General features: G+C 41.6%; 4 protein-coding genes across 4 annotated transcripts; all 4 read left to right on the plus strand.

Moving 5' to 3' along the window:
- The first annotated feature begins 5,660 nt into the window (after positions 1 to 5,660).
- Positions 5,661 to 14,701, plus strand: CPB1 (carboxypeptidase B1). Its single transcript, XM_075266731.1, has 11 exons — positions 5,661 to 5,725; positions 5,803 to 5,878; positions 8,288 to 8,412; positions 8,733 to 8,829; positions 8,908 to 9,009; positions 10,360 to 10,461; positions 10,852 to 10,962; positions 11,337 to 11,427; positions 12,093 to 12,295; positions 14,111 to 14,195; positions 14,330 to 14,701. Exons 1-11 carry the CDS (start codon positions 5,661 to 5,663, stop codon positions 14,512 to 14,514), a joined length of 1,242 nt encoding a protein of 413 aa, XP_075122832.1. The 3' UTR covers positions 14,515 to 14,701.
- An 8,649-nt stretch (positions 14,702 to 23,350) lies between these two features.
- On the plus strand, positions 23,351 to 40,883 carry LOC142198055 (carboxypeptidase B-like). The gene is made up of 11 exons (XM_075268857.1): positions 23,351 to 23,415; positions 23,490 to 23,565; positions 32,590 to 32,714; positions 33,390 to 33,486; positions 33,569 to 33,670; positions 35,599 to 35,700; positions 35,921 to 36,031; positions 36,112 to 36,202; positions 38,308 to 38,510; positions 40,435 to 40,519; positions 40,699 to 40,883. The coding sequence occupies exons 1-11, from the start codon at positions 23,351 to 23,353 to the stop codon at positions 40,881 to 40,883; spliced, it is 1,242 nt and encodes a 413-aa protein (XP_075124958.1).
- A 12,418-nt stretch (positions 40,884 to 53,301) lies between these two features.
- On the plus strand, positions 53,302 to 69,387 carry LOC142198053 (mast cell carboxypeptidase A-like). The gene is made up of 11 exons (XM_075268855.1): positions 53,302 to 53,381; positions 53,464 to 53,539; positions 54,226 to 54,350; positions 56,462 to 56,558; positions 56,646 to 56,747; positions 57,906 to 58,007; positions 58,207 to 58,317; positions 64,428 to 64,518; positions 65,136 to 65,338; positions 66,905 to 66,989; positions 69,132 to 69,387. The coding sequence occupies exons 1-11, from the start codon at positions 53,311 to 53,313 to the stop codon at positions 69,308 to 69,310; spliced, it is 1,242 nt and encodes a 413-aa protein (XP_075124956.1). The 5' UTR covers positions 53,302 to 53,310; the 3' UTR covers positions 69,311 to 69,387.
- An 18,063-nt stretch (positions 69,388 to 87,450) lies between these two features.
- Positions 87,451 to 103,456, plus strand: LOC142198052 (carboxypeptidase B-like). Its single transcript, XM_075268853.1, has 11 exons — positions 87,451 to 87,578; positions 87,662 to 87,737; positions 92,780 to 92,904; positions 93,446 to 93,551; positions 94,018 to 94,119; positions 97,809 to 97,910; positions 98,519 to 98,629; positions 98,721 to 98,811; positions 100,202 to 100,404; positions 101,141 to 101,225; positions 103,214 to 103,456. Exons 1-11 carry the CDS (start codon positions 87,508 to 87,510, stop codon positions 103,399 to 103,401), a joined length of 1,260 nt encoding a protein of 419 aa, XP_075124954.1. The 5' UTR covers positions 87,451 to 87,507; the 3' UTR covers positions 103,402 to 103,456.
- Positions 103,457 to 121,896: the final 18,440 nt, after the last annotated feature.

The following is a 121,896-nucleotide window of genomic DNA, read 5'->3' on the forward strand; positions in this document are numbered from 1 at the left end:
CAGACTTTGCAAATTCAAATTCAAATTCTGCTTTGGCCAGGAAGTGTTTGCTTTTTTGCCTCCCATTCATTTACATGGTAGTTCTCAGATGGAATCCTCTTGAAGATCAAGCATGACACTTATTTTTTCAAGTAGCTGAAAAAAACTAGAGTAAAAAAGTGTCTTCTTCCCATTAAAATAAATATAGACAGATTTCGGGTCAGCCCTCAGTGGAAGCTGGGCAAAACACAAGTTGAGGTCGGACACTTGGGGTCGGAATATATTTTTCAATTGGCAGCACTATGCTCTATAACTGGGATTTATGCATTCACTATTATACAATGTGATATATGCATTCACTATTCATTATACAATATTGCTATTGCTCACTAATGGGATAAATGTATATAGGGATGGTATTTACCATGATCTGGAGTGATTCCTGATAGTCCTATGTTGGATGTAACATGTATCTATGCTTTCATACATTTTTTATAACAAAAATTATATATGTGCCTCAAAACTGCTTGAGCAGCATGTCCACTCCGAACTCTCCTCCTATCTCTCGTCCAACCTGCTCTTTGACAGACTACAGTCAGGCTTCAGACCCCGTCACTCCATTGAAACTGCCCTAACAAAAGTCACTAATGACCTGCTAACCGCCAAGGCCAAGTGCCATTACTCTGTCCTCCTACTCCTTGACGTCTCCTCTGCCTTTGACACAATTGACCACTCCCTCCTGTTAGAAATTCTCTCATCCCTTGGTATCTCAGACCTTGCCCTTTCCTGGATCTCCTCATACCTCACCGACTGCACATTCAGCGTCTCCCACTTGCACACCACCTCCTCACCATGCCCTCTCTCTGTAGGTGTCCCTCAAGGCTCCATCCTAGGACCCCTCCTGTTCTCCATCTACACCCTTGGCCTGGGTCAACTCATAGAATCTCATGGTTTTCAATACCTTTGCTATGCCGATGACACCCAAATATACATCTCTGGACCAAACATTACCTCCCTGCTGTCCAGAGTTCCAGATTGTTTAGCAGCTGTAGCCTCCTTCCTCTCCTCCCGCTTTCTCAAACTCAACATGGAGAAAACAGAGTTCATCATCTTCACCCCACCCCGTATGGCCCCCCCACCTGACCCATCAAAGTTAATGGGACCACAATTACCTCTGTCCCACAGGCCTGATGCCTTGGGGTAACCATGGACTCTGACCTATCCTTCAAGTCACACGTTCAAACCCTCAACGTTTCCTGCCACCTCCAACTCAAGAACATCCATCGAATCCCCTCCTTCCTCACCCCTGAAACCACGAAGATGCTCATCCAGGCCCTCATAATCTCCCGCTTAGACTACTGCAACACCCTTCTCCATGGACTCCCAGCAAACACCCTCGCCCCCTCCAGTCCACCTTAAACTGTGCTGCTCGTTTAATTCACCTCTCCCCTGATCTTCATTGGCTGCTCCCCTCTGCCAGTCGCTCCACTGGTTACTCCAAGCTACTAACGTTAACATTCAAAGTGATCCACAACCTGGCCCCTCCATATATCTCTGAACTAATCTCCCGCTACCTGCCCACATGTAACCTCAGATCCTCCAATGACTTCCTATTCCGCTCTGCTCTGTCTCCAAGATTTCTCCCACGTATCCCCCATACTCCGGACCGCCTTACCACGACACATAAGACTGACCCCCACAATCACAGGCTTCAAGAAGGCCCTGAAGACTCACCTATTCAGGAAGGCCTACAACCTCCAATAACACTATCACCACACCACCATCTGTACAGTCTCCCCCTCTCCTTCTGTCTCTATCCCCCTTCCCTCATAGATTGTAAGCTCTTGCAGGCAGGGCCCCCTACCTCACCGTGCCAGTCGGTCATTGTTAGTATTATATCTACCTGTATATTTTGTATATTGTATGTAACCCCCAAATGTGAAGCACCATGGAATTAATGGTGCTATATAAATAAATAAATAAATAAATAAATAAATAATATATGTGTTTAAATTGTATATATTGTTATGCTGTGTGTTTATTGGTGTTTTGATTTCCTAGATGACATATTGTCCGACTATGTTGTGCATCACACCACCCAGGACTAAATTCCGAAGATTTGGTAAAGAAGGACCAAGGGAAACTAAATATATTTTTTTACATACAGATAAACAGTCTACACTATATGAATGTGAAGAATGCAGAGTAATAGGGCTTGCTGAGTTCATATAATACAGACATGCAGATTATTGTATCAGTACATGCCATCATTACTTATGTTATAATGCAAATTTACTTACTAAAATAATAATGTTTCAGATATTTATTTTAATCAGATAAAAATATGAAACTTTGTAAAAACAGAACTCAAGGAAAGAACCACTCATTCATTCTTCTTACAACCTTACTGTATTATTGCCTTACCTCTCTTGGACTACCCCCTCAGTGTCCAATGACCCCTCAGCATACTCTTCTAGACTCCTGACTGATGTCATGTGCTCAGAGGTACTGCTGAGGCCTGTCATTTGGCCTCAGGACCCACATGGGGTGAGTTGACATCTTGATACTTAGACACAAGCACCTCTATGTTGGCATGCCCCACTTGTTTGCTGCAGCCCACTCATAGGTGTGCAATGTCAGCCAAGAGGCAAAAAGAGCTGAGAAGAGGATGCAAAGGACTGACTGATGCTATAGGGGAACCCAGGAGAGACGAGACATAACTGTTTGTTATATTGGCACGTCTTCCCTAGGCCTCAACTCATTACACTCAGGTCAAATCTGGTGGAATCCAAACCTGTTTGCTCATCTGTAGTTCCCAACTAGGTAAAGAAGTTTAAATCAGTTTTGCTATCTTAATAAAAATTGTGTTTAATAAATGAGCCCTTAATGGTTTAATTCAAGCTAATTTCCTAAATATAAGTTCAGCGTGCCTTTATCTGGTAGTGGGATGTGATGGCACGCTCTCAAGTATAAGTAAGGGAGAGTTCATTGAAGCACAATTCTTTTTTCTTGGTAGAGTCAAGGTTTCTTTACACATGGAAAATGATGAAATATCAGTCGTTCACATCATCAGCTTAGACATATAGAAGTAGCAAAAGTTTAACTGATAACTTGCTGCAGTGTGATAACTAACAGCAAAAGTCATTGAAACAGTTAAGTTAAAGTTTGGTGTAACTCTTTATTTTACTTAAAATGACTATGTCACCAAAAAGCTGGATATCAAACCAACCACAGTGTATTATAGGGGACATTATACTAGGCATCATAATACCTTTACGTGGTCTAATAGATACATCATTGCCTTAAAAGAGCTTCTTTTTTTTTTTAGAAATTTGCAAATGAGGGCATATCAGGGCCTCTTTACTTCATACCTGGATATAAAAACCCTTGCAGATTCTGATATATTTAACTGTATTTCAGCCTTATTAGCTTACTTCTGAAAATGGTTTTTTTGAGGAAATGGTGCAGTTATTGAACCATCTAAAGTTATAATGGTGTTCCCTACTAGAGATGAGCGAACACTAAAATGTTCGGGGTTCGAAATCCAATTCGAACAGCCGCACACTGTTCGACTGTTCGAACGGGTTTCGAACCCCATTATAGTCTTTGGGGGAAATGCTCGTTTCAGGGGTAGGCAACATTCGATCAAATTCTACTTACCAAGTCCATGAGTGAGGGTCGGGCTGGATTCTTCTCCCTGCGCAGCATCCCCGCGTCCTCTTCCGGCCTTGAATTCACTCTGCTAGGCATCGGGCCTGGGCAGAGCCGACTGCGCATGCCCGCACTACAAGCGAACATGCGCAGTCGACTCTGCCCAGGCCGATGCCTGGCAGAGTGAATGCAGAGCCGGAAGAGGACGTGGGAGCGCTGCGCAGGGAGAAGACTTCTAAAGGTAAGAGAAGAACCAGAGTTGATTGGCAATGTATAGCATTCTGCCAATCAACACTGGTTCTGCATCGAATCTTAACTTTGAACAGCTAGTAGTACTCGCTCATCTCTATTCCCTACATAACTTTATGTATCAAGTTAAACTTTGTTAAATCTACAGGTCCGTATTAACATTAATAGTGTTGGGTAGCTAAGATTAAGCAAAGTGACTCCAAAGAGATTTTGCATTGGAAATCTAGACAAATTTTACTTTTTAAATAATTTAAAAACTATAATTTGGATAGACATCCGTCTTTATGCTGAGAGCACATTTACGCAAAAGAATGGCTGGACTATAGATGAATACTTCTATGTTTCCAGGGCTCTCTTCAATAACAATCGCATGGAAGCTGAGATAAAGCCACAGGTACCAATACTAATTTTGTCTTGTGATGTCTGACGGTCGCCTAATAAGATATTCCTTTAAGATATTCCTTTAATAGTCCCACAATGGGGAAATTTCAGTGATACAGTTTCATAGATGGTACAGTAGATGGTACAAGAGAGAAACACATACAAGCTCATGGCAGATAGAGAAATCCTAGGAATCATAGCAACTAAAAAGAAAGAAACACAGACACACTGCAGGATCATTTAGTTCTCTGTGCGGAGTGATGTTAATAATACAGCCAATTGTGGTTGGAGGACACGAGGAGGGGGGTCAGAGCATGTAGATATAACAGGCAGAAAAACATTTTTGCAGAGGTGGGGGACATATGCAGCTATCATGATAACATGTGGCAGTTCCTTTGGTATGTAGTGAGATCTCCTGCTCACAGCTGATAGTTCGGTATCTTGCATCAGCACTATTGTCCATTAACCACAAAAAAAAAAATGCCCCAAATAACATGCAATTGACGCATATCCTAAAGCCTGGTTCACATCTGCATTCGGTATTCTGTTCAGTGAGTCCGCTTGGGGACCCCCCGATCGGAAACTTATATTCATTAAAACAAGCTAAGAAACCACAGACTATACTGGGTCCATGTGGATTCTGCTCAGTTTCCGCACAAAAAATGTGAAAAGAAGTGCAAGCAGCACTTTTTTCTCCGCATATTTCGCACGAAAACTGCGTGGCAAACAACCGGACCCAATTATAGTGTATGGGGTCTGTGTTCTTTCATTGCTCACCGTTTTTTAATGCATTTGGTATTCCATTCAGGGGGTCCCCTATTGGACTTCTCAAACGGAATACTGAACGCAGATGTGAACCAGGCCTTAGGCTAAAGACTTAGTTCTTGTAATGAGGGGACCTTATTTTATTATGGTAACTGTGTTTATGGCATTATGAATCTGTAAGTTTCCCTTATAGAGTCTATAGGTAGAAAAAAAACACTGGGACAACAATGAAAATTTCTCATACTTTATTATGCTAAACAAGATATAAAAAGAAACAGTATATTTTACTATGAAAAGTAAATCCAGAACGTCAGTGATAAGTAATGATGAACATTGCAAACGTTTCATTCATGTTTTGTATCCAGAAGCTCACATGTCATTTCAGTAAAGCTAAAAAGCAGTTGCATACTTTATCCAATGGATTGCAATATTTCCTCACCGTGGCCATGATATAAATAAAATCCAGGTGCACAAAAACAAGTCCCTGGGTAAACACAGCAAGGCCAGGGCTATAATTAATCATACGTGAGATAGATGAATGGGCGGGAACCTTCCCTCTGCTATCATAGGCTAGATAAACAATCTGGGCAGCATATATAACTGGGAAACACTGAACAATTCCTACCTGCATCACCATGTGGACCGTACTCATCTTCGCGATTATCGCGGCCGTGTCCGCAGAACCCAGAGCCTTTTATGGGTAAGTATTATGCTATAATTATTGTACATGAAAAAAACTTCACGCAGGTGTTTACAATAATGTAATATTACTTACAGGGAGAAAGTATTCAGGGTGTTTCCACAAGACAACAACCATGTGCAAATCATCAAATCCTTGGCTGAAAACGCAAAGGTATGGCTAGAATGATAAATGTTTGGGGAGAGTCTCCTTCACTAGCTGACTTATAACTTGCTATATATTAATGTCCTTATTGTTAACTTAGTTGGGTTCACATTATGATCACCAACCAGTCATATCATAATTTGCTTATAAACTACCCCATTAAAATGCCTAGAAAGACCAATCTGGAAATTTTTATAAAGGCAGGGCATCATCTTTCTGGAGGCCTAGGTTCAGCAGGATTCCTGACAGATGGATTATCAGTCATTTAATTGTTCCCTGCCGCATTGATGGGAAATTTTTCTGGTTTCCTATTGAAATAAAGAGTTACAATTACGAGAAAAAGTAAAAAAGTGACTAAAATGATGGAATTGCCTGGATTTCTCCATGGATTACTAATCAAATATGGTCTGATTGTTACCTCATTTATACTTAAACAGGTTTTTCAGCCCAAGTTAAGTTTTCATATTGATGACCTATCCACGATAAGTCAGTAGTATGTGATCCATGGGGTCCAACACCCAGGCTACGAATAGATCAGATTTTGCAGCAGTTTCTGGATGCCAGAGGCTACCTGCCTTGGACTGCTTTAAAAAATACACGCTTTATTTCCCAAAGGCAAATCCGTAACTCTTACTGCCTCTACCCAATACCCAAGCGCTGCAAACCAGGTCAATTAATGAAGGGTTTTACTTGATCTTTATATTATTGTATGTACCCTGGTCATGGTCCTTATGTATTCTTTTTAACACACCTAGAAGATCTTGCCATTACCAAGGAGAATGTTAGCTTACGTTATAAGAATGAACCCTATTGTTTTAACCTTCATGCTTTCCTCTTCATGTCTAGTGAAATTCCCTTTTATCTTCATCTAAATCAGACTTCAAGCATCTTTGTCCTTGTACATTAGAAACAACAAACAATTCACCAAGGAACATTTAAGTCATATGTTGTAGCTTTAATTCAGAGTTTGACGGTTTCCGTTGACCCCCATATGATTAACACTTTGTGTCTCCTTGTCTGATGGCTCGTGTATGGTTAACTGCTAGGTATGAAAGCAGTGCAGAGAATGTCAGAAAAACCATTCTTAATTATCTCCGAGTAGGAGTCAGTCACTGACCTAGAGGGGAGGAGAGGATGCCAAGGAACACTGGCTCCTGCATTCTCTGCTCTTAAAGATTTGTACACATTAGTCACATAATATTTAAAGGGATTGTCCAGGACCCAAAGGTAATTGATACTGATGACCTCAATATTCAAATAAATGGGGCTGTGGGAGGGGTACTGGAGTTCCAGGCTCCTCCATTATAGTGGTGTATAAAGCTTCTGGCCTGTAGAGTGTAGTGTTAGCATCTGGAACTGCAGCCCCATTCACTTGAATAAGAGAAGGCCTGCTTCTAGCCATATACTAAGTACATGGCTTTCAGCTCACCAAAACACCTAATCGGAACAAGGTTTGGTGTCAGACCCTAACCAGTGTGAAGTGTCCCAGCTATGTGGGCAAAGGTAAAAAGTAGGCATGCATTATACAGGTATCACATCCATATAACTCAAAGATTAGACAAAAGTGAGCCGTGTATACATTCAGTCACATCAAAGCGTATAATAATAATAAAATGTATTATTATTATTATTATTATTATTATTAAGCGTACATACGGTGTGCAATATAGAGGTTTTGGAAACTCCACCTGCCCACCATGTCTATGCCACTAATGAATGCAGAGCTTTTCTATATGAAGGTTTAGAGTATAATGCAAGAGGTGAATTGCACCAAGGCAACTTTGGGAAATTTTGGGAGGTAGTCTGTACTCTTGTATACAATTTGGTTAGATTGAAGAATGAAGTGAACCATTTTTCTTCAAATGGATAGAGAGGGAGGAGGCCATCCACTGCCTTCTTGGCAAAAAATAGGGATTCACACACCAAGACTCTCCTACCTAGAATTATTAGAAGTGTATACATCATTTAATAAGTCACTGTTCCCTGTAAGGTGGCCTCTTTGAGGCAACACCTTCTTAATGAGAAATAGTACCCCATGATAGTTTAGAGACCCTGGTGCAGATTTGGCATCAGGGACCAAGAAGTACAATTTATGCCTGAGCATAGAGACCTTTACTAAGAACTCACACGTTAGCCAGACATATAAAGGGGCATAGAGGAAGTGGTTTGGGTGGATCATGGATCTCAGGTTATAACCTGATACATAATTTTTTTTAAAAATACAGTGTTGTACATGCGCAAATTCTTTTACAAAAATATGCACAAACAAGCTAGAGATAAGGCTTTTCACATACATAATCACTGTAAATAATGCAGCTTTTACCCTTTACTATAAATACAGTTTGATTCAAAATTTATGTCCACAAGAAATAAACTCTGTTTCTGTATTTTTCTGATTTGATTTTTTTTCTGTTCCAGCTTGACTTCTGGTTTCCAGATTCTGTAGATCTTGTAACAGCAGGCAGAAATGTTGACTTCCGTACTGAAAGTCATGTGTCCTATGATGTTCAGGCTCTCCTTCAACAAAGTGAAATTCCCTTTGAGTAAGTTCAGATTTTGGAGGCTAAACATTCTCAAAACCACATTATTTATAACAGACAGAACACGAGTGGTTTGCATAGCCGTAAAAAGATGAATATCTCTATATTGCTTTATTAATGTGGGGTATGTTTTTGCCTCTATTAAAGGAACCAACAGGGCACAATTATTGGATTGAGAGACATAAAGGACTCTTTAGACTATCTTTAATTAAATACTTCCTTTCATACTTGAAGAAGAAAGAATAAAGTGCATCTTTGCCACATATTTTCACATTTAATCCTTTATTTATAGTGAACTGAGACCTATGATTTTCTTCTCCTAGAGTTATGATCGATGACCTGCAGGATGCCCTGGAAAAGCAACGTGATAGCAACATCCGTGCTGTGCACAGCTATGAGAAGTACAATGATCTTGACACAGTAAGAATGTCTACCACAACACTTACATTATAGACAATAGTGTGGTTACAACTTCTCTAACCTATACCTCCTCTACAGATCAATGCTTGGTCTGCTAACATTGCTGCTCAGAACCCAGGTCTGGTGTCCCGTTCTCAGCTTGGAACTTCATATGAAGGCCGCCCCATTTACTTGCTCAAGGTAAGTTAGATCAACTTGTATATTTCATTGGAGATTAAGCCTACCGTCTTAGACATTGGTTATAGTCATGGCCTATGACATTATTAATTGTATTAGTAAACTTATTTTACTAGAATGTTCTTGCAAGATTCTTCAGACAGTCCAGTTTAAAAGGATGTTCTAGGTTCAGAAAAAAATAGATTAAAGGGAGTAAATGCCAGGGGTCACACGGTGGCTCAGTGGTTAGCACTGCAGCCTTGCAGCGCTGGAGTCCTGGTGTTCAAATCCCACCAAGGGCAAAGAAACATCTGTAAGGAGTTTGTATGTTCTCCCCGTGTTTGCATGGATTTCCATCCCATATTCCAAAGACATACTGATAGGGAAAAATGTACATTGTGAGCTCTATGTGGGGCTCACAATCTACATAAAAAAAAAAAGGGGGGGGGGGGGGAATAAATGCCATAAAAGAAATAAGGAGCCATTACTCACTTGCAAAGTCCCTAGCCACTCCAGTACCACTGTCGCAGTGGTTACAGATGGTTTTCTTGCAGCAGTGGTGTGTCTTATATCCACATGACTGCTGTATCACTGATCTCAGCAGTCTTGGTTTGCTATTCATGCCAGCATCATGCTTAAGGCTAGCGACTGTCTGTCATATGGGTATAGGACACATAAACACTGTAGAAATATCAGCAAAGACAGGGATCAACAAGGGATCATTTCAGAAAACACTTTTAAGATCTTTCAAGCTCCAGTTCCAAGTTGCTTGCTGTAGATATATACATATCAGTGTAATTGTTTAACTACTACTGGGCTATTTACTGCCTGAAAAGACCCCTAAAAACCGTAGCTGCTAAACTGTGCTACACTGAGAATAAGAGAGCTCTATTCACACTGCTCTAAGGATGTACCACAAATGATTCAATAAACCAACTAAGAAGCTGGCAGCAGCCCTCTCCTCCTCCTCTACCTTTCCATAGACTTCTGTATATGTGACTGAGTAGAAAGATACATTGTATACAGAAAAACAGTTTTAGATAGTCTCAAATATGCAGCCCCTGAGGTTATCACCTGCAACCCAGTGCTCCAGAGTACCCGAGAGAGCAGACTCTCCTACCAGATAATTTTTACCAAAAAACATCCTAAGAACACAGATAAGGTTTGCTTGAAGATATGCAGCTGTCTTCCCAACCAAGATGTTGCAGCCCCTTGGCAGATTTCCGAAGCTCCATTGGGTACTTTAAACTTTAGTCCTTTAATATGAGACTAAACTGGGCAATGCTACATAGCAGATTTAAGAGAACGAAACTATAGACTGCAAACAAGTAAAAATATCAACTCAGTTATATTTATTACACTCTCTTCTTAAAGGTTGGAAAAAGCGGAACAAACAAGAGGGCCATCTTCATTGACTGTGGATTCCATGCAAGAGAATGGATCAGCCCTGCTTTCTGCCAGTGGTTTGTGAAGGAAGTAAGTGATCGTAAAATCGGATATAGACAAATACATCTCTGAGGTGACATATAGCACTGCCAATTGAGACTGTCACCATAGCTGTCACGAAAATGTTTAATTTGGTAATAACTCTGAGTGCTCATTTTAGTCCTACGTCTTATAATGGTGACTATAAAGATTTTAAATGCATATAAAGTATAGCTATATACTGCACTTACTCCATGTCTGATAGAAATAAGTGACATCAGTCATGGACCTGGACATCTGTTCAGCACATTACATACAGACATATACAAAACACACACATAAAAAAGCATCTCCTGGTGATATAACAGCATCACAGTCCGGAAAATTACTAATCCAGAGCTCTAATATACTTATGTTTTTTTTGTTTTTTTTTTAATTTAGGCTGTTAACTCTTATGGTCGTGATGCCCAATTCACCAACCTTCTCAACAATCTGGATTTCTACGTTCTTCCAGTCCTGAACGTTGATGGCTATGTGTACACTTGGACCACAGTAAGTATCTAGGTTTAGAATGGATTTAGGCTACATTCACACAGTAAATACTGGCCAGGTGACGTCAGTTTTTTTAATAGATGTCACACAGCAGCATTGGATTCAATATCAGTGAATGGGGCGCTATTCACGTAACCATTGTTTTGATGGTCCATTGCAATGGTCTGTCAAAATATAGCTCATGTCCTATTTTTTTCCATTTTCACAGATCCTCCATACACTATAATGTATGGAAGGATCCGTGACAATGGGTGCCCCTTGAGTGAAAGCTATGAAAAGTGGCCATTTTTCAAGGCTGTTTTGCACCTCTCATGTAGCCTTAGGTGAAATATGCCTGATTTATAGATCTTTAAATTTAGAATTATTCTCAATAGAACCGTATGTGGAGAAAGACACGCTCTGTGAACAAGAACAGCAGCTGCATCGGAACTGATCCCAACAGAAACTTCAATGCTGGATGGTGTAGTAAGTGCTTTTCTACATTTTACACCTATAGTTTTGCACAAATATACTATATCAAAAAAACCTACATACTTATTGCACAGCTATGGAAGTCCAATACAAAAAAAACCCTACTATTATATACTATGTGGTTTGTGGCTTTAGAACCTAGAAGGTTGTTTGTAAGATATCTAAATGTACTTTAGAACAGAATTTATAACGTTATATTACAACTTTACACTCTGCCCCAATATCTATTTGACGTCACAGACAATATATATACTCTTGACTTTCAAATGATGGCATCCAGCCAGAAAAGTGCAGAGAGATCTTAAGAAATTAGCACGTCATTGAACCTGTCTGTGCAACAGAAAAGCAAATCTGTATCAGCTATGAGCCGGTATAGATTTGTACTATAATTTGCAATCATTTCTGCCATGAATTATAGTAAATTTGTAAAACCCACTCCCATTAAACCCCATCCACTCTGTTTAATATTTTTAAAAGGTGATAAGAAAAGCACAAAAAGACCATAACTAGCATATTATTGTGCGGCTGAGACTTGGGGACTTGGGGTTTTTTAAGCCAGTATTCTGTGTAAAGCCAATAATACATTTCCCCCACAATGCTGTATATAGAGAAGCTATCCAAGCAAAGTATATTAATATCTTAATGGGTCTTATTTTAAGCTGCTGGAGCTTCTTCAAGAGCCTGTGATGACACATTTTGCGGTTCCGCCCCTGAATCTGAGAGGGAAACCAAAGCCCTTGCTGACTTCATCCGCGCCAGAATTCCTTCCATCAAGGCTTACCTGACCGTCCATTCTTACTCCCAGATGTTGCTCTTCCCCTATTCCTACTCTTACGCCGTTGCCAAGGATCACACTGAACTGGTAAGCAGGACGTGCACTTACATTTACGGTTTGGTTTATTTTATACATTTCGTACAAAGAAGTGATTTCTGTTCATTTTATCCAGTTTGTTAGTTGTTTCTACTGTAAATGCCAAGAAGACCTGTGTTAGAGTCAGTGTTATTTGAGTGGATCCAGCTTTTGATAGGAACATTCAGAATCGTTATTGCATTACAATGACCACAGAATCATCAGTTCAGATGTACATACATTTTATTTACTCCTAGAGAACATTCATAGTTAAATGTGAAAATGTTCTTATCCACATAAACAATATTCTCAAGATTTGAGTTTGCCTTTCATTCATTGACTACCATTTTACTGGGAGACTAAACTCAGCCTGTTTTATTCAACTCCATGAATCCGCATATTATCATTGATCCTAGTTCCATGGGCTCATGGTGGTTTCATTCCAGAAATACTTAACGGGTTTTCCAGGCCCCAAATTCATTTTTCACTTTTTCAGTAATAGCTCTGTCCACTGGATGGGGATGGTTCTGGAGAACTAGAATTCCACTCCTATTAGATGACGAGCAGAAGACTGCACAGTCTCCCCAAACTCTGCAGTAGATTCCGGTGCCCAGAAGCCATTAGAACGGCTGATCAGTGCAGGGCCAGGTGTCTGTACACCACAGATCACATGCTAATGTCTTATCCAGAGGACAGGTCATTAGTATGGAAAATCCATTTGGGCTGGAAAAAACCTTTAAATGGCTTGAATTAGGTAACAGGAAGAAACTTTCAGCTGATCCTATAATCTGCATTTCTTATTCACTTAAGTTGACCATATAATTCACATAACTCACATATGGCTGCAATCTCTTCCAACCACAATCCAAATGCCTTATCCTTCTCTCCTGCATCTACCATCAGGAGAGCATATACCAATATATATTAGATAGTTTGCCTCATGGTACTTTGCCTTCAGTTTAACACAAGAAGGGAAACAATAGTTACATAGCAGTGATGTATATCCTAACTAGTACAAATAACCAAGTCCTTGTCATTTTGTACTCAACATTACTTGCATCACAGCATGGTGGCTCAGTGGTTAGCACTGTCGTCTTCTAGCATTAGGTTCGAATCTGACCAAGGTTTTCTCCCACCTGCCAAAAATATACAGATAGGTAAATTGGCTTCCCATAAAACATCTGACCTTTTTTAGTGTTGGGGATGAGTGCCTGTACAGCAGCCACTAACTTCCCTAGTCCATAGTGAGCTGTGCATTGAGTCCCTCGAGTGAGAAAAGCGCATTGTCAATTGTACAAAGGCGAAGAGATAAAATTGCAAAAGTAACAGTATACAGCATGTGCAGTTGAAAACCGTCAAATAATAGATACAGCATAACAGTAAAGCACATTTTTGCACAGATATGACAAAGTTCTTCTGAACCTAATATAGAGCTGTCACTCTCTTTATCTCAGTGATTAGGAGTGTACATAAGCGGTATAACAGTGCACACTATGACAGTGATTTTTTTTGCTTATTTATGTTTGCTTTTCTTCATTATCAATTTAAGCCTATGGAAAATATGAATGAGAGCGAAAAGCAAACGTTTGCTTCCATTAATGTTAGCTTATGCTTGATGTCTTCCATTAGCAGAATGTAATCTCTTTAGATCCATTATTCCATAATGTATAAACTGTATAAACACAAGTATTTCTAATTGTGACACATTTAACCAATTAGTCCCTGTCACGTGTATACTGTGATTGCTGACTGTAGCTCTGGAAGCAATGAGTCAGATTTCTAATACAATCTCTACATGAAACTTACATGTACTTATGTCTATTACAGAACAATGTTGCCAGGGGAGCAGTCTCTGCACTTACTGCTTTATATGGAACCAAATACACCTATGGTGCTGGAGGAACCACAATCTGTAAGTTATTATTCTAGCAATGATCATAACTCCCTAGGCTACATCACCTAACCTATCTATCTGTGGGGTTGGATTGAAATGCGGGTTCTGGTGACGATCTCTCTGTATTGACTTTTTTACCCTTTGGCTTGCAGACCTGGCCGCTGGAGGCTCCGATGACTGGGCTTATGATGCAGGTGTGAAATATTCTTTCACATTTGAGCTGCGTGACACTGGAAGATACGGCTTCGCTCTCCCTGAATCTCAGATCAAGCCTACCTCTGAGGAAACTCTTCTGGCTGTGAAATACATTGCCAACCACGTCCTGAACAACTCCTAAGTGAAAGGCATCATTCCAATTTCAAACCATGAAAGGAAGATTATCCATTTTCTATTCATATTTAATATTTTCTTTGTAATTCTTTTTGACGTCCTTGGTTTTAATTACCAATTGGAAAAAATTGGAAAAAATGAATAGTCAATGACGGATGAGAAGAAATACAAATAAAAGGAAACTCAGACGAAAATCGGTTTTATGTCATTTATTTTTAATTCATAGTAAGGTCGGATGTGAGTAATGGTTAAGTAGAAATGAACTGCAGCTGAATAAAATCAAAGCAAATTATGGCTAATTGATGGATCCAATTTTACTGTCCAATGCATGTGAGGGGGCAGATTAGATTTAGTGTCCAAAAATATACTATGACCGGTGGTCATATGAATGGTAAATCACGTATACTGTACAGCACATATTAATCTACATATGTATTCTCCCTTATGGTATATGTATATTATATTGTAGAATCATTTCTTCTAAGCGCAAAGTAAAAATACAAATTTATTTATATAACGATTGATTTTGTTTTACTTACATAGCGCCCTCATATTCATGTCAGCAGCCTGAGGAAGAGATTGACCCCCAATATCCTTACCTTAAAGACCTTAAAGACATAACTGCACACACAGCTAATAAGAACCCAGCAGACACAAGAGGTTTCTCTTCTTTTTTATCTCCAGACATTACTCACAGGTTAAATACAGATATTTCAATAAATCTATTTGTTCTCCATTTTGCACTGACCTAGTCAAACTATTGGTTAACAAGGAGATAATGTGCTAGATTAGATTTCACTTCACTAAAATAAAAAAAGGAAGCGGAGATGTGGTTGCTATTACATGGCTTCCATAATCCACTGCCTCAGTTCGCAGCACTATAAGGCTAGATGCCCACAGAATGGTTCCCGTTGCAGATTTTCCATCAGGAAACATTACCAGTGGGTTTCTTCAATGCTATTGTGGCAAAAACAAACAAAATGGGGCAGCGTTCCCTCTTTTATCTGTAAAGGTTGAAAGTCACAGTGAAACACACAGCATAAATTGACATTCTTCTGGTTGACTACCCACAAGTAGGGTAAGTTTGCTACAAGACATCATTGCTATAAACCTAGAGTTTCCCCTTTTTAAAACCAAAACTACAGGTCCGGTTTACTGAGGTAAAGGAAGGTGTGGTTTGGAGGATGTAGTTGGTCTGTGACTCTTGTTCACCAGAAAGTTCTTACAGAATTAGGATGAGGAGACATGTGGCCCAAAAGATGTGAAAACAGATTACCGGGAAGGGGCTTCTTGGGCTGCCCATATATATACTTCAAGCAGCATCAAAAGTAACACTGGCTTTTTAGACTATCTTGTTTATAAAAAAAATATATCAGCGATTTAAGGGTCAATAAAACCATACACGTTCTATAAAACCACTTTTTCTCATATAAGAGCGTGCAAGCATTTTGTTTAATCTTATTGAGACACTAAGACGGAAAATACACTCACCAACAACTCACTTAGGCTGGGTTCAGACAGGGTTTTTTAGGCCAGATTTTGACGCGGAATACGCATCAGAATCAGGCTAAAAAAAATTCTTCCCATTGAAATCAATGAGAGACAGTCATTTTCTTTTCCCGCGATCGGAAAAAAGAAGTGACCTGCCCTTTCTTCAGGAGGATTCTGCGGCGGATTCTTCAGCCGTGGACGTCCGCCTCACAAAACCTCCTTCCCGACTAGGCCCATTTATTTGCACCAGCATCCAGTCGCGGCTAGCTGTATCTTGGATCAGAATCTGAGGCGGCCTCTGCGTCAAATTCCAGTCCAAAAAACTCACATGTGAACTTACCCTTAAGAAGGAAAGGTAGCGCTGGGCAGCTCCTCCACACACAGGGAACCCATACAGAGTGTGATGGGGATTCACAAATGATACCCCCTTTCTCATAAATCAAGTAATTTTGTTGAAGGCCTGTTTTCTAAAAGTTACTGGTGTTTAATATGGATGTCAGAAATGAAAAACTGGCACTTTTCTCCAGGCACTTATACAGTCCAATATAAAAAGAATTTTAAAAAAAAAAGCAAAAAAAAAAAAACTGAAAACTTGAGAACCCCAAAATACTAGCACAGACAACCAATAATTGCTCCCAAAATACCAAAATTAATGTAATCCAAAGTTCATCTTTATTAAATCGATATCCTTTCTGGAACAGTGTGGTACAGCGGAATATTAAATATTGAAAGTCATCATTTCAATATAAACATCACCATAATAAATATGTCAAATGCTGGAAGAAAAATATGGCATAATATAGATCACTCCTCATAAATATATAACAAACCAACTTGAATTAACAAATAATAATAATAATAAATTTTATTTATATAGCACCAACATATTCCGCAGCGCTGTACAATTTGTAGGGTTCAGATACAGACAGATACAAAACAAAGAACGTCATTTCACACAATGGGACTGAGGGCCCTGCTCACAAGAGCTTACAATCTATGAGGTAGAGGGGATGACACAAGAGGTAGGAGGGGCGGCATTGCTTATACAGTGTTCAGACAATTTTGTAATAGAGGTTGCAGCCATTACACAAACAAAGCTTTATGGGCCGTCACTAGTAGTGTCCTTTAACATGTGGATAGAGCATGGACAAATATGTTAGGCTGAAAAGGCATCAAGAAGGGTTTGCATTAGGAATTGTGATAGGCCTGTCTGAAAAAATGCGTCTTTAGTTTGCGTTTGAAACTGTAGAAATATATATAAAGTCACCTCACAACATATAGAATTCTTAATAAATAAATAGAAATACATAAAGTTTAGATATTACTATACCAAAATGCCACATAGACAATACATATGAAAAACTACCAAAATACTCTACAAGGAGAAATTAATCCATCAATGGTAAATTGGAGTATAAGTGCATAAGTGCAAATCCAAGAGATTACCCCAGCCAAACACAATTCAATATAGGGGAGGTTGTAAACATATACCAACCAGCCATAAGGCAAATGATCCAGACTACATTAGCTCAAACCCAAGCTCACCTCTGCCATAGTACCGGGAACATGCGAACAGGGCCATGTCTTCCCCACCACATGGCAAGCATTATGAGTAGAGATGAGCGAGTAGTATTCGGTTGAGTAGGTATTCGATTGAATAATATGGTATTCAAAATATTCGTACTCGATCGAATACTACTAGCTATTCGCAGCAAATTAACAGTAGGGTTGAGCGATCGTGTTCGGAAAAGATCAGATTCCGATTGGCGATCGAGAAAATGTCGCGATCGCGAACGGAATTCCGAACACAATTTTTTTAGGTGGAATCGAGATCAGTGATTATTTACCACAATGCTTTGCTACTGGCCAAGCATTGTGGGAAAAGCTAATAATGTTAGCCTTCACACTGAGTATAGGCTACGCACGTATCACATGGAAAGCAATAGGTTAAAAAGCCTCCCATTGATTTCAATGGGGAGCGCATGTATGCCGGCACCCATAGAAATCAATGGGATCTGTTTTAACACCGCTCATTCTGAACGAGATTATGTTCAGAATGAGCGGACTGTATATTCAGTGTGAAGGCTCCGCTGTGGTTCCATAGGAATGAATGGAAGCAGCCGGCAAACAGTCTTAACCCCCTGCATGCCAGCTGCGTCCATTCATTCTAATGGGAGACTAGCTAACATCTCTAGTAGCTACTTACCTGCAGAGATGGCTGGTCCGGTGCCCGGTGTTCTCGTTCTTCTTCGCCTCGCTGCCCCCGCCTCCCAGATTAGTGTTAAAGACCTAGGAAGAAGGCGGGGCTTGTGGCTTAGGAGAGTGTGGGCGGGTACTGGGAGGGGAGACGTCACGTCGGCCAATCAACGCTGGTTCTGCCAGAGGCTCGTCTGTGAGGAGACGGAGTCTAAGATCGGACTACAACAGTCTCCATTGTAGTCCGATCTTAGACTCTGCCTCCTCATAGACGAGCCTCCGGCAGGACGAGCGTTGTTTGGCCGAATGCTGTACACTGGCCAATCAACGCCGGTCAGTTCATTCCTATGAGAAAAAGTCAGCTCCCTCATAACAGCAAGCTGCTAGCTCTCCTGATTAGCTAGGACGATCCTGCGGCAAATCAACGCTGGTTCTGCAGCAGGCTCGTCTTTGCTAGTCAGGAGAGCTGGAAGCTTGCTGTTATGAGGGAGCTGACTTCTTATCAGCACAACTGCAAGCGCTGTGCAGTTAAAGCGCATGGTTCCCATAGACTATAATGGAGTCCGTGTGCTTTAACTGCACAGCGCTCCTCCTAAACACTCTCCTCCTGCTATTCGTGGACTTGGTGACTCTCCTTTAGTCGAATAGTGGTTTCCCCTGAAACAAACATTTTTTCCCATAGACTATAATGGGATTCGATATTCGATCGAGTAGTTGAATATTGAGGCTCTACTCGAAACGAATATCGAATCTCGAATATTTCACTGTTCGCTCATCTCTAGTTATGAGTAATGGCTTTTTAATCAGTTTTAATTGTCTGCAACGTTATATACTAGAATAATGGTTATTGATTTAATATTAGTGGGGGTCTGATACCCAGCAGCCCTAGGGATCAGCTCATATCAGTAGCTACAGTAGGTAGAACTGGAAGCAGACAGCTCTTTGCGCAGTGTAGTGGAGGTTAGTGGTTACTGCCACTTGGAAGCTTGATGGCAGAAACATCTGGTCTGTCTTTAGAAAGATGAACTGCCTGGAAAAACTCAATATATATAAATCTGAACTGCTATCACGCTTCTAAGTAGCTGTCATAACATTATATACATATATATATATATATATATATATATATATATATATATATATATATACAGTCCTATGAAAAAGTTTGGGCACCCCTATTAATCTTAATCATTTTTAGTTCTAAATATTTTGGTATTTGCAACAGCCATTTCAGTTTGATATATCTAATAACTGATGGACACAGTAATATTTCAGGATTGAAATGAGGTTTATTGTACTAACAGAAAATGCACAATATGCATTAAACCAAAATTTGACCGGTGCAAAAGTATGGGCACCTCAACAGAAAAGTGACATTAATATTTAGTACATCCTCCTTTTGCAAAGATAACAGCCTCTAGTCGCTTCCTGTAGCTTTTAATCAGTTCCTGGATCCTGGATAAAGGTATTTTGGACAAACAATTCAAGTTCAGTTAAGTTAGATGGTCGCCGAGCATGGACAGCCCGCTTCAAATCATCCCACAGATGTTCAATGATATTCAGGTCTGGGGACTGGGATGGCCATTCCAGAACATTGTAATTGTTCCTCTGCATGAATGCCTGAGGATTTGGAGCAGTGTTTTGGATCATTGTCTTGCTGAAATATCCATCCCCGGCGTAACTTCAACTTCGTCACTGATTCTTGAACATTATTCTCAAGAATCTGCTGATACTGAGTGGAATCCATGCGACTCTCAACTTTAACAAGATTCCCGATGCCGGCATTGGCCACACAGCCCCAAAGCATGATGGAACCTCCACCAAATTTTACAGTGGGTAGCATGTGTTTTTCTTGGAATGCTGTTTCTTTTTGGACGCCATGCATAACGCCTTTTTTTTATAACCAAACAACTCAATTTTTGTTTCCAAAGTGAAGCTGCCTTGTCCAAATGTGCTTTTTCATACCTCAGGCAACTCTATTTGTGGTGTACGTGCAGAAACGGCTTCTTTCTCATCACTCTCCCATACAGCTTCTATTTGTGCAAAGTGCGCTGTATAGTTGACCGATGCACAGTGACACCATCTGCAGCAAGATGATGCTGCAGCTCTTTGGAGGTGGTCTGTGGATTGTCCTTGACTGTTCTCACCATTCTTCTTCTCTGCCTTTCTGATATTTTTCTTGGCCTGCCACTTCTGGGCTTAACAAGAACTGTCCCTGTGGTCTTCCATTTCCTTACTATGTTCCTCACAGTGGAAACTGACAGGTTAAATCTCTGAGACAGCTTTTTGTATCCTTCCGCTGAACAACTATGTTGAACAATCTTTGTTTTCAGATCATTTGAGAGTTGTTTTGAGTAGCCCATGATGCCACTCTTCAGAGGAGATTCAAATAGTAGAACAACTTTCAATTGGCCACCTTAAATACCTTTTCTCATGATTGGATACACCTGGCTATGAAGTTCAAAGCTCACTGAGGTTACAAAACCAATTTTGTGCTTCAGTAAGTCAGTAAAAAGTAGTTAGGAGTATTCAAATAAATAAAATGATAAGGGTGCCCATACTTTTGCACCGGTCAAATTTTGGTTTAATGCATATTGCGCATTTTCTGTTAGTACAATAAACCTCATTTGAATCCTGAAATATTACTGTGTCCATCAGTTATTAGATATATCAAACTGAAATGGCTGTTGCAAACACCAAAATATTTAGAACTAAAAATGATTAAGATTAATAGGGGTGCCCAAACTTTTTCATAGGACTGTATATATATATATATATTGTCAGGGTGTGTGTGTTTATGTTACTATTACACATGTGCAAAGATTTCAATTGTCGGATGGACACCAATGGAGTGTCCTTTGGACCCCATCTCATTGGTGTACATTGGGATACTGCTAAAAACACAGAACAGAATAGAGCAGTAAACTACACTATTCCATTCTGCAGGCTATAGTAAAATTATGTATCCATTTAGCAGAGGCTATAATAGTCTAATAGTGGTGAATGTAAGTGTATGGCATCCATCATGAACCATGAAGCTGAGATCCTGGAGTATGACAGTGCCATAACCGTCTATATACATATAGGTATGACCGAGGTACCCTGAGTCAGGTGACATGCCTATACAGTCAGATACATTGCAGTCTTCTATCAGAAGTATAGCCAAGGAGTTCTCCCAATGTAAACCTTCATCGGAAGACATACAGTACATTCTGATGGGAATATAGCCTAACATTAAAGTTGAGCAGAACCTCTCAAGCCTAAACTATGTGAAAGTGAAAGAGACATGAATGCCAAAGGAACACTCCAAATATTACCTTTTTTTTTTTTTTTTTTTCAGAGGTAAAGGTGTTTACCAATGGTTTTTTAGTGATGGTAATATTGCAAACAGAAATGGTTTTGTGGAAAAATTAGCTTGTTTTGATGGCATGTAAGTGCTATTGTTATTTGGGAGACAAATTCTCCCCTGACAGCAAATAACAAGAGGAAAAAGATAAGCCAATTTTGTTTCAACAAAGTATGCGGTGATTCCACTTTTACTCACTATTGACAAATTCATGGCGGTCCATCAAAAAAATAGACATGTGAATATCCACATTGTAATCAGTGTAAGAATTTATTAAGGCTAATGTCCTGTATTCATCAATCCATGCACCTATCCAGGCCGGCCTATGCTGTTACTTCACAATCCTGAAGCACTCTTCCAGGATGGAGGCAGCTTGAATAGGAGCGTGGGTAGGCGAGTATGTTATCAGCCAATACCTGATGTAATAATCCAATATTTAGTGGCCCAACATATAATGGTGGAGGGCAAAAAACTGGGGTTATATACCGTGTGGGTGACAAAAAAAGTCAGGCCTTGTATGTTGTTCAAACCAAAAGATAGGGAGACATATACTGTGTAGCAGACAAAAAAGGGGGGCCTTGTCTTTTATTTGTGTTAAAAAAATAGGGGGCCATATACTGTGTGAGGACCATATATTGTGTTTATATAGATTATTCTGTAATAAGTCTGTGATTGTTGGGGTCAGTCTTATGTGTCTTGGTAAGGAGTTCCAGAGTATGGGGGATGCACGGGAGAAATCTTGGAGACGGTTGTGTGAGGAGGTTAGGCTCACCCCTGATTTAAACAACTCTCATCCACATGCTATGCCTACAACTGCCAAGCAGTCAATGACTTCCCTACCAGTAGGTTTAGGGCTAGGGCTACGCGGTGATATGTGTCATGCAACTAAAATAGTAGTGCAACTTGAAGTCAATGGCAAAAAAACATATGCGAACCAAGTCAAAATTCCAATAGGTTTGGATTTTTTCATGATATTCGCATAATGCTGCATGTTGCAATGTGACACCATATAGATACATTGAATTTTTTGTGATGCAACATAAATAGGCATTTAGCATTAGCCAGAAGGTACTGCCACCCAGTGTCCCAATTGTAGCATACCCCCACACACAGTGCTGGGACTGCCAGTGCTTTCATTTATATGTAATTAAAATACTGATTATGAGCTATTTCTCATTACTGGATGGGAAGTTTTGTTATTAACACGTAGCCAGTAATGAGAAATAATCCATAATTAATCAGTGCTGCTATACTGCAATGAGGACACTGTGTGGCAGCACACGCATCCTTTGCTGCGGGTACCTGCACTGATTTCTGCAGGTGAGCAGCAGCACAATCTACCTAACTTTGGTGCTTGCAGGCGAGTACTCAGGGGGCACAACTTACTAGCATTACTGAGAGGCTCCAGGCTCTTAGTATTTCTAGTGCATGTAGTAGATCTGGCAGACCGAGTCATCCCTGCACTGGCCTACCTAGATTTCTGCCCCACTCTGTATGGCTGAGATGCCTCAGTGCACACTCACCTCCAGCATGTGAACTTCTGATTGTGTTCCCTGATGGAAAATTCTGCACTATGTTTCACTGGCCTTTCACATGCTGTTGTTGCCTGTACTTGGTAATTCAGACTTGTAATGTTTCCCACACCATATGTTCGCCATGAAAATGTTCACACGTGCACTTTACCAAGGTTCAGGGCCACAGCTATAATTATCCATGTGCACGCAGAGAAAACCAACATGAAATAATAAATAAGGCACCTATACAAAAGGTATAAAAGCAGCTGCACGTAAACGGAGTGCCCCTAAGCACAATGTGGACTGTATTCCTTATAGCAAGCGTTGCATTAGCTTCTGCTGAACCTGTAACCTTTTATGGGTAAGTTTAGAGCTGATATTTTCTTATCAAAGTGTGAGAATCATTACTGAAAAGTGGATTTTTTTTTTCTTAAGGGACAAGGTTTTCAGAGTAGTGCCCCAAAATGCTGAACATGTCGAACTTCTCCAGTCCTTAGCTTCTTATACAAAGGTATGTTTTCCTAGCATTGTGTACTATAGTTACAATATGTAAAGTGTAGAGATGAGCGAGTAGTGAAATATTCGAAAATTCGAAATTCGATTCGAGTAGACCTCAATATTCGACTATTTGTTCGTATATATCGAATCCCATTATAGTCTATGGGAAAAACATGCTTGTTTCAGGGAAACCAAAATTCGACCAATTGGAGTCACCAAGTCCACAATGACACCTCAGCAAATGATGCCAACAACTCTGGAATGCAACTGGGACAGCAGGGGAAGCATGTCATAGTTACATAGTTACATAGTAGATGAGGTTGGATAAATACATTAGTCCATCAAGTCCAACCTATAACCCTACAATCCCTACAGTGTTGATCCAGGGGAAGGCAAAAAACCCCATGAGGCTCATGCCGATTGCCCCATTTCAGGGGAAAAAATTCCTTCCCAATTCCAAATCTGGCAGTCAGTATAAAACCCTGGATCAACGTGTCCTTAAAATCTAGAGTCCATAACCTGTTATATTTTTCTCTTCAAGAAAGGCAGCCAGGCCCTCTTTGAACTTGTTTAATGAATCCTCCATCACCACTTCCTGGGGCAGAGAGCTCCATAGCCTCGCTGTTCTTACTGTGAAGAATCCCCTTCTATGTTTCTGGTGAAACCTTCTCTCCTCCAGATGTAGAGGATGTCCTCTTGTCACTGTCACTGGCCTAGGAGTAAAAATATCCTTAGAAAGTTCTTTGTATTGTCCCTTCATGTATTTGTACATTGTTATTAGATCTCCCCGTAGACGTCTTTTCTCTAAACTGAATAACCCCAAGTTTTTTAATCTATCGTTGTACTCCAGTCCACCCATTCCCCTAATCATTATGGTTGTCCGTGTTTGCACTTTTTCAAGTTCACTTATGTCTTTCTTGTATATCGGGGCCCAAAACTGTGCACAATATTCTAAGTGTGGCCGTACCAGTGATGTCTGCAGGATCTTACAGGCCCAAGTCCCAGTATTATTATTATTGCTGCTGCTGCTGCTACTTATTTAGCCAGCCAATCACTGAATAAGTTTTTTTTCCAATGCCTACGTTGTCCTAGTTCCTGTCCCACCTCCTCTGCATAGTTATTGGTGTAAAAAAAAGTGCCAGGGAAGGTGGGAGGGGAATTGAATATTTACTGCGTTTACGCATGGTATTCGATCAAGTACAAGTATTTCGAATACCGTAGTATTCAATTGAATACCTACTCGATCAACTACTACTCGCTCATCTCTAGTAATGTGCACTGCTATATGATTAAATCCACATACAGCATTGCTATGGGGTGGGATATAGTATGAATAAATACAGATGCAGTACAGCTGAATACATTAATTGATTGGCTTATTCTGGTATCACAATCTGTTACTTATACAGATGTCTGTCCAATTTCTATCCCATCAGACCTACTGCATAGCAATCTAAATCAATTTGTGGGAATTTCCTATTGATATGGTAGAAATGGGTCTCATCTGCCAGTATTCTGATCTGATGTGTTTAAGCCCTTGACAACATCCACATTACATGTATTACAGATGGTGGAATGGAAAGGCTATGTCATATATATTGCAGAGGCCAACTGTGGCAGAGGGCAGAGTTTACAGATAGTCTCCCTCCACCTAAATCACTTCTAAACCATTTATATACTGTGGCATAATGAAAATACATTTCTGTGTCTAAGTACAATCTTACTACCAAGAAACACTACTTTAAAAAAAAAAAATTCTGTATTTAAAGTGGACCTTTCACCTCCTGGGGAACATGCAGTTTTATATGAATTCAGCGCACTATCGGCTTTCCCGTTCTGTGCCCCGGGTGAAGAGCTATCGGTGCCAGTACTGTAGCGCTTCACTATCAGAAGGGCGTTTCTGACAGTCAGTCAGGAATGTCCTTCCTCACAGTAGCTTCTATACCACTGTACTGTGAGAGCGGTGAGGAACGCCCCCTCCCCTCCTGATAGTACTCGTCCATAGACGAGTAGTGATGGGTCATTCTTCACCGCTCAACGTCATTGCTAGATGGTAAGCAACGCCCCCTCTCACAGTACAGCGCAATAGACGATACCATAAGAAGGGGCGTTCCTGACTGACAGTGAAGAGTTACGGTACTGGCACAGAACGTGAAAGCTGATAGTACGCTGAATTTCCTGTGGTGTATTACACCGCATGTGCCCCAGGAGGTGAAAGGTCCTCTTTAACATATATAATCTTCATTCTATATAGTCGAAAGAGACATAGGAAATGAATATCCATCTATCCCAATTGTTAAATAGCTATCTAACTATATCTAGCTATATAACCAAATATATTTCTTTCTTTTTTTTAAAACTTTAATTTTTATTGAAGATTTTTTAAAATATACAAAACATCAAAGCATACAGAGCATGAAAACCAAAAACTGGAATGTGAAAGAGGGGGAAAAAAGGAAGGGGGGGTTAGAGACCATTCAAAGTACAATACACGTCCCAGGGTGTCCATATAGCTTGGAAGGCCTCAACGGTATGGTTAAGTGAGGTCGTCAGATTCTCCAAACTGCGCACATCTTTTACCCAGGCGATGAGATTCGGGCAGGAAGGGAAGAGACCTTCTTCCATCGGACAGCAATAAGCGTCTTAGTTGCAGTGCATAAATAAAGATTTAGATTGACTCTTTGCCAAGATGTATTGGTGGAAGATTCAGAAGGTATGTAAGAGGATCTAGCAGAACCCCACAAATAAACAAAGCGTTCGTAAGGGACTTAATCTCCAACCAGAAGGAGCGAATCCCCGGGCATTCCCCGAAAATGTGATACAAGGTGCCGACCCTGCCCCGCAACGCCAACAGTGGGGAGAAATACTTGGGTTGAGAGAATGGAGTAAGGCAGGGGTATTATACCAGTGCATCAATAATTTGTATTGGGTCTCGCGGAATGTAACACAGGTGGAGGACTTAGCCGCACAAGACCAGATGATTTGCCATTGGGAGGGCGAGATCTGCCTATTCAATGCCCTAGACCACTTCTCCATATAATTATGTGAAACGGAGCCCCGCTCCCCAGAGGATGAGAGGAAGCAATAAATACTAGAGTTAAGGCCAGCCATGGAGGTGCCCGCACGACAGAGTCTCTCAAAGGATGTCGGCCAAGACACCTTCAGGGAGCCAAATTGGGCAAAAACGAAATGGACATTCTGTTGGTTATGTAACCACTCGGAGGCGGGTAAGTGTAGGTCAGTTACAAAATAATCAAAGGGTCTAATCTCCAAGGTCAAAGGGTCAACTAGGTCCGCGATATGGAAAAGGCCTAGCCTATTCCAGGGCTTCACCAGAGCTGAAGTGAATCCCTCCAGGAGGAGGGGATTGTACAAGAAGGAAATCATAGACGAACACTTGGAAGCTAAATTTTAGAACAAGTGAGCCAGATAGACCTCGTAAAACGTATAGGACCCAGTAGAGGGGTCGAAGGAAGGGGGGAAAGGCGGGATCACAAGAATGCATTGGGATGGGTCGGAGCTAACCAAAGCTTCTCTATCTCGACCCATTTTGTGTACGCCTGTGGAGCTGACCAAAATGGTAAGCAGCGCAAATGAGTAGCCCAATAGTAATGCAGGATATGTGAAACCGCCAATCCTCCCTCCCGGAGGGACTCACTTCAGTTCTGGTGAAGCCCTGGAGTAGGCTAGGCCTTTTCCATATCGCGGACCTAGTTGACCCAACTGCAATCTCCTTGTGACCACAATCGTTATACCACTGCCTACAAGTTGCTTACATATAGGCATAAAAAGTACCACATTTTGCTTTTTCGACCCAAAAATGTGTGGGATCAGCCTTAATGTGAACATGGCCAACTCAGTCCAGCTATTCCTTCAGGTCCTCCCATACACACGCATGCTCAGCTTGGCCAAGTTTGCATGTGTTTTTAATAAGGAGGGAGAAGACAACTCTGGTGGTAACTTCTCTCTCCTGATAAAAGTATTGGCTGGGTTCACACAGTGCTTTTTTTGCTGAAGAACTGTAGTAATGAACCGCACATTGCTCTGTATTTACCTATATGGTAACAGCCAGTACACCAGAGGTTATCAGTTAAAGGCCCCATGTAGCAGCCCACAGCAAAAAAGCGCTGCTGTAAAACTAAAACAGCAACGTGTTGTGGTTTTTCCCGCAGCAGTTTTCACAGAATGTCCACATAGGTTTCCTTTGTCGACTTTCTACTTCCATTAAACCTACAGGAAAATCACAAGCATTTGCGTAGGTATAATTGTCATGCTGCTATTTCCAAAACTGCAATGCTTTTGCGGTTTTTTTGCGGCATTTATGCTATATGGACCTCCGGTCTGATGGTTGTCATCATGCAGGCAAAATGTAGTTTCTTGCTGCTCTTTACTACAATTAAAAACCTCACGCAGTTCTTAAGCAAGAAAGTGCAATATAAATCCACACCTAACGCGAAACAATTACCTCTATTACGTCTGTACATAACATTGCACCCTTTTAAAGAATTGTCCTAGTGACAGATATGACTGGCATGGAAACTAAAGTTGTCCCAAAACACAAAATTTTTTCATTTCCTACATATCTCATAAACTGAGACATACAGTGTGACTACATAACTACATTACTGGTAACTAAACACAACAAAAATAATGAAAAAATCTAATCCGATTATGTAATGCTTTAATGGTGACTGTGAAGACTTTACTCTTATCCTTTAAAGTTAATCACAAATTTGCCTTAAGATTGTTATGAGAATCACTGGACTAATGCAGACATAAGAAATGCTTGTTCCTTGACCTCTAGACACAACTTGCTTAACAATACTAATATTTGGAGTCTCCATTATGGAGACAGACTAGAAGACATTGTAACTTTGGCACGGCACTTTAATGCTATATTATTTTTATTATAATCTAATCTCTTTGTCTGGCATGTCACTCTTTTGTCACAGGATTACGGGAAAACGTGAGTCATAGGTAACCAAATAGTCATACATTAATATGTCTTTCAGAATTAGTGTATTTGGGAGCCTCAACCTGCCAACATATTCTCCATCAACCAGGGACATGATTCTATGAAACATAAAAAAGATGAAAATCGAGTCAATAAATTATATTACAACACTATCACAAACCCCACCATGTTACCTAGATCCCAAAATACATAACACATCCATACTGCCAATGACCAAGAAATTTATATGATGCTGAATATAAAATGTTATACAGTAGTACAAGGAACATCAATATCTGAAAATTCCAGGAGATCTGGTCACGTGTATAAGATTTGTATGAAGAAATGTATTGATATCATGGAGAAGGTATCATTTGGCCATTATTATAGGGGTATATTTACAAGGTGGAAATGGAAGAGGAATTTGAAACGGACTTCAGCTTTCCACCATGACTTTCACTCAACCATTAGCCCCAGATGAATAGGCAAGATTGAGGAGGACGCCTATTTTTTCAATATCCTGCTTCAATCTTTGCCTCCTCTTGAAAGTCAGACTGAGGATAGAATTTGGCGAAATTCCTCCATGTGGACAAACCCTTAGGGTGAGTTTACACATGGTTTTTTGGTCAGGATTTTGAGGCCGTAATCGCCTCAAAATCCTGACCAAAAAGACTGCTCCCTTTGAAATCAATGGAAATTGCACAGGTGATGCTCATTCTTGAGGCCGTTTCACCTTCACCATTCGGCCTGAAGACACTCCCTCCTCTCAACTAGGTCCAATTATTGGGCCTAATCTGGAGCACAGTGCGTGACTGGATGCTGGTGCAGTGCACTGGCATTCAGTCACGGCTACCTGTTCTTTGGTTCGGAACCTGAGGAGGCCTCCGCCTCAGGTTCTCGTCTAAACAACCCCTTCTAAATTTACCCTTGCTGTTGAAGGGTAGACGCCAGAATGATTTTATCTGTTGGGCACAAGGAACCTAACCTCAATCTTGCACTTCTCACCAATCCTTCACCACTGTGGTTCTTAGGCTATCTAGATCCATGCTGTCCTTTCCTTACTGGTGCCGCATGATACAAAGCAATAATTTATTTATTTTTTTCTTACTTGTATATTACTAACATATGCATAAGCGCTTTACAGACATTGTTAATCACAGTCCCACATAGGGAACTCAAGTTGTGGGAGAAATCTTATGCAAACATGGGGAGAACATACAAGCTCCTTGCACGTTGTCTTTGGTCAGATTCAAAGCTAGAACTGCAAGACAAAAGTCCTGACCACTGAGAGACCATGCTGAAAAAAAAGTGGACTTTAAATAGATGAATATATTGCAGTATATGAATATAATATCATATCCACCATATGTCAAAGTCCATTAGCAAAGCTTTTCAGTTACAAATTTTTCCGTTATACACAAGTAGGTTAAGTTTCAACTTTCTCTCTGAAAAGAATCACTAAATGAAGAATATATACCTTCCTGATCTGTAACGAGGATTCAGTTCATCCTCTTATGATTCACATCACATCACTTGAATTATGTGGCCTAATGTTTTGCCAGATATTGTGGATCAGCAGGAGCTGAGCAAATTCCCTGCAATAATACAGTTATATCAGTCAATCCCTGTTAGGACCGCCCACATGACTACTAAACCCAGAATGAGAAGAAAGTTAAATGGATAAATCAAAAAGTTACATTACAGCTTTTATATCACAACTATATATCAAGCTGTGGAGCTTCTCCTGGTCTATAACATGTTGCCTGTACAGACTGAATTGCAGTCAATGTGACGGGTTCCTTTTAAGCCTAGGCATACATACATACATACACGGACTGCTAATGTAATAAATCTGCTGAGTGGTAGGAAATGTTCCTTGCAGGAAATGCGGAATGACATTTTTTAATTATCTCTCAGAGAGTAGGAGTCATTCATTAACCGCATGGTGACCACTGGGAACCACTAAACTCCTCCAGTCTTCATTCCAAAAACTGTATATATTATACACACAGATGTCTGTAGATCTCCAAAATGATAGTAAAGATAAGCATATAGAAGTCTTAAAAGATATCATCCGATCTTAGACAGCACATTTTATACAATCATGTGCACTGATACAATGGACATTGCTCACAGCCAGCAGATACACAGGATAGTAGATTCTACAAGATTCTCTCAGTTTGGGCTGAAATAATATAGTTACATGTTTAGAAAGGTCAAATGGGTTTTTCTACAAAAAAAAAATCAATGGTATATCCTGTAAGTTAGATCCTCACCAATTCTCATATTGAATGGACCATAGCGCTAGTTAAAGGGATAGTTTAGCAAAAACATTGCCAGGGGTCTAATTTCTTTCAACTTGCTGCATTTCAGAGGAAACCATGTCTTGAACTGAGCTGTTTTCAAGTTCTCTGAACTGCAGAAAGGTGAGAAAGGTCTTATAATGTAATGTGGCATCACATTATAAGATATATCTTCACTCTAAAAGAAAACTTGTAAATAAAAAAAAACGCTAAATTAGAATAAAACCCATTTTAGGTTGAGGCCTCACGTTGTGGAAAAACTGCCTTTTATGTTGCAGATTTTGCTTCATTTTCTGATCCAATGTCAGAACCGAGCAGAAGGGAAAAATAGAAGGACTTCCTATACGTTTGCCATTCCTCTTGCACCCACTCTTGGCTTTGGGTAAACACAAATCGCAGCAAAACCTGCAACAATGAATGTGCTTCTCTGCAATATGGGGCCTTAGCCTAAGGCTGGAGACATATGTGGTGTACTTGCAGCATGTTAGTTGCTGTGAAATAACCAGCAGCTAACCTGCTGTGATGTACAGTGTAGTGGAAAAAATCTATGGTGTAAACTGTCTGATACTGTGGATTTTAAATCATGTCAATTACTGCTGTGCATTTGGCATAGATTCTCAGCCTTCTCAATCTGCCAGTTGCCAAAAAAACATGATTAAAATCAGGGCTGTTTCTGCCATGAGGCGAGAAGAGTATCTTGCCTCAGGTGTCAGATTGTTGAGGGGGTAGCACTTGGGCGAACTTGCACAGCGGATTCGTTCGGACTGGACACGTCTGAAACAAAACTGTGCTTATAATACTCTGGGGTCTCTTCTGACTACAAAGCATAAATAACTGGAGGACCAGGAGTGGTAATCAAACACAAACAAACAATGATACTCACCTCCTCTGGAGTCCGGTGCAGCGCCCTGTTCTCTTCGGTGCTTTAGTTGGATGGTAGAGACCACTGACTGGGCCCCACTGACCCAATCCAGCATCTGGCAGAAGCACCGAAGAGAACAGAGAGCCTCACCGAAGTCCAGGGGAGGTGAGTAACGTTTTTTGTTTTCTTAGATCACCTCTCCTGGGCCTCCGCTTATTATGCTCTGGGGTTTGAATAGCTTTTGAGTTGCAAACCTCAAAACTTTAGGGTTCAGTTGTGCTCGAAAATCAACTATGGGCAACTATGGGATATTATACTGTGTGGAGGGGACAATATGGTACATTATACTATGTGAATGGGACATTATACTATGTAAAGTGTCCACTGTGGCTCATTATATTGTGTGAAGGGACCAGTATGGGATATTATATTGTGTACACTTTATTCTTAAAGAGGGCTCCCAGGAATTAGATAAACTCAGAGGGTGCTGGAGTAGGAGTAACATAAAAAAAAAGTTTACCCCACTGTAACTGGTGCTCTGATGTCTGCTACTGTACAGCCCATTCAGTCGAGCACCTTGCCTCATTCCTCAGAAGTTCTGCACCTTATTTTACGGTTGCTGGAGAAGGACCTGTGATGTCACCAGTTTCTCTGTGGAGGAAGACATCGAAGCATCGGGGACAGTTGAACATATTCTATTTTTTTGCTTTTTTTTCATCTTCCCCAGACAAAAAGGGTTATCCTGGACAACCCCTTTAATACTAGAAATGGCATCACTATGGTAACATTAGGTTTAACATGAATGTATTGGTTTTGAGTGGTATTGACAAATTAAGCAAGTGGGATGACTCTGACATGTCATATATCGATAAAGTGTTACCAATCCGTGCTACCATCATTGTCTTTATTCTCTTACAGCTTGACTTCTGGCATCCTGATTCAGTATTACTTCTGGAGATAGGAAAGAGTGCTGACTTCCGTGCCGAATATGATGTGGCCTATGATATTCAAGCTCTTTTCATCCAAAATGACTTGCCATATGAGTAAGTATTATTGATCGAATTTGGAAAGGCTCCTCCTAACTAAACCTCAGCGAGATCAGCCCTATAACACGTATATGATGTATGATTGTCAGCAGTATTTATGCCTATGAACAGTTTTATTCTGTAGACTTCCTTAGGCCTTACTAATACCACTTTGCCACTTTGCATTGGGAATAAAGCATTTTGGCAGTTGATAGATTCAGCATTTTGGGTCAACTTAATGTTATGTGGAAAGCAATGCAAAGCAATTTGAGGCTAAAGCCCCGCAATGCGGAAACACAGATTTAGCTTCAGTTTTTTGAGCCAAAGCCAGGAATGGCTACAGAAGGAATGGAAATATACAGGAAGTTCTTATAATTCTCCCTTCTGCTCAATCCACTCTTGGCTTTGGCTCAAAAAGCTGTATTTCCGCTACGTGGGGCATTAGCATAAAGGGGCAAAAGCTCCCGGGCCCCAGTTTTAAAATTTGTAACAGTTTCGACTTGACTATCAAACGTATTTATAGAACTAGTCTTCCGTTTGCAGTACAGAGACCCTTAAAGCCCTCTTTGAATTGAAGGCCTGAGTGCAACTGCAACTTGTGTTCTGCTTCTAGTGGTTTATCAGGACATCAAATATACATTATACCCTTTACATTTATGTGAAATATTAATTTTATATATGTATCTTCTTTAGAATCATGATTGATGATCTGCAGGTGGCTATAGAACGCCAGCTGAATAGTAATATCCGCTCAGGACATAGCTACGAGAAGTACAATGACCTTGAAACGGTAAAGTTGTAAAATCTTTTAATACGTTTTATGAAAATGAATTTTATGAGGCATCTTGTATAAACCAGTTTTTCCTTTCCAGATTTATGCCTGGTCTTCTAATATTGCAGCTCAAAATCCAGACCTTGTCTCACGCTCACAGATTGGAACGTCATATGAGGGTCGTCCTATCTACTTGCTAAAGGTACCTAAACTATGCAATGCATCATTACAGAAGTGAAGAATTAACTTTGAGAAAGAAGACGGTCTGGTTTTTGTCAAACAGAGTTCTGACCGCAGTTATGCTCCGCTCTAACATGCATATTTATCTAAAGGTATTCTTGACAAAAACTGGTCTGTGGCAGTCACTAGCAGAAATTTTATTCCAGATAGGATCCTATCAAAGACAAATTAGTAGACAAAGCTTAAGTGAACAAATCTCCCCAACTTGACAAGTAGGAATCCACAACCCAAAATTAAGCAAAGCTTGTCATGTGAATTGAGCTGTTGAATAACTGAGAGGCCACATATCAAGCAGATACACAATGGAAAGCCATTACAAATTTAATAGGTTAGGCTATAGATTGCATAATCAAAGAACCATAAGGAGGAGCATAAGGCTAGAGCTACAATAGCCATTGCATGTCAAAAGATTGCAAAAGGATACATTGCAAGGGAATAAGTTGCCATAACCATAACTCTGAGTCCCATTAAAAGAGTTGTCCCATCATATAGCAGAGAAACTTGTAGATGGAAATGGGGGGGACTCCTTTTTTCTGTACTTTTGCATGATAATGGTTAATGCTTAGATTTGTATGTCCTATAGGCATAATTCAAAATGGTGTAGGAGAGAGTTTTCATTTATAGTGCCACAACATTCATTACCACTGTTTGATCAATACAGCCACATTATGTTATGTTCTTGTTAGTAAGGATAATCAAATTTATTTCATTTTCCTAAATTTAAAATTTTCTATTTGAAGTAAATTTCAATAACCAAAATCTTAGACAAAACTAGTAAAACTTCAGCATGTGTCAATGTAAGTTTTAGTTCTACGGCCAAGTCTAGTTTGACAGACATTGCATACAGATATGTCCACACTCATCTGATCTCCAAACTGGTCAAGTATTCTAGTTTGTTAGCTAACGCAGCAATTTATTTTCCCCTACTTGGTGGTCATACAGATTTGTGATTAATATCTGAAAATGTCCAGTCAAAAAGAAAAGGAAAGGAAGGACATATAGTATGTGTCTTCTAGGATCTGGTTATTGGGTACCCAGCGAACTGGATACAATTTTTTTGCCACCATTATTATCTCTTCAGACCACAGAGCATAATAAGCAGAGGAAAGTTAGCAAATATAATTGGCTTACTCACTTGTCCTAGGCCCTGTCGCATTGTCTGGCAGTCCCTTGGCATCTTCTTCAGACCTCCTCCAGCCTCCTGAATAATGACATACTGATGATGACTGTTGCGGTCTGTGATTGGGCCTCGATGGTCACGTGAGTTGCGCCTACTACATGACGCTTTTATCCAAGCATCATATCAGCTGTGATTGGGACTGCCAAACTTTGAAAGTCGAGGAAAGGTGAGCAAGACTGCCTGTGAAAATCTGCGTATTATATTCTGGGGTCTGAAGAAACCCCAGATATCATAACAGCAGTTCTGGTGGTGGCAATCCCAAAGATATTTGGTAAGATGAATCTTGTGAGGGTTGCCCATCTCTAATAAATTCCTGACCAAGAAGTCCAGTGTAACGGTTTGGAGCTGGGTAGCCACAGTGATCTTTTTTGGTCGGAAAGTGGGCAGAAACCTGGCAGACACCATTATAGTCCATGGGGTCCTTGGAATTCAGGGTATAACTGATTTTTTAAGCAGATTAGCTTTCCATTTGGGGATTCCCCAAGAGGACCCCCCCCCCCCCAAGTTGAAACCCAAACACAGGTGTGAACCTAGTGTCAAGCTAGTACAGATGTGGATGTAATGCGTTTCAAGGCTGGACTGACTCTTAGTTATTGAGTTATTGACTGCAATGATCATGAGGGCAAATCTGCACAACATGGCTGCAAAAGCTACGAGATAACACAAAGAGGTGATGCAGAAAAAAACAAGTGACTTTTACTTTATTTCAGGTTGGAAGGCCTGGTGCAAACAAAAATGCTGTGTTTATTGACTGTGGATTCCATGCCAGAGAATGGGTCTCCCCTGCATTCTGCCAGTGGTTTGTGAAAGAGGTCATTTTTATTTATTTTTTGCTAATCACCTAATAGTGTAAGCAATGCAAATAAATCATATACAGATAATTGTGAAGTTGTACAAGCTAAGAAAAACATTAAAAATATTATATAATGTTTCATTATTCGACAAATAATCTTATTTGCTAAAGTGGAAAACCCTTTAAGGACAAAACTTGTTCTTCTTTAGCATAGTCATCTGTTTTCTCCTACATTTAAGGCTGTTAATTCTTATGGCTCTGATGATGAATTCACCAAGCTGCTCGATCAACTGGATTTCTATGTTCTACCAGTCTTAAATGTTGATGGCTACCAGTACACCTGGACTACCGTGAGTTATATCTGTTTAACCTTTTAAAATCTAAAAATTATTTGTTTAGCATAATGTTAAGTCATGTAATATTTTTACAGGATCGTATGTGGAGGAAAACTCGTTCTCCTAACAAAAATACCTTCTGTGTTGGTACCGACCCAAACCGAAACTTTGAGGCTAACTGGTGCAGTAAGTTGATAACATACCTAAAAATTAGCCCTCCTTCATTCTAATGTATATAGCAAAGTCTAACTGTTACTTTGTGCAACAAAAAATAGCTTAAAATAAGTTGAAACTACGTATAATGCATAATAATCTAATGTTACAGTATTAAACCATAAAATATCAATTTGTATTTACTTATTCTGAAAACATTGCTATTGCAAAATTAACTATCATGTACAATTCCTTTCATTCATTTGGGCCTAATCCGGGGCGGGGTGCGTGACTGGATACCGGTGCACTCCTCCGGCATCCAGTCGCAGCTACCCATTTTTTGGTCTGGAAACTGAAACGGAAACCCTGTGTGAACCGGGCCTAAAGGAAATTCTATCCATACACCTATACTCAATGTAGCATGCAGAGCTGAAGCATTTACCAAAAGGGGATGGTCACTTCATATGGCTGTATCTCTGGTTTCATACCACCAAGAACCAAAAATGGTTCTCGTATCACAAGAAAGTTGAGATTTTCAGTTTTCATATACTACCAAGATATATTAGTTGTAAACGAATTACACTTGGAGACCTTTCAAATAGTAACCTAATCCACTTAAAAAAAGTGGTTACCTGTGGAAACCTACGGATCCCATAGACTATAAGGGAGTCTGTTGGGTTTCCACCCAAAAGGGTCAAAAAATGCAGAGAGAAAAGAGCAGCTTACAGCACTTTTCTCGCCAAATTTTTTAGGCGGATTCGGGGCCATAAACCCCAAATGGAATTAAAGTGCTGGTGTGAACCCAGCCTTAGAGCTATCACAAGTTAAATGCTTCACCTCTGCATATATACAACATAAGTGTGTACAGACTCTCCCTAGAAAAAGTTAGAGGGTTGCCAAGGAGAATGTTACAGACTGAAGAGCTACACTTTAACTCAAGAATCAAACTATATACTGTAGATTAAAAAGAGATCCCAGTTAATGGCGCAACTTTACAACTGGAATTTGGCAAATTCACGCTTGATAATTAATCCATGCTTGATCATGTATAACTCTCCAAAACACCTACCCTTTGAAAATGTCACCGTCATGTACAGACCAGATTTTCTGTGACATATTTTCACTCTCACCATATAGTATACATACTGGCTATCTTGTTTGATAAGACTACCAACCCAGGAGATGACTTTTCAATACAATTTTGAGTGGTCGTTCCAAACAGGTTTCACTGTAGTTATTATAGATTTATCATAGTCATGTTATGTCATATCTATATCTCCTATGACCCCTCCTCAGGACCTTCCCTGGGACACTGAAAAGCTGCATGTTTTGCTCTAGTGGACTTGAGACACCTATGTATTACATGGATTGCCATCTATCTAATTGGTCTATATGTAATATTACATTTCCCTGTCGGCAGATCTCTCTTTCCCTAATACTATGAGCTGTTTGTTTGAGATTTCAAGAGGCCGATCTGCGATGGTCAGCTGATCAGCACCCAATCTTTTAGATTACATGGGTTACCAGTGATGCAACCACCCCTTTACACATTATTCTTCATGTGGAATGACCAATGATTTGTATGGAGGCAAAACTACAGTGATAAGAGAAATCTTCAATATGCCATATGATGGTAATTTGAAAATTTTCAGCATGCCCTAAAATCCACACATTTTTTTTCTGCTATATGTAACTATGGTTCTATAAAACACTATTCACTTGCATGATACTGTACTGTAGTATTGTATTGCAGTAGAACCTGCACTGAAAACCCAGATCAATTCACTCATATCTGAATATAGTATATATATATATATATATATATATATATATATATATATATATATAGTTCTCTGATGGCGCATGGCTATGTTTAATTCCATCTGCATCACTAGGATTTGCCATTTTTCCCTATTACTTTAAAGTAATACCCCATTATAAAGATCAGGGTTCATACTGTATTGTAATATTTGCTAGTCATTCTTTTTATATCATTATTATTCCCTTTTATCTGCAATAAAATGTGAGATTTGTGGAGCTTTTGTGTAATGCACCTTTGTTATTTCAGAGCTATAAATTTATTACTTGTATAATAAAATGAAACACGTTTAATCACATTGATTTTATGGTTATTTAAGCTGCTGGAGCAACATCAAGTCCTTGCAGTGAGATTTATTGTGGCGTCATTCCCGAATCAGAGAGTGAAACTAGAGCTCTTGGCGATTTCATCCGCAGCAATCTTCCTTCTATCAAATCCTACCTGACCATTCACTCTTATTCTCAGATGTTGCTCTTCCCCTACTCTTACAAGCATGCATTGGCAAAGGATCATGACGAACTGGTAAGTGCTTAGTGGGATTATTTAATCCTTCTCCTTAGGGTAAATGCACACAGAGTTTTTTGAATCGGAACCTGAGGCGCAAACTGCCTCAAGTTCCAATCCAAAAGCCGGGTCGCTGCGACTGAAAGCTGGTGCACTGTACCGGCATCCAGCCGCGAGGTCCGCTCCAGATTAGGTACAATTGAATAAGCCTAGACAGGAGAGTGGAGTTTCTTCAGGCCGAATCGCGAGGCGACTCAGCCTGAAGAATGAACACCTCGCTTCTTTTTTCCGGGAGCCGGAAGAAACAGAACAGAAACCTATATGCATTAGAAAGCAGTTACCTGGGAAATCAGCGGACCCTATAGACTATAATGGGGTTCGTGTGGTTTCCGCACAATACATGTGGAGAGAAAAGTCCTGCAAGCTGCACTTTTCTCTCCGCATGTTTCGTACGGAAATCATACAAACCCATTATAGTCTATGGGGTCCGCATTTTTCCTTTAGGTAACCACTTTTCAATGCAAAGGTTTCCATTCGGGGGTCCCCAAGTAGACTCCCCGAACAGAAATCCAAATGCAGATGTGAACCAAGCCTCAGCCCTTATAAAGCTAGTCCTATGAATAACTAAATAACACTTTACTAATATGTAACTTGAACACTATGCTCTACTAATTAAGCAGTGGTAAAAAGCTCAGAATCAAACCCCCTTTCCTGCTCTTACCTGTCACCACCCAAACCAACTGCACTAATTGCTTGGGAATGAAGGGGGTAGAGAAAAAATTCCAACTATGTCAGGATCAGTCAAGTTGCACCTATAATATAATAATAATAATACATTTTATTTATATATATAGCGCCAACATATTCCGCAGCACTGTACAATTTATAGGGTTCAGATACAGACAGACATACATAACAAAGAACGTCATTTCACACAATGGGACTGAGGGCCCTGCTCAAAAGAGCTTACAATCTATGAGGTAGAGGGGGTGACACAAGAGGTAGCAGGGGCGGCATTGCTTATACAGTGTTCAGACAATTTTGTGCATTAGGAATTGTGATAGGCTAGTCTGAAAAGATGCGTCTTTAGTTTGCGTTTGAAACTGTAGAAGTTGGGAGTTAATCTTATTGTCCGGGGTAGAGCATTCCAGAGAAGTGGTGCAGCTCGGGAGAAGTCTTGTATACGAGCGTGGGAAAGACGCAAAGAACTGGAATTGGTGAAGGTGATTAGAGGTCCTCTGGCACGTGCCACATGCAAACTACTCCTGAGGTGCAGTCACGTAAACTATAATGTGCTACTATCCACAAATGAAAATCCTATTGTTGCAATAGAGAGTGTGGGGAATCGCTCAGGTAGGTGCTCGGTAGCAGTGCAGGAAACAGGGACACAGAGACTGGGTTGCACTAAAGTTCAGTATTTATTCAATTCTTGTGCATAAACTGCCTTTGCAGAGGCATAAACAAACAAAACAAAAACCTTCTTGGCTCAGAACTAACTAAACATAAGAAACTTTTCCCTGACTATACAGGAGCCTGGTTACTAGAATCCCACCTTGGCAACAACAACGGGTGGCACAGTACCTGCTTTGTAGGTTCGGTCTGGACAGGTCAGCTCTATCAGTGTGGTGCCAGACTCCTAGTCCTCACACATAGACTAATATCAGGCCTTAATTACCCAGCTGACCTCTCTGGTGTGAGTCTTTACCAAACACCCTTTAGGTGCCTGGCTGGGACATACCTGTCTTCCCAGACCAAACCCTTCACTTTCTCACAAGAGGTACATTATAAAAATGTGCAGCTTAAACATTGATTTATGATAATCTTCTGTTAGTGGGAGTTATGTTAAGAAATTGAAAGGTAAAGATAAATAACATAAAGGAAAAAGTACATGTGACATTTCTTAAACAGAATAGCTTCATTTATATCATTTGTCTGTTTGCAGCTGTCTCTCTCTGAAGGAGCAGTTAATGCTTTATCTTCGTTATATGGTACAGTTTACACGTATGGACCCGGAGGGAAAACAATCTGTAAGTTTTTTCTATTCACATGATCTATCTAGTGGAAATGTAACTTTTTTTGGGAGGGGGTAATCCTGTATCACAGTTTTTTTTTTTGGGGGGGGGTTGCTGAAGTTTGATATGTGCTAGCCTTGAAAAGTTACACTTCTTGTGCTGGAATAATGTATTAATGAGATTGTTTCCTATAGATCTGGCATCCGGAGGCTCCGATGACTGGGCTTATGATACAGGTATCAAATATTCCTTTACATTTGAGTTGCGTGACACAGGAAAATATGGATTTGTGTTGCCTGAGTCTGAGATTAAGGAGACCTGTGAAGAAACAATGCTGGCTGTCAAATATATTTCCAATTATGTCTTAAATAATGCTTAATAAATTACGTTAAAGGAGCTCTCCTGCAAAAATGTTTATTCTTTGGCCCATTAAAAAAAACTACAAAATATAAATTTGTGTGAAGGTGAGCTTCTTACTAGTGGCTGTATCTGTGCATGTATTATATAATATTTTATATACACATACATACTCAACTATGCATGAAAACACAGGACCTCGGGTAACGAAAAATGGGAAAAATGGCAGCAGATGCTTTCAACCCATCAGTCAAAATTTTAAATATAGTGCTTTTAAAAGAACGCAGTTTCTTGGAGAGGGCTGGAGGGAAGTTGAATAATGAGTCTTCAAATAACAGTGAAGCAAGCAGTGTGTATGGTCACCCCATGTTTGCTTGGACTTCCTCTATTCTCCAAATATATACTGAATTTAGATTGTGTCTCCTCTATGGGACAGTGAACAACGATGTCTGTAAAGTGCTGTGGAATATATTAGCGCTACACAAATAAGCCAAATAAATAAATACATTTGGAACTGTATTTCAGCAAATAGAGTTGGGGATTTGGTCAAGATTAATGCTGGAATGATGAAGTTGTTCCAAAGTATGACCTGAGCTCATCTCACTGATATATCCAGATTACATCCAATGGTTAAAATAGCCACAGGGACACCTGGAATAATATTCCAAATAGGCCTTCCTAAAGGGCAATCATGGATCATGTGGAGTCTACCCAACATACAGTTTGTTCACCCACCCAGTGGGGTCAGCATTATTATGACCACCACTGATAGAGCTCACGGGCAAGTAGAAGTGTTCACTAGAGGGAGTATACTGGCCAAAAACACTCTGGCTAGTAGGCAAATAAAAGACCAGCCTGAAGGTTCTAGTTAGCTAACTTAAGAGCTTAGGCCCTATTCACACTGGGCAAAATGGGGGCGGATTTTGACGCGGAATCCATGTCATAATCCGCCCCTCACAATGGTGGTCTATGTAGACCGCTCACGGAAAAAAGAAGCAAGCTGCCCTTTCTTTAGGCGGATTCCGCAGCACGCTCCAGACTAGACCAATTAATTTGGGCCTACTTCGGAGCAGGAAGCCGCGACGGTCAGAAGCCGCGACAGTCATGGCAGGCAGATTTTGGCCCTATTCTGACGTGCCCCGGGGTCTTACATTACACTCCCATAAAAATACTGGATCAATCTGCAAGGTCCATTTCATCAAAGGCAGATAGTGGTAGTATAGCACTTAAATGATCAGCTGAATAACAAGCAACAGCAGAATAAATAGATACATCACAATGGGTCATTATGATATCACAATGAAACTGTTATGACTGATTTCCAGGAGTGAATGTCAATAAAAGCAGAATCTGGCTGATAACAGAGAGCAGCTGAACAAGCTATTTAAATCTCAGTATTGCACCTAGAGATAGGCCCAGATCCCCAAACATCTTCACTAGCGCCAGCCGTGAGGCAATATGGACTTTGCTGAATTTGAGGGTCTAAATTATCAGCATCAGAAACCATATGGAAAATAAATGCTGCACTATCTGAAAACAAAACCAGAACCCACCAATAACTTACAAGGGTAATTAGGATCAAGAGGATGAATCAGGAAGGTAATGTCCCAAAGAGAAAACTGAACCAGGAGATAACTGACATTATTATAACAGGCCAAAGGTTATTTTCCAAGAGATCACATCAGGGCTAGAATCAGTAGATAAGTAGTATCTGGTAAAACAGCCAAAGGCTTGGAATTCCGAGAGATCACATCTGAGTTTGAATCAGAAGACAAGGGTATTCCGCTCAAAAGGTTAAAGTTTGGTTACCGGGAGATCAATCTGAAGCAGTGATACACAAAGAATCAGGTCACAAAGCCAAACAAGGTAAATAATTACAAGTAGCTGGCTGAGGAGGAAGGAAGTTTAAGTATGGCCTCCTCAGCTGGTAATTGGACAAGAGCAGAGAACTCTAACATTACAGAAGCTTCTCAGGTCATCAGGGCAACCTAAAGCAACAGCAGTAAAACTGATACTCCTAACAGGAACTCTGTCACATCACAATGAGGAATAATGACATCACAATGGGTCACTGTGACATAAAAATGAAACTTAATGACATAACAATGGAACTCTATGATATCACAATGGGGAAATGTCACATCACAATGGAAATCAATGACATCACAATGAGGCATTGTGACATCAAAATGAAAATGGAATTAAGTATCTCAGTGACTTCACAATAGAACTCACTATCACCACAATAGGGCATTCTGAGTTTACAATAGGGCATTTTGAAATAATAATAGAATTCAGTGATGTCACAATGGTACTTTGTAACATCACAATGGAGCATTGTGACATCACAATGGATCTCCGTAACATTACAGTGGGGCATTGTGACAGCACAATAGAAGGTAATGACAACACAATGCAGCATTGTGACATCACAATGGAACTATGTGACTTCACAATAAGTCAAAGTGACATCACATTAAAACTAATTGGCATTGCAATGGTGCATTCTGAACAGTGGGGCAACATGAGATCATAATGGAACTCTGAGACTTCCCAGTGGGGCATTCTGAGATCACAATAGACCTCAGTGACATCATAATGGAACCCAGTCATATCACAATGGAACTCAATGACATCACAATGGGGCATTGTCATATCACAATTGAACTTAGTGGCATCTCAATGTAGCATTGAGACATGACAATGATACTCTGCAACATCACAATGGGTCATAGTGACATTACAATGGAACTCTGTGATATCACAATGTGGTATAGTGACATCATTATGGAACATTGTGACACCACAGCTGAAAGTTTTCACATCATAATGGGGCATTGTGTCATCACAATGGAACTCAGTGACATCACAGTGGGGCATTGTGACATCAATCACAGTGGAGCTCAATGACATAATAATAGGGCATTCTTACATCACAATGGAACTGTGAAATATACAATGGAACTCTGTAACATCAGAATGAGCCACTGTGATATCACAAAGAAACTGTGACATCATTATGGGGCATTGTAACATCACAATATAACCTAGTGACATCCCAATGGAACTCAATAACATCACAATAGGGCATTGTAACATCACAACGGATTTCAGTCAACTCACAATGGAACTCAGTGACATGTCAATGGCTCATTTTGTTATCACAATGGATCTGTATGAAATAGACTGGGGCATTCTGACACCACAATGGAGCTCAATTACATCACAATGGGGGATTGTGACATCACAATGGAACTTGGTTGCATCACAATGGGGTATAGCAAAATCAAAATGGAATGAAGTGCCTCGATGATTTCACAATGGAACTCAGTGACATCACAAAGGAACCCAATGACATCATAATGGGGCATTGTGATATCACAAAAGAATTATGTGACTTCACCATGAGGCAATGCAACATCACAATGGAACTTTGTAACATCACAATCAGGCATTGTGATATCACAATGGAACTCTGTTACAACTGCATGATGCATCGTGACATCACTGTAGAACTTTGTAACATCACAATGAGGCATTCTGACATCACAATGTAGTTTTGGGAGATCTCAATGACGCATTATGACACCCCAATGACACATTGTGATGTCACAGTGAAACTCAGTGACATCAAAACAGAACCCAGTGACATCACAATGGAGCATTGAGATATCACAATGTAACTCTGTGACATCAAGAGACATTTTATCATCACAGTTGAACCCTGTGACATCACAAGGAGGCATTCTGACACTGCATTCTCTTTATACAATATGTGTTTTTTTTTGTTTTTTTAAATAGATATGAAGTTTTTCAGATAATTGTCCCAATAGAGGACAAGAACCATTGGTAATGTCACAGTCTGAGCATAATATTACTAAAGTAAAACTGAACCTACCTGTTGAAGAAGTTTCAGATCAAAATTGTCTACAGGCAATGAATGTTTAAAAAAGGGGGAGGTCGCTACTTACCTGCTGGTTCCACCAGTGCCCAACGTTCAGTCTCTGCTTTTACAGTGTTTGCTGACGGGGCTGGAGCAGTGAAGTCAGGCCAAGGACAATCATCACTTTATGAATCAAATTTCAATTTTCAATAAACTCTAGTCAATTAAAAATGACAATTGATCTTAGATCCAAATTATTTGACCAGTTATATTTGTTCGAGTCTTATTCATACATCAGTGTTTTTCATCATGTTTCTAGGCCTACACTCTGGAGTGAGGTTGTGAACATTTTGTGACATTTCAAGTCTCATTTAATAAATCTAGTGTACATAATTTCAACAGCCTTTTCTCTTCCACTTTTTCTTCCCTCACAAGTGGAGTGGACGCTATAAAGATGCAGAAACCTCAACCTCTTTGTACAAATAAATGTAAAAAGCCACAAATTCTTACTTTGCAACATTTTAACTTCAGAATTCTGGATTGCAGGGCAGGATAAATTACAATTTTTCTGTTTTTAATAAAATATAGTATAATACAGTACATTGACCTCAAGGAACAGCTGAAGGATGTAACATCTTCTGCTGGCCAAGAGGGTAACATACGGGATGCACACTGTAAACATCTCCAGACAACACTGTCTAAACAGATGACAAACCACTTAAGGGCAAACAGAAAATTGCAATATTTCCAGGACACAGGCTTAGTCATGATTGCTACTTATCGCAGAGCACATTGATATGTTACTAGAATAAAAACGTACAACAATAAAAAAAAATGTGAAAAATATTCTACAACAGAGAGCAGTTATGTGTGCCATCTTCAGCTGACCACCAAGGTAAGGTCTATAGTGGCCCCTGGGTGAGAAGATTGCATGGTATCCAACGCACCACCACTGTTAAAAGGTATGGAAAGAATTAGGGCCTGTTCAGAACGTCATGTGATGTTCTGAAAATTGGGTCTTTGTGACGTCACTTTTCCAAGACTAACAGTGGTTTGCCAGAGCTTAACTCACTGTATCATAATTATATGATGCTGTGAGCTCCAGCCCGATCAGGGGTCTATTGTCCAATATGCAACTGAGCCCCAATTAAATGGGACAGTAGCCCCAAGGACTATGAATTCTCAATTGGCTGGAAGTACATTTGGTCGCATTCCTGTTGTATTAAAATCAGGGGATTGCTACAACAAAACATCTGCAATTTCTTACTGACCACACGAGTGAACCAGTTGTACACTTTGTAAATGTCTCTGATTATCTTATTTTCTATAGGGCAACATTGTCTAGTAAGTTAAAGGGGTTGTTCCATAGACACTTATCCCATAGCCACAGGATTGGAGATAAGTGTCAGATAGCTGAGGGCCTGACCAACGGGTCTCTCCCAAACCCCCCCATCCACTCCTGATCAGATAAATGTCAATGGATCGCCAATGCCTTCGCATATCAACTCATTTACTGTTATGGGGTTGCCAATGCTGCCAGAGATTGCAGTCCTTGCAGCTTTATTGCAATGAATCGAGCACCAGTCATGTAAATACTTTGGTGCTCCATTCACAAGGAGGCCTGGCGGACTTTCAATCCACAATTGTTCTGATCCCCGGGGGTACCTGGCAGTCACACCCACAGCAATTGGAAATTTATTCCCTATATTTAATGGGACAAATCCTTTAACTGCAGCCATGCAGCTTCAGCCTACTGTACTGCGGCCAAAAATAGGCTAAAAGTGAAATATTGCTCATTTACTACATCCTGCACATAAAAGCAACAATTATTCACATCTATCCTACTTCAGATATTACTAAAAGAAAAGATTTTTTACTTTGTTTTTCCCTAAACTTTTTGCATATTGGGATGCATATACATACCCCCTAGATAGTCAGCTCCATCCGGGGTGGACGTATGTGCAACCTATGCAGCTGGACATGGGCTCTGCAGTCATCAAGGCAAACTTACCATATCAAATTATTGTGGTATCTTGCATGTATTCTCTCTTGTAGATTGGTACAACTGCAAGTGATTTTCTGGAGGGCCATTAGTGAGGTGCCCTTTGGTTAGTACGCTGCTGTCATCAAATTACCTCATGTAATTCAAGAAGCCAATATACTTGTAAGAGACGCTCTCAAAGGTACAAATGTCACACAGTGATTTCTCAGAACTATATAGCATAGCGTTTCAATATGGTCCTTAACCTCGAAAAGATGCATGTTGGATTAAAGGAGCACTTAACTTCTGCTTCTGTTGTGTGCTGGTGTAGACCATATACTTTACTATTGAGTGGCACTAGTGGCATAACTAGGAATGGCGGGGCCCCATGTTGAACATTTGACTTGGAGCCTCCCCTACCCGACTGACACCGAAGACCCTGACCTTATCAGGGCTCAGCAGTTAAGCGCACTTTGCAGTGCTGACAGAGGCTCCATTAGCCATCAATCACAATGCAGAGAACAGAGGCCTACGGATCAGCCCAGTCACTGCTGATATATAGTAGAGGTAGTCAGTAATCCAGGCCACAGGGTAACACTGAGTAGACATAAAGCAATGTAATAGGTAAAATGGAACTAGCAAACAAGGGGAGAGCTCAGCCAAATTCAATAAGGATGGTAAAGATCAGGGTCCTACAGGACCCCACATTTTACATTACTTGCAAAGTTGATTGAATTTTGGCTAATCCCGTCCACACATTGCAAAAATGGTGCAATTGCATTTTTGCAAATTGTGGCATGTCAATTACACTATGGGAACGCTGGCGCTTGCGTTTTTCCATATTGGTAGAACAGAAACAGAAAATCTGCCGAGGTAAACTCTACATACTTGCTGTGAAAAATGCTGTGGAAAAAAAATGCAATGCATTTCCACCGTGGTCTTTTCCGCAACGCTTTTTGGCTGCAGCTCGCTACGTGGCACCTTAACATATAGCTTGCATTCTCTTCATGAACATTGGCCCTGTGTTGTTGATGTCTGTTCCTGAAAGTAAGACTTCACAAATATACGTCAGTCAGGAAAACTCATGGCTGGACATATCAGATCTGGTGTATATTCAGTGGGTCCTATTGCTGCTATGCTGACCTCACAATATGTATCCTAAAATTTAGAAAACAACTTAGATGGCTTTGCCCCCCACCCCAAATCATTCAAGCACAATAATTTGTTTGTTTGTTTTTTTACACATGAAATTAATTTCAGACTTTTTCTGTTTACAAATATTTTTCAGCAACTTTCAGTAATTGTCTCAATGTTGCCCTCTAGTGGTGGTTCTTACCATTGCAATAAAATGTACTCGTGTCTTCTGGTATAAGTTATGATCATAGAGTATGATTTTTGTGAATGCAAAATTCTGCATGTTGTAATGAGGATTGGAAGTAAAATCATTACATTGTTCTGCAAATAACTTAAAATGTTTGACTGCGCTGATCTCAGCATTTGCTTGGGATTTGAAGGGATTCTTCACACTGCGAGGAATATTTACAGATGTTGTTTTATAGAGAGTTGAAAGTGTAATCTTAGAAAAGGATGTCTAAAGAGGTGTCAGACTTACCAAAGTAGCTCATGGTGGGCCATATATTTTCTGCATGGTTAGGCACTTTTTTCTATCTTTACGCCACCTACTAATTGGTTTGCTTTGTGTCAAAATTTTGCAGTACATTGATGAATTCTTTAAAGGGGTTTTCCAGGACTTCAAAATTCATCACCTATACTTAGGACAGGTCATCAATTGAGGATCTGTAAGGATCCAAAACCCAAGACACCCTGGTTGAAGCAGCAGTACCACTTCACATGTAATGTGATGTCATACTCATCGGTCACATGGCCTGATTGCAGCTCAGTCCCATTCAAGAAAAGCTGCTGCCACAGTTGTACTCTGGTAATAAATGCCACTACAAAAGGGCTGATGGGGGAAAGAAAGGAAAAAAGTGTAGTCCTTTAAGACCCCTTTAACAAATCCCTCCAATGTTACTCTCTCACCCAATCTGTCCGAGTGCAAGACATAGAACATAGAACTGCATAGAACCCTGCTTGAAGTTGTGTCTCTCCACATTTCATGTACGATCAAGCAGGAGAGGAACACAATGAAGGGACAGTTTAAGCAAAATTTGTCACCAAGTAAAAATCAAAGTTCTTTATTGTCGAAATGGTATTAAAACTATCTAGTTGAGGCATGATATAATACATATATACAGTGGGGCATAAAAGTATTTAGTCAGTCACCAATAGTGCAAGTTCCACCACTTAAAAAGATGAGAGGCGTCTGTAATTTACATCATAGGTAGACCTCAACTATGAGAGACAAAAGGAGAAAACAAATCCAGAAAATCACATTGTCTGATTTTGTAAGAATGTATTTGCAAATTATGGTGGAAAATAAGTATTTGGTCAGTAACAAAATTTCATCTCAATACTTTGTTATATATCCTTTGTTGGCAATGACAGAGGTCAAACGTTTTCTGTAAGTCTTCACAAGGTTGGCACACACTGTTGTTGGTATGTTGGCCCATTCCTCCATGCAGATCTCCTCTAGAGCAGTGATGTTTTGGGGCTGTCGCTTGGCAACACGGACTTTCAACTCCCTCCAAAGGTTTTCTATAGGGTTGAGATCTGGAGACTGGCTAGGCCACTCCAGAACCTTGAAATGCTTCTTACAAAGCCACTCCTTCGTTGCCCTGGCGGTGTGCTTTGGATCATTGTCATGTTGAAAGACCCAGCCACGTTTCATCTTCAATGCCCTTGCTGATGGAAGGAGGTTTGCACTCAAAATCTCACGATACATGGCCCCATTCATTCTTTCATGTACCCGGATCAGTCATCCTGGCCCCTTTGCAGAGAAACATCCCCAAAGCATGATGTTTCCACCCCCATGCTTTACAGTAGGTATGGTGTTTGATGGATGCAACTCAGTATTCTTTTTCCTCCAAACACAAAAAGTTGTGTTTCTACCAAACAGTTCCAGTTTGGTTTCATCAGACCATAGGACATTCTCCCAATACTCTTCTGGATCATCCAAATGCTCTCTAGCAAACTTCAGACGGGCCCGGACATGTACTGGCTTAAGCAGTGGGACACGTCTGGCACTGCAGGATCTGAGTCCCTGGCGGCGTAGTGTGTTACTGATGGTAGGCTTTGTTACATTGGTCCCAGCTCTCTGCAGTTCATTCACTAGGTCCCCCCACGTGGTTCTGGGATTTTTGCTCACCGTTCTTGTGATCATTTTGACCCCACGGGGTGAGATTTTGCGTGGAGCCCCAGATCAAGGGAGATTATCAGTGGTCTTGTATGTCTTCCATTTTCTAATTATTGCTCCCACAGTTGATTTTGTCAATCCAAGCTGGTTGCCTATTGCAGATTCAGTCTTCCCAGCCTGGTGCAGGGCTATAATTTTGTTTCTGGTGTCCTTTGATAGCTCTTTGGTCTTCACCATAGTGGAGTTTGGAGTCTGACTGTTTGAGGGTGTGCACAGGTGTCTTTTTATACTGATAACAAGTTTAAACAGGTGCCATTACTACAGGTAATGAGTGGAGGAAAGAGGAGACTCTTAAAGAAGAAGTTACAGGTCTGTGAGAGCCAGAAATATCGATTGTTTGTAGGTGACCAAATACTTATTTTCTACCATAATTTGCAAATAAATTCTTACAAAATCAGACAATGTGATTTTCTGGATTTGTTTTCTCATTTTGTCTCTCATAGTTGAGGTCTACCTACGATGTAAATTACAGACGCCTCTCATCTTTTTAAGTGGTGGAACTTGCACTATTGGTGACTGACTAAATACTTTTTTTGCCCCACTGTATATATATATATATATATATTTATATATATATATATATATATATATACACAGTATATTGTGGAGAACCGCTCAGGTAGATGCTCACTAGCAGTGCAGGAAACAGGGACACAGACACTGGGTTGCACACAAGTTTGGGCTTTATTCCCTTGCAGTGCATTAATTGCCTTTGCAAAGGCACAATTAACCAAAACAGAACCCTTCTCGGCTGAGAACTAAACTAAACCCAAGCAAACTTTTCCCTGATTGTTTATTAGTGAATCAAAAAAATTATATAGAAATCCATCAATCAAAGGGTTTTTTGGATGTGGGTTGTCCCGATGTAGATATGCAATGAAAACTTCTATGGGAGAAAGTTATGGGTCCATCGCTAAGGTTGATATAAAAACTCTAATTAATTGCAATTCACACCATGTTATTTACAATGTTAAGTGCGTTTCTTGTAAAAAGGATTACATTGGATTACAATTAGATCTTTGAAAAAAGGGATATCAGAATATATAGCCGATGCCAACAAGTTTCCCAATGAGAGTATATTGGGTGTATCCCGTCATTTTTCTGTGGTACACAACTCAGACGTCTCCTTAATGTGTTTTTACGGCTTGGAAAAAATTGATAAGCCAATATGGGGGGGGGGAATTGTTACTTAAGAAAGAAGCCTATTGGATTCTTAAGGTTAACAGCAGAATGCCAATAGGCATGAATGTCAAGACGGATTTATTGTATATGTATTAATTGGGAAAGCTTGTTCCATATATAAAGTTCTTATTAATATTCTGCAATATTGTCCATTTCACTATTTATTAGTATATAGAACATCTATGTAGCAACTAGAAGATACATCATAGAATACAAACAGTTGTGTAAATTTAAACAAGACATATCATACTTACATTTTTGATGTCCGTGGTATTATTCCGTTGGATAGCTATTGATTGGTTGAATGTAGGTCACATGGCTTTCTGAACAAATTGAATGAAGTTCTACTATTGAACGCTATGAACAACCTAAGTCATGACTTTTTGATTGGGTAGAACCAGTCATGTGACCTGTCATAATATACTAATGGAGCCCTATCTGTGTTCCAAATTGTTATTTATTATTTTTTATTTTTATCTAATAATATGTGGAACATTTAGATAAAATTGGAAGACATATTACAGAGTACAAAGTGGTAATATAGAGGTCATATCGTATTCACTTTGTTGATGTCCGAGACACCATTCCCTTCATGTTTGAGTGTTAGGTGCTGGTTGGTTGAATGTAGGTCACGTGGGGTTTACTACTGGACTTCATGAATGACTTGTTTTGTGATTCCCTGATTGGGTAGAACAAGTCACGTGACCAAAGCCAGCAAATTAGCGGAATTCTATTTACAAGAAAGGACGGTGTGAGCGCGCTTATTATTGTTTCAACTAGAAATATATAAATCTTCATCTATAACGATCTGACATGGTAACGTATAGTGAGTTATATATCACTCTTTAATATCATCTATGCTGTCCCTTAAAACATATTTTGAATGGAGCAGCTTGGAGGTTGTTGTTGAACCGTTGACATGCGTCTTGTATGTCATGGTGTGAATAAGGTTTGACATGCTGTGATAACATTTAACATTATATTCCTATGTCATCAAATACATGTTTTATGTAGCTTTTCAATACAAATTGGATTATATTCTTGTATATGAATATATGAAGAAAAGTTTATTAACAAATGTGCTTTAGGAAAAAGGGTGTTATTCGAAAGTGGGAAACATCATCTGTATTCATTTAGTATTGATTAACCGGAACTGGTACCTTAGGCTTGGGGAAGCCACACTATATAGAGAGTGAAGTCAACGATTGTTACACATGCCTTGAAAAAGGAACGTCATGTTATGAAACGCGTAGGCATTTTTTTAGGGAGATTATTTCTGTTTTTGTTTATCTTTTGTTCACTCTTCTGTTAATTTTATGATTTATTATTAAAAGTTAAATTTTATTGTACTGTACTTTCCCTTCAGATGAGTTGCCAGCTTTTTTTTCTTCGTTTTTTCATTTTCTGCATTCAAGACATCCTTTGTCTGTGATGTGCCATGCACCCTGAAGAATGAACAAGACCGCTGCCTAGACATAGATAAATTGGGTGAGCTCTAAAATCTTTTTTTTTTATTTGTGCAAAACTTTTCCCTGTCTATACAGACTCCCACCTTGGCAACAACAAGGGGTGGCACAGTACCTGCTCTGTAGATTCAGTTTGGACAGGTCAGCTCTGTCAGTGTGGTGCCACCCTTCCCAGTCCTCACACACAGACTTTATCAGGCCTTGATTACCCAGCTGACCTCCCTGGTGTGAGTCTTTACAAAACACCCTTTAGGTTCCTGGATGGGATATACCCGTCTTTCCAGACCACACCCTTCACTCTCTCACAATATATATATATATATATATATATATATATATATATATATATATATATATATATATATATATATACACACAAATCTACCATTATAGCTACCACAGATTGTGTGTCTCATCATTCTTGTAGATTTCAAGATTTACTGGTGATTTCCTGTTTTACGGGCGCAAAGCTCTTATGAATCAGTTTAGATATCCTGTGTGTTATCGTAAGTATCATGGCGTAAGATGTTAAGAATAACGGATGATAATCAGATAGTGATCACATGTCTTGCTGTGGAACAAGATATAAGGAAGGGGAAAAAGTTAGTAAAACCAGCAGACAATATGAAGCTGTTTCTACTTTTGTGTAGCATTGCCTTCACTCTCAGCTTTCCACAAGGCCGCCGATTTGACAAGTACTGTTTTTGTTCCATGCAGTGAATCCATGCTTCTTATTGTAGCATTATTCTAATGTACTGTATATGTATCCTTTTGCAGTGAGAAACTATTCCATATTACCCCTAAGAATGACGATGAGGTGCAGATCATTAAATACTTGGACTCCAAAATGAAGGTGAGTTGTATCATGGTGTTGTGCAGATCAGGTTATACATATCGGTCCTGAGATCAGCAGTAAGGTATATCAAATTTAGATGGATGCGTCCCTGTGTAGTAGAGAAGACTGGCATATCTTACGCAAGCCTTAATAAATGGCCTGACTGGCGGAAACGCAGCAGATTTTGCTGCAGTTTTTTTTAGCCAAAGCCAGGAGTGGATTGAGCAGAAGGTAGAAGTATAAGAGATTCCTATATATTTCCCATTCCCTTTGTTAGCCATTTTTGGCTTAGGCTCAGAAAAACGCAACAAGATCTGCAACAAAAAAAGCTGCGTTTTCATAAGGTCCCACATAGCAAAAAGCAGTTTTTTTTGTTGTTGATTTTGTTGCGTTTTGGGTTTTTTTTTTTTTTGAGCCAAAGCTAAGCTTTGGGGCCTTAGCCTTAGGATGTTTCACATAAATATTCTTTTGACTAAAAGTCAAAGATTTTGAGCAGTTTTTCTAGTAATTTTGTTCAAAAGCAATAGAAGATGTAACTGAAGGTCTAATACTTCTCCATCCAACTGGATCCATTGAAGGATCTGCAGATATGGCCAAGAACCATAAGCAAGCCTTGGTTTGTGCAGTAGCTGCTGTTTGTGGAGTTTCTATCAGTTATGGATGAAAGAAAATCCATCATTGTTTTGTCATGTTAATTTTTACAGCTTGACTTCTGGAAACCCAAGTATGCTCATAACATAAAACCAAAAACCAAAGTCTATTTTCATGCTGATGTGCAGCAATCTAAAGTGATTATGGAGCTCCTTAAGGAGAAAGGAATCCAGTACAGGTAGGTGATTTATTATAGTCAGGAAACCATTACTGTACTCACATAGCTCCCTTTTCCGTGTTGTATGCCAAAACCAGATAACTGGGAGATTATTCTTGATAGAACATTCTTTTTTTTTTTTTTAAATGTAGATTGTGAGCCCCACATAGAGCTCACAATGTACATTTTTCCCTATCAGTATGTCTTTTTGGAATATGGGATGGAAATCCATGCAAACACGGGGAGAACATACAAACTCCTTGCAGATGGTTTTTGCCCTAGGTGGGATTTGAACACCAGGACTCCAGCGCTGCAAGGCTGCAGTGCTAACCACTGAGCCACCGTGTGGCCCCTATTCTTGATAGAACATTCTAGTAGAATATTTGCTTGCTTTGTTTCATTTAATAGATTTATTACTCAAAGTGTCATTCTAACTTGCAAATGTTTCCATATAGAATTTGGATATAGAGTTTACATTGCTATATTCTTCTTGCACTATTATGTGACATATTTACACTGTAATTCTGCAGAATGATGAATTTACTTCCCCTTTATCACCCTCTGGTCCTGCACCTACAACACAGAGTGATCTCTGATCTTTACATTATTTATCTGTGTATTGGGAAGTACAGTATATGTCTATTGTAAAACAGGGTCCCAAAGGCGAAAACTCTACCAAACAGTCACCTCAAAATAAAAGTTCTACTTTGAGGCTAAGGCCCCATGTAGTAGGCAGCAATGAAAAAATGTGAAAGAAACTGCAGAGGAAATGCATTGCATTTTTTCCAACAGCGCATTTCACAAAAAGTATATAGAGGTTTCCTCTGCTCGACTTTCTGTTTCAGCATTTCTGTAGGTATTATTGACATGCTACAACGTCCAAAACCGCAATGTTTTTAGAAATCGAAATATTTTGGGGGGTTTTTTGCAATGTGGGGATGAGATTCACTACAGTTGCTTGCAAAGACTGTAAGGCTAAAGCCCCATGTTGGAGAAACGCAGCTTTTTTGTTGCAAATTTTGTTGCGGTTTTTTGAGCAAAGCCAAGAATGGCTACAAAAGGAATGGGAAATGTATAGGAAGTTCTTATACTTCTACCTTCTACTTAATCCACTCCTGGCTTTGGCTCAAAAAACCACAACAAAATCTGCAACAAAAAATCTGCCTTTGGGTGCATTCACACTGAGTAAACGCTAGCTTATTTTGTAGAGTAAAATTACACTTGTAAATTTTGCTATCCCATTGACTTCAATGACATTTTACAGGTGTATTTTTACAGGCGTATTTTTTACAGGCGTATTTTTTACAGGCGTATTTTTACACTTGTAAAAAAATATCATTGAAGTCAATGGGATAGCAAAATTTACAAGTGTAATTTTACTCTACAAAATAAGCTAGCGTTTACTCAGTGTGAATGCACCCTTTCTGCAACGTGGGGCCTCAGCCTAAAACGCCAAACCGCAGCAGTTTTTTTGCCACATGGTGCCCCAGTCTAAAGGGGTTGTCCAGGATTACGAAAACATGATTGCTTTCCTACAAAACAGCCGGGCTCAAACACTATCATGTGACAATTTTGTAACAGCCCACATCCATATTCAATTCATGGCATTTGAAAACATAGCTTTAGGCGAATACCTTAATTTCACACTTCAGTGTTATGTAATTGCACATCAAAGAAATGCAATCCAATGAATTGTTGTTAATGTTTTCAGTCCACAAACAACGTTCATCAAATAGATTGTCAATGAATTTAGGAGAAGAAGCTGGAGCTAGATGAAGGATATAGGTATAGTTAAAGCAGAAAGTCTGCAGAAGAAGCCTCTATAGACTTTCTGTGAAAAGTGCTGCGGGAAAAAAACACTGCGTTTTTTCCCCCATGTTTTTTTCCGAAGCCTGCTACTTGGGGCCTTATCCTGAGAGGTTTTTGGAGGTTCTATCACTTTTATTGGCAGGAATAGAGCAGCATACAATCCTATTCATACTGTTGAAATGACAGTAATGTTGACAGAACCCCAATGGATGACATCATAAATAGGGTCTACAAGGGATTTAATATATACATGAAAGAGCCATGACAATTGCAAATGTAGTATCATATATTTATACCATTATATTTCCTTTATATTCCAATAGGATAGTGTTTCATGATTTACAAAAAGCTGTAGAGAATCAGTTTAGCAGAGGAGGTAAATATGGGAAGGTCTTCACTCGCTACCGTGAATGGAAAGAGGTCAGTGATATCTCCTATTCCTTTGTAAGTCATCTAAGAACAAATGAAAGAACATACATTTATATACATGATCTATGTTTGCATTAGATTGCTGTGTGGGCCTATTCCTTCTCTCTGAATCACCCAAACTTGGCTTCCGTAGTACAGATTGGAGAGACATACGAAGGGCGTCCCATGCTTGTTCTAAAGGTACACCTCTGCATTTTTCTAATATTTAAAAGGGATTTCCAGGAATTTAAAACTGATGCTATACCCTTAGGATCCTACTAATATTATAAATGTGAAAGTTTGTGTGTTTGGATGTTTGTGGGTTTGTGTGTTTGGATGTTTGTTCCACTATCACAGCCAAACGCCTGTATGGATTTGGCAGAGATTTCGCACACATACCTAGATATTTAGCCGGAAGGAAAAATAGGGGTTGGCATGTGTGCGCACCGCCAATCAGAAGCGCCAGCAATTGCGTACATATAAGCAGCTCTGCGCCACAGACGAAGTCACGGGCAGATGCTAGTAAGTCATCATTATCAGATTGGTGGGGGTCTCCTTCATCTCCTACATTTACTGCATTCTTTCATTCAAGTGAATGGGGCTGAGCTACAATTCCAAACATAGCTACTATACTATATACAGTGCTGTGATTGGTAAGTATTGGACAGGCTGCATCACTCCTATGAGCATTGTGGCCTCCTCAAACAACTGATCTGCATGGGTGTTGGGTATCAAACTGCTACCGATCTGATACAGATTTCCAATCCTAAGGACTAGTCAATAATATCATACTCCCCATTAAAACCTATTAAACTATGCCTGCCTTCTGATACATATATTTCTATTTTTATATTTATAATTCTATAATAGTGGAAAAGAATTGCAGGATCCGTCATAGCTAGAAGTCTGATCACTACCTTAATAAAGGATTTCCACTAAATACGCATTGCCCCATATATTATGAGTTAGATCTGAAGTCAAACTTTGGTATTTAAGTTTACTACTATTATTAGAGTTATTGTAATTTTTATGGTTTTTCTGTAATGAAGTGTTTTGCAACTAGCTGGAGTTGTGGCCACGTATGAAGTACAGTAGACATTGTACAAAACTGTACAAAATCAAAAAGTTGCATCATTGTCTTAAAAATTGCCCTTTTGATTTATATGATTAAATGATTTGTCTCACCATGACAAATCTTTCCTAAAAAGAAGCCATACAATAAAACAGATATCTATGATATCTAAACAGAACTGTACCATAGGACAGGGTTTACAGTCAGAAGAAAAGTTAATTTTATAACGTTTGAAAACACTTCATTTGTAGATGTTATAATAATGTTATTCATTTCACATCATACAGATTGGAAATCAAAAATCTGCCAAGAGAGGAGTCTTCTTAGAATGTGGAATCCATGCTCGGGAATGGATCTCTCCTGCGTTCTGCCAGTGGTTTGTAACAGAGGTAATAGAAAAGAAAGTGATCAAAAGAAGAAATAAAAATCTAAAATTCTCAGTAATATATATCTGTGAAAGCCTGCCTATGACTTGTGGTTCTTCTGTTGTTTCACATTGCAAAGACTTGTAGAATCCATTTGTGTTGGTATTATAGGTATATTCACATATAGATTGTAAATTGAATGTAACATGCCTCTTCTAACCAGGCAATAAGAACATATGGAAAGGACAAAGAAATGACTAAGCTCTTGGACAGTTTGATATTTCACGTCTTGCCTGTATATAATATTGATGGCTACATTTGGACATGGACAAGTGTAAGTATTAGAAATATTAACAACTACGGTACGTTACATAATGTAAAAGTTGCAAAATGTAAGATGACTGAGTATCAGTAGAGGTCCTCCTAATATATAGTAGATAGTGACTACAGTAGATTGACTAGATCAGGGGTCGGCAACCCCTGGCACGCGTGCCAAGACTGGCACGTGAGGCATATTTTGCTGGCACGGCAGCCAGCCCGCAACTTTCATACACTAAATTGAGAGAGAGCGTCCTTTCAGTGCTCTGCTAGAGCTGCGGTCTAGGACACGCCCCCTTCTCTCACTGCCCACCAATCAGAGGTGAGCCTCTCACTGCACAGGATAAGGGCTCCCTGGACCTGCTGCTACATGTGAGGAGGAGCTCCTGCTGTCTGCAGCCCTGAGGAGGAGAGGAAGCTCCGGGGAGCAAAGTGAAAGCAAACACAACACCAGGTACATGTGTGTTACTAACTATTCTTATTAATGTCAGGCATTTGGGGTTATTAATTTAGTGTTAGTAACTCCATGTGCCTCACATTAATAGCTGTTAACCCCATCATGCCCCTCACATTAACCCCTGTGTGGCTCACATAAGGGTTACTGAGGTGTGAGACATATGGAGGTTCTAATAAGGGACCTATATAATGAAGATGCTCACTTATTACCTCCATGTGGCTCACATATCAGTGTCAATTATGTAAACACACAGGGGGTTAATGTGAGGGACATGATGGGGTTGACTGCTATTAATATGAGGCACATTGAGTTGTAACCTGCTATATACATGACCAGACTCTTTATCTACAACTGCAGATAAAGTACAGACCTATATATATCAATTGACCCATACATACAGCCATTCTTTTTGTGGCTGTGTATCTGGGCCAAATTGAAGAGCTGAAAACTATTGAGCAGGTCCTATACAGTCCTATGAAAAAGTTTGGGCACCCCTATTAATCTTAATCATTTTTAGTTCTAAATATTTTGGTATTTGCAACAGCCATTTCAGTTTGATATATCTAATAACTGATGGACACAGTAATATTTCAGGATTGAAATGAGGTTTATTGTACTAACAGAAAATGTGCAATATGCATTAAACCAAAATTTGACCGGTGCAAAAGTATGGGCACCTCAACAGAAAAGTGACATTAATATTTAGTAAATCCTCCTTTTGCAAAGATAACAGCCTCTAGTCGCTTCCTGTAGCTTTTAATCAGTTCCTGGATCCTGGATAAAGGTATTTTGGACAAACAATTCAAGTTCAGTTAAGTTAGATGGTCGCCGAGCATGGACAGCCCGCTTCAAATCATCCCACAGATGTTCAATGATATTCAGGTCTGGGGACTGGGATGGCCATTCCAGAACATTGTAATTGTTCCTCTGCATGAATGCCTGAGGATTTGGAGCGGTGTTTTGGATCATTGTCTTGCTGAAATATCCATCCTCGGCGTAACTTCAACTTCGTCACTGATTCTTGAACATTATTCTCAAGAATCTGCTGATACTGAGTGGAATCCATGCGACCCTCAACTTTAACAAGATTCCCGATGCCGGCATTGGCCACACAGCCCCAAAGCATGATGGAACCTCCACCAAATTTTACAGTGGGTAGCATGTGTTTTTCTTGGAATGCTGTTTCTTTTTGGACGCCATGCATAACGCCTTTTTTTATAACCAAACAACTCAATTTTTGTTTCCAAAATGAAGCTGCCTTGTCCAAATGTGCTTTTTCATACCTCAGGCAACTCTATTTGTGGCGTACGTGCAGAAACGGCTTCTTTCTCATCACTCTCCCATACAGCTTCTATTTGTGCAAAGTGCGCTGTATAGTTGACCGATGCACAGTGACACCATCTGCAGCAAGATGATGCTGCAGCTCTTTGGAGGTGGTCTGTGGATTGTCCTTGACTGTTCTCACCATTCTTCTTCTCTGCCTTTCTGATATTTTTCTTGGCCTGCCACTTCTGGGCTTAACAAGAACTGTCCCTGTGGTCTTCCATTTCCTTACTATGTTCCTCACAGTGGAAACTGACAGGTTAAATCTCTGAGACAACGTTTTGTATCCTTCCCCTGAACAACTATGTTGAGCAATCTTTGTTTAGAGATCATTTGAGAGCGGGCTGTCCATGTTCGGCGACCATCAAACTTAACTGAACTTGAATTGTTTTGTAGAAAGAAATGGTCCAAAATACCTTCATCCAGGATCCAGGAACTGATTAAAAGCTACAGGAAGCGACTAGAGGCTGTTATCTTTGCAAAAGGAGGATCTACTAAATATTAATGTCACTTTTCTGTTGAGGTGCCCATACTTTTGCACCGGTCAAATTTTGGTCTAATGCATATTGCGCATTTTCTGTTAATACAATAAACCTCATTTCAATCCTGAAATATTACTGTGTCCATCAGTTATTAGATATATCAAACTGAAATGGCTGTTGCAAACACCAAAATATTTAGAACTAAAAATGATTAAGATTAATAGGGGTGCCCAAACTTTTTCATAGGACTGTATGTGTCCTATACATACCCTATATCTGTCTGCATTTGCAGCCCTGTCAATTCATTTTTAACATATAGGTCAGTGAAAACCACATCCGTGCCACTTGTATGCAGGAGGCATAAGGCTGAGGCCCCACGTTGCAGAAATGCAGCATTTTTGTTGCAGATTTTGATGCGGTTTATTTCAACCAAAGCTAAAAATGGCTACAGAAGGAATGGGAAATATATAGGAAGCTTCTTATACGTCTCCCTTCTGCTCAATCCACTCCTGGCTTAGGCTCAGAAAAACACAGCAAAATATGTAACAAAAAAAGCTGTGTTCCCTGTGCCTCAGCCTTAGGCTAAAGCCCCACGTTGCAGAAACAGCTTTTTTTCGTTGCAGATTTTGTTGGGTTTTTTTTGAGCCGAAGCCAGGAGTAGATTGAGCAGGAGGGAGACATATAAGAAGCTTCCTATATATTTCCCATTCGTTTTCTAGCCATTCTTGGCTTTCATGGAAAGAAAAACGCCGCTAAATCTGCAATAAAAAAGCTGCATTTTTGCAATGTGGGGCCTCAGCCTTAGTGTGATTCTATTGGGTGGTGACACTGTAACTAGATACAATTAAAGCCAAATCCAGTTCCTGGGCACCAGTGCGGCCACTTTGTTGAAAGTGTGACACCCATTAATTCCTGGCTGGGGTTTTGCTGTTACTGCACCGCCAGGAACTAAAAGTGACAAATTAATCTGCATTTCACTTAGGGAGCGTTCACACTACCGTCGGTGTCCGACAGCAAGTGTCCGATGCTAATGTCTGTTCAAAATCTTGTGTGGCCATTAGCAGCGGACACTAGCTGTGTCTGTGACATTTTGCATTGATTTAAATGGACATCGGGTGCGTTCGTTTACTGTTCGTGGGTGTCCTTAAGTGTCCATTCCCAAAGATGTCCGACTTTTCAAGCGGACAGAAAAACCTACATGTCGGGTTTTGCTGTCCGCTTGAAAAGTCGGACATCTTTTTTTTTAAATGTAGATTGTGAGCCCCACACAGAGCTCACAATGTACATTTTTCCCTATCAGTATGTCTTTTTTTGGAATATGGGATGGAAATCCATGCAAACACGGGGAGAACATACAAACTCCTTGCAGACAGTTTTTTGCCCTTGGCGGAATTTGAACACCAGGACTCCAGTGCTGCAAGGCTGCAGTGCTAACCACTGAGCCACCGTGTGGCCCATGAAAAGTCGGACATCTTTGAGAATGGACAGTTAAGGACAGACACAGACAGTAAAAGAACGCACCCGATGTCCGTTTAAATCAATGCAAAATGTCACGGACACAGCTAGTGTCCGATACTAATATCCGCACAAGATTTTGAACGGACATTAGCAGCGGACACTAGCTGTTGGACACCGACAGTAGTGTGAACGCTCCCTTACAGAAAACTGAAGTTACTAACGGCCAAGGACTGGATGGAGCATACAGGTACATTGTGTGTCAGCTCTTTACTGGTATGACCTCACTCTGCTCCCAGTCACATACATTACCACTAATTGTGGGTTACGCATGTACTTACATTGCTTCTAAAGGAAAAGAACATGTGTATCCAGGCAAATAGTGGTAAGCGCATGTGGCTGGGAGCGCAGTATGGCAGCACCCCTATGTTGTGGTTTGTGCTATATGACTTTAGTGTAGGTGTCGTCTGCTTTACAATTATTGCCCGGCACTCCGAGGACCTCATCTTTGATTTTTTAATTTAAATCGGCACGCCGAACAGAAAAGGTTGCCTACCCCTGGACTAGATAATGGCATGCTATTGGCTGTGTACTTTTGCAGGTTTACCCAAAAATGGCACAGATTTATAATTCTAACTTAGCAGCCTAGCCGTGTCGGTATTACCAGAACAGTATAAGGCTAGGTTCACATTTGCGTTGGAGTCTCCATGGGAGACACTGCTGCAGAGTTTCGCCAAAAATCAGCAGAAAGTACATTCTTGCATGGACTTTTCTCTTTGCTAGTTTCCGTAGAAAACCAGTGGAAACAGGGCAGAAACCCCGCATTCTCCATTATAGTCTATGGGGTCCATGGGTAACCGCTTTTTAAGCAGACCCAAATGTAAGTGTGAATCTAGTGACAGAGTAGTGTTTTTGAAATTTTTGCTTTGTGGATCTGCTCGCTTGCACACTGAGTATCAGTTTTGCAGCGTCTCCTATAGTATAGTATATAAACTGTTCATTGTAACAATTGTTATTGCTGGCCATTCACCTGCACATCTTATACATTTGGTAGAAACACAATTGTTCAGTTTATCAATTAACTTACATTATACAAGCAAAGAAATGAAACAAAAATCTCTCAAAATGTTATATTTTTGATACAATGGAGCTAATTTATTAAGACTGATGATCATGTGTCAGTCTTAATACACGGCCCAACTGGTGTATTAAGAAATTTCTGAAAAGGCCTCTTCAGAATGATAAATTCCCTCCGATGTATCTGGACAGAAAAACACTAAAAAGTAAATGGAGCTTCTGGCCCCTTTGAGTTTTGAAGTCTTTAATAATAATAATATTTGGACTTACTTAAGATTTATAACCTAGCTCATATCTTGTACCCTCTACAGCAGTCTTTCTCAAAGTGGGCGATAACGCCCCCTTGTGGGCGCTGGAGGCCTATAGGGGGGCAGTAAAGGGCACAGAGAAGATTGGGGGGCGTTGAAGCGGTTTAGGGGGGCGATGGCTAATTTAAAGGGGTGGTATCATTACAATGATTCTATCTATACTGCTTGTTAATGTGGATTTAAGACTTTTCCTAAACACACTGCTTCAGCAAAACTGCATTGTTTGTCCACTATTTTACTTTATTCACTTCATTATGGACACTAGCACCTGGCCCCCTGCTCATTGCTGAGGGAGCCACATGACGTAGCTCCCTGCTGTGTGGGGGGGCTGAGTGTACGGAGCCAGCCTGTGTCTGCACCTCACATACACATCACATACACATCACCTAGCTCCCTGCTGTGAGATAGAGGGGGGGGGGGGGTGGAATAAGTGCTGCTTTCTTATATAAAGCAGTCTAAATCCTACTGGGCTAAAGGACCTGGTCTCTCTGTTCGCTAGGATAAAGCTTTATTATATAGAGCAGGCTGCTAGTGAGCAGAGGAGCCAGGTCCTTTAGGAAACTCCGTACAAGGTAAATCCAAGTCTACAGGACCTTTTGATGACATCACAGGCCCTACAGTCATCCCATAGGATCACGCTATGTGGTGGGCGGAGCTACACACTAATTTGGGGGTGGGGCTAATTGACGCGAGCAAACAGGAAGAAAGAAGATTTTTAGGCAGCTTAGAAGGCAGATCAAGCTTCATGAGGCTACCCCTTTAAAATTGTTTTTTTGCTTTTAACACAAACTTTACCGCTCCTTTACGCTTAATGCGCGTTTCCTCGTGTAACGCCATCTAGGGGACTAGACAGTAACTATGTCCTGTCCAAAAGTTGTCAAACTGTACCATAGATGGCGGTAAGCTCCAATGCGAAGCGAGATGTAGTAAAGTAAAAAAAAATTTGGGGGGGGGGGCGCTAGAAAATAATTAATTCTCGAAGTGGGCGGTAGACAAAATAAGTTTGAGAACCTCTGCTCTACAGGATCGTTTTTGGAGGAAGAATCGTGCTCCGACACCTAATGATAAATGCTTTGGTACTGATCTCAACAGGAATTTCAATATATCATGGAATGGTGAGTTACCTGCTGCATATTTTGAAATGAATAAAAACAACCAAACGTGTATCTCAATTTATTTGTATATCATAGTAAAGATCAATAATAAATGCTATCCTGATCCATCTTGTATCTGCCATACTTTATTCTTAACATCAGTGTTCAGGCAATAATGAACAGATAGCTTTTAGGCTAAGGTCCCATGTAGTGAGCCGCAGTCAAAAAGCTCTGCTGAAAAGACATTTTTTTTTCGCAGAAAGTCCCCGACCTTAAACAGACTTTGTCACTAATAAACTCAAGATCAAGCTAGCAAAAGGTCATGGTAGTAGACATTATGCTAACTACCATAATACCTTTACATTGTCCAACATATCCACCATTTCCTTGAAAAAGTTGTTTTTACAAATATATAAATGAGACTCCATTGCACTTGAGCCCTCTTTTGTATATTTGTTATAACAGCTTTTTTCAAGAAAATGATGCATTTGTTGAGCAATCTAATGGTATGATGTCCCCATACAATGTACGGCGTCTGGTTGGAAATCAAGTTTCCTAGTGACAGACTCCCTTTAATAGAACACGCTCTAGTTTATAGTTGTCGCAGACTATCACTCATCCACTTCTTACTCGTACAGGTATCCACTTTACCGATGAGCCTTGTAGTGAAGCCTATGCTGGAAGTGCCCCGGAATCTGCACCTGAAACAAAAGCTCTCACCACGTATATTCGTGAAAACCTTTCCTCCTTGAAGGCTTACTTAAGTGTCCACTCATACTCCCAATTGCTGTTATATCCCTATGGATATAAAGATGAAAAAGCACCAAATCACGAGAAACTGGTAGGTCAAGATCTGGAAATGACTGGTGAGCAATACAAAAGATCCTCATATTATAGAGAGTCATTTATAACAATAAATAATCCTCTACATTCAGCTCTTATGACTTGTCTTGACAAATTTCCTCTGGTTATGAATAAATTAAAAGGAATTCTTTGTCCCATGTTCACAGGTTACCTATGCTATGAGGGCTGGTTTTAGTATAGTCTGCAGCCCCCGTAGCATAAATAACTAATGGTGAATATGGGAAAGGAGAGAGGAGGCAGATCATGGAACCAGCCCGGAATCCCTATGCACAGCATCTAAAAACCTCCAGTGCAGATTTCTCTAGCTCCACCATTCCTGGGCAATCAGTGTAGCTAGTTTCAGCACAGTTAGGCTGTTTACTGTCAGGTGGGCGGTCTCGGTCTTTCTGCTCCAGCCCAGCACTGCTTGACGGTAGACAGCCTAACTGAGCTTAAACTATCTTTATTGATTGCTCAGGAATGATTGGGGCTAGAGAAAAGTTTCCACTGTGTCAGACGCAGAGGAGGGAGGTGATGAAAGGTCATTTTAAGAACAATTTTCTCCAGTTGACTTCTACCAGTGTAAAATTCACATGTGAAAAAGCAATGCTTGCTTAAGAGACCGGAACTGGGTGCTAACAGCCATCTTAAAATATAAAATCATGGAGGGGGCAAATGCTGTTGATCCATTTCTCAATACTTCTGCAAATTGACAATACTGTTTACGTAGCCATAAAGCAGTCCATTCACATTATGTGTGTATTGGCTGAATCCACCAACTTCAAAGGGCTCGTCCAACCGTATAGTGTGTATGGAGGCCTACATGAGGTCTATGAGAAGATGTGGCGGGAGATAAGGATTTTAAATGCCTAATATGCCTTTATACTTCACCTAGTTGAGGACATATGCAGTGCTTGGCTGAGCAGAGGATTTGTGTGTATGGGGATGGGCAAGCAAAGTAAATCCAATTTTGTATTCTGCACTTGTACTTAGTCAATGCGGTGAATATATCTAGATCCTGCCTAGGGGCAGAATTACTATACCTATATTATTTAGGGTTAGGGGGATATCGTCTCTCCATAGGGAGAGACCACAATTTAGGTGTGTGGAGTCTTATTAAGCCATTAGCGCTCCACTGTGCAAGGAAATATGGGAAGAATATGCAAATCTAATTACGTCATGGAAGACAGACTTGCACATCCTCAGGGAGCGCCCTCTATTGGACTGCATGACTGAGGCACTGACTTCCTAATTACATCATGGAGGACAGATCTGCATATTCTTTCCTGTATTATTTAGACAATATAAAATAACACAAGAATCTGAAGATTGCCAATTTTTTGAAAGCAGCTCATGGTGTACAATAAGTTCTGCACATATTTACACATTTGCGTCTACAACACTTATTGGTATTAGGTAATGCCCATTTCCAAATTCAATATACCTTCTTGTCAAGCAAGACACAAAAATGCACAAGTACACAAAGTTTCAGTGCAAATTAATCAAGAATTCTTCTTAGTAAATCTTCTAGTATTTTTTTTAATGTTTGTTGTTTCTTTAACAGGAAGAAATAGCCAGTTCTGCAGTGAAGGCTCTTCATAGTCTGTACAACACCAGCTACACGTATGGACCTATCTACACCACAATTTGTGAGTCTATGTTACCTATAGAAGACATAATAACTAAACTAAATACATATTTACCATTTTAATAAAATGTGTGCAATCGTAATACAGTACAGAAAAGGGAGTTGGTAAGGATCAAGGATTTAGGTCTGGCACTGCTGGCTTCCATACGTCATAGCGGCATCCTTACTTCCTTGGTTATATACTCAAGAAGACACACACAAGCTGTCCGGCTCTTAAATGGTCAGCTCACACTGTGGTCAATCGCTAACAATTACCTGTGTTCCTGAGATATATAAGATTACTTCCCATATGGGCAGGTGCCTGTGCAATAAAGTTCCTAGATTGGTAGTGTCCAGTGAAGGTGCATCTATATTTTGAAATTCAAATTACCTGTGTCCTGACTTCTGCCTTTTACGTTTCTGAACCTGTTCCACTTGCCATGGCCTCCTCTAGATAACCGTATTTATTGACTCTTTACTTCCTGCTCTGACCTTTGCCTGAATGCCATTACTTCTGCTTGTCCATTGAGAGCCACACACCAGAGTCTTCCTGGGTCAGCTGCCACTGAATTAAGAAGTAGTACAGACCAGATAACCCAAATGGCTAAAGGGTGAAAACCAGGGGACCAGTTAGAACACCTTACAATGCAACACAGACTCAAATTCTTCCTCCAAAAAACGCCTCACCATACAGTTCTATGGTGAAGCATTTTTAGGAGGAGGAATTTGAGTCAGTTTCCTGACCAAATTCCTGAGCCAAACAACTCAGTGTAAACGCAGCCTTAGAAGTAGAATTAATTCAGTGGCACAGTGCATTACAAGGATAAAAACAATGGGTGTCTGAATTGGCCCTCACATATATCACAACAATATCTGTATGTCAGGATACGGAGTCGCCGCGGTCTCCTTGCTGCACGGCGTCTCCCTGGGAGACGTGTTAGGAGTTCTATTGGGTGTGCTTAGGTCATTAAGGGTTAATCTTTTCCTTGCCTTCAGTCTCCATGCCATTAGCCATCAGGTGTGTTCTCTGCTGCTATTTAATCCCCACCCAGGCATGGATCCTTGCCAGCCATTCACTTTGTGTTTCCTGGTTCCCCTGCTCAGTCTGATTCCCTGTCTGTTTGTATTTTATCTGGTTTTTAGACTCTGCTTGTATTTTGACTATCCCTTGTCTTTTGATTTGGTACCTTTATTATATCTCCTGGCTCGACCTCTTGCTCGTCTGACCTCGCCTTCTCTTCTGTGTCTTGCTGGGACTTGTGGTCCTCCCTGGTTCCATGCTGTTTAGTCTTTTGTTTGGCATTGCATTTACACTGTGCTTTCTGTTAAGGTGTGACCCCGTGACTCCAGTCCCTAGCACTTTCAGGGCCTCCTCTCCCTTATCCTAGCCGCCGGATAGAAGTGTAGGAGTCGTGGTAGGCGCACTTCAATTAGGAAGTGCATTGGTCTGCCTCATCTCAGATATTACAGCATAGTTATAGCTGCAGGGCCTGCGACCCCTTTTGTCATTAGTTGCACAGTGTTATTTTCCCAGCTGTGTCACTTTGCACTGCCTGACCCTGACTCCAATCCTTACACTGTACTTGTGCAATAAATGAAGATTATTTTATACTCTGCCTTATTTCTGCTTCAGATAGTGGATACTGTTAAAACTAGATTATCAGCTGTTATCCTGTTATCTGATGAAAGCTGTGACCTGATCAGTCAGTTTAGCCTGACAAAGTAGTGTCCTGGCTTATCAGTGTATCTGATTTATAGGGGCAGCTTTAGTCTTCCAACTAGTAATAAGTAAATAGAGGTGAAATACTGGTCATTGGAGCAAAGCTACAAAGGGTTGCGGTGGTAGTGTTTGATACCAGGACCTGGACCCTGCAGGGAGAGCCAAAAGGTCCCACTGCCTCATAAAATATACCAGAAGGTACATTGGGATCCCGTTACAAATTTTGTTTTGGGGACCAGGATCAGGTTCTCGGGTCTGTTTTCACAGATGCAATTCACCAATAAAAGAGGGTCCGGGGTCCATGAAAAAGGATGTAGTAAACATGTCTAAGTATCAGCCCTGCCCTGTGATTAGAGCATGGACTTGATAAATTGGACACATATACATGTTACATTGAGCTAGTTTTCTAGATCAGCATTACTAACTGGTCATTTCTATTTCCAGATCCAGTTTCTGGCTCTTCTATTGACTGGACCTATGACATCGGTATAAAGTACTCATTTACGTTTGAGCTGCGCGATGAAGGGGAATATGGTTTTCTGCTTCCTGAGCATGATATAGAACCAACCTGCAAGGAGACTATGTTGGCTGTGAAAGAAATTGCTCATTATGTCATCAATTAAGCTATATAATATACGATGCATTGCTAAGATATAGACAGCACTTCTCTTTACACTTCATCTCTCAAATCTTTTTTTTTTCCCACTTTTTTTTTTGCTTCTTATTCAGGCATTTTTTCAATATATGACGTAACGTTTCAATGTCGATTACATTTCTATCCTTACATTTATTAAAGGTTTTTCCCAAGATCTGTCAGTTTTACTTTTTAATGTGCACAAAAAATGCAGATCTAAAAATTAAGGAGCAGCTATATAATGTATCTATTAATACTGTGCCTGCTCCCTACTGCCTTATGTCAGACTTCAGAGCATGTATACATATGGGCAGGCTTAGACAGGCCTACATGGAAGCAGGTGAATTCCCTGGTTGGTCCCTTAGGCCTGCTTCACATCTGCGTTAGTATTTTGTTCGGGGAGTCCACATGGGGACCCCCCAAACGGAATGCTGAACACATTGCCAAATGATGTGCAGTGAAAGCACACAGACCCCATAGACTACATTAGGGTCTGTGTGTTTTCCGCACGGTTCATGAAAGCTAAGGCACAAAACGATCATCGCTACATTGTTTCCAGGCATACCTCCTCCACTATGTGTTGATGTTTTACTGAAGAACCAATAAAGTTTTGTGACTTTTAGAGACGCTTTGGGTGAGTGCCCTGCGTTTTTTCTTTTTACATCTCTTTGCATCCTTTAGTAGGTGCCACGCCTCTGATTTTGGTATTTTTCTCTAGCCCCTACTATTCCTTAGCAATGCAATGCAGTTTCAACACCCAATATGCCTTGTAAGCCGATGGCTGGTCAGGTAATGGAGGGGGTATACATCTCACCCAGATTAAGGTGGGTGAGATGAGAAAACTCCAGGAATGTTTGTTCTCAGCAGACAACTTTCGTCTGCTGAGCATTTTGGTAAAAGCTCAGTATTGGGCTGGATTTTTAGGAATGACAGGTAGGTTTGGAAGTGGGACCTGTCATTCCAACCCCCTCCTGTCCAGTCCACACTTTGGGGATGTTCCAGCAGCAACTCAGCTGCAGAGAGTCTCCTTGTCAAGGAGGCTTAAGAAGTTGCTCCAGCAGCAACACTTGGGCAGAGCTTGGCTGGAGAGCTGACAGAGAGGTGATATTTTTGGAGCTGTGTCCTGAATGATTCTACTGGCTTTTTGAATTTCTGTTATTCTAGGTGAGGTAACCTATTCTATGTTTAGTTAGAGCCTAGTCGGGCAGGGATTTACTTTTGTATTGTTTCCTTTTGTTCCTGCACTACCTTTTTTGAGTGAAAATAAACTCTACCTTTGTTTTGGACTAAAAGAAACTGCGTCTATTTTTTCACCATGCTGTAAGTGTTGTTTTCATATTTTTCAAGTTTTTTGCACTGGTCTTCTGTTTTTGTCAATTTATTTTAATCATGGACATTAAAGGAATATTTTAATTCTGGATACCATTTGAAGTGCCGACTTCTATTCTTTGTTTTTCTGTAACCTATTCTATGTTTAGTTAGAGCCTAGTCGGGCAGGGATTTACTTTTGTATTGTTTCCTTTTGTTCCTGCACTACCTTTTTTGAGTGAAAATAAACTCTACCTTTGTTTTGGACTAAAAGAAACTGGGCTTGTGTGTCTATGCCACCCACCTAGCAACCCCAGACCCTGACAACCTATTAAAGAATGTGAAAAGTTAGCATTGCTGGAAGCAGTGAAAGGTCCTTAATAGAGATGAGCGAACAGTAAAATGTTCGAGGTTCGATATTCGTTTCGAGTAGCCCCTCAATATTCGACTACTCGACTCGAATATCGAACCCTATTATATTATTATTATTTATTTATATAGCACCATTAATTCCATGGTGCTTTACATTTGGGGGTTACATACAATACACAGAATATACAGGTAGATATAATACTAACAATGACCGACTGGCGCAGTGGGGTAGAGGGCCCTGCCCGCGAGGGCTTACAATCTATGAGGGAAGGGGGTAGAGACAGAAGGAGAGGGGGAGACTGTACAGATGGCAGTGCGGTGATAGTGTTATTGGAGGTTGTAGGCCTTCCTGAATAGGTGAGTCTTCAGGGCCTTCTTGAAGCCTGTGATTGTGGGGGTCAGTCTTATGTGTCGTGGTAAGGAGTTCCAGAGTATGGGGGATGCATGAGAGAAGTCTTGGAGACGGTTGTGTGAGGAGCGGATGAGAGCAGAGCGGAGTAGGAGGTCATTGGAGGATCTGAGGTTACGTGTGGGCAGGTAGCGGGAGATTAGTTCAGAGATATATGGAGGGGACAGGTTGTGGATGGCTTTGTATGTTAGCGTTAGTAGCTTGAACTCAATTCGCTGGGCTATAGGTAGCCAGTGGAGGGACTAGCAGAGGGGAGCAGCCGATGAAGATCGGGGGGTGAGGTAGATTAAGCGAGCAGCGCAGTTTAGGGTGGACTGGAGGGGGGCGAGGGTGTTAGCTGGGAGTCCATGGAGAAGGGTGTTGCAGTAGTCTAGGCAGGAGATTATGAGGGCCTGGACGAGCATCTTGGTAGTTTCCTGGGTGAGGAAGGGGCAAATCCGGTGAATGTTCTTGAGCTGGAGGCGGCAGGAGGTGTTGAGGGCTTGAATATGTGGCTTGAAGGATAGGTCAGAGTCCAGGGCTACCCCAAGGCATCGGGCCTGTGGGACAGGGGTAATTGTGGTTCCATTAACTTTGATAGATGGGTCAGGTGAAGGGGCCATACAGGATGGGCTGAAGATGATAAACTCTGTTTTCTCCATGTTGAGTTTGAGAAAGCGGGAGGAGAGGAAGGAGGCTACGGCCACTAAACAATCTGGAGTTCTGGAATGTGCGGTCGGTGAGGTATGAGGAGATCCAGGAATGGGCCAAGTCTGAGATACCAAGGGATGAAAGAATTTCTAAAAGGAGGGAGTGGTCAACTGTGTCAAAGGAAGAGGAGAGGTCGAGGAGGAGGAGGACAGAGTAATGGCGCTTGGCTTTGGCGATTAGCAGGTCGTTAGTGACTTTTGTTAGGGCAGTTTCAGTGGAGTGCCGGGGTCTGAAGCCTGACTGAAGTCTGTCAAAGAGCAGGTTGGATGAGAAATAGGAGGAGAGTTCGGAGTGGACATGCTGCTCAAGAAGTTTTGAGGCGTACAGGAGCAGTGAGATGGGACGATAGTTGGCAGGAGAGGACGGGTCGAGGGACGGTTTCTTAAGTATAGGAGTGACAGTGGCGTGTTTGAATGCTGAGGGGAAGGATCCATTGGTTAGGGATAGATTGAAGAGATGGGTTAGGGCTGGAGTAATGACTTCAGCGAGTTTGGGGATGAGATTTGACTGGATCGGGTCGAGCACGCAGGAGGTGAGGTGGGATTTGGAGATTAAGGAGGAGAGTTTTTCGTCAGTTATGGAGGAGAAACAGGTCAGGGATGAGGAACAGTAAGTAGTTGGGTAGAGGGGTTGTCGGGGGAGTAGGGTGAGACTGTCTCTGATGGTGTCAATTATAGTCTATGGGGGGAAAATGCTCGTTTCAGGGGTAGGCAACGTCGATCAAATTACACTTACCGTATTTTTCGGACTATAAGACGCACTGGACTGGGATGTGGATGTGGCGTTCCGTCACGGGGGGCCGCATCAGCCACTTCTCGCGCCGCCCGGGCTGTGCGTACCGGGCGGCGTGCTGCTGGAATGAGAGGCAGTGCGGCTGCCGGGTCCCGGCGCCGGCCTGCTCATTCCGCGGCTGTCTCTCAGGCTGTGGGGGTTCTAGCCCCCTCCCCCTCAGCTGAGTCTATAACACTGGAGGTGTCAGCTAATTTGCCTGGGCCCAGTGCTTCTGTGGCTCTGGCCCAACCTGCCGCCTCTGCCCCCAGTTTGGCTGTCCCAGTGGAGCCCATGCCACCGCCGCCTCCGCCTCCTGGCAGGCTGGCTAGGTGGTTTGGGCGCAGTGCGGCTCCCCCAATGTTGGCCGGTGGCATAGAGGCCCCGGCCCCCCCCCCCCCTGAGCCATTAGTCTCGGCCCCTTCTAATGCGGCGGGCCCCCCTACCACAGATGCCCCGGCTCCTTTGTCACCGGTTCTTTTCCAGGGTAGTGATGAGGAGTTCTTTGATGCAGAGTATGTCCCAGGTACTCCTCATTTCCCACGCCATTCCCTTTCCAGCCGTTTCCGGGAGTCCAGTGCCCGTTCGTATCGCGGTTCCGGGGTGGATAGTAGATCTTCGAGGGTCCGGGATCGCTCCCCGCGTTCGCGTAGCTCCTCTAGTTCGTGGCGCAGGCGTAGTCGGAGGGATTCGCGGGGTCATCGGCGTAGGAGTAGGCGGTCTAGGGGCCGTGATTACGGTCGCTCTGAGTCGCGCTCGTCATCTTCCTCTCGGGGTTCCCAACACTCGCGTCGCTCGAGGTATAGCAGGAGTTCCCGGAGGCGGAGTGGGAGAAGGGAATCTGCGTCTGCCCAGGGCGCTCCGGCCGTGCCTGCAGTAGCAGCTGCAGCTCCAGCTCCAGTACCAGCTCCGCAGCCTCCACCCCTGGCCGTGTCGGTGCAGCAGCCTGTGTTACCTTCTGGTGAGTTGGCCTGTTCGCAGGCCTGGTCTTCCCAGTCGCCGGGTCCGAGTGGCGACATGCTTGACGTTTTGAAGTCCATGGTTTCGCAGCTTGAGGGTAGGACTCCTTCTCTTGTTTCCCCAGGAGCGGTATTGCCGCGGCCTGAGCCGGTTGCTCCTCCCTCTGGTTTGCGATTCCGGGACACTTATTTTTGTGGGGTTGCTCCTCTTGGCACGCACGTGCCTCTGGAGCTGAGAGAGAAAATCATCAGTGGTGAATATATTGACATATGGTCGTTGCTGTCTCCTGATCATGTTACTGTTGATAAGGAACGGGGTTTTGGCAGGAGCGACGATAAAAAACCTAAAGTGGCTAAAACCTTTGCCAATTGGTTGCAAGCCTTTTCAACCTTTGCTTGCATTCTTTGTCAGTCTGGTTCTGTGGTAGCAGCGGAACTGTTTATTTACCTTGACATTATTTTTTCCGCTCATAAGTTGTATGGTGGCTCCGCTTGGTGGAAGTACGACGAGGAATTCCGGCGGCGGCTTGCGCTGCAGCCGGAAGTCGGTTGGGCTTCTAAGGCGACGGACATATGGATTCAGCTAATGTTGACGCCAAAGCCCGCAGCTCCCCCCTTTCCATTTGGGGCCGCCGGGGGGGCTTCTGCCTCCTCAGCGGCCTCTCGCAGGCCAGGTGCCTGCTGGATGTTCAATGAGGGGCACTGCCGGTTTTTTGCGTCATGCCGTTTTAAGCATGAATGCTCCATATGTGGCGGCGCCCACTCAGCCCTTCGTTGCGCCAAGCGGGGTAAGCCTGCCAAGGCCGGCTCGGGTAAACCCGAGGACCCCGGTGAGCGCCTTAAAGATGCGCCCTTGGCTAGACCGGTACCCCAGGAGGGAGGAGGCAGGCCTGCTCCTTGATGGGTTCACTACAGGTTTTTACATACCTCATGTTTCTTGTTTTAATGTTGTTTTAGTGGATAACCTACGTTCAGTTCAGAAGGATGTTCTTGTTGCTCAGGAGAAGATTTCCAAGGAGGTTGAGCTGGGTCGCATGGCTGGCCCCTTTTCTGAGCCTCCTTTTCCGAATTTTAGGGTGTCTCCTTTGGGCCTGGTCCCCAAAAAGGAGGCGGGAAAGTATCGTTTGATCCACCATCTTTCCTTTCCTCCCGGTGAGTCGGTGAACGACGGCATACCGAAGGAAGAGTCAGCGGTGTCCTATGTGTCATTTGATAGAGCCATCTCGCTGGTGGTGAAAGCCGGCCGGGGTGCGCTCTTGGCGAAATCTGACATCGAGTCTGCCTTCCGTCTGTTTCCGGTACATCCCGATTGTTATCATTTGTTAGGTTGTCAGTTTGGGGGTTTATTTTATTATGATATGTGTTTACCCATGGGGTGCTCGATTTCCTGCCGTTATTTTGAGATGTTTAGCACTTTTTTGGAATGGGTTGTCCGGCAGGAATCGGGCGCTTCATCGGTTATACATTACTTGGACGATTTTTTGTTTGTAGGTCCGGCCGGTTCTCCTACTTGCCAGTATTTGCTTGATACTTTTCGATATTTTGCTGCTTATTTTGGAGTTCCTTTGGCAGCTGATAAGACTGAAGGTCCGGTTACGTCTCTCTCCTTTTTGGGTATTGGAATTGACACGGAGCGTATGCTTCTTCATCTCCCGCAGGACAAGTTGTCCCGGCTTTGTGCGGATGTGGACTTCTGCCTCAGTTCTCGCAAAGTTCCGTTGTCCCGTGTGCAGTCTCTGCTGGGTCAACTGACCTTTGCGTGTCGTATTTTTCCGATGGGGCGGGTTTTCTCCCGCCGCCTGGCTATGGCTACTTCTGGAGTCCGCCTTCCGCACCACTATATCCGGATTACAAAAGTCTTGCGGGATGATTTGAAGGTTTGGAAATCCTTTCTTTTCGATTACTCCGGTCTTTCCTGTTTCCCGGAGGGTGAGTTGACCAATTCTGACCTTCAGCTTTTCACTGATGCCTCTGGAGCTGTTGGCTACGGTGCGGTTTTTGGTGCCCATTGGTCTTTTTCCACGTGGCCTCCGGTTTGGTCGTCCCTGGGCCTTACCCGCAATTTGACGTTGTTGGAGTTGTTCCCCATTGTGGTCGCCCTAGAATTATGGGGTCCCACGATGGCGAACAAACGCATTTTTTTTTTGCTGCGACAACGAGAGCGCTGTGTCGGCAATTAATAGCCTTTCTTCTAGTTCTTTGCCGGTTTTAGCTTTGTTACGGCGTTCTCAGATGTTTGCAGTATAATATTGTTTTCAAGGCTAGGCATGTCCCTGGAGTTGTTAATACGATTGCTGACTCTCTTTCTCGTTCGCAGTTGGGTCGCTTCAGAGACTTACACCCGGAGGCGGATTTGGAGGGCTTCCCGTGCCCCCCCCTTGCTATGGGACGTGGTCCTTCACCCCTGACTCAGTTGATGCGGGATTCGGTCACGTCGGCGACATGGACGGCTCACGACACTTATCCTATCGTTTGGATTTTGGGCCATTCTTTTGTTTACTGGGCGGCGCGACGTGCTGCTGTTCGCCCCGGTGGTCTGCAGCTTGGATTCGAACAGGCCGAGCTCCGGTGGCACGGAGTTCGGGGTTTGAGCTGGTTGCAGATTCTACCGCAAGTTGTGTCGATTGCTGGTTCCTCCCAGGCCCCTGTGGTGCTGGTGCTGCATGCTGGAGGAAATAATCTGGGTTCCATCCGTCTGTCGGAGCTGATCTCCCTGATTCGTTCTGATTTTGATCGTTTTCCTGCATTCTTTAACAACCTTGTCATGTTCTGGTCGGAGATAGTCCCGAGGGCTCGCTGGAGGGATGCGCGGGATCCGGCGGCTCTGGAAAGGGCTCGCCGTCTCCTCCATATGCGCATATCCCGTCATGTAAGGTCTCGGGGGGGAGTAGTCGTCCGGCACAGACAATTGGAAGGTGACAATAGCGGCTTGTTACGCAGGGATGGGGTTCATCTGTCGGATATTGGCCTCGACATTTTCTTGTCGGGCTTACAGGATGGCATTGACCGTGCTCTCTTTATGCTGCAGGAGGGGGGTCGGACCCCGGTGTAGGGTTACACCGGTCTCCGGTGGCATGATCGGCAAGACCTTGTCCCCTCCCCTTACGTCATTCCAGATAAGGCGCGCCACCGCTGGATACAACAGACATGCACACCGCTATGCGGTGCCTGGGCATTCCTTGTGGCGCGCTTCCCTTTATGTTGGGGCAACAGGTTTCTGCTGACATGTCTATTTTCAATAATAAAGCTGTGGCCGACCCCCACTTAACCCAAACGTATGTGTCTGTGCCTTATTTCTTAAGGGGAGGTTAAGTTGGTTGTTAGTACCGGGAGGGGGTTATTTCCCCCCCCCTTTTCCTTCCAAGGGGTTTACATTCGCGGTGCGCTCAGTCTGGGCCTTCTGCACAGCTCCCTGAACACACAATACAGCAGTATTACTCACAACAAGAGGTTTTCCAGAAGCAGAGAGAGCCATATACCTGTGGGTTGACTGCCCTTTTATACACACTTTTGGATAGCAAGGAATTAACCCCACATATCTCAAAACCTGGAGTGGCTGAATGGAGTACAGACATCAATACTCCCTACTCCAGCAGCCAGACCTTTACCAGGGTTTTGGTAAGACCCATGAGCCAGGAGCACAGCTATGCTCAGCTGCACCTAGATTGTGTATAACAGGAACCTGGGAGAAATATACACACCTTCTATCACTTTGCCCCTGGTCCTGTCACACTACTCATAACTGAACAATCTCCGGCACTCCCATTAAAATGAATGGAGTGAAGCACATGCTGCCCGACCGAGAGAGAGAGAGAGAACAGGCATCACTCCAATATGATGTGCAAATAGTGATGGAAGTTTATTGCCCCATGCAATGTTTCATCTCAGATGTAAGCTTCTCTCAAGCCACGCTGTCTGATTTTTCTATTTGGATTTCTACATTCCTATTCCTAGGAGTAAGCAATTCCTTGTACCGGTGCAGTCAACTTCCTTAATTCTGCCATTAAAAATCTTTTTTCTGTGGCTAACATGTCGGAATAGCCTTTTGAAAGGCTATTCGTCTCTTACCTTTAGATGGGATCTCTGCCGCGCCGTTCCTTAGTAATACCGTTTTTTACAAGTATGTAAATTAGTTCTCTGGCAGAGATGGGGGCAGGCCCCAGCGCTGGAAATGCGATGAGGGCGTCCCCACCGCTGCCCGAGAACAGGATCCTGCGTCGCCTCTATCTTCTGAGGGATCCTCCCCTTCTTTCTTCGTCTTTCTTCTGACGCCTGCGCAGTTGGCTCTGCCCCTGAGACACTAGTAGAGCCAACTGCGCATGCGCGCAATTGCAGCCTCGGAACTAAGGCATCGCATGCGCAGTCGGCTCTACTAGTGTCAGAGCCGACAGAGGTGAAGCCGCCGAAGAAAGACGAATAAAGAAGGGGAGGATCCAGCAGAAGATAGAGGCGGCGCAGGATCCTGTTCTCGGGCAGAGGTGGGGACGCCCTCATCGCATTTTCAGTGCTGGGGCCTGCCCCCATCGCTGCTAAAGAACTAATTTACATACCGGTAAAAAACGGTATTACTAAGGAACGGCGCGGCGGAGATCCCATCTAAAAGTAAGAGATGAATAACCTTTCTAAAGGCTATTCCGACGTGTTAGTGTTAGGATTGTGCAGTAACTGCGGCCATGACATGGGTGTCGCCGCCTGTTCCTATGCACAGTCCAGGGTTGCAAGGGTTAACCTGCCTTGCAGCAGCCGGGCGTGGTCGGCTGGGTGATCGACTTAGGAGTCGACCAATAGACGCTCGGATTGGGCAGCTGGGCTATCTGCTGGTGACCGCCCCTTGCCTATATAAGGGGGCTGGTCTGGACGCCCGGTGCTCTATGATTACATTCCAAACCTGAAATGATGTGTGTATGTATGTTTGGGTTCCAGCCTGTAAACATTGCCCTAGTTAGCAAAAGACCCCTGAGATAGCAATGCCACTGTTTGTCAGGCAGCACGCTGCCCTGTATGCATGTGTTTGTGGTAAATCTCTGTAGGGTCAGCTAGCAGTAATTCCCAGACAGGGTGACTGGGAGTGGGCTTGGCAATAGTTGCCTGGGTGGTTGGGTGGAACTGCACACAGGGTTTACTTTGGTCTCTGGCTAGTCCTGGAGTTCAGGCTAGCCAGTTTATTTATTTGTGCGGCTGCTTTTACTGCACAGAGCTCTGTGAGTTGCAACAGAGCACACCTGGTCATTTAATTTAGCTGCAGTGACAGGAACTGTTAGTCTGTATTCACACCAGGTTGGTTGCAGTAATGGCCCAGAGGGCTCCGTAGGGTTTTTTGTTTATTTTTTTAATAAACCCTGCTGACCATAACAGTATCATAGAGCCAGAGCCCCGCCGCAAAATGGCTTCAAAAACACATTTAGTGAATCTTGTTGAGAGTCTGAACACACGCCTGGGAGCGGTGGAGCAACACTTGCAGCAATCTCCACCAGCTGCCCCAATTAATTTTTCTGACCTGTCTCAAGGGTTAGTTCAGGCTATGGCTCAGTTGGTTGGTAGTCTGCCGACCCCTGCAGCGTTACAGTGTCCTCTCCTGCCTCCGGAGCGGTATGCGGGTGAGCCGCAGGGATGTCGGGGATTCATACACCAGTGTAAAACATACATTGAAGCTTGTCCCAGTCTCTTCCCAGATGAGAAATCTAAAGTAGCCTTTGTGGTTTCCTTGCTCACTGGGAGAGCGTTGGCCTGGGTCACCCCGTTAAAAGAACAGGACGCAGCGGACTTGGCTACACTAGCCGCGCTGTGTGAAGCACTACGCCTGGTGTTTCATGGCCCAGTGCCCTAGTCCACCTTTGCCTCTCAGCTCTTACGTTTGAAGCAAGGCCAGAGCTCAGTAGCGGACTTTGCTATTGAGTTTCGAACCTTGGCATCTGAGCTGGATTGGCCAGATAAGGTACTGGTGGCAATATTTTGGGAAGGTTTGTCCTCAAATATAAAGGACGAACTAGCAGGCCGAAAGCCTTCTACCTCCCTCTCTGCCCTAATAAATTCTGCTACTCGTGTGGATACACAGTTGTCTGATAGGAGAGTGGAGCGGGGGCTCGAGCATAACCTCATGTCTCTGAGGGGGGGTCATAAAATCTACCTCTGCCTCGCCCGTTGTGGAGTCCACTGAACCTATGGACACCTCCCGTGCTTCCACTCCTGGTGGCAGCAGGAGTAGGAAAATTAAGGGGGTAATTTGTTACCGTTGCAACAGGCCAGGGCATATTGCTCCTCAATGCTTGACCCCACTAGAAAAGAAGGCTAGCCAAGTGTCCATCGGGGGTGGGTTACTTGGTACACAAAAGTCCCATAATCGTGTCCATTTCCCAGTAGCCCTTAAGCTGGGTAATGGTTGGGTAAACACTAGAGCAATGATAGACTCTGGGGCCATGGGGAATTTCATGTCAGCCAAATTCGCCCAGCAAAATGGTATTCCCATGAGAGCTCTTAAGACCCCCATTAACATTACGGTGGTAGATGGGTCTCAGATTCGGCCGCAGATCCGATTTGAGACGCCACCGTTGCTTCTGCGGAGTAAAACACTGCATACAGAGAAGCTCTATTTTCACATCTTGGAGGGCTTAATGCTAGGTCTCCCATGGTTGCGCCGGCACTCACCAGTCATAGACTGGAGGCAAGGGGAGATTATTGAGTGGAGTCCTGAGTGCAAGGGCAGGTGTATGGAGGCTATACCATCAGCCGTTCCTCCAGTGAGGCCTTCAAAGCAGGAGGTCTTACCCCCTCAGCCTGCAGAGGTTTTTTGCTATAAACACTACTGGGTCTCTGCTAAAACACAGGCCTGGGATATACTCCACTGACCGGTTGCCAAGGGCAACACTGCCTCAAGGCAGAAGTAGGAGGCTTAAATCTGCAAAAAAGTCTTTTGGTCCCCTGCCATCAGGTGCCAGGGAGGGTTTTTGCCCGCAAGGGAAAGCTAGGAAAAAACCTAACACTAAGCTGAATGTTGGCGCAGTTTCTGGGCAGAATAAAGGGACTAGACTTATACACTCCCCTGACTTGCCAAGTCCTGTAATAAATGGCAAAGTTCCACAGCCTGTTTATTTTGCCATAAGTCAGACCAAGGCCAGGAGCAGAGCAACAGCTGACATCAGACATAGGTCAGGGACGGAGTTGTCCCCAAGTGATCGTGTCTGGCTCACTCCTCGCCATTCTCGTCTCCGATCCGGAGACGCATGGCGTCGTTGCGCCGTGGAGGGGGGGGTAGTGTTAGGATTGTGCAGTAACTGCGGCCATGACATGGGCGTCGCCGCCTGTTCCTATGCACAGTCCAGGGTTGCAAGGGTTAACCTGCCTTGCAGCAGCCGGGCGTGGTCGGCTGGGTGATTGACTTAGGAGTCGACCAATAGACGCTCGGATTGGGCAGCTGGGCTATCTGCTGGTGACCGCCCCTTGCCTATATAAGGGGGCTGGGCCGGACGCCTGGCGCTCTATGATTACATTCCAAACCTGAAATGATGTATGTATGTATGTATGTATGTATGTATGTATGTATGTATGTATGTATGTATGTATGTATGTATGGGTTCCAGCCTGTAAACATTGCCCTAGTTAGCAAAAGACCCCTGAGATAGCAATGCCACTGTTTGTCAGGCAGCACGCTGCCCTGTATGCGTGTGTTTGTGGTAAAACTCTGTAGGGTCAGCTAGCAGTAATTCCCAGACAGGGTGACTGGGAGTGGGCTTGGCAATAGTTGCCTGGGTGGTTAGGTGGAACTACCACACACAGGGTTTACTTTGGTCTCTGGCTAGTCCTGGAGTTCAGGCTAGCCAGTTTGTTTATTTGTGCGGCTGCTTTTACTGCACAGAGCTCTGTGAGTTGCAACAGAGCACACCTGGTCATTTAATTTAGCTGGCAGTGACAGGAACTGTTAGTCTGTATTCACACCAGGTTGGTTGCAGTAATGGCCCAGAGGGCTCCGTAGGGTTTTTTGTTTATTTTTTTAATAAACCCTGCTGACCATAACAGTTAGCCACAGAAAAAAGATTTTTAATGGTAGAATCCCTTTAAAAACACATGTGCACCTCTAACATAATCTCCTCCTGTAATCCACAAGAGTTGGAGATGATGATCCTCTGCAGTGCTGGTACCGCAACCTCAGGGTGTTCTCTCACCACCAGAACTACTCAGGCACTAGAATAGGATATTACCCAACATAGAGTAACAGCAAACAGCGAGATAAGAGGGGAGTATATTAGGGTGGGTTCACACGGAGTATTGTGGCTCGTCATTTGGTACGTACACGCCGCAGGATCTTTTGCGGGCCGTATACACTCCCATTGTTTTCAATGGGAGCCGGTACCGTACACGCAACGCTATTTTGCGGCCGTGATTTTGCGGCGGCCGCAAAATAGCGCCGCGTGTACGGTACCGGCTCCCATTGAAAACAATGGGAACGTATACGGCCCACAAAAGATCCCGCGGCTTGTACGTACCAAATGACGAGCCACAATACTCCGTGTGAACCCGCCCTTACACTGACAAAGGCTTGTGAAAAAGTGAATTTATCAGTGAAACCAAACCATGCTGGTGCCCAACCTTAGGTTTAACCATTGTGGTTTCCTCCAGGGTCAGGATCATCATGGTGGGGTCATTTGACATATGATTTTGTGAGTATAATAAACTATTTTTTTGTATCTCACTGATTGTACAAAGTTACTCTGTGTTGGGTTATATCCTTTTCTTGTACTTGAGAAGTATTGAGTGAACAACTGAACACAGATGGAGCAGTTTCGCAGCACTACAGAGGATGTTTCCGAGAGAGTTTCAGGTTCCTATGTGTTTTTGAAGATGTTCTGGAAACAAAAAGAGGACATAAAATAAAACATAAACATGTTAAAGTGGGTAATTTTTCCAAGTGCCATAGTACACATAACCTGCCACCTTCCCCAATGTCCCACAACAAATTTAGCCTACAACAGAGCCCCCATTACACAGCCAGCCTGTGTAACACTGTAATATAACTAAGAAAGTAGAGGCTCTGCTACTTACACAAACTGAAGGCTACATACCATGGGGCCCAAGATGCAGTGAACTGTGGAGCAATTGTTTTGCCTTTTGTGCTGGCCATCCCTTAGGGAACGAGAACTTGAGAAAGACATTAAAAGTCATCTGTACTTGTGCCTACAACTAATACCAGGTAAGTATGGAGGTGCATTCATTTTAGACAACAAGCACATGACGTGGTTAGGGAGTGTCCTCTGAAGGTGTTCAGCACAATTGACAACCATGGAACCAAGGTTGGAGCTGAGAATCCCAGCCAAGGGAGGAGTACAAGAGTCTAGTATGGATGGCTCTCTATGGTATAGGGTAAGATATCTGAATCAAATTACTCCAGGCCTGAAGCATGTGGAAAAGTGTCTGAGCTCTATTCCCACTGAGACCTTCCTGATAACAGATATAAGGTCTACTCTACTGATTTGCATTAGGCAGATGACTTGTCAATTCAGTTCATCATTTATTGATCAATAACACTGCGGACAGGAATTGCTTTAGGACAAATTGGCATCATAGAAGGATTTTTCATTAAATGTGGAGAGCCCCTTTAAAACCCTATAGACCAGGTCTGTAACTGCTACAATATACTGTTATGTTTATCACTAAAAAGAGAGAGATAACATTTTGCTGTTCAGTTTTCTGTTTTATCTTATCTGTTATTTAGTAGATTAGTTTTGTGTGACCAACAGTTTGAGATTACTAAACCGTGACTTGGGTGCACAACACTCTTCCCACCCTGCTATAATCCGCTCAAAGAAAGATCTGGTAGTAAATTAAAGGTAATGCTTTACACAAACATGTATGTGTTGTTAACAGCATTCAGAGATATGTTTTACAGCAGCCACATGCAACCTGTAGAATGGTCATTGATCTCTCTGGGAGAGTGTTGTGGGCATGCTTTGTGATCTGTGCAGAGGTGAGTTGTCACAGTTGTGAATAGTGGATCTCGTGTTATAGGTGTTATTTTATTATGTAATGATTGTTAAATGACTGCTGAAAAATAATCTCTATTGAATAGGAAGTGAAAGATTATGCTGAAGCTTAGTGGGCAGAGTAAAAACTGCAGGATTTCAGGATTGCTTTTAAAATATAGAATCAGACATTTTTGAAAATGAGTATAACATTCATAACTTTAACTATAAAACTAGAAGTACAGTATGCAGGATACCGCTGAAGTTACTTTTGCAGGTACACTGGTCCCTCAGGTTACAATATTAATTGGTTTCAGAATGAACATTGTAAGTTGAAGCCAGATCAAAACTACATGGAAGGGATGAAACTACTGCCATAGCAGCCATACGTATGGGGTCCGTGACATATGGGGTCCGTGACCTTAGGGGGCCCAGTGGGCTTTATTTTTTTTACACCAGAAGGTAAAAGCCCTATTTACTTACCAAACTCTGCTCCTCACAATGGCCTCCAATGCTTTCTCCCACCAGGGGGCTTAGTGTGTCCCACATCACATCACTAACGCTGAATAGCATCAGCACATCGCTAACTTTATTCAAGCAGCACACGGGACAACCTGGAAGCTGAAGGGGAAATGGCCATGGAGAGAAGCGGAATTGGTCAGTAGGGCCAATGCACTTACAGTATTTGTTGGGAGAATCTTGTTCTTTTCAGACCCCAGAGTATAATGAGGGGACATGATCAAACATAACTAACATTATTATTCTCCTCTCCTGGGCTCGAGCGCCCATTTTTGGGCCTTTTCACTGATATCCTAATCACAGGCCTCAGTGGTCAGGTGGGTTACACCGTTGTCATGATGCACAATGACACCAATGTAATTCACTGTGACATTATTGAAGAGGCCCAAAACCTACACTGGAGCTCAGGAGAGGAGAGCAACAATGCCTTTTTGATTAGGTCTGGGTTTAGCTACATCCAACATTTTGGCAATATTTGTTACAAACACTATAACTACCACTCTGTGTATATAGTAAATATTTACACATAAAAGGCAAAAAATCTGCCGCAATGTGTAAACCTCAGTCAGGATGCCCCATAAACATTGTTTAGTGTGTGGACACACTAAACATGCAATAATGACAGTAATAATCACAGTGCAATAATCTAAATTATGAAAAGATTTTCTTCACATTTCATATGGTTGTATAATAGGAATACTTCTGTCTAAACAGTGACCACGCCAATCACCGATACCCACACAGCAAAGCTCTCGGTATTATTTACATACCGTGAACTACACTACTCACTAGCTGTACGAACTGTAGCATGTTAATGGGGCAGCGCTACAACATCTACACTCGTCGCTACGACTTGTATGGCGAGTGAGCAGCGTGTAAACAATACAGAGAGCTGCGGTGTTTGGGTACACCCGGGACCCCACAGATCTACTATTGATGGCCATCTATACTCTAGCTCTAGATTGTTCCCATTCTGTCTGGATACCTGAGCTTACCGATGTAGCCCCCTTTATCCTGTCTATACATTCACTATATGATGTCTAGTGATTTATGTCACCAGTTTATTTATCTTTTGCCTTTTTTTGGAATTTTTTTTAAGGACATGTTTAATTACTGTATACATTGTATGTGTCAGATGTGTGGCCCCATGTGCACCAACCGCCTCATTTGCATAAGACTTCAAAGTTGTTTTTCTCTAAATCTACAATAGTGACATACATAGCAATGGTATATAATGGTATAGTATGTCATGTGCTCTGTAACATGATGGTAGAATCCCTTTATAGGGGTCTCCTAGTATGTACAGTAAGTCAATTTGTAAAGAAGTAATTTTGGGAGCTTAAGGCTCTCAAACTTACTTATTTAGTGATCACAAGAAACAACATTTTTCTGGCCTCTTTTTTAGCAATCCCAGTGTATAACTCCTGTTACTGTACATGAAATGTTAGATTACATACAGCTGCAGAGAAGACATTAGATGTTGGATAGCTGCTATACTACCGTGTTCCTGTGAATAACTAAGGCCTGTTCACATCTGCGTTCGGGCTATCCCTTTCCCTCTCCGTAAGAAAAATGCAGAGAGAAAAGTCCTGCAAGCAGCGCTTTTCCTTCCGTATTATAGTCTATGGGGTCCATGGGTTTCTTTAGGTAACCGCTTTTTTATGCGGGTTAGGTTTGCATTCAGGGGGGTCTACCAACGGACTCTCCAAATGGAAACCCATGCACAGATGTGAACTGGGCCTATAGGACAACTTCTCTACGCGACAGATGTTGGAAGTATACTTGTAGCCTCCCATGTAGATTGCAAGCCTTCCCAGGTAGGGTTTTCTCTCCCTCAATACCAGTCTGTATTATCTATTGTTTTATATCATATATGGAAATGTGTTTCATACATATGAATTAAATGGTACTTTAAAAAAATGAATAATACTATCAGTGGAGTAACTAGGAAAGGCGGGGCCCCGTGGGGAACTTTTGACATGGGGCCCCCTCCAAGAGGGGTACATGGGCGTGCAGGCTGTTTGTGAATAAGAGGGTGACGTGGGGTGCAGGGTGTGTATAAGAAAGAGGGGAAATGGGGGTGCAAGATGTGTGCGAGCAAGAGGGTGATCTGGAGGGGGGAACCCCCCATTCCACCACACTCTTGCTCACCCACAGCCTGCACCCCCATTCCCCCTTCTTTCTCACACACAGCCTGCGCCCCCAGCTTACCTGCTTTGCTCACACACAGCCTGCATGCCCATGTACCCCTCTTGCTCACATACGGCAGAATGGGGGGTGCAGAATGTGAGTAGGAGGAGTATATAGGTGTGCAGGCTGTATGTGAGAAAGGAAGGAATGGGGGTGCAGACTTTCTCACACACAGCCTGCACACCCATGTACCCCTCTTCCTCACAGCCTATAACCCATCCCCCCCCCCCCCCCCATTGTACACTGACCTGTACAATCCGGGTAGCTCCGCCCACAAAAGACACTAAGTCTATGTTAGTAGATTAAAGGACCTTTGATGACGTCCCGATGACGTCATGTCTCAGGTCCTTCAATCTACTAGTATAGATGCTGGCACAAGGCCTGGGGACAGCGGGCAGGAGACAGAAGTTTCACCTGCCCGCTGTCACTATGCAAGTCCTGGGAGGGGCCCGGACAGCAGGGTGCAGTAGTAAAGGCAGCAATTGCTAGCTTTAATACTGTTAAAAGATGGACTGTGGAGGAGGCAGCTCCTCTCCATCTTCAGGCAGCCCCAGGCACTGCAGTAAATTACACCAGCAGGTAACGGCCTATATAAAAAAAAAAAAAAAAAAATCCGCAGCAGCTGTCACCGGGCCCCATAGTGTCCCGGGCCCTGTGGCAGCTGCTACCACTGCTACCCCGGTAGTTACGCCCCTGATTATACTATAGAAGCTATACTACTAATAATAATATGCATTAAATATTTCAGGATTTACAGGGATGCCTTTGAAAAAAACTAAAACCTTAAATATACTTCTAATGTCTTTATTAAAAATGCTATACACTGATCATACTTGGATTTTGCTGATATCATACTTTGTAGATAATATTCTTGTGGGCAAGATATAGGAAATGAAATTAAAACACCCAAAACAACAACAACAGAGAGCTGGGGAAGAGGAACTACGTAGTCAGACAATATAATCTACTAACAGGAGAGGACTGTGCTGGAACTGACTGAATAACCAATGTGAACACAATGAGGTTGCTGTGGATTTGGTTTTGTGCTGCTGCTGTCTGTTCAGCTTCATCAAGTTTGACTTTTCATGGGTAACTTCTGTACTTCTATATATTATTCTAATCCTCAGTAACCTGGCATGGTTTTCCACTGTAATCTCTAACATTCATTTCAGGCACAAGGTGATCCAAGCTCAGCTGGAGACAGAAGAACATGTCAAGCTTATTAAAAGTATGCACAAGAGATTTCATGTAAGTAGTCATAGTGACAAATGTATGTCTAATTTCTAAAATATTCCAAGCATTTTTTATGGAATTGTGTGTCCATATACAGCTGTACAAGGTGACATGTATTCAATCTCACTGAAGAGCCCCAGTGGGTGGTTGGAGACTTATGTACAGACAATGCTCCGTGTAGAAAAAGGAAATGTAAAATGAATTCATCTTAGCCATACCAGGAACCCCTTCAAAAAGAAGAGTAATCCATCTATAGACAGCTGTTACCAAGTTGTTGCTCCTCATCAATTCAGAGCAGGACACTGGTTGGCTGGATGAGATGACTTAGACTAAGATCAGGATATACAAGCAAAGAGATTTTGTGTAATTTCATCCATGGATACACTCATTTTTGAAGAATTGAGCAGGTTACGTTTACCTGCAGAATTGCTGCATTTTCCCATAGATTTTTACTACATTTCCACAACCTATATCCTTGCGCTTAGACACAGATCAAAAGGGACTGGTTTTCATCGAATAGACCCTGAGGCTGTAAATAGATCCTCATGGGAAAAAGTATGCACACTAGCTCATGTCTAACTTTTGGATAAATCTGTGGTTTGGCTTGTTAACTTATGTCCACAGACGTAATTGTTAATGATATGATCATAAAATAAGTTCAGCCCTTATTGCTGTGTCTAAAGTCACTTTTCCACTGTATGGTACCAGTTCAACTCAGTGGGGTTAAACCCAGCACCCAGTCCCAGGTACTTTCCAGTCCTTTTTTGCAGTAGAAAAACAACATAAATGGGCGAATTAAGGTGGTCTGGTAGCATGCAGTGGAAAAGGGGATTATGTTAGTAGATTGAGCTCATTTATGGCATCCGTCATGACAGGTTGAGGGAATGCACATGATCTATTTTCTTCCAGCTGGGCACGTTTCTTGCCACATTTATTGTTTCACAGTTTCTCATTCTGACAGATAATATGTTCATAATTTGACCAATACTTAATAGTAATCTAAAGTGTACGGTACAAAAGGAGAAATGAGGCCAGTTGGATGTTGTCTTAGAGCAGGCTTGTTGTCTTTCCTTCCAGGGAAACAAATGCATCTGGAAAAGTTTGTCTGTACATTTTCAGAAATATTTGTAGAGGAACTCGCAGATGTCTATGTAATATTTATGACCAGCCTCGCTTACTTGTCTAACAGTTTTTTAGATACAATTGAGAAACATCTGGATTTGTACGTGCACATAATGTTTCTGCTACCCTGGACTACCCATATTAATAATTGCTAACATTAGTGATCGGTTCTCAGATGCCACCCTTGGCCTGGCACATTGGTGTGGGATGATTGATGTTACAGTAATTAAAATGGCAATATGTAAACCTGTAATATCATATGAAACTTTTTATACTTCTGTATTTATCAGATTGGACCAAACAAATCAGGTGGGGGGTTTTCAGGAATTAAAGTATGGATGGTCTATACTTATGATCTGCGATCAATGTTTGATCGATAGAAGTTCAGCATGTATGAAAACCCTACTGATTAGCAGGATTACAATATAGATAGGTTATCAATGTTTTATAGGTAGAGGATCAGCATATATGAAAACTCTACTGATAAACAGAATTACAGTATAGATAGGCTATCAATGTTTTCTCCTGGAAATCTCCTTAAATTGTTATGATCACAAAGCACATCAAATGTTATGGATGTCGTGAATGAACACCGGAGCAAAGTAGAACAAAAGGCGTTGACCAAAGCAACTTATCAGATTTCTGCTTTTATCATTAACATGAGCTGAAACTAAAAGTGGATTAGAATTCTGCACTGGGTTTCATACAAGAGACCATTTATTAAAGGAGTGCTTAATGATGCAAATCTTTTAACTAGCAATAACCCAATCTAATGTTATTATTAAATATGTTCTTTATATTTACCAATTCTCCCAAATTTTTTGGGAAGCTCCTGAAAAATGGAGAGAGAGAGAAAGCTCCAAGAGCTGATTTATGCTTCACTATTTATCCTGTGATCCCACAGTCTGTGCTTGGCACAGGCATACACAATATAATGACATCCTGGCTGCCTCTCCAAGCCAGATACAGCACAGTCTAGAAGACACTTCTAAACTGTGGGGGAAAAGAGGTACTAAGGTGAGGGGCCACTATAGGAGCATTATATTGTGAGGAGCCACTAGGGAAGTACTATACTGTGAAGAGCCACTAAAGAGAATTATACTGTGAACAGCCACTATGGTGGAATTATACTGTCTGGAGCCACTAGGGGGCTTAATACTCTGTGGGGAACACTGTGGGGGCAATATATTGTGCGGAAGCCACTAAAGAGGAATATATTGTGTGGGGTCAGGTAAGGGGCATTATACTGTAAAGGAACCATTAAGGGAGCCTTATTCTGAGTGGGGGTCACTAACAGGCAGTTTACTAGGCGGGGGCTATTAAGGGGCATAATACTGTGTGTGGGACACTAATAGGCCAATATACTGTGTGGGGGTTACTGAAAAGCATGATACTGTGTAGAAGCTTCTAAAGGGCATTATAAAGTGTGTGGAGTGTGTGAGCAGCTGTCCAATGTAAAATATGGGGAAGGTGAATATAGGGAACATGAAATTTTACCAAGTAAAATACTTCTGCATGTTCCACTGTTGTCTGTAAATAGGGGAAAATTCCTGTAAACAGGAAGCAAAGCATATAGACAGGGTTGTGGCCTGAAAAAAAATTGGCATGCCGTGCATGTCAATGTCACGCTTTGCCCTCCAAATGTTTCTACCTTTCAACCATACTAGGGCAGCAGAACAAATTTCAGAATAAGACCACCTTGATGCCTTTCAACAATTTTTTTTTTTTTTTTAATGCAGATTGTGAGCCCCACATAGAGCTCACAATGTACATTTTTCCCTATCAGTATGTCTTTTTTTTTGGAATATGGTATGGAAATCCATGCAAACACGGGGAGAACATACAAACTCCTTGCAGATGGATTTTTGCCCATGGCGGGATTTGAACACCAGGACTCCAGCACTGCAAGGCTGTAGTGCTAACCACTGAGCCTTTCAACAATTTTTGTTCATAGTTTGGTAGGAAACTTCAACACATGTTCCAACATATCTTTGTGTCTGCAGATAGACATCACTGTTCTTGGCTGCTAAATCTGGCCACAGTATATATGCAATATATATACAGGGCTGGCTCAAGGATTGTGTGGGCCCTTGGGTGATATAGACCCAGTGGGCCCCTTTTGGAGTAACTCATGCAAACTGCAGCAAAAAAAAAAAAAAAAGAATCAAAATTTGGTGTTTTTTTTGTTTTGTTGAGGGAGACGTATAGGATGGACTATATCAGAGTCCACCCCAGTACTGTAGAAGTAGATACAACCAGTTCGGACATTGGAAAGTAAAGAGGAATTTGGGGTGGACATCAAATTCTTCTTTACTTTTTTTCCCCGATTCACAGTGCAGACCATTAACATTCTGTAGCTGTTTTCCACCACTGAATAGGCCCAAACGAATGAGTCTAATCAATGGGGAGTCTCAAGCCACGGCCTCCGAATCAGCTGCCGAATCTGCCACAAGATCCAGCAGGATGCTTTTTTTCCCAGCTTCCTGCTCCAATTAGTTTCAATAGGAAGCAGAATGAGGGAGGAAACTGCTGCTGATCTAGGGGTGAAATCCCCTGCAAAATCAGTGCAGATTCCACTATGTGAACAGGGCACGATATTGTTAATAGTGTCACTCCACAATGCCCCCCATACAGTATTATATGCTCCACAGTGGCCCCCACACGGCATTATATGCCCGCAGTGGCCCCCACACGGCATTATATGCCCGCAGTGGCCCCCACACGGCATTATATGCCCACTGTGGCCCCCACACAGCATTATATGCCCACTGTGCCTCCATACAGCATATTGTGCTCCACAGTGGCCCCCAGACAGCATTACATGCTCCACAGTGGCCCCCACACTGCATTATATGGCCACTGTGGCCCCCATACAGCATATTGTACTCCGCAGTGGCCCCCAGACAGCATTATAGGCTCCGCAGTGACCCTCACACAGCATTATATGCCCTTCAGTGGCCTCCACACAGAATTATATACTCTGCAGTGACCTTCACGCAGCATTATGCTCTGCAGTGGCCCCCACAGAGTGTGATAAGCTCCGCAGTAGCCCCAACATAGTATTAAATGCTCCGCAGTGGCCCTTACACAGTATTCTATACTGCACAGTGGTCAGCACACAGTATTATATGCCCTCAATGCCCCCCCCCCACAGTATTATATACCAGCAGTGGCCCACACACAGTATTATATGCTCCCAAGACCCCCGCTGCTACAGCTGATGCTATTATTATGCTCTGGGGTCTCCTCAGACCCCAAAGTATAATAATCAAACGTCGCTGCTGGGGCCTGTGATGATGTCATTGCGCCTCACAGCAGTGAGACCTGGGGAGAAGGACCTCAGTCATCCGCTAGAAGAGCTCCAGAGTGAATGCTGAGCCCAGGACAGGTGAGTATAAGTATTTTTTTTATTTGTAATCACCTCCCCTGGGCTGGTATCTAATGGGAAAGGGCTCAGTGATCTCTCGACCCCCTCTCCATTAGCAGTATGTATAGTGGTTGGGGAACCAGCCTTTCCCTGACTGCTATCATGGTGGTCCTGGGCCCCAGCCATTTCTAGCTGGGCGCGGGCCCCGTACCCTATGCCACTGTCAAATGGGCCCCCTCAGGTGCTTTGGGCCCTGGCACTTGCTCTGGTATGCTAGGTGCTGACGCCGGCCCTGTTTTTGGTGTATGCGCAGCATGTCTCTGCAGCTGTTGTTCACAGCAAGGAGAGTATCATGAATGCACCAGGCTGGGTATAAAACATATTTCCCCTGCAGTGGATTCCTCTAGTAATGATAGCTGACTTCAGAAGCCAAACCCATGGCGATCAGCTGATCCACCTTCATTTCAATAGCCCTTATGTGACAACCCTCCTAGCTTCAATAAATACTTAGGAAATAAGCTTTTCTTTATCTTCACAATCTGAAACACCAACATTTTACTTTTTTAAGCTTGACTTTTGGCACCCAGATTCACCATCAAGAATAGCACCAAAGATGACTGTGGATTTTCATGTTCATGCCAACCACACCGACAGCGTCCTCCAACTTCTGAATCAGAATACCGTACAATCTGAGTAGGTGTCATTATTTTATCTACTAGTATTAAATTCAGATTTTGGCTATTGATACAAATGTCATTGATTTTGCAAAAAAATGTTTGCACATTGTACTGACAGACAGTAAAGTGATCATATATTACCACTCACCCAGAATGTCAGGGAGACCCTTGAAAAAGAATAGGAGGTCCAGAACTACTAAAAAAGTAAATTATTCTCCTGGATTACTGGTGATGTCATTGATGGTTCATTGATGGCTCTATGCATTGGTGTTTGTACCTACCATCTGCACAGTAGCGTGTGTGTACTATCTGTTATTACTGAATTATTATTGTCTTCCAGGAAAAACATTCACATATCAGACAGGGCAAATGGCTGACACAAAACAGTTGTTTCTATGACTGGTGTCCTTATGGAAGCACTTTGGTTTGTGTTGGTATAAGAATACTATGGTGGGCCCTGTTATGGGCGAACTACCTTGCATCCTTATGTATGTTTTCTGTGCATATGGGACCATGAGGACAGAAGTGCTAACCTTTCATCTGTTCCTTTTTATTAGGATTTTACTCCATGATCTTCAGGCAGAGATTGTAGCACAGCGGGATAATTCTAAGCTTCAGAAGTCAAAGAACCATAAATATATTAAGTACAATGACTGGGATACGGTAAGAAATCTTAGTACATTTGTAGATACACGTTGTTATTTTTTAGGTTTTGCCTGTTATATCGTACGCAGTCTTGATCATGGTGTTGATGCAGCACAAAAATACAAGGCGTATAACTCCATGACTTGAAAGGGTGCCCTGTATACATACCGTATTCAGACCATGCAAGATGTTTAATAAAACAGACATGATAGAAGATCTGACAGACCCTCTTTCAGTTACATATGGTAGGAAGTAATGACTTTTGTTTCTGTATTGTTTTTTGTTTGGTTTTTTTTTGCAACAAATACTAATTGAAAATAACCAAATATGTATATTAGACTGTCCATGAATTTACCTGACATTTGGATGAATATTGGTAAGGTTTGTCAACGTCAAGTTCAAGTCATGGCACTGCTTGTATATTAGCTTTCATTATATATAACTTCATGTAATGTTAATCGATACTTTCTTCTTTTGTTTTTAGATTGCTGATTGGATCTTCAACATGGAAGCGAAGCATCCAGATCTTCTCAGCCGCATTGACATTGGTAACACCTATGAAGGCCGTCCGATGCATGTTCTTAGGGTAAGAAATGTATTTATAAAATGGTTTCTTCTTGGTGATTGTAATACTTTATTAACATTAGGCTTGTACTTGACCATCTGTGACTAGTGCCCCATTAACTTGAGGGCCCTTTCAGAGACTCATTGTTTTTATCCCATGCCAAGAACCATGGAGGATCATAAAAAAATAATGAATGCAGTGCAAAGAAGCTTTAGTGTGGAGTCCTTGTCTGTATCAGAATCAAAGAAACTCTAACATCTAACGCTAGGTTCACACCTGCGTTCGGGTCTCCGTTTTGTGGTTTCCGTCTTCTGCATGCAAGACGGAAACCACAGACCGGGTCCGGCCGTGAGCGGCAGTGAGCGTTTTATGCTCTCCGCCATGAATCCGTTTTTTTTAATCCGGACACAGAGTACTGCATGTCCGACTCTGTGTCCGGATTAAAAAATCCGGTTTTGCGGCGGAGAGCATAAAACGCTCACTGCCGCTCACGGCCGGACAGTTTTCTCACCCATTCAAATGAATGGGTGAGAAAGAGTTCTGCAGGTTTCCGTATCCTGCCTCTGTTTTGTGCAGGAAACGGAAACCTACAGAACGGAGACCGGGCGCAGATGTGAACGAGCCCTAAGCTGTAACGTGTGAAAATATTGAGGTTTGTATGGCCTCTTAATACCAATACCTACATGTAGCAGATAGTGGGTTCCAAATGTATAATTCAGGAACCTAGAAACATAGATCTCTGGCCAAATGGAGACAAGTGTGGGTTTGGGGTCACCATTGTTTGGTGCTCTAAAACCCAGTAGCATAAAGACCTGTTGTGGTTTAGGGTCCCCGAGCCTGGAGGCTTTACATTATAGCAATAGTTGTAGATGGAATAGTTCATATTGATATCAACTACTAAATACAAACAGAATGTACTAAAAATATAGAACAAGAGGATATAAAGCAGTAATATAGATGCATACAGTATATGTTTTGCAATTACATGCAAATGCTTGTGATGCTCAACCTCTGGTAATCTGATAGCCTGTTTTACTTTTTATACACATTGCCTGGAAAATGGTAAATTAAGGGAGTATATCAATCTGAGACTTTTATGGCATATCTGGGACTACCATTTATTGGGAGAACAGGGGTCCTCTAATAGCCCCACTTCTTCCCAACACACACACACACACACCAGCTGCAGAATAAATGGAGAGAAGACAATTCAATGACTTAAATGGAGAAACCTTACCATATGCAGCCATTCTATAGATGACTGTGGCCATGTCAGAGGCCAGACTCAGGACCCTCTTTTTCAAAACCCACCTGTCAAGAATAAGCTGTAGATATGCTATAAATGTCTCATGTGAGAATACCCTTTTAATATTTTAACATTTTATTACAACATGAAAAAATAATACAGTTCAATGAAACAGACAAAAAAATATCCGATAAAAATTAAAACCTATAAAAAATACCTTGAATCACCCTGTTGTTTAATGTTCCATTCTTAGCTGTTCGATAGAACAGGTAATGTGGTCATACTATAGCTCCTACACTGCTTGTTACCCAGCTATCCTAGATCTCTGAAAGAAAATTTCTGAAAGACAGTGATTTGTATAGAAGCATGTTCTTGTCATGAGAATATATACCTCTTTATTTGTATTTGCCTTGGCAGCAGCTGCCTGACACTGGTCACTAAAGGTAAGCTTGCTGTCCACCAAAATCCCTAAGTCTTTTTCATTGGCAGTCTTACCCAGTAATTTACTATTAAGTACATAGTCATACATTTTATTTTGTCGACCAAAGTGCATTACCTTACATTTGTCAACATTAAACTTCATTTGCCAAGTCTCCGCCCATGCTTCCAGTTTCCTTAGACCCCCCTGTAATATTCTACTATCCTCCTCATTATTGATTACCTTACAAAGTTTAGTATCATCTGCAAATATGGGCACCCTGCTTATCCATTATGAGGTTGCACTCCTGCTTTTTATCTTCACTCAGACTGTTTCTTTACATATAATCCATCTCTTTATTCAGGTCACACATAGAACTCTATAGAGAGGGAAAGGGGAATGAAGTTAATCGATTTAGTACTTCATTCTGTATAGAGGTAAAGTCTTATATTAAAGATATGGCAGTGTCAGAAAAGCTCAGAGTGTAGCAGCACGTGTGTCTTTTTCAGGGTTCCCCTCCCCTCTCTATACACTAAGCTATAAAGAATAACCCAGCCTAATAAGAGGAGAGGAATAGGGCAGGATGGCGCTCACAGGTCCAATAGATTTTATTAATAAGAAGAATTGCACAACGCAAATAATCACAGCGTTTCGGGCTGGACGCCCTTTCTCAAGTGCGTATCTAATTAAAAACACACAAATCCATATATAAGGTAACATATAGAATCTATAACATATAAAATCACAAACAGTTAAAATTGTAATGTTGCCAAACTCAGATATAACACTTCAAAGCTGATATACAACATAAAGATATATATATATATATATATATATATATATATATATATATATATATATATATATATATATATATATATATATAAAAAGAATATAGCACATTGGGAGCATATATAGTTTATCCATATACTCATTGTGTAACTGGCATCCTTAAAAATAGATATACAATGAGCTGGAAGCTCATATTGTTCACTATATACATAGATCTTTTATCCTTTTTTTATATATATATATCTTTATGTTGTATATCAGCTTTGAAGTGTTATATCTGAGTTTGGCAACATTACAATTTTAGCTGTTTGTGATTTTATATGTTATAGATTCTATATGTTACCTTATATATGGATTTGTGTGTTTTTAATTAGATACGCACTTGAGAAAGGGTGTCCAGCCCGAAACGCTGTGATTATTTGCGTTGTGCAATTCTTCTTATTAATAAAATCTATTGGACCTGTGAGCGCTGTCCTGCCCTATTCCTCTGCTGTTTCCCTGGTTGACACAACCGGTGCCATTGAGACGTGCTGCTCCCCATACCTGGTATCATATACACCTTAGTACGGAGTTGTGAACGCTGTCACAACCAAACCAGGTGAGAGGCCACCAGGTCTAATACATTCATTACATTTATTTAAAAAGGTGAATAGACTATCTACACTATAAAGTGTGCTCGGTGTTTATCTATCTTTTACAATAATAAGAGGAGAAGGAAACATATTTTTTAATAAGATATATTACAAAGTTTATTAAATTCTCCTATACTATTCATTTATAAAAAGTTGTTTTACAACTGGAGGCGAGTTTTAAGTATTTCTCTTGGGTACCACATACTGTAATCACTTTAAGAATATGGATCTATTCCATTTATTCAATATTTAACCTTCCAATAGATCAACAGCTAAGACCTGACTTGGCTCCATCACATTTAATGCATAGTTCATTTGCTGTATTATGCATGATACTATTATTTAGCGGACATTTTTGATCATGGAAATATTTTAAATTATGCAAACTGTGCATCTAAGAGCAGGAAAATGAAGAGATCGATGACTAAATGAGGATTTTGTGCTTAGCTATCAATCCAATAATGATACCTATAGTCATCGTTGGCTCATTAAATAAATATAGATAAATTCTATTTTACATTATACTTCCTGAATCAAAAGATATGATGTGATAATAATAGAAAATGATAATCCTGTTCTGTGCGGTATGACACTTACACTTTGATTTTATTATGATGAAAAGGTTGGGCAGTCAAGCACTGAAGGGCCAGCGATCTTCATGGACTGTGGTATACATGCCAGAGAATGGATCGCTCCTGCCTTCTGCCAGTGGTTTGTTAGAGAGGTCAGTATTATAAGTAGTTATACAGTATAAGACTATCTAAGGTCCTGTGTGCGGTCTCAGTCACAGAGTCCATCAAAAACATGGATGAAAAAGTCCTGCATGCCATACTTTTTCATCTGGTAAACTGGCAAAAGGACCACTGTATGAGATATCCAACAGGCCCCATAACCATCATATGATGAACCTGTTCTTATTGAAATTTCCAAGTTAAAATCCCAATGGATTTTGTCTTGATTAGTTACCAATGGATATGACATGAACATAGGAACTTTCTATGGTCTACCACTTGTGATATACAGCTAAGACTTCCTTACTGTGGACGGGTTATCTTCTCATGCGTACACTGTCCCTGCCTGATAACCTGGCCACAATAAGGAAATCATGGCTGGATCTAATACGTTCCTGTATTATTGGTCATATCCATTGTCATCAAATCAAGACAAAAGACTGTCACCACTAAGATTGTTGGAGAAAATCTTTAAAACCTTGAAAAATGTTTAACTTGTAATTATCTACAAATATACATATAGTTATATTCATGGGAAAAACTTTACCTATCTAGGAAGAATCCATAACAGCTTGTGACTATGTCAATTATTTCTCTCCAGCTTGTTTCTGGATATACCAAAGACGAAGACGTAAAGAAGCTACTAACAAACCTGAACTTCTACATTCTCCCTGTATTAAACATAGATGGTTATATTTATACCTGGACAACGGTAATGACTTTTATTCCAATATAAAGGCCTACAATGACTACTGACCAATACAAATGTAAAATCAGTGAGTAATATAAAATATATTTTATAGGATCGTATGTGGAGAAAGAATCGTTCACCAGCACCAGACGGTGACTGTTTTGGCACAGATCTCAACAGGAATTTTAACATATCATGGTGTGGTAAGAGCCCAATATACAATCCATAGCCTATCACTTGACTTGGTTAAAGCGGGACATTAACAGTCATTGCCTCAATAGCAATTGACAATCATAAGAAACATACAGATTATGAAAAATTGTTGTGCTGCTTTCCTGAAAAGGGGGCATGGCAAGGGTATGAAATGACAGGGCTTTAGCCCCCCAGATTTATCATTATATACACCAGCAGTAAATGTACACCAGCTATGATCTGCCGTACATTTTTCCCCACTTGAACAGCCCAGCAGAGAGTGCACCTCCTGGACTATTAGGACTGGTGTTAGTATTGGCCCAATGTTTGGATATCTTTTCCACAGCTTGCTCTGTAAGAACTTGGAAAATGCCAGGAAAAATGCACTTACAAGATGAAACTAAATAAAAAATGTTACAAAAAATGCAACTAAAAATAAATGTTGGGCTGGGCTGTCATGGCAAACCAACTGCAACCAGGAGCACCAATGGAGTGACAGAGGAAGCTCACTACCTATGTCAAACTATTTTGATGCTAGTAAACACTACTACTGTGATGTTGGCTTTATACTACAAAATGTAATAGCATGTTCTACAAGTTTTCTCTGTACTATTATGACTTGGTGTGGAAACCATTTAAAATATTGTCAGGGTCTGGGGTTGCTAGGTGGGGTGGCATAGACACAAAAGTCCAGTTTCTTTAGTCCAAAACAAAGGTAGAGTTTATTTTCACTCAAAAATATAGTGCAGCAACAAAAGGAAACAATACAAAAATAAATACCTGCAGGCTAGGCTCTAACTAAACATAGAAGAGGTTACCTCACCTAGAATAACAAAAATCCAAAATACAGAAGAATCCTTCAGGACACAGCTCCAAGAGTATGACCTCTCTGTCGGCTCTCCAGCCAAGCTCTCCCCCCAGTCTGCTGCTGGAGCTGGCTTCTTAAGCCTCCCTTGATGAGCAGTCGCTGCCAGAACATCCCCAAAGTGTGGACTGGAGGGGGGTGGAATGACAGGTCCCACTACCAACCTACCTGTCATTACTAAAAATGCAGCCCAGTAACCGGAACTCTGAAATATCCCTCAGCAGACAATAGTTATCTGCTGAGAAACATTCTTTCTGGAGTTTTTTCATCTTGCCCACCTTAGTAGTCTGGGTGACATGTACACCCCCTCCATTACCTGACCAGCCATCGGCTTACAATACAGTATATATATATATATATATATATATATATATATAGTGTCTCTTTTCTAGCTACTCGCAAAGTGCCTAAAAAATATTTCTAAAATGTAATTTAGACTAACATATATAACTATAAATGTTCCAAATATTCAGTGGATAATGTGCTTCATGCATATGTTTTAATGTAATAACCCCTGCTTTATTTGTGTCTTGTAGAGATTGGAGCTGCAGATGATCCCTGCACTGAGATCTACTGTGGAAAGGCAGCGGGGTCTGAGGAAGAAACAAAGAACGTCGCTAACTTCATCCTCAGCCACCTAAAGTCAATCAAAGCCTACATCAGTATCCATGCCTACTCCCAGATGTTACTGTACCCTTACTCCTATACATATGACCTAGCACCCGATGCACAGGAACTGGCAAGTAAACTGTTAATAGAGCTGACTTCATGGGTGGACTGATAGTTATAGGGTTTCCCTGTCTTATTACCCCTTTAAACGGAATCTGTTACCAGTACCAAACATATCAACCCAGCATTGCAGACAAATGGTGTTGGCGAGTTGGGTTCAATGAGAAATTGATCAGGCCTGAATTTTAATCCTACCAAAAATATTATTTTGTGGAGTTCTAAAGATAACTAATAACTGCTTTTTAGTAATTAAACCAGGTATCAATAATTTTTTTTTTCTTTTGGCTTTGATGGGCGCAAATGTGACGCTTCATTGATACATGGCCCTTTCTTGCACTAAGGATGCACCATATTGTTCCTTCTGCATCGCCACTTTTTATGAAAGTGAGCAGAACAAGGAACAGAAGAAGGAGGTGCAGGGACAGGTTTACTATAACTCACACTTAGATCCTAACTGGTGTAGATTTTTTTTCAGGTGCACTTTGCATAGACTTTGTTAACATTTCAGATTTTCGCAGAAGTCACTGTATATGGAGAGGTGAGCTGTGACCATCATCTATTGTGAATGGTGGATCCTCTGGGATCTACATACAGGTGTTACCTTGTAATCCTACCTGTGATGATAATGAGGAGATCTCTACAGAACAGGACATGTTAGTCTACAATGAGACCTAGTGACTAGAGGGTATTCTACAAGTTACATTTATTACAAGAAAATATCAATAAAACGTTTTGTTTTTGTCCAGGATGAAATATCTAAGGGCGCCATAACAGAATTATCAAGCCTTTATAAAACAAAATATGTCTATGGACCGTCTGCATCCACAATTTGTAAGCATGTCTCTTTTAGATTATTACTATTTTAATGGCTGCTTCAATTTATTTTTGATCTCATTTCCAAATTAGCACTAAACAAAAGAACAAATCTTTGACTTCATGTAATGAATTTCCATAATATTGTATTATGGATTGTCTGTGCTGTAGAATAATTCTATACATAACTTTATCATCCTTTATATATCACTCACCAAAGGCTACAGTCACATTTCCATCAGGTTTTACCTTTTTCTGTTCTTTTATAGGCCAGAGTCTTGCATATGATGGACACAAATGGGATCCGTTGAATATCCATTTAGAAATCCTATATGCAGGATTGTTTTGTCTATGATTTTTACTAGAATCTCCAATGCCAATGTGAACATATCCTTCTTATGCATATTTGTAAATCTTGTAAGATAAAATTCAGGACATAAGACAAAAAAAGTAGACATATAGGATGAGGACTAGGGTTGAGCGATCGGGATTGGAAAAGATCAGATTACGATCGGCGATCAAGTAAATTTCACGATTGCGATCGGAATTCCGACCCGATCTGTTCCAGCAGGATCGAGGTCGGAGATTATTTCAAGATCGGCTCAAGCTTCAAGTGACTTTTCCCATAGAGAAGCACTGACTAGGGTTTAAGATCGGGATCGGAAAAGATCGGATCCCGATCGGCAATCAAGCAAATTTCACGATCGGGATCGGCTGGAAAATGATCGGAAATCGGATTTTGAAATCGATCCTGAAATCTCAAGATTGGCTCAACCCTAATGAGGATTTCTCATCTATAGGCGGGGGGGGGGACAAGATCTAAAATTATAAGGAAAATGGAAGTAGTGAGAGACCATTAATTGTAAGAAAATATTAGAACAGAATTGAGCATGTGTAGGCAATATTGGAGAAGCTATTTTTTTTTAGGGGGATTGTTTAAACTACAAGGGAAATGAGGGAACAAGTCAACTGTATTGCAGAGGAAAAAGGCAGCAAAAGAGAAGACATATAAATGTACATGGAAGAGGTTATAAGAGAACAAAGTCAGATTAGGACAGGAGCGGAAAGAATGGTTAGGGAAGGGCTCATGGATGAGATCTGAGTTGTAGGCGGCGTAACCCTGACACTTTCTTAGACTAACTGGAAGTCCAGGAAAAGAACTGCTTAGGAGAACAGCATCAAAGAGTGGGTGGGATAGAGGACTCTTACAGTAGAGCTCACAATGGACTACACATTGTAAAGTCTGGTTAATGGAGAATCAGAGAGGAAGATATTTCAGTAATAAATAAATGGCAGATAACGTTTGTGTGAGAACTAGAATGTGAAGAGTCAAGTAAACTGATAATTGGAAGGTCATACACTTTAGTAGACCCCCTCCATACACTTGGCTCAGGCTATCATGTATGTATATGTTATCAATGAGTGTCAACATTGTGGCTCAGTGGTTAGCATTGCAGCGCTGGAGTCCTGGATTTGAATCCTGCCAAGGACAACATCTGCAAGGAGTTTGTATGTTCTCCCTATGTTTGTGTGGATTTCCTCCCATACTCCAAAGACATACTGTTAGGGAAAAATGTACATTGTGAGCCCTATGTGGGGCTCACATTCTACAAAAAAATAAAAAAGATGTTGTCAATGAGGAGAAAGCAAGCTGCTCCCTGCAAACAAAAGATCAATATACCTGATCCTTCTTTCCCAAGGGATAGTCTGGAGGCCCCCAAACACGTAAAATGGTCCAACCAAAATCAGCAGGTTTGGCCTTTATTTTATAACGTATTTAGTACTAGTATTTGGGTGGTGAACAGCTTCACTGGTTATTAAATCAAGTGAAACTATATAAGCAAAGATAGAAATTGTAATTCTGACATGAAAAAATACAATATAATAAAGGAATAATAAGAATAATAATAAGTCAACATAACACAATAAAATACAATATAATATGAATTATCTATTCATTTTATTTATTAAAATAATATTAAAATAAGTGTAACTGTTCCTTCTAGATGCCACTTCTGGATCCTCTGACGACTGGGCCTACACACAAGGAATTCGGTACTCCTTCACATTTGAGCTAAGGGACAGAGGCAAGCGAGGCTTTCTCCTTCCTGAGTCTCAGATAAGAGCAACCTGTAAAGAAACTACACTGGCTGTCAAATACATTGCAAATTATGTTCTCTCTCATTCTTCTTAAGAAGTCCTGTTATAATCATTGTGCAAATATAACAACAATAAATGAGTTATCAGCATTATGTATGTGGAAGCTTTATCACTGGGAGACATTTGTTATGCACAGGCACTGGAATAGTTTAGAAAGTTGTCTTGTGCTGGTGACTTGTGCCAGACTATATACAGGTATTTGATAAGTAACAACCACAGAAAGAAGAAAGTATATATATATATATATATATATATATATATATATACATATATATATATATATATATATAAAAGAAAATTAATTCTAATACCTAAAGCTTACACCTTTACTTCTAGTCACATGGTAGTGCTCATCCTTAAAGGTTTTGTCCCATAATTATTACATAGTTCCTATAGCGTCCCCTGGTGTTCTTTTCTTTATTTTCTTCTATAACCATCTACCCCATGTGTTCAGGGCTGTATTCAGTGCCAGTTCTATTGCACTGAATATCATACGCTGGTCTGCGTGATAGCAGGAATCACACCATTATAGTGTCACCTATCTGTGACCGCTGTGCTTCAGCCTCTGCCAGTAAGGTGTATACCGTGGCTCTTCAAGGGACTGTTTTCCATGTAATCTTTTCCCAGTCAGTCCTACTGGAAGTGGTCTGAAGAAACAGGTTTCTAGCTTGCAGATTCTGTCTGTCTTTGACCGTGCCTTGTGTACTAGGTTCTGATCCTGCTCTGTCTGCCATGACTTATTGCTTGTATTCCAAACTGAACAAACTCTGCCTACTCTGACTTCTGCTTTTGCCATAACCCAGTGTAGGAGTTAGAAGAGGGTAGGAGTAGAAGTCTGTCACATTTAGGTTCATGGTGGCTGCAGTTCTATCTTTTAGAGCCACTTATAGGGTATGTTCACATGGCAGAAAATGGATTCCGCGTATGAACATACTACGCGGCTAGCCGCGACGGAATGCTGATGCAGTGCACCGGCATGCCGTCGCAGCATCCGCTACGGATTAGGCCCGAATGAATGGGCCTAATCGGGAGGGAGTCTCACGCTGTGGCAGAGCCAGCTGCGGAATCCGCGGCAAGCTAGGGCATGTCGCTTCTTTTTCTACTACTAGCTAGCAGAAAAAAGAAGCGAGCGGCTCCAGTTGAAGTCAATGGAATGTGAGTTTGAATGTTTTTGGGTTTTTTTGTCATCTCTCCTGTGCTTTCACCATTATACTCTGGGTTCTATTATGCTGAAATGAATTGCCAATTGTTCAGTTTTGTAAAAACAAAACTAAAAATTTCGAATATTCTGGTCAAACCCGGCTTGGTACGAGTCAGTTCGTCCATATTTACTCGGGTACACATGAGAAGCTATTTAGAAGGTATTGAGATGTTAAAAAATAGCTCAGACAATAACTTTCTGTAGAGATTATTATACAGGTTGTCCACTAGAGGGAGATAATGAATCACATTTATAAGCCTGAGCTTCTTCCACTGAGGATCTATATCATATTGTACCAGTTTACAAATTCACAGTTTATATTAGAATACAGGAGTTACTCTGAATTACTACATTATTTTTATAAAGATTTTATTCCTAAATGAAATCTTATATACCATTTAAAATGAGGCAAAAATCAATTTTACAGGTTTAACCACTTCAGTACCAGGCCAATTTGTGGTCCAGGACCAGACACATTTTAGTTTTTTTTGTATGTGCATTTTGAGGGCTGTAACATTTTTCTCAAATGTCTCATTCAACTAATTTTTGCAAATTTTTTCGGGGGCACATAGGGCTTTATTTTATGTTTTTTTTTTAATTTCTGAATGTGTTTTAATTTTTTTTATATCTGGGAAAATATAAACAAAATAGGAGGGAAATCATGTCTGGTTTTCACTTTTCTTTTTTTTTTTTTTTTTTTTTTTTTAATTTAACCCCTTCCCACCGATGCCACTTTTTGACTTCCTGACAAAGCTCGATTTTTCAAAACTGATGTGTCACTTTATGTAGCAATAACTTTGGAACGCTTTAACTTACCAAAGTGATTTTGAGATTGTTTTTTCGTAACACATTGTACTTCATGTTAGTGGTAAATTTTGGTTGATATGTTTTGTGTTTAATTATGAAAAAATAGGAAATTTGGTGGAAATTTTGAAAAATATGCATTTTATAAAGTTTGAAATGATGTACATTGCTTACAGATAGTCAGACCGCCAAAATTATATCATAAATCTCCTGTCCCAGATCTCTGCTTTATGTCGGCATCAAACTTTAGTCACCCTTTTATTTTTTACGGACATTAGAAGGTTTACAAGTGAAACAACAATATTCAAAATTTTCAAGAAATTTCCAAAACACATTTTTTAAGGGACTAATCCAGTTATGAAGGGGTTTTGAAAGACTCCTGTATTAAAGCCCCCCATAAATCACCCCATTTTCAAAACTGCACCCCTTAAATAAGCCAAAACAACATATACCAAGTATTTCACCCCTATAAGTGCTTAACAGGGATTAATACAAAATGGAGAGGAAATTTACACATTTGATTTTATTTTAATAATATTTTCATTTAGCCCTAGAATTTGCACATTCACAAGGGGTTAAAGAAGTGATTAACAATGTGAACTTTATCCATATAGTGCTTCAGCTTAAAAACTGCAGCTTATCTTCCTAGTAGAGATGAGCGAACAGTGTTCTATCGAACACATGTTCGATCGGATATCAGGGTGTTTGCCATGTTCGAATCGAATCGAACACCGCGTGGTAAAGTGCGCCAAAATTCGATTCCCCTCCCACCTTCCCTGGCGCCTTTTTTGCACCAATAACAGCGCAGGGGAGGTGGGACAGGAACTACGACACCGGGGGCATTGAAAAAAATTGGAAAAAGTCATTGGCTGCCGAAATCAGGTGACCTCCATTTTAGACGAATAGTGGATTTCAAATCCGGGTCATATGAGAATGTGAACTTTGTGACTATGAGACAGGGATAGCTGTACAGGCAGGGATAGCTAGGGATAACCTTTATTTAGGGGGGAATGTTATTAAAAATAACTTTTTGGGGCTCTATCGGGTGTGTAATTGTGATTTTTGTGAGATAAACTTTTTCCCATAGGGATGCATTGGCCAGCGCTGATTGGCCAGAGTACGGAACTCGACCAATCAGCGCTGGCTCTGCTGGAGGAGGTGGAGTCTAAGATCGCTCCACACCAGTCTCCATTCAGGTCCGACCTTAGACTCCGCCTCCTCCAGCAGAGCCAGCGCTGATTGGCCGAATTCCGTACTCTGGCCAATCAGCACTGGCTAATGCATTGTATTGGCGTGATGAAGCAGTGCTGAATGTGTGTGCTTAGCACACACATTCAGCTCTACTTCATCGGGCTTGAACCCTTGTGCACCCTCGGCTCTGCTACATCAGAGCCGAGGGTGCGCTTGAACCCTTGTGCACACTCTGCTTCATCAAGCTAATAGAATGCATTGGCCAGCGCTGATTGGCCAATGCATTCTATTAGCCCGATGAAGTAGAGCTGAATGTGTGTGCTAAGCACACACATTCAGCACTGCTTCATCACGCCAATACAATGCATTAGCCAGTGCTGATTGGCCAGAGTACGGAATTCGGCCAATCAGCGCTGGCTCTGCTGGAGGAGGCGGAGTCTAAGGTCGGACCTGAATGGAGACTGGTGTGGAACGATCTTAGACTCCGCCTCCTCCAGCAGAGCCAGCGCTGATTGGCCGAATTCCGTACTCTGGCCAATCAGCACTGGCTAATGCATTGTATTGGCGTGATGAAGCAGTGCTGAATGTGTGTGCTTAGCACACACATTCAGCTCTACTTCATCGGGCTAATAGAATGCATTGGCCAATCAGCGCTGGCCAATGCATTCTATTAGCGTGAACTGAGTTTGCACAGGGGTTCTAGTGCACCCTCGGCTCTGCTACATCAGATTGCTACATCTGATGTAGCAGTGCCGAGTGTGCATCAGATGTGTAGTTGAGCAAAACTGACTCAGCACTGCTAAGTCTCTGCATTCGCATAGGAATGCATTGGCCAGCCTTCGGCCAATCAGCGCTGGCTCTGCCGGAGGAGGCGGAGTCTAAGGTCGGACCTGAATGGAGACTGGTGTGGAGCGATCTTAGACTCCGCCTCCTCCAGCAGAGCCAGCGCTGATTGGTCGAGTTCCGTACTCTGGCCAATCAGCACTGGCCAATGCATTTCTATGGGGAAAAGTTAGCTTGCGAAAATCGCAAACTGACAGGGATTTCCATGAAATAAAGTGACTTTTATGCCCCCAGACATGCTTCCCCTGCTGTCCCAGTGTCATTCCAGGGTGTTGGTATCATTTCCTGGGGTGTCATAGTGGACTTGGTGACCCTCCAGACACGAATTTGGGTTTCCCCCTTAACGAGTTTATGTTCCCCATAGACTATAATGGGGTTCGAAACCCATTCGAACACTCGAACAGTGAGCGGCTGTTCGAATCGAATTTTGAACCTCGAACATTTTAGTGTTCGCTCATCTCTACTTCCTAGCTCCTGCCTGTATAGAATTCTGCCTCTTGCTTCAGCTATTTGCACTGGCCAGCTCAAACTTGAGGCACCTTCAAGGAATTGTCTTAGTAAGTTATTCAGTAACTTACTCTACAAACCAAGTTAATTCTATCTAGATGTGATATCAACATAAAAACTGTGCCAGGGTGGTAATGTCTAAAGAAAAGGTGAAGAGCAGATCAAGGAGTGCATTTATTTTCAATTAACAGTCTTACGTTACCTTCCTTCCATCATACAGTGGCCAAATAATATCTTTATTAAAGGGATTCTACCACTAAAACACTTTTTTTTCTAGTTGCCACGTCGGAATAGCCTTTAAAAAGGCTATTCGTCTCTTACCTGTGGAAGTGCTCTCCGCCGCGCCGTTCGTTCAAAATACCGGTTTGTACCGGTATGCTAATTAGTTCTCTCGCAGCGATGGGGGCGTCCCCATTGCAGCTCGAAAACCGACCGCAGCGCCGCCTCTCTGGTCTTCTGTATCCTCCCCTTGCCTCTTCAGCGTCTGTCGGACGCCTGCGCAGTATGCTCTCTGTTCGGCGAAGATTGCCGAACGTACTGCGCATGCGCGAAAGTGCAGTGCCCGCACTATGGCTGGGACCGCAATTTCGCGCATGCGCAGTACGTTCGACAATCTTCGCCGAACAGAGCGTACTGCGCAGGCGTCCGACAGTACGCTGAAGAAGCAAGGGGAGGACACCGAAGACCAGAGAGGCGGCGCTGCGGTCGGTTTTCGAGCTGCAATGGGGACGCCCCCATCGCTGCTCCTGCGATGGGGACGCCCCCATCGCTGCGAGATAACTAATTAGCATACCGGTACAAACCGGTATTTTGAACGAACGGCGCGGCGGAGAGCACTTCCACAGGTAAGAGACGAATAGCCTTTTTAAAGGCTATTCCGACGTGGTAACTAGAAAAAAAAGTGTTTTAGTGGTAGAATCCCTTTAAAGGGGTTGGCCACTTTCAGACCAATATTGACAAACAAATGTACAATAAAAAGCTATACAATTTTCCAATATACTTTCTGTATCAATTCCTCAGGGTTTTCTAGATCTCTGCTCGCTGTCATTCATTCTATTACTTCTAGTGGATAAAACTCTGACCATGGTCATGTGATTTACGGTCCATGGTCATGTGATGAGCACATCCACTTCTTTAGTGATAAATCAGATATGATTTTTTTTCCAAATTCAAGACATAGGTATATGTTTTTCTACTGGTACACAAAATGAACCGTGCATATTGCCTAGGGTTCGATCAAACCCTGGTTAAGAACCACCGCCCTACCCTGTTTCCCTGAAAATAAGACACACACCCCCCCCCTTCACCTTCTGGATCACATACAACCGGCAGTCATGCCAGTGCTCCGCTAAGGAAGCATCAGCATGACTGCCAATTGTTCCCCGCTCCAGCCGCTGCATAAGACATCCCCCGAAAATAAGAAAGGTCATATATTTCGTTTGATAATTAATTATAAGAAACTGTCTTATTTTCGGGGAAACAGGGTAGAAGTAACAGAATGAATGACAGCAAGCCGAAATCTAGAAAACCGTGAGGAATTGATACAGAAAGTATATTGGAAAATTGTATAGCTTTCTATTGTACATTTGTTTGTCAATATTGGTCTGAAAGTGGCCAACCCCTTTTACATCCCGAATAATAGCATCAGAACTATCACAGGAAACCATCAGCATGCAGACAGTACTGTTCAGGTGCAGTAAAAAAAAAAAAAAAAAAAAAAACAGTAAAAAAAAAAGGTACTCATGATAAGTGCAGGGTTACCAACCTTCCATAAATTCGTAGTCGATAAAAATGAAAGACTTTTAATCTCTATCTCTAGCAGAGCTGGCCGTGCACTGAGCTCTGCTACACCAGAGATGTAGCAGAGCTGAGTGTGCGCTGAGCTCTGCTATATCTTGGGTGTAGCAGAGCTCAGCGCACACTCATCTCTGCTACATCTCTGGTGTAGCAGAGCTCAGCGCATGGCCAGCTCTGCTACATCTCAGGTGTAGCAGAGCTGTGCGCTCAACACTGCTACATTTCAGATCGGATGGTGGACTGATCTTAGACTCCGCCCCCTCCGTCACTCAACTCTGCTACATCTCAGGTGTAGCAGAGCTGTGCGCTCAACACTGCTACATCTGAGATCAGACCACAATGGAGACTGCTGTGGACCGATTTTAGACTTCGCCTCCACCGGCAGAACCAAAATTGATTGGCCAAATGCTGTAGTCTGTATGGCATTCAGCCAATCAACGCTAGTCAATGCATTCCTATGGGAAAAAGTCACCTCCCAAATATCGCAAGCTGACAGCGATCCCAACGAGATAGTGACATAATTCAGGTACTTGGGCATGTTAGATGCCCCCAGACATGCTTCCCCTGCTGTCCCAGTTGCATTCCAGGGTGTTGGTATGATTTCCTGGGGTGTCATAGTGGACTTGGTGACTCTCCTGAGTCAAAGTGTGGCTTCCCCTGAAACAAAGCATTTTTCCCCATAGACTATAATGGGGTTCGATATTCGTTCGAATAGTCGAATATTGAGGGGCTATTCGAAACGAATATCGAATCTCGAATATTTCACTATTCGCTAATCTCTAATTATGATCATTCACATTCCCTTTCTTCTCCATATGATCCAGACAACCTTGAGATCTAGTAGAAAGGAAAAAAGAAAGAAAAAAAGGTATTCCCTGTACGGAACTTGTGATGTTTTCTGGTGAAGACCCCAAAATACCTGGGGTGCTCACTTGGCATAGTCGTGTTATGAACCCAAACAGAACAGAACCCCGAATGCAGGTGTGAATCTAGCAATATCTGAAATTTAAAAAGTTCTGGGAATGTTTTCTTTTGGTGACATTTCACATAAGAGGGTAACAAGGTGACAACCTAATTGTAATCCTAGCAGCCTCAAGTCTGCCAAGACCTTAAGCACTTAAAGTGACTTTATATTAAAGTTGTGAAGTCAGTGTTTAGTACATTGCGTGAAGTTATCAACAGTCTTTTCTGCTTTTAGCCTTCGCCCCGGTGTTCCTGGTGTGACAGCTTACTGTATGAAGCATAGGCCGTTATTAACTTGCAGCTGTCTGGTAGCTTTGTAACAGGAGAACATCGCTGCAGGATTAATGTTACTTACTGGATGACTAATATATCATGTGATTTATACACAGGGTATATTACTGCGTCTTACAGCACTTGTGGGCTCCAAGACCTCAGGGTAATAGACATTATGATACTGCTTGTATGTTTATTCATTGTCTAAATTCTACAGCGCTCTTGATCTGCGTTTAGGAAGGGATCACTATAATAACATCTATGATATCTATGATATATCCTTATACACTGATTCCCAAATATATAACACAGCAAGAAAGATTTGTGTAAATCGAATGAAACTTTATGTATGGCTATAATGATGACATATGTAAGTGACTATAAGGAGGCTCTTATATCCTATTGTTGTCTACTAGCCTGGATTCAAGATGAGATACAGTTGGACATGGAGACACACAGGTTCTATATGGTATCGGGCAGCACCATTGCCCATGGAATTTGAAGCTGGGCCTATAGATCTTGCACATTTGTAGGTTGCGGAAGATTGGGGTCCCAGCTTGCCCCATAAATGCTGGATTAGTGAAATATCTGGTGACCAGGCAGGTCACAGAAGTATTGCAACCTTGCTGAGACATTTCTGGGAAACCCTTGCTGTGGCTGAGCATTATCCTGCTGAAAAATGGCAGGTGGAAGCCCTGTGATGGTGTCTCTTATATCACTATTAGGGGTCACCAACAAATTTACTTCTTCTAAGAGCCTGGAAATGGTTTGGACAGAGACAGGGGTATTTAATGAAGATGTTATCTTTGTCTGGATGATGGACAAGGAAACCATGGGAGCTGCTTGAGCTTACCAGTGGATCAAACAATCCTCTCTACCGGTGGGTGGTCTGTGCCATCTGGAGCCTGCTCAGAATTTGTGTACGTGCCTTCATCATTGCCATTACACCATCTAACATCTAGGCCTAGATGACAGAAAAGCAGTCAAAACAACTATCCTGCTTCTCTTAGTTCAATAATGCACCCCCCTTTAAAGTCTGTAAACTGGGCAAAGATTCAAGTGTGTTGTAGAGTCATGTTTAGCAGTAAACAATCTCACATAGTGGTACACTACCCAAAAGTAACCTCTGAGAGTCTTTTTATAGGGCAGCATAGGAAGCACTTTTTAACCTTGTGACAAGGTTAGGAAAGGCATTTACCTGCAATCTAATAGACAGTAGAAAGGTGATGTTAAAGTGCTTGGGCCCACTGGCCTACTGGGCCCTTCTGTAGGTGCACAGGTTGCGCCAATGGTATGTCCGCTCTTGCTTTACTGCATTAACTTACACAAAATGGATTCCATGGATGTGGCTGTGTTTAGTGTTGCAGTGTAGCACTAGTAAAAGCTATTGACACTTTTGCACTGATTTTTTTTACTGTTCATTTGGTTTTTAAATGCAAAATGAAGCAAAGTATCTGTGCTCTAAAACACAACCAAAGCATTGGTAGATTGCACAAAACCGAGAGAGTAATGGCATGACAACAACCAAAAAACACAAATGTGCAAGGTTGGGTCCAATGATAAGACAAAATACGATGCTGTTGTAATGTGAAAGTAGAAGGTGTATGCAACTACCGCAAAGGGGTATTCCAGTAAATTAAAGTTATCCCCTATGTGGTGGACATGTAACATATGTAACTGTCTGATTGGTGGCACTCTGTCTTTTGTCCAGAGGTGTGACAATGGCTAATATCCTTAAATAATCTCAGATAAAGTTGCGGAATCCTCCAATTGTTGACTGTTCTCAAAGAGGAGGACATAAAGGAGGATACTACTGACCTTTCACCTATCAGAGACATTTTGGGATCTGCCTTGGACTCTATATTTTTTTAGGATCTGATGTCTGATTTAATAGGAGCTTTTGATCTGAGGTCTGAATTAATTTTGGGTTCTGGTCTGTAGTCTTAACATATTTAGAGGTCTAGTCAGGGGTCTGAATTTTTTGAGAGTCTTGTCACTTGCATTGTACTGGTGATCTGCGGGGATCCCAGGTGTTGGAATCCCACAGATCTAAAATTGATGGCCTATCCTAAGGATAGGTCGTCGATCTTAGAAACTGGATAAGCCCTTTAAGTATTCTCAAACAAAGAAATTGAACAGTCAATATATATATATATATATATATATATATATATATATATATATATATATATATATTTATATCTCTGTTTTATTTCTCTGTATAGTATGTTGTGCAATGGTTTGTGAGGATAAAACTTAGACTAGAGGCTCTTGTGCCAGACTAGGAGTTTACATCTCTGGCTACAGAATGTTTAGTCTACAATAGTATTTCTGGATCTAACTTTCCCACTTGAGCGCTTGTTTATGGCCATGATAATTAGAAGTTATGTGCAGACACGGCTGCCTAGCACTTTATTCATAATAAAGCAACACTTGCCAACTAAAGGTGTAACTGCTGGGACCACCGTACAACCACAAATGATACTACTCATAGGGGTCTAGTGAGACTTCAGCCTATATACCTTTCATTGCTGTACTCCTCTCTTGTGTTTCTTACTGCTCTTTTATAAATTCCTTGTTCTACTTACTCTAGGTTCACACTTACACCTGGGTTTCCATTTTGGGCTCTACTTGGTGACCCAAAAAACAGAAACCCAATCCGCTTAAAGGCCGTCTATAATTTGAATTTAACATATTTACTAAACCTATCTTCATGTAGCCTTTAGAAAAGCTATTGTAGACATACCTTTTGTTTTCTAATCGTTGCCGCCAATTTCAAGAAAAACTCGTTATCTTCTTATGCAAATCAGTCTTTTGGGAGCACAGGGGGCGTTCACCCTGTACCTCCGAGCACCCCTTGCGTCATCATCCTGGACCTGCATCGCCGCCCTCTTTTTGCTTGCAGTTCACTCCTTCTCTTCTTTGCTTCCTTGTCCATCAGTGTATTGTGCAGGCGCTCATCAAAGAAGAAGTCCAAGATGGCATCCAGAGTATGTACTATATGCTCAGGCCCAAAGCTGAAGTGGCTGAGTGTACAGCGCATACGTATGATTTAATTCGTACTGACGGGACAAGGAAGGAAAGAAAAGGAGAAGGAGTGATCAGCAAGCAAGAAGGGGGCAGTGATGCAGGTGCAGTCTGATGACACAGGGGGTGTTCGGTGCTCGGGAAGGCCCCCTTTGCTCCCAGAAGACTGATTTACATAAGAAGAAAATGGGTTTTTCATGAAAACATCTACAATGATCAGGAAGCAAAAGGTATGTCTACAATAGCCTTTCTAAAGGCTACATGACGATAGGCTGAGTTAAAAATGTAAAATCGCAATGATAGACTCCCTTTAAAAAGCAGTTACCTGCAGAAACCCATAGACCCCATAGACTATAATGGGGTCCGCTGGGTTTCCGCCTGAAAAATGCAGAGAGAAAAGTCCTGCTTTTCAAGCGGATTCATGGAAGGAATCCCCGAACGTTGAGCGAGCGCTGATGTGAATGTAGCCTTACTATATCTGTATTAATACATTTATAAGGGTTCTCAATGATTAGAAAACATGGCTGCTTTCTTTTAGAAAATGTTTAACCTCCTCTTCGCAGTCAGTAACATCATGTCTGTTGGTCACATCATGGCCATATTGCAGCTCAGAGACTGTACCATGTGACAAATAGATGGGAAGTCATTTCCAGAGAATTGGAACTAAAGCTCTTTCCGAAAGAAAGGAGCCATGTTTTTTAATCCTCTATGGCCCCTTTAAGATTTTCACTCAGATATATGTTTTTACCCAGCATCTATATTATAGCTTAACCATAGATTCTCACAATCAAGTTTCACCTGTGAAACTTAGCCCGTGTGCGCCAGATATTGGTAACCGGATTATTGTCTGCCAGATTATAGTAGGGGACAGTATGTCGCTGGGTGTCAGGGAATCAGAGCAGCATAGATAGCTATGATACTAGGAGTCCCACTCCCAGGATGCTGTTCAGACCGGTAAATCTGGAGAACAAAAGGACCACGTTTTAAGGGTGAACTCAGTCTTGTGAATCTACTTTAATACTCTACAAGAACACATTATACTATATGGTTGCCCATCTGATATCTCAAAGAGCATTGCTGGAGCAAGTTGTTTAAAAGTTCTCTTTACTATGTGCCATCCTGACACCTTTCAGATACCTGTTGGCACCGTGGTACATATTATAACTCCATTTACATGGCCTGGTATCACATTTGTGTGCTTTTACCACTTATATAACTTACCACTAGATGACAGCAATGACATGGTGAAAGTATTGTGGCTGAAAACGAAATGTTACAAGATTAGATTTTCATTCTAGCTGTAACTGAGGAAATCGAAACAAACAGCTCTGCAAACTTCAACACAAGGTTCCCAAATACATGGTTACCTAGTACATTAGGTTAGATGAAGACACCGGTCCATCAAGTCCAACCTATAACCCTACAGTGTCGATCCAGAGGAAGGCAAAAAAAAAACATGACCCCGTACTGACCCGAATCTGACAATCAGTATAAAACCCTAGATCAACTTGTCCTTACCAAAATCTAAAACCCATAGCCTGTAATATTTTTCTGTTCGAGTAAGGCATCCAGGCCTTTGCACAATGAATCCTCCATCACCACTTCCTGGGGCAGAGAGTTCCAGAGCCTCGCTGTTCTTACTGTGAAGAATCCCCTTCTATGTTTCTGGTGAAACCTTCTCTCCTCCAGACGTAGAGGATGTCCTTTGTCACTGTCACTGGCCTAGGAGTAAAAATATCCTTAGAAAGTTATTTGTATTGTTCCTTCATGTATTTGTACATTGTTATTAGATCTCACCGTAGATGTCTTTGCTCTAAACTGAATAAACCCAAGTTTGTTAATCTATCGTTGTACTCCAATTCACTCATTCCCCTAATAATTTTTTTGTTCTTTTTTTTGTTTTTTTTTAATGTAGATTGTGAGCCCCACATAGAGCTCACAATGTACATTTTTCCCTATCAGTATGTCTTTTTTTGGAATATGGGATGGAAATCCATGCAAACACAGGGAGAACATACAAACTCCTTGCAGATGGTTTTCTGCCCTTGGCAGGATTTGAACACCAGGACTCCAGCGCTGCAAGGCTGCAGTGCTAACCACTGAGCCACCGTGTGGCCCCTCCCCTAATAATTTTGGTCACCCTTCTTTGCACTCTTTCTAGTTCAGTTCTGTCCTCCTTGTAAACTGAGGCCCAAAATTGCACACAATGGTCTATATATGGCCATATTATGATTTGTATAGAGACATGCGTATGTTCTTGTCATGAGAATCTAGACCTCTTCTGATGCATCCCATAGTTTTATTTGCCTTGGCAGCAGCTGCCTGGCACTGGTCACTGAAGGCAAGCTTGCTGTCCACCAAAATCCCCAAGTCTTTTTCCAGCAGGACATTTTGCTCCACATTTTTCAGGCGGAATCCGGTGGAAGTCTACTATAGACTATGGGGTCTGCGGGTAACCGTCTTTTAAGCGGATTTGGTTTTAGTTTATCGAGTCCCCAGAGCACAGGTGTGTACCTAGGATCAGCCATATTTCCCAGCCTGACCGCAGCGCCGTTCACCTGAACTTACAACATGACAACAATTTATGATGTTGTGAACTACAGATTGTATCCACCAAAAAGGGAAACTTCAATGTCTTTCTCTGACGGACCAGAACAATGCAGCAGTGTGAATATAGCCTTAGATTCTATTAATAGAAATTGTTTCATGTGTAATAAACTGACAGAGGCAAAGTATATTCAATGCTGCAGATTGTACTGGTACGTGTATTATCAATGTGAATCACTTTGCAATAATTATTTGCTTAAGAAAACGCCCAACGTGGCAACTTTATATTCATGTGAAGACTTGCCTCAAATATACACCTCAGCTCTAGATGGCATGAACCTGACAGCAACAGCTGACTTATATCGCTCAATGGTAACGAGACTAGGGGAATACAAATGACAAGCAAGACACCTATCTGTCTGAGATACGGCATTGGAGGCTAAGAGCTTCAAATACAAACTCCTGTTGATACTAATGGTCAGTGCACACATAGTTTTTTGGCGTGGATTTTGACGCTGAATCCGCCTCCAAATCTAAGTCTATTGGGAGGCTTTTTTTGGAGGCGGATTCAGCGTCAAATTTAGTGCCAAAAACTCTGTGTGCACTGACCCTAATAATGCCAACAACATAGTAGTAAATGAACATAGTAGTACACATACAGTAGTGCAATGTCAGGCGTCATGTGTGTCCTTTTGCCGTGGGTGGAACTCTCTGTGACCATCAGGAATAAGTTTCTGGTTAGTAGTTATGTGAGGACCAGAGAGATAAGTGTCCGATCGGCCAAAAATGGGGTAGAATACTGTATGGGGGCCCAAAAAAAAGAGCAATATACTATTTAGGAGTCAGTAAAGGGAACAATATACAGTACTGTGTGTGGATCAGTAAAGGGGACAATATATTACGTGATGGTCAATAAAGGGGGCGATATACTGTTTGGGGTTCAGTAAAGGGGCAACATATTGTCAGAGGACCAGTAAAGGGGATTTTAAACTGTGTGTGGGCCAAACAATGGGAGTGGAGAGGCACGGAGTACAATTTTAGTTTGGTTTCATCATGGTATTTTTTGGGGGGTGGGGGTTGCTTTTCAATAGTTTTGCCTCAAGAGAACCTAGTAGCAAAAAAGTCAATGGTACCACACACTCTAAAATTATATGTGGTGCTAGCGAAAAAAGGTCCTTTGACCCAAATATACTAGTGAAAATAGATTTTGCTGCACACACTGTTTTGTAATCAAAGGAATATAGAGATTTATTTTACAATATAGTTAACGCCTTTTGACACAATGCAAAATATTGACATAGAAAGACAGGCTAGATCAATTGGATATGACGTTTCGGTCCTTAGACCTTCATCAAACGCGATCTAGTGTGGTAGCAGGATCAGTATAAGTGCCTTGACACTTATACTGATCCTGCTACCACACTAGATCGCGTCTGATGAAGGTCTAAGGACCGAAACGTCATATACAATTGATCTAGCCTGTCTTTCTATGTCAATATTTTGCATTGTGTCAAAAGGCGTTAACTATATTGTAAAATAAATCTCTATATTCCTTTGATCACAAAACAGTGTGTGCAGCAAAATCTATTTTCAAGAGAACCTCGGTCCACTGATGGGTATTAATGCTTCCTTTATCAGTCAGCAATAGGAAGGAGAGACACGGGGACTATTTACTAGAATTAGTATAGGAGTTGTGAAAGTACAAATGATGACATGTCTTCTAGCACGTAACAAGCAGTTACATAATATCACACTGACTGTGCAAAACCCTTCACTTCAAGATTATACTGGATATTATGTTTTCTGTATTTAATAAACATTTACTTGCACAATAATTCATTCCATTGTCTCAGTAAACAAAATATGTCAATGGTGCATAAAGTAATTGTGATTCAAAGTGACTTACACTGCTCACTTCACTTCACCTATTACTATCAGAAGGCAAATAGTGAGGTTTATGGGTTAGGAATACAATTTCTGTAACATAACCAGGCTTGGACAGGCCCATAGGTGAACAGGTATTCATATAGATGCTCATCATATAGCACCTCGACCAGGCTACATATTATATATGATGGTAATTGCACATAGTGACACTGCTGTATGCCACCCTAACATGATTGCCATTTGCTATGCTTTCTGACCCTTCTCCATCCCCGCTCCCGCAATGTAGTTTTGAACCTTTCTGAAACTTTCTCCAGTCATGCCCCCCATTTTTGAACATTGTAGCGTGTCAATTATATCTATGTAAACGCTTGTGTTTTTCAAATAGGTATAATAGATCCTGTCTTCAGGATATAAATCCAGCGCATACGCAGTCTGTTCCGCCATCGAGACTGCGCATGTCTGTTCAGCCATTTTATTGTGGCCGTTTAAAGGAACAGAACGCTTGGCAACACTAAAATGGCCGAACAGACATGCGCAGTCAGCTCTGCCTGAAGCCAGATAGCAGAGCCGACTGCGTGTGCGCTGGATTTACATCCTGAAGTCAGGATCGCTGGAAGAAGATAACACAAAGGACGCAGCAGAGAGGCACGTCTGTAGAAGATGGAGGCGGTGCTGGAGAGGTTTCAAGCAGCACTGGGGACGCCCTCAGTACTGTTTGAGCACGGGGGAATGCTCCCTGTGCTGTCTGGAGACTCATTAGCATACCGAGAAAAACCGGGATATCTACGGAACGACGGTGCAGAGAAGAATTGTAAAGGTAGAGGAAGGATAGCCTTTCTTAAGGCTATTCCTACATGGTATTGGTTAAAAAAGGGATTCTAATGATAGAGTCACTTTAAAAATTAATCAGGAACATAAAATACTAGATTTGACATTTGCTGGTTATACCCAGGGTCGGACTGGCCCGCCGGAGCACCGGGGAATCCCCCGGTGGGCCCCAGGCCCCAACTATATATTGCTGCTCGTTTTATTTAAAAAAAAAGCATAGGCAGGGGCCCGATCTGCACAGGGTCGGACTGGGCCACCGGGTAGGCCCCGAGCCTTGACTGTCAGTGCTCATTTCCTCAATGCAGAAGCACTGGTCAGGGGCCCGATCGGGATGTCAGGGGCTGGTTCCGGCCCCTGTGCAGTGCATTTGCATTGATAAACTGAGCGCTGCTAGTGGCAGGGGCTGGAACAGTAAGCTCGGGGCCTCAGGCTGCAGGCAGCGCTGTAATGAATAAAGAAGCACGGCTGCCGGCAGTTTCCCAGGGCCCCGACACTTACACAGAGGGGCCTCCTGCCAGTGCAATCTTAGGAAGCGCTCTCTCTGCAAGCCCCACTTTCCCCCCTCCCCCTCCTCTTCAGAGTGAGTCATCGTTTACATCGGCCCATGTGGGGACAGAGGAGTCTGCTGCAGCTGCTTCACAAATGTGAGTATATTTTTTTCTTTTTTTTTGGTAAAATGTAATATTTAATATGTATATGTGTACATTTGTTTAACCCTTAAGTCCTATCATGGTGTCTATCATACACCATTACCATACACATGTCATTATGATAGACACCATGATAGGACTTAAGGGTTAAAGTATGTGTCTTGTATACTGTGTGAGGACTGTATGTTTGTATACAGGTATGTGTGTGTATATACAGTATGCTATAATAATGTGAGTATATATAGTATATATGGTATATGAATGTATATAAATGTGTATATGCTAATTATACCTACGGAAACACCTACAGTGTCCCTATAGGTATAATGGAAGCAGAAAGTCCTTAGAGCAAACCTCTGTGGAGTTTCTGCAAAAAGCGCTGCAAGAAAACTGATGTGTTGGCGCCGGGGTTTTTCCTGCAGCGCTTTTTGGCTGTGGGACGCTGTGTTAGGCCTTATCCTTATAGTGTGATGTACAGTATATTGAGATGTTAAAGAGGAGCTTTCACCTCCTGGGGCACAATGTGGTTTTATATACCACTAGAAAGCCGACAGTGCGCTGAATTCAGTGCAGCTTTCCTGTTCTGTGCCCCCGGTGAACAGCTATCAGTCCCGGTACTGTAGCTCTTCACTGTCAGAAAGGCGTTTCTTACAGTCTGTCAGGAACGTCCTTCTTCCCAGCAGCGCCTTCCCAGCAGTGTATTAAACCGCATGTGCCCCAAATGGTGAAAGGTCCTCTTTAAGGATTAGGCACAACAGTGAGACGCATTGTTTTGCATTGAGCTTTTGTCCCCAGCCCCCCGTTATCCTCCCGCCTATGTCTATTCAGTCTCATGGCCTTATTTCTGGAAATCCTGTATCTAATTGGTTTCAGTGGTCCCATGAGGTGCAGGACTCCCAGCATGGAGGCGCCAGCACGAGACTAAATGGACACTGGCGGCGGACAATGGAGCAATGGGGACAGGTGAAGGCACTTTTTATTTATTTATTTTTTATTTTACACCTCCCGCCAGGCACATGGGTTGATCCAATTCCTGGACAAATCTTTAAAGGATTTATCCAACTTTATAATATTGATGGTCTGTCCTTAGGATACGCCATCAATATTACATCTATGCTGATACAACAGCCAGGACCTCTGCAGATCAGCTCTTCCAGGACAGTGTGGCTACAGGTAATGGTAACATTTCTAGGAGCCATGCTGATCACTTTCCATACAGAGTGTAGCAGTAGGTTTAGGTAGTATGTTGTTGCACATTGTATGGCAGGTGAGCAGCATGGCTCCCGAGATGGTATTACCTTTAGCTGCCCTATCTCGGTATCACTGGTCTGCAGGGTCCTGGTGGTGGGCCCCTAGAAACAATTCCACTGGTGGGCCCTAGACACCCCAGTCCGACCCTGATTATACCCAATATTAACCAATATTTAATGAATAAAATAAAAGTGACAGCTGCTGAAATATTAAAATTCTTATGCTGCGCAGTCAGTGTATTTAATCTGAGAACATCTGCTTCGCCTGTATAAAGAGAAAGCCCAATAAAAGTAATTTCTCAATATTTGCTAGAAAGCCCAACACCTAAGTGGAATGATCCTCCCTCGCAGCACATGGAGCACTGTGTCATTTGTCTGGGTGGAGGGTGTATGACACACGGAAGCAAACAGTAGACCTGCTGAGTTGTCACAAATCTTTCACAGGTTGTATTCTGCTAGGAATGCAGACTAGAGCTGCTGTATACCACGGTGTCCTGTCTGCAGGAGGAAACTGTTACATAACATACTGATAATGTGAGCCCGGCCCTTCACCGTCATGCAGGGATATGACGCTGGTGAAAATGTAGGTCTTCTCTTTGACGTTACATGTTACAGAACTAAAGCCATTCTCATATTACTAAATCTACCAAGTACTATAAAAATAAGACAAAAATTTAACCTATTCTGATTTATAGAATGTAAATATACACCCAGTAAGATGCTTTTCACATGCATACAATATGTCATAATAAGACTATATT

Source organism: Leptodactylus fuscus, chromosome 3 (genome assembly GCF_031893055.1).
Source record: "Leptodactylus fuscus isolate aLepFus1 chromosome 3, aLepFus1.hap2, whole genome shotgun sequence".
Taxonomy (NCBI): domain Eukaryota; kingdom Metazoa; phylum Chordata; class Amphibia; order Anura; family Leptodactylidae; genus Leptodactylus; species Leptodactylus fuscus.

Bases quoted from the DNA above. Each gene is read 5' to 3' on its own strand.
- CPB1 (XM_075266731.1), top strand. From the start codon at position 5,661: ATGTGGACCGTACTCATCTTCGCGATTATCGCGGCCGTGTCCGCAGAA. The intron at 5,726-5,802 runs GTAAGTATTATG...TATTACTTACAG, and splicing joins GAACCCAGAGCCTTTTATGG to GGAGAAAGTATTCAGGGTGT. The intron at 11,428-12,092 runs GTAAGTGCTTTT...TCTTATTTTAAG, and splicing joins CTTCAATGCTGGATGGTGTA to CTGCTGGAGCTTCTTCAAGA.
- LOC142198055 (XM_075268857.1), top strand. From the start codon at position 23,351: ATGTGGACTGTATTCCTTATAGCAAGCGTTGCATTAGCTTCTGCTGAA. The intron at 32,715-33,389 runs GTAAGTATTATT...TATCTTCTTTAG, and splicing joins CAAAATGACTTGCCATATGA to AATCATGATTGATGATCTGC. The intron at 35,701-35,920 runs GTCATTTTTATT...CCTACATTTAAG, and splicing joins GCCAGTGGTTTGTGAAAGAG to GCTGTTAATTCTTATGGCTC.
- LOC142198053 (XM_075268855.1), top strand. From the start codon at position 53,311: ATGAAGCTGTTTCTACTTTTGTGTAGCATTGCCTTCACTCTCAGCTTT. The intron at 53,382-53,463 runs GTACTGTTTTTG...ATCCTTTTGCAG, and splicing joins CAAGGCCGCCGATTTGACAA to TGAGAAACTATTCCATATTA. The intron at 53,540-54,225 runs GTGAGTTGTATC...TAATTTTTACAG, and splicing joins ACTTGGACTCCAAAATGAAG to CTTGACTTCTGGAAACCCAA.
- LOC142198052 (XM_075268853.1), top strand. From the start codon at position 87,508: ATGAGGTTGCTGTGGATTTGGTTTTGTGCTGCTGCTGTCTGTTCAGCT. The intron at 93,552-94,017 runs GTAAGAAATCTT...TTTTGTTTTTAG, and splicing joins AGTACAATGACTGGGATACG to ATTGCTGATTGGATCTTCAA. The intron at 98,812-100,201 runs GTAAGAGCCCAA...TGTGTCTTGTAG, and splicing joins TTTTAACATATCATGGTGTG to AGATTGGAGCTGCAGATGAT.